At 36.6% G+C, this 144,179-nt stretch overlaps 2 protein-coding genes and 2 pseudogenes across 9 annotated transcripts; 2 read left to right on the forward strand and 2 right to left on the reverse strand.

Moving 5' to 3' along the window:
• Positions 1 to 4,458: 4,458 nt before the first annotated feature.
• Positions 4,459 to 112,535, forward strand: IFT80 (intraflagellar transport 80). 8 transcript variants are annotated; one of them, XM_032342771.1, is made up of 22 exons: positions 4,463 to 4,507; positions 10,843 to 10,927; positions 12,530 to 12,564; positions 13,737 to 13,819; positions 16,399 to 16,620; positions 25,466 to 25,576; positions 27,065 to 27,133; positions 36,278 to 36,387; positions 42,744 to 42,833; positions 43,568 to 43,705; positions 62,454 to 62,633; positions 72,355 to 72,473; positions 77,049 to 77,123; positions 79,774 to 79,937; positions 90,786 to 90,850; positions 93,379 to 93,514; positions 93,999 to 94,146; positions 97,051 to 97,222; positions 98,064 to 98,153; positions 98,253 to 98,425; positions 103,297 to 103,420; positions 112,099 to 112,535. In XM_032342771.1, exons 4-22 carry the CDS (start codon positions 13,783 to 13,785, stop codon positions 112,207 to 112,209), a joined length of 2,334 nt encoding a protein of 777 aa, XP_032198662.1. In that variant the 5' UTR covers positions 4,463 to 4,507; positions 10,843 to 10,927; positions 12,530 to 12,564; positions 13,737 to 13,782; the 3' UTR covers positions 112,210 to 112,535. The 8 variants fall into 8 exon arrangements, with proteins under 8 accessions (XP_032198671.1, XP_032198662.1, XP_032198651.1 ...); XM_032342790.1 differs by lacking the exon at positions 10,843 to 10,927 and adding an exon at positions 10,965 to 11,033 and having other exon boundaries at positions 4,466 to 4,507; XM_032342760.1 differs by lacking the exon at positions 12,530 to 12,564.
• On the forward strand, positions 70,265 to 71,500 carry LOC116590687 (annotated as a pseudogene).
• LOC116590685 lies at positions 98,513 to 99,403 on the reverse strand (annotated as a pseudogene).
• Positions 112,536 to 132,041: 19,506 nt separating the features above from the next.
• Positions 132,042 to 135,184, reverse strand: C1H3orf80 (chromosome 1 C3orf80 homolog). The gene is made up of 2 exons (XM_032342885.1): positions 133,581 to 135,184; positions 132,042 to 133,454 (listed from the first exon to the last, which is right to left on the reverse strand). Exon 1 carries the CDS (start codon positions 134,639 to 134,641, stop codon positions 133,895 to 133,897), a length of 747 nt encoding a protein of 248 aa, XP_032198776.1. The 5' UTR covers positions 134,642 to 135,184; the 3' UTR covers positions 132,042 to 133,454; positions 133,581 to 133,894.
• Between the last annotated feature and the right edge of the window lie 8,995 nt (positions 135,185 to 144,179).

Genomic DNA, 144,179 nt, shown 5'->3' on the forward strand with positions numbered 1-144,179 from the left:
GACTACCTCCAATGATGTATTTATTCAGCGACACTTAGTTTGACTATGAGAACTGGGAGCCTTCTTTTCCCCTTTAACCTTTGCATACCTAGGGCCCGTCACAGTAAAGCTCCCATAAATCTGCTTTATAAATGAATTTATGTTACCATTCTAAGTAAGTAGTATGAGTCTTGCCCCAGGAGCATAAAGTCAGGTTCAGAGATTCTCAAGTGGGGTGTGGAGGACACCCCTTACAAACTAAGAATTTGGTGAGGTTCAGTGTGGTTAGCAGGAACATTGACTCAGTACTAGAATACACATTTATTTATTTATTTTTATTTTTAATTTATTTTTTATCTTTTTAAAAAAGATTTTTATTTGTCAGAGAGAGCACAAGCAGGGGGAACAGCAGATAGAGGAAGAAGCAGGTTTCCCGCTGAACAAGAAGCCAGATGCCAGACTCAATCCCAGGACTCTGAGATCACGACCTGGGCCTGAGCCCAGGTAGACACTTAACTGACCAAGCCACCCAAGCGTCCCTATTTATTTTTATATTTACTTACTATATTTACTTAACATATAGGGTATTATTAGTTTCAGGGGCAGAATCTAGTGATTCATCTGTTTTGTATAACACCCAGTGCTTATTACAATCAGGTACCCTCCTTAATGCCCATCACCCAATAATATACCTTTATTTTTAAAGTTGAAAAAATTATTGTTTTCATAAGACAAATTACAGACAGTAAAACTCAATGAAAAAAATTTTTGGCTCGTAGGCATATCAAGAAAATGTAGTGATTCTGTTTGAAGGCTTCTGGAGTCTTGAATTTTCAGAGTTTATAAAACACTACAAAACCTGAGTCAGAGAGATATCAATCGTGAAAAAAGCAAAGACTAGACCAAACTGAGTGGTGTAAGTCATGGAGATGATGTAGTAGAAAGATGTACCGTAACAAAATCCCAAGTCCCATCATTTTTTTAGCTACGTTCCTGGACAGTTTACTCAATTTATCAATCTCTTTGAGAATATTTATTATAAAAATCAGTATATAATGTCTGCCTCATAGGATTGTTTATAATTATCTAGCACACATGTGAAGCATTTGATAATACTGTGTTTATGACATTGACCTTATTAGGGCATGTGCTAAGGATGAATAATGGGATGTCAAGTTAGAAAATCAGCTTATGAAGGGTCTTGAAAGCCAGATTGAGCATGTTAGATATGATATAGAGGAAACACTTATTAGAAAAATTTTGAGCTAAGGAATGACTTGGTTAAAAAAAAAAATAATGATAGTTAAGTAGGATGTGTTAAAGAGGAGAAAGACTTACATCAGGCATGGCTGTACTGAATTATTAGTATACAGTCTTCCATGTGGAAGGAGAAGTGCCTACACAGTAGAATGGAAAAATATCCAGGAACATTTGGGGGAAAAAATCTATAGCTTCTGAAGATTTTAAGGTTTAAGAGTCGAAACACCTAAAGTCAGTCAGATAATATTCTTTGTTGGTGAATCCCGAACTAGTGATGAGGAGAAAGAAAGAAAAACAAGTTATGGATAATTCCTAGTTTTACTGCCTTTGATGATTGCTATAAACAGCAGTAGGTCTTAATGACAGATGAGAAAGATATGCAATTTCAATAAATCAGTTAAGTAACCTATTGATTTAGATTTAGTTCAACCTAACCATGCTCCCCCCAGAACAAATATTTTCAAAATAGCTTAAACCAGGTTGTATAATGTAGAAAAGATATTTATAACAAACAGCTACAGAGTAGACCTAAATCTAAAGTGAAAGTAGGACGCTTAGAATAAGTGAAGTGATTTGAGAAGAGATTAGAATCACAAGAAAAAGTCTTGATTAATTCCTTCCAATATTTTGGATACTTCTCATGAAAATAACAGTGTTTAATTATAAAAAGAATCTGGTCAGATTGGGATGGACTAACTTAACAGTCATTTGGTAAAGTATAATCAAGCCTTATCTTTCTGATCCAAAATCATCTAACAACCGTTATGTGTAATTTCAGGCAGTCTGAGAAAAGAACCCTCACGTTTTACATTTTAAAAGGGAAATTGTACCACATAGGAAGAAATAAAAATAAATTTAAAGAGAATAATAGAGTTGGAATTTAAATCCACATTTGCAATTCTTTAAGTGCATACTTAAGTTTTGTCATCATCATAATATATTTTTTTTGTCTGTCTTCTAATGAGTTTCAGCATTTCATAAAGTCTGATATTAGATTTGTGGATAAATGTTTAAAAATCTCAAGTTTTTAGTTAATTGTGAGTATTTGGATTAATTGGATATTAACTAATAAATAAATAAATATGAATTTATATAAGTAATGAATACTTAGAGAACGTTGTTCAAAATTAATAAATTGTTTGGGGTGCCAACCCTAGGAGTCATGACCTGAGACAATGGCTTCTGCTTAACCACTGACCCACTCAGGTGCTCCCATCTCATTTCTAGATCATTGCACAGCACTCTGGCATATTGTTGAATATGATTATTTTTTTATGCTAGTTGATGAATTAAAAGGATGAATTAAAGATGACTACATATTTGAGATTTTCTGGCTAGAATTTATTAGGCCATACTGTAAAAGTATTATAAATACAGCAATATAAACAATTATAAAAGGCTGGCTCATTTGGTGGAACATGCAACACTTGATCTCACGTTGTGGGTTCGAGCCCCACACTAGGTGTAGAGATTACTTAAAAATAAAATCTTTCAAAAAAGATTAATAAATTGGCTATAGAACAGGACAGATAGTAATGACTATTCCTCTTGATAATATAATGTTATTATACATTTACATATTATACATTTTGTTATACATACACATAATATATATATGCATCCATGTACTATGTACATAAATACATTATATATTATATATTAGTACATGAATGTTATTGGAATTCTCACCTTTTTTTTTTTTTCTTCAAGATTTTATTTATCTGACACAGAGAAAAAGTACAAGCAGAGGGAGCAGCAGAGGGAGAGAGAGAAACAGGCTCCCTGCTAGGCAGGGAGTCTGAAGTGGGGCTCTATCTTAGGACCCTGGGATCTGACCTGAGCTTAAGGCAGATGCTTAATCAACTGAGCTAGCCAGGCTCCCTGAAATTCTCACCTATCTTAACAAAAGAAATAGGAAGTGACGAAGTAGAATAGTGTTTTGGGGAAAGACTTTTGAAAAATGAGTTTGCTTTTATTCATGTCAGTCGGGATTAGGAAAGATATATCCAGTGGGAGCAGAGGCAAAGAATATAGTATAGGAAAGAAAATAGGATGAGGCAGTGCTATATGAATGAATAAAACATACAAATAGATTAGTTTTTTAAGGTTGTGAAGTGAGGATAGCACCAGAAAATGTCCATTCTTAGACTCTAGGAAGGAGAAATAATTATAGTAATGCCTCAGGATGGATTCTAGATTATAGGTGAAAACCTAATCTAAATTGTCTTGAGAAAAAGGGAAGTTTTTCTTCCACATCACTTATTTGAATAAAAGTCGTGGGCCACCTGTGAAACAGTCTCTGCAAAGGGAATGGAATGTTCTAATTGGCTTAAGTCTCTCTCATGCTGGCTTCATTGAAGCCACATGGGCTAAAAGTGGGGAAGTGGGTGTTCCAAAGAGAAAAATTCTTTGTAGCTAGGAAGAGTGACAAAAAACACCAATTTTCAACTATGAATAGCTAACAGTTATGTAATTTTTTACTATGTTTCAGGCACTTCACTGGACATTTTACATACATTTAATTATCATAACCAACCTGTGAAATAGATATTATTAGACATATTTTATATAAGGAAGAAAACAATACAATATCTGGAAGATCAGTAGGTAAAAGTTTCAATAAAAGGGGGTGAAGTGCAGTAGAGACTGAAGGGAATGAGAATGGTGATCCTATGAGAAAAATAACATTAGTTTTTTTTCAAATGCAGAAATGCATGAAGAAGACAACAAAACTGGGCCATAGTCTTATCACTCAGATAATCTTGTACTAAACATACAGATGTATAGATAAGTAAAATACTATGAACATAGTAAAAACTTCAAATGGTACAGAAACCTAAAACGATAATTAAAACCTTCCCTTCTCATCCCAGTGCACCTACCCTTACAGAGGTCTCCATTGTCTTGCATATCTTCCCAGAAAAATCTTTTAGAATCTTCTAGCTTAAATATAGTCCTTTTTATTTACACAAAAAGGATTGTGTTATATTATACTGCCATGAACTTTGCTTTTGTCATTTAGCATTATACACCTCTTTCTATATGAGTACATACGGATTCAACACACACAGATTCACCTCATTTTAAATTTTTATTTATTTAAAAAAAACTTGTTTATTTGACAGAGCACAAGCAGGGTTAACGGCAAGCAGAGAGAAGAGAAGCAGGCACCCCTCTGAGCAGCGAGCCCAATGCGGGACTTCATCCCAGGACCCTGGCAATCATGACCTGAGGCAGAGGCAGCTGCTTAACCCACTGACCCACCCAGGTACTCCCATCTCATTTTCTAGGTAGTTGCACAGCACTCTGGCATATTGTTGAATGTGATTCTTTTATGCCAGCTGATGAATTAAAAGGATGAATTAAACATGACTACGTATTTGAGATTTGAGAATCTCATGGTTTACTGACTAGAATTTATTAGGCCATACTGTAAAAGGTTTACAGATACAGCAAACAAGAATAATATTAAAAGTGTGGTTGGCAATATCTAGACATAATCATGGCTAGAACTGCAGGGAAATGTAAATACCACAGTATATACATATACTTTAGTAAATGCATAGAGGCATTGGAATGGGATGGGGGTTAAAGATCTTCAGTAATTGAACTGTCTGGCCATTTGCAAGCCTATTTTCTTTGCTTATTATGTCTCTGAATCTGTCTCTGGAAATGGTGCCTGCCTCGCTCTTCTCTGACGTGCAAGAGATCCTACCTCTAGTCTGCAAGTGATTTTATGACAGGGCAACCTGGGTAAAAAGATCTGCCTTCCTCTCTCTCTCTCTGTACTCTCCTGGGAAAGAATCACAGGAATCTGATCAGAACTATCAATTTAGAAAACTGTACATAAAAGTTGCACTTTTAAAAATAGGGCCTTGGATAGTCATAAGCAAACCATTCATTTTAATATCAATACCCAAGGGCTAGCCAGTATGCAGATAACCCAGAACTTGGTATAAATGTACTTATGATTTAGCTCTTGTGAGTTATCTATTCTTCACATTCTTGTTCACTCCTGAGGCTTATCTGCTATTTCTTATCTATAAATTGATGTTATACCTTCCCTCTTTCCTGCCTAAAATTTTTCTCATCTTGTTAGTGCTTCTACCTCTTAATTTTAATTCTTTTTCTAAATAAGATTTTTTTGGTTGTGTATTTATTTGTTTGAGAGAGAGAAAGAGAGTGCAAACGGGGGCGGGGGAACAAAGGGCGATGGAGATGGAGATAGTATCAAGCAGACGCTGCTCTAAGCCCAGAAACTAGCTCCAGCTCCCATTTCATGACCCTAAGATCACGACTTGAGCCAAAATCAAGAGTTAGATGATCAACTTACTGAGCCAACCAGGTGTCCCTCTTAGTTTTAATTCTTAAATCTAATTCTTTTATTTCTTTTTTTGTAAACCATTTAACCATTTTTAAGTGTATAGTTCAGTGGCATTAAGTACATTAATATTGTTATACTATCATCTCCATCTATCCACAGAACTCTTTTCGTCTTGCAGAACTGAAACTCCATAGCCATTAGAGAATAACTCCCCTTTCTTCCTCCTTCCTGCCACCAGCCCCTGGCAACCACCACTCTACTTTCTGTCTTTATGAATTTGACTACTGTAGTACTTCATATAAGTCGAATATACAATATTTGTCCTTTTGGATGCTAACTGGATTATTTCAGTTAGCATAATAGTAAGTCAAATTCTCAAAATTAGTTCTGAATTCCAGTTTCTTGGTTCTAATTCATTTTCACATTATAAACACATATATCCACAAGCTGAGTGTGTAATCCATGATGAACATTTAAACTTAGTTTTTGATAGAAGTATACAGAGTTCTGTAATAAACAGGTGTATGCAGTTGCATATATGTCTTGATGTACGTTTATATGTATGTGATAAATTCTTATGACTAGCGATTCTTCCCAGGCTAGATTTCTTATACAATACTTCCATTGAATTGTAGCTTCTAACAAAGTTTAGCACAGATGGTGTCAGATTGGCAGAGCCTAGGGTACTTACCTCTGTCTAGCTATAAGGAAGGCTAGAAAGGAAATAATGTTTCTTATAATGAGAAAAGGACTCGTAAGATAGGGGATTACCCAAGTATAGGAAAACCAGTCAAATGTTTGGGGTAGAGAACAGAATAAATGACCATTAGCAGTAATTTACCTGCTCTTCAGTAATGTATGCGTTGCATTTCTGTTTCTCCATATGCCAACACTAGGCTCTGAGTATTTTGCGTTTAACCACTCTGATAACACAAAAATGGTATCTAGTTGTTTTAGTTTTCATTTCTTTAATTATAATTGAGGCTAAGCATTGTTTCATGTTTTTGATTGCCCACCTACCATCTGTACTTATGTTTCTGTGAACTGTTAATTTATATGTTTATCAGTGCCCTTGATCCAGTGACTTCATAGATGACTGTGTTGTCTTAGTTATTTTCTGCTTCTATACTATTGCCAATCTATCCCTCTCCACTGATTACTTCTTTTTTGTCCCCAAATATACTGGAGTTTACCCTAGATAAAAAGGCCTTTATAGTTACTATTCTATTTCATCCTTTAATCTCTACACTTAAATAGCTTAATATGTACAGTTATATAATTTTAACTTCTACCCTTATGACCTATGCTGCTGATTCCGTTTTAGAGCATGCAAGGATGGTTCTAGATGCAGAGAATATAGGAATGAACAAAATAGACAAAAGTTCTTGCACTTAGGAAGCTTACATTTTAGAAAGGGAACGGTAAGTAAAATTCATAGTATGGCAGTTGGCCTTAAATAGGTTGTACAGGGAAGGCTTCACTGAGAAGGTGATTTGGGGGGAGAGATATAAAGGAAGGAAAAGGAGTAAGCCAGGCAGCTACCTGGGGGCAGGGACTTCAGTCAAAGAATACAAGTTCAAAGGCCCTGAGGCAGGAGCATTCTTAGTATGTTAGAAAAGGTAGAGGTTTTTGTGTTTGGAGCAGTTTGAGTGAAGAGAGAGAGAAGAATCAGGTAGGGTCAGAGAATATTAGGATATATTAGGGCTCTCCAGAGAAAGAAGAGTTGATGTTGTAGTCTTGAGTCCAAAAAATAGAAACTTGGGCAAAATTTCTGTGTTGCAGTCTGGAGGCAGAATTCCTTCTTGAGGAACTAGTGGTCTTTCGTCATAAGGCCTTCAGCTGATTAGATGGAGGCCACTCACATTATGTAGGGAAATCTGCTTTACTCTAAGTCGACTGATTATAAATGTTAATCACTTCTAAAAAATACATTTAAGCAACATTTAGATTAGCCCAAATAATTGGGCACTGTTGTATAGCCAGGTTGACACATAAAATTAACCATTACAGTAGAGGAGTTCAGATTAAGAAAAGCTTTGAACACTGTTGCAAGAACTTTAACTTTGAGTGAGATAGGAAGTCATTGTAATATTTTGAGCAAAGAAGTGCTATGATCTATTTTAAAACAGTCACTTTGGCTGCTGTGGTAAGTATAGATGATGAAGGGTTAGAGGCCAATTAAGAGGCTATAATATCCAAGCCAACAAATGATAGCACCTTAAACTGGGGTCATAACAGTGGGGGTGGCAAAAATCAGATACTCTGAAGATAGAGTGTAAAAGTTTTGATTTTTAAAAGTTGGAGTTGGGATGTGAGAGAAGAGTCAGTAATAATTCTAATTCTAATTCTAGGCCTGTGCAACCACAAGAAAGGAATTACCATTTACTGAGATTGGTAAGGCTGTGAGAGGAGCGGTTAGAGGAATGATCAGCGGTTTCATCTGGATCTCAAGTTTGAGATGTTTGTTAGACATTCAGATAAGTTGTTAAATAATCAGTTAGATATAAAATCAGGTTCAGTGGAGAGGTCTGAACTGGAGATATGAAATTGGAAATTGTCACTATGCAGTCAATATGTTTGAATTTATATTAAACCATGAAACTGGGTGATACCACCATGTCAGTAGTGTAAATATAGAGGAGGTACAAAAACGGAGCCCACAGTTTAAGGCTGGGAAAATTAGGACAAGAAGTTGGTGAAATTTATTCCCTCTATAACTCTGCAGTTCCTTTCCCTTCCTAACCTGCCCAATGAAGTAAAGCCTAACACCCCAGTAGATTGAAAAGGAATCCCGCAGAGTTCCATGTTCTCTTAGGAAGATTGCCTCTTCCTCCCTTACAAAAGTGCATCAACACTGCTAACTACTGTAGAGACCAGTTCCAGGAAGATGGCTGCAATTTAAATTGATTATCCACCCTCCCTTGTGAGACCACTGGGACTATTCCAGCATACCTTATATCTATGTTTACCTCAATCTCCACATTCAAGACTCTTAATTCCCTATATTAGTTCGTTACTGGGCTTATCTGTTGATGATGGTAATTTACACATGATAAAACTTTATTATCTGTCACTGAAAAGGTGGTAAAAACTGATAGGACTCTCCACAAGGTCAGGAATCTTGGCTCTTTCTATCTTGTTACTGTTGTATACATGGCCTTGATGACATAGCAATGAGAGTGTTACTCTTATTTTTCAAGTTTTATTTGTCAATTATGTTGTGATTTATAAAACTTTTCTAAGAGTTAATAAAATGGCTTCCTTAGGAAACTCATTTACTTTTCGTATTGCTGTTGTGGTTAACCACAGAATGTAAATTCCAGATTGGGCCACTAGGTTGATGATGATGTACCATCTCCACATGGGTTTCAGAATTGTTAATGCCCTGTGTGGCCACATCTAGTTTTGAGGGCAGCTGGGAAACATAGTTTTATTCTAGGTGGCCAGTGTACAGCAAAAATTCAGATTTTTTTATCACAGAAGGAGGGATGAATGAATATTGGAGGACAGCCTGCCATTTCTACCATTTTCTACTATCTGTCCCAAACTCTTAACTCCTCCCCATAAATCCTACCATTCTACCTTTTGGAACTCACAGTATGTTATTGGCCAAATCTGCATTCTCAGCCTTTACTCTGAATGATCCCTTTACCTTGGTAGTCTAACTTAAGTCTTGTTGTTTCCTAAGGAAATTGCTTTCCCCATGACCCCTTCAAGTAGAGGCTGTTTGCCTCCCAGGATCCCATGTGTCAAAAGGCCTTATTTCTCACTGATGTATCTAGACGATGGCTTCTTTTTCTCTTTCTCTTTATATATCTCTAGTCCCTTTAAACAAGTCCTACCAGATTAAACCATTCTCTATCCTTTTTGTAGTCAGTTGCAGATCTCTGCAGTTTTTCCTCATTCAATGAATATTTGAGCACCTAGCTGTCTTTATCCTCTACTACTATTATTGTCATTATTCTCAGTGATTTAATATCCACAAATCATTCCACTCCATTCCCTGGCCTCTTAGCTCCTTGGCTTCATATACCCACTTTTACAGTCTTTTTTTTTTTTTTTTCTTTTTAAATATTTTATTTATTTATTTGACAGAGAGAGAGAGAGAGAGAGACCAAGACCACAAGTAGGCAGAGAGGCAGGCAGAGAGAGACTGGGGGAAGCAAGCTCCCTGCCAAGCAGAGAGCCCAATGTGGGGCTTGATCCCAGGGCCCTGAGATCATGACCTGAGCTGAAGGCAGAGGCTTAACCCACCGAGCCACTCAGGCGCCCCGCACTTTCACAATCTTAACTGACCTTATCATTACCAATGTCTACTTCTCTCTCAAAATCTGATATAATTGACACATAATAAAATAAAACTTAAAACTCCAATCTGAATTTTAGTTTAGTTTTTTTTTTTTTTTAAGATTTTATTTGTTTATTTGACAGAGAGAAAGAGCACAAGCAGGGAGAGTGGCAGGCAGAGAGAGAGGGAGAAGCAGGCTCCCAGCTGAGCAAGGAGCCCAATGCGGGACTTGATCCCAGGACTCTGGGATCATGACCCGAGGTGAGGGCAGATGTTTAACCAACTGAGCCACCCAGGAGTCCCTTACATTTTTTCTTCTTAAGCCCCACAAATGTTGACCTATACTGGACCAAAAACAGCTTATCAGTGATTTTTAGGGGTAAAGGCATAGTTGCTCTCATCATTTTCTCATATAAAATTGCAGAGTAGATCAAGTTAGCTATACTGTGGAGATTTTCTTACTATTATCTCCCCACCTCAGCCACTCCCTCTCCCCAAATACTACTGACTGATCAGCCTTGATGACCGTGGCTTTGGGTGGAAAAAATGCCTCAATGCAGTTCTCAGGAAGCTTTGTACTTCCTCAAATTGGCAATGCTCTAATTCTTCTTTTCCCTTACTCTACTATCCAGTCTCATATTAGAATGCACATATCCTTCATGCAGATGATCTCAGCTAAATAGGACAGAATATCTTTCTGAGCAAGGGAGAATCTTCCCAGTGTTGGAATGCCTTGCTCTGATTCCTTGGCACCAGGTTTCTGAATAGTTGCAGATACCTTTCTTATCAAAACCATACTGCCTTTACTATTTACATGGGATTATAATTTCTTTGGTGAGGAATTATTCCTAATTATCATGGTTTTCAACAATTTGAGGTATTTTGATGTAGGATACCTCATGCCTTTGCCAAAGATCTTTTAAGTTTCTGATTGCAATTGTATATTCAGATTTTACATGTATTTTCTTATCTATTGTGTTTTCATTTCCAGAAGCACCAATTTGTCTGCCTTTATTGTTTTAAAATCCTTATAAGCTTGGTAAATTTGAATCATTGTGGAAAAAAAGCAGGATTTTGTAAGTACTTTTGCTCTTTTTCCTCCCCTATAATTAGGAGAAGTTCTGATGGAAAGGAGGAAGGAGTTTTGAGAAAGGTGCTGAAGGTGCTCCCAAAGACGAAAAAGTAAGCCCTGGAAGGTGTGCCTCAGAGAGAGCATATTCTTGCTCTGGCTACTATACATAGATTCATACTTTTGAAGAAGGACAGAAATCTCCCTAAATGAACTAACTGGAAAAGAATTGTTTCTGACCCTAGTTGCATGTTGGTTGACCATAAATCTTAAGATTTTTTCCTGTGGTTTTAACAGTCCCCACCCCCACTCAATCTAACAAATTAATGAGCAGAATAAGTGAAAAAGGTGCTTTGAAATACAGCTGTGTTTAGCACTTTGCTAATCTAAAAGTCTTCTTGGGTTTGGGAGAATGAGAAATTATCTAAGGGAGGTCCACTGAATACTTATCTGTACTCAGCAGCTCCTTTGATGTAGTTAGCAGTAATTTTCTACTGGGCAAAGAGATATTTTTTCCTTTAATTACACTTTCATTTTTTTTTTCTTTTTAAGTTAGTGATATTACTCAGAATTCTGTAACTATAAATTAGGTTTAGACAATTTAGCAATTTTCTTGTTTATATAAATAAATATATGAGTTATATATATGAGTAATTTATTTTTAAAAAAAATTTTAAAAGATTTCTTTATTTACTTGCGAGAGAGTGAGCAGAGGGAGGGGAGATAAGCAGACTTCCACTGAGTGGGGAGCCTGACCCTAGGCTCAATCCCAGGACCCTGAGATCATGATCTGAACCAAAATCAAGAATTGGCTGCAGGGGCGCCTGGGTGGCTCAGTGGGTTAAGCCTCTGCCTTCAGCTTGGGTCATGATCTCAGGGTCATGGGATCAAGTCCCACATCTTGCTCTCTGCTCAACCGGGAGCCTGCTTCCTCCTCTCTCTCTGCCTGCCTCTCTGCCTACTTGTGATTTCTGTCTGTCAAATAAATAAATAAACTTTAAAAAAAAAAAATTGCTGCTAACCAGCTGAACCCCCTGGTGCCTAAGAGTAATTTAAATAAAATTTAAAAATTTAAAAATTTAAATAAATTAAAAAATTTAAATAAATTTTATTTATTTATTTATTTTAGAGAGAGAGAGAGAGCGAGCATGTGTACATGCATGAGTGGTAGGGGAGTTTCAGAGAGGGAAGGGGCAGAGGGTAAAGGAGAGAATCTCAAGCAGATTCCCCACTGAGCTTGGAGATCCACCTGGAGCTGGATCTCAGGACCCTGAGATCATTACCTGAGCTGAAATCCAGAGTCAGATTCTGGGGCGCCTGGGTGGTTCAGTTGGTTAAGCAAATGCCTTAGGCTCAGGTCCTGATCCTGGAGTCCTGGAATCAAGTCCCACATTGGACTCCCTGCTCAGCGGAGAGTCTGCTTCTCTCTGACTCTCCCTCTTCTTGTGCTTTCTCTCGCTCTCAAATACATTAAGTCTTAAAAAAAAAAAAAAAAAAAAAGGGTGCTTAACTGACTGAACCACCAGGTGTTCCAATTTATATATATATATTTTTAAGTTTCTTATTTTCATTCCAGTATAGTTAACATACAGGGTTATGTTAATTTCAGATATACAATACAGTGATTCAGCAATTCTGTACACGGTAAGTGTACTCTTTAATCCTCATCACCAGTTTCAAACACAACCCCGCCCCTCATAATCACCAGTTTGTTCTTTATAGTTAAGAATCTGTTTCTTGGTCTGTCTCTTTTTTCCCCTTTGTTTGCTTTGTTTCTTAAGTTCCACATATGAGTTGAGATCATATGGCACCTGTCTTTCTCTGACTTACTTCACTTAGCATAATACTGTGTAGTTCCATCCATGTTGTTGCAAATGGCAAGAATTCATTCTTTTTTATGGATGATTAATACTTCATTATATGCACACATACACACATACACCGCCTCTTCTTTATCCATCTGTCAATTTACACTTGGGCTGCTTCCATAATTTGGCTATTGTAAATAATGGTACAATGAACACAGTGGTACATATTTCCTTTTGAATTAGTGTTTTTGTATTCTTTGGGTAGATATCCAGTAGGGTGTTTCTGGATTGTAGGGTAGTTCTATTTTTAATTTTTTGAGGAAATTCCATTTGATTTTTTTCTTGTGATGACAAGGTTATTTGGGGGAGTATTATTCTTTTTCTATATTTTTATTTGGCAAATTATCATTGCAATTTTTATATAACTTTTATAAGAGATTTATTACCTCTTTCTTAAATAACTCATGTATTTTTCTCATTGCTACTGTGACAACCATAACTGTTGGTCAGTGTATCTATCTCCAACAGAATATAAACCTCAGACTGATGATGTCATCATAGTCACATGTGGGCTCCAGAATTGAAGCCATTAAAACTAAGGCCTTGATCCCTTGATTAGACCTTGAGAATTTATTGCAATATACCATTCAATAGGACCAATAATGATCTGCCATTAAGGGGTTCCCAGTTTATAGAGTCTTGATTTGGCCCTAGGACAGCTTTTGGAAATTATTTACCTGCTCAGAATTTGTGGTGGTCTGTACTTGTATAATGTTCAGGCAGGCTGTAGAGGACCTCTGGAGTCCCACCCAAAGCTTCCAGTCACTCCTTGGCAGGATTAGCATGCTGACTAGTTTTCTTCTTCTTTCCATGTATTTGATGCCAACAGTATTAAAGGTGTTTTGGTGTCCTTAGAGTGCTAAAATGTTTTGTTTGCTTTTATTTTTTGTGTACATGTGTTTGTTTTTAATACAGATTTTATATTTTCCCTCAACTTTTATTTTACAGTGAATACAATCAAATTGCATTTTAAAATTTTGCTGAAAGTGGAGACATGAGACTGAAGATATCTCTTTTAAAAGAACCAAAACATATCCTTTTGATACTTATAAACCTTATTGTGATCATCTATTGTTAAAAGTTTCCTATTTTGTATTCTAGTTATAGAGTGGATTTTTTTATTCTTTTAATGGTAATTTAGCTAAATTGTTTTTGAAATATTTGAGATCATGTGCTGCAGGTAATTTTCCAAAGCAAACTATTTGCTCTAAATCTTACTTTCAAATTCTTACTGACTTTTTTTTTTACTCTGTTTAAGTACTGAGCTTAAGTGCGTAAAACACAGTTTTTGTTTAGTCTAGTAGGATCCTAAAGAGTGGCTTTTTTTTTTTAACCAAGTAACTTCTTTGCTATTGTGATTTAGTATGTTTTCACTGAGTTTTGCTCTGTTTCTTCATACTCATGGTAAAGTGGAGCTTAAGCCAGGGAAATCTGAGCAGTGAGACCTTTATTATTTCATGTGGGAAGGTCGTGATTATAAATATTTTCTCAAATGCATGACTCTATATTGTGTTAGCAGGAATACCCAATTATGTATCAGGAGGATATGACAGATCTCTCTACCTTCATCCTTAGTTATTTAGATTAGTGCTTCTGTAAGAATCAACTGTAGACTATTACAGGTCTGTGAAAGGATAAGTACAGAAATTAGAAAGTAAGAGGTAGATTCTTACAGCAATTTGACATTGTCATAACACCCAAATATAAGATCATTTTTCTAATAATTAATTTTTATTTTATCTTATACAGGTTGGAAATAGAGAAAAATGTGGTCCTTCATCAGAGATAGCAAAGCACTGTTTAGATATTTGATCAAATTTTTAAAATTTATACTATCCTGCTTATTTAACCTATTGAGTAAAATAGAATTCCTTTGATTTCTCCTTAAATCTTTTTTACTGTCTTTTCAAAGTGTTCTCTCAAGAGTTCATGCCGGGGCGCCTGGGTGGCTCAGTGGTTAAGCCGCTGCCTTCGGCTCAAGGTCATGATCTTGGGGTCCTGGGATTGAGCCCCGCATCGGGCTCTCTGCTCAGCAGGGAGCCTGCTTCCTCCTCTCTCTCTGCCTGCCTCTCTGCCTACTTGTGATCTTTGTCTGTCAAATAAATAAATAAAATCTTTAAAAAAAAAAAAAAGAGTTCATGCCATATACAGTCTTATAGATTTTGACTATGTCTGTAGTTTGCTTTTACCTTTTCAAGTTGAAGTATAACAGTTTTTTAAACTTTCTTAATCTGTCAGTCCCCTCATTTCTCCCATATTCTTAGTTGACCTGTTAGGCTGAAGATCTATCACACACATCTGTTGTGCACTTACAGCAATTTATACAAGGATAAACTTAATGTTTTTGTTTCGGAATGGTGTGCTGTTTTTGTGTATTTTCTTCCTTTCTTGGTTTTATCTAACATTCTCCCTTCCTAATGTTACGTTTTACCTAACATTATTTAGACCATAGCAATTATATTGGAACAATTTTTTCAGTAATGGTCTCGTGATATCCAGGTCCTTTTGTTTAGATTATATATTGAATATTCCAATGCTACTTTGTTATCTGTTTTTGAAGACTCTAAAGTTCTTGCTATAATTTCTCTTTTACCTTTTGGTTATTTGCTTACTCTGTCATTTTGAAATATTAAATCTTAGAACATTCCAGAATAATTATAGCACATTGTTTCTTTTTCCTTGGAGTTTATTGATTGTTCAGAAAAGCCAATAAAAAGCACTAGTGAGAAGAGGAGGAAGTAAAAGGATTATACAAAAATAGCAAGAAAACAACCCAACTAGGAACGATCTGGTAATACAGATAGCCAGATATATGAAAGAGAAAGGTTTCTCTTAAATGACAAACTGAAATGCCTTCTCTATATACACAGTTCTGCTAGGGTAAGCAGCCTGTTCTGATGGAGGAACAGAGGGCTCCTTGAGCACCTCAATTTATAGAAATCCTCCTAATAAATCAGAGGCCGAAAAAATGGGTTAAATAAAGTAGGAATTTTAGGGTTCATATCTTATCCAGTGCTATGCATCATGTAGGTGCAGTAAATTATAATTGAATTGTTTCCTGGGTTTAATGTCAAAAAGTTTGGTAAGATTTTATTTTGGCAGGTAGGCTGTAGGTTTTTTTCTAGGTAAATTGTTATTATAATATGTAATTTAAGCAGGTATTTTCCTGTTAGATTTTGGTCTTCTTTTAACACTTGATTTTTTTAACTTATCAAAATAATACATATTTCTTCTAATATGATATAGATCTCTATAGATTTGAAAATTACAATTCATTATTCTCACCTGTCCCCCAGCAGTTTAGTGTATATCCTTTCTTACCTTTTGATCTTTAAATGTCTTTGTGTATCTTCTGGCCTTATTTATGGAATCTTTTGTAACAAAATTTAAAATTTTTCATGTCAGATCTTTCCTTTTTTCCTCTTTTGGCATGTGGATTCTTGCTTTCCATTCTTCTTGCAATTGTCTTGATAGATGCAAGTCATGAAATGAAAATGTATTTAGAAACTTGAAACATTTTACTCTATCTTATCTTTTTCCTATAATCTGCATCTGCAAATTATTTTATTATGATTTAAGGTTTTTGTGTGTCTCCTTAACATGGTGATACATCAAGAATTAGTAAGCTGTGTGGGCTGGACTACGGCTGAAGAACTGTATTCATGTAGTGATGATCACCAGATAGTGAAGTGGAACTTGTTAACCAGTGAAACAAGTCAAATAGTAAAGCTTCCTGATGATATTTACCCAATAGATCTTCACTGGTTTCCAAAAAGTTTAGGCATAAAGAAACAAACTCAAGCAGAAAGCTTTGTCCTCACAAGTTCTGATGGTAAGTTTTTAATAAATGTTGTATGCTTATCTTTGTATTTAAAAGAACATATTAGTAGTGTGACTTACACTTTTAGTTGTTTTACAGAGCTGATATTTGTAGATCTGCATACCTCTGTCTACACATTTAATCCATATTCTTTGTAGTCATTTGTTTGTGTATAGGCTATAAAACTGTCGTCATGGGAGAAAGTAAAGCTGGTATATCATGGGATTTGATCTGAGCTTTCAGCTTTACTTTTTCTGTGATCTCACTGAAAATAGTTGTTAAGCTGTTATCAGTTTTGGTTTTGAATTTAACTTTATAATATAACCACACTAAAAAAATATGGACACACACAAAAAATATGGGCACAATGCAACATTTAATAAGCTATTTAATATTATCTTTCTTTTCTTTTTAAAAAAATTTTTATTTATTTATTTGAAAGAGAGAGTGAGAGATCATGAGCAGAGGGGGAAGGGTAGTGGGAGAAGCAGACTCCACGGTGAGCAGGGAGCCCAATGTGGGACTCAATCCCAAGACCCCAGGATCACAACCTAAGCCCAAGGCAAACGCTTAAGCAACTTAGCCACCCAGTCGCCCCTAATATTGTGTTTATTTTCTGTTACATGTTAGTTTCCACTCAACAGAGTTGGAGTTTTGTTTAATTTGACTGTAGCTTTATTACTGGTGAGTAAAAAGCACGATTTTTCTACTTACTGAGGAAATGTTTTTATTTTCATTGAAATAACTTGAACTGCTTTTGTCTGTATTACACTTTACCTACTTTGTCAATTTAAAATACATTCATCAAAAGTAATGGAAACTTATTTGACTAACTTATGCACAGATGGAGTTTTTTGGTTCACCTAACTCTAGGGGTGGATCTTCAAGCACAGCTGCAATTAGGCCCCTGTTCTCATCATCTCTTAGATGGGTTCTCCCTACAAGGTGAGCATGATGGCAGCCAGTAGCTCAAGGCCCATCCATAGAGAAGAAGTGTCAGCAGAGAGTGCTTCCTCAGTATCTCTTGCAGACAAGTTGCAGGAGAATCCTGAGGAAACTTATGTCCTGTGCTAATGAAAGAATCACTGTAGTCATGGGAATAGGACACTGATTGACTGAACACAACTGGCCTCAGGCTACTATGGAAAAGTAAAGAGAAAGAGAAGAGGGCTTTTGTAACAAGAATAGGGAAGGGATGTTATGACAAAGTATCAAATCAGATTTCACTTCTTTTACAGACAGAATTTAGGATTTTTTTTTTTAACCTTATTTTCTGTATCTTGATTAAATGAGATGTTGTGTGAAAGTAATTGGACTTAGAAGATTGACTCTGAACCACTGCTAGAATTTGGCTTACCTCAGATATTAAAATGAAGGGTTGACTTAAAAAAAAAAAATTTAATTTTGATATAATTTCACATTTGCAGAAAGGTTGTAAGAATTGTAGAAAAAACTCCTGCGTATCCTTTATCCAAATTCATTTCCTGTTAACATTTTGTCCCATATATTTTATCATTGGCTTTCTCCCTCTCTCTCCCCCACTTCACTATACATATACACGCACATACACAGACACACATACTTTTTTTCCCCTAAGTATTTAAGGATCATTTTATAGACATGCAACATGCCCCTTTTACCATAAAATACTTCAGTGCACTTCTCGAGGGTGAGGATTTTCTGTTACATAATCACAGTACATTGGTCAAAATCAGGAAATTTAACATTGATGTTAAATTGAATATACAGTTAATATTCAAATTTTAACAAGGGCCCTAATAACATCTTTTATAGAAATTTGTTTTTTTCTGGTACAGAATAACACACTGCTTTTGTCATATCTCTCTAACCTCCTTTAATATAGTTTCCTCAGTCTTTCTTTTATGATCTTAATAGGTTTGAAGAATACAGATCTGTTTTTTCTTTATAGAATGTCCCTCAATTTGTGTTTGTATGATATTTTCTTATAATTAGATTCAGTGTACACAGTTTTTAGCAGCAGTAGTTAGGGCATCAGATTGCAATGTTCACGATGCTGGTTTGATCCATTATTGGTGATGTTAACTTTGATTACTTTTTTTTTTTTTTAACTTTGATTACTTTGAAAGCTTGTATTCACTAAAGTAATCCACTGTGAAGTTACTATTTTTACCTTTTAATAAATAATTTGTGAACAGATACTTTCAGGCTATGTAAAAATATTCTCTTCCTCATTAAAATTCCACCTACTATTTTAGCATCTATTGTTGATATTCGGCTGAATCATTTATTATTCACATGGTTGCCAAATGGTGATTTTTTTTAATTCCATAATTCCTTCCATATTGATTAGTTGGTATTCTGCTGCATGGAAAAGCCCGTCTTTTCCTACCCATTTATTTGTTTACTTACGTCAGATTAGACTCATAGGTTCTTTATTTTATTTCTGTAATTTTTTTATTTTGTTGTGAAAATTGTCCCAGCTTTGTCTAGTGGAGTCCCATTAAGCCAGCTTCTATGAATTTTTGGGGGTGGGTGGGTGGGATAATGTTTCCTCATCATTTTTTGAGCACTGCTTTGCTGGCACAAGATGTTTCAGTCTTATCTTGCGCTTTCCCAATCCAGCCCCCCAAATTATCCATTTCTCCAAGGACATCTCTTCTTTTCTTGGTGCTTTCTGGTATTTTAAAAACAATATGAGAATGCTAGCAAGCTCATTTCAATGAGGTGTGTTTGCTTCAAGGTCCTTTCAGAGAGCTAAGAAATGGAATATAAATGTATATTAAAGATTTTCTCTTTCTCCTGTCCTTCCCTTTGTTTTCTTTTCTTTCCTTTTCTTTCTTCCACTTCTCCTTCCTTCCTTTCCATACTAAAAATCATGAGTTCATTCTGATGCCACCAATTCAACATCACAGTTGGTTCATTCCAGTCTTTCTTTTTTCCATATTTGGAAACAGTGAGTGAGCCTGGCTCCTATTATTCTCAAATATATTTGCTCACTTGCTCAATTCTGCAGTACAAAGTAAGTTGTTTCAGAATGACTTATCTATACTACTGCAAAAAACTAGAGTTTAATATTTGTTTACTTTTGTTTTGATCTTTATACTGAATATATGGAGTTAAAGTCCTGTGTTCAATAGTTACTTGCATTTCCCCTTCCTTAACTGTTATGTTATTCACAGTTAAATGTGTTATTTGTGTTTTCTACTTAAGGTTTCCATTGTCTCCCATCCTTGTTGATTTATCTTCTGAATATGTAAAATAGTAACATGACAAAACTATATTAAAGACAAAATTATATTGAAAACCATAGACAAAATACAAAGACAAAACTATATTTAAAAAGCATACTCAGGGGCGCCTGGCTGGCTCAGATGGTTAAGTATCTGCCTTAGGCTCAGATCCTGATCCCAAGGTTCTGGGATCGAGCCCCACACTGGGCTCACAGCTCAGCAGGGAGTCTGCTTCTCCCTCAGCCTCTGCCTGTCTCCACTGCTCATGCTCTCTTTCTCTCTGGGTCTCTCTTTCTCAAATGAATAAATAAAATCTTTAAAAAAAAAAAAAAGCATACTCAGAGCAATGTCACTATTCCTACCCACCCAATCCTATACACCTTATTTCTGTTTACTCCCTGTAGATAAACAATCTCTTTGGTTCTGGTTTATCCTTCCTGTGTTTCTTTTGGCAAAGTAAACAGATACATGCATATTTTCTCATTTCACCTTTTGTATTACACAGAGGGTGATATACCATATATTTTATTTGCATTTTCCTTTTTAAACTCAGTAGTATATAAAAATTAACTTTCTATCTGACGAATATGGACAATAAACATAATTAATCTTGATAATTTTTGTTGTCTGAGTGTCTCTCTGAATTAAGATCATTTAATTACACTCAACTAAAAAATATTTGCTTGAGTCTCTATTTCAAATTGGTTTTAGATAAAATACTTTCCTTGAGGGAAAATATTTTAATGTAAAAATGTAACTTAAAAGATAAATTTGTGAGATTTATATAAATCTATAAGTATAAATATATTATGACTCTTCAGAGGAAACTATAATGTTCAATATTATTTTTAGGTTCACTCTATTAATAAAACAAATAACATTACATGTCACAGCTAGATGTGGGAAATGTGAGAACCAAAGCAGAATAGTTGAATATTTTCTTTTAAGGTAGGATGAGGAGTATCGGGGCTTGTAAAAGAGGGAAAAGTGTGATAGATTGAAGAAAAGAAATGGAAGGATAAGATAGAAAAAGCATCCATAAATGAAAAAGAAATGTTCAACAAAGAAGAAAGTAGCTGTCAATGGGAGGTAGTCAAGGGCTTTTCTGTCAGATAAACATTTGAAGTTATTTTATGTATCAGAGCTATATTATTTGTTAACCCAATACTTAATACTACTCTGGTTAAAAAAATATGTAACATGTGATCTGCCCCGTTAACAAGTTTTTAAATATACAGTGTGGTATTGTTAACTATAAGCACAATATTTGTACAGCAGATCTCTAGGACTTTTTCATTTTGTATGATGTTAACCCAATTAAAAAATTTTTTTTTCTTCAAAATTTAATTTACTGCCCAGGAGTTTCTTTTTTCTAGTTGCCACCAACTTTCTCCTCTTGATTTTTCTCCCCCAGTGTTGGCAGAGAAAGGTTGCAGTTTTGGAGTTCTTCTTTCTCTTCCAGTGTTTTTTCATCATACCCCCTCCCTCTCCTGTGTAGTGGTAACATTCCAAAAGAGATCCCTGAGATCTGGTGGTAGGTCCTTAAATATATAAGGCAGACTTTTGCCAAGTGTTTTGTCTTACCAATAATTCTCTCCAACATTACTGCTTTTTGAATATTTCATGCAGCTGTACACTACTTTTTAGAAAAGATATTTGACAATGTATTAAAAGATTTACATTTAAAAAATAATTGAATTATGTAAAATGCATTACGGGATTTCTGGTATATAATCTTCTGTAAAACTGTTAAATACTCCTTAAATTATATTTACTAAAAGATGATTTTTTAAATACATTGCATTAGATAGCTTAAAATAGTTCTTTTATTTTCTTAATATGTCTATTTTAAAATCCCACTTTAAAAAGAATTTGTGTGTTCATTTCTTTTATCATAAGTTGGTAGTTGGTTATAGATCTCTGGCTTTTTGCAACCATCTGCCAAATCATTTCTGCTATTAAGCAGTCTGCAAAAGTGCTCGTGTGTCCTTTTTCCTAACACCCTATTCTAGGTTCTTTCATGTTTCCACGGACATCTGCTAAGGCATTTCTAACTTTAAGAAATGTGTTTTATATAATTTTAATGTTTCCTCTGTTCTTTTCCTCTTTTATAACATATCCCTCTTTTTAAAAAGTCTTTTTTTTTTTTAAATGAGCAAAAGGTTAATTTTTCACCTTAGGAATTAAATATCCACATCTGCTTTTTTGTTCAATAAATTAATAATTAATATAACCATATTGACTATATTCTCTTCTCTACCCCAGCCATAGCAAATAATTAGAAATAAATTGATCTGCATTTGGGTCTTGCATTTTGAAAAGATTATAGAAAATTTGGAGAGAAGAAAGAAAATAGTTAAATGGATAATTATGGGCTTAAAAATATTTGTGATGTGGGGGCACCTGACTGGCTCAGTCAGTAGAGCTTGTGACTATTGATCTCAGGGTGCTGGGTTCAAGCTCCGCATTGGCTGTGGATCCTACTTAAAAATTGTTTTTTTTTTTAAATAAAAAAATAAAAATATTTTATATATATATATATATAGTTTTATATTTTTGGTTTATTATGGGTGTGCTATTCTTATAATCTCTAATCAGACAAAATACAAAGGCCAAAGATTTATTGAGTACCAAATCTATGCAAAGAGCTGACCCTAGTTTGTCCCAGTATATATCTTTCTATGTGAGGTCATAGGAAGCAAGAATAATTTTAGCACTTGTCAGAAAATCAGTATTAGGTATTTTAGGATAAGAAATATCAATAATCTAAATACATAAAATTTCTCAAATACAGAATAGATTGAAAGGAAATGTCTGGATCCTTCATTTCTGGTTTGAGAGATATTTGGTTAATCTCTTTGGTGATGGATTCATGCATTAGATGCAACAGTTTATATGCAATATATATTGTGATATATAATATGCAATATAATATATATCATAATATATTATATATGCAATTATATGTAATTATGTTTATTACATGGATATTCTGTGTTAGGCAATGTGCTAACATTTAGTGAGAACAGATCTCAATAAAGTAAACAATGACCACAGGATTAGCTTTCCACTTACTGTATATCATCTTTACAGTTTCCTCTTGAGATTTTTTCCCCCTTACCTTTTCTCTGTAAAGCAACTGATTAAAAAAAGCATATCCCAGTTAATTTCAAGTTAGTTTAATGAAGAGAATTATAACAGTTGAATTTAAAGTAATTTTATTACATTCAAAAATGACCTAGCAATAAATAAAAAGTTAAAAGGCAAGGTATGGGGAAAAATAGTTGCTGCTGGTGGGTAGTTAGATGAAGGAAAAGGGTAGCTTTTTTTAGGCCTAAAAAATGAATGGTGAGAAAAGAAAGCTATTAGATGGAATGAGAAAAAAAAAAAAAGAATGTCAGCGTAGTCTTTTATTTCTTTTCTTTTTTTTTTTTTTTTTCAAGTTAGGAGATGGTTACCTAGTTGGTCAAATTTAACAAGTGCTGATTATGTAAAAGCACTACTGCAAATAAAAATATGTAAGACGTGGCCCCCTGCCCTTAAAGAGATCATAGCCCAGTAAAAAAATGCTGTAACAGAGCTGCAAATAATGCTCACAGTGTAAAAAAGACGGAATTACTTTGTTGGTAAGAAGGGGTAGATGGTTAGTGAAGTAACCACAGGGTGCTAGGTGTTAAATGTTTCAAAGCCATCTGTATTAGAGTTTCCCAGAGAAATGTCTTAAAGCCATCTCAAGCATCTGACTTAGATATATAGATATATAGTTATTTATTTTAAGATTTTATTCATTTATTTGAGAGAGAGAGCATGAGCAGAGAGAGGCAAAGCCAGAAGCATATGCCCCCACACTGAGCAGAGAGCCCATCATGGGCCTTGATCGAAGGACCCCGGAATCATCACCTGAGACGGAGGCAAACACTTAACCTACTGAGCCACCGAGGTGCCCCTGACTTAGATATATTTTTAGTAAATTGTTAATATTATGACAGTCTGGAAAAGCCTTCAGTTAAAAGTGTATTCAAAATAAATTCTATGACGCGAAAATTTGATTAGCCACATGGATTTTTTTTACTGTAAGATAGATGACTGATGATAGATTGATTTGTGGGAAATTTCTAATTTTACTGTACTTAATTATTATGAGCTATGTATTACTAGATTTTATGATTATTCAAACCCACATTATTTCATGATCTTCTCTCAGCTTTTTTAAAAAAAAGATATTTATTTATTTATCAGCAAGAGAGAGCACAAGCAGGGGGAGTAGCAGGCAGAGGGAGAAGCAGGCTCCCCGCTGAGCAGGGAGCCCCATGCGGGGTTCATTCGGAAGATTCTGAGATCATGACCCAAGTTGAAGGCACTGATGGAGCCACGTGGGCACCCCTTTTTCTCAGCTTTCTGTAATACTTTATTCTTTGCACCGTTGATTTGTCCCCTTGATATTTCTTAGGTACTTTAAAGTTGTAAGTTTAAAAAGTTGTGCTTTTTACCTATATATGTGTGAACTTTTTGAGAATAGCAATCTGGTAGCCTGCTCCTTTCTGTCTAGCTAGTGCCTGGCACAGTGTAAAATCGTATGAGGCAAGTATTTTAAAATTTGGAATTATCGATTGTTAAATTAAGTAAACAACAAGGCCATTAAACAGAGGTGGCTCCATGCTTTTGGCCAGCATGAGCAAACCAAAATCTGTCTGTAAACACGTCAAGGTTTTGAAATTAAAACCTAAGGATAACCAGTCACAAACAGCCAACTAAGCCATAGGCTATAGCCAATCAATAATTTCCTCACTTTGTTTCTACCTTTGCTCTATAAAAGTCTCTGCCTCAGCTCCTGCTGGTGAAACATACTTTACCACTTTTGGTTTAGTGCAACCCATTTGGAAGATTTTTGCTCAAACTCTTAAAATTTTTTGTCAGACCTCAGTTTATTTATTTATTTATTTTAATTTTTTATCTTAGAGAGAGAAGAGGGGAGGAGCAGAGGGAAGGAGAAAAAAATATATGTATATTTTATTTTTTATATGTTTTTTAATGAGAGAGCTGGGAAGGAGAGGAAGAGAGAGAGAATCTTAACAGACTCCATGCCCAACATGGAGCCGGATCTTACTGCCCTGAGATCATGACCTGAGCTGAAAACAAGAGTCAGATACTTAACAGACTGAGCCACACCAGTGCCCCTGCTTCAGTTTATTTTTTAATAAACTGTCCTGGTTTTTTGACTGTCCTGGTTCCTGTCTTCTATACCTTTTCAAGCTTTTCTATAGCCTGCAAAAAGTAAAAAAAAAAAAAAAAAAAGTAAGGCCACAAAACTCTGCTTAATTAGAAGGTTTTCTTGACATTTCTTTTGGCCCCCTTTGACCATATCCCAGTGGAGTTCTATTGTCCCTCTCATCTATCATAGCATCGTATAATACTTCTTTTATATCACTTGTTTCAGTGTTTTATAATTTTGTTTTTGTGCCTATTTTCCAATAGATTTGTTTTTTCTTTGGGAGCAGGAACAATTATTTGAGTAGGAATATTATTTGTCCTTATGTCTCCAGTGCCTAGCACTGTGCTAACTAGTCTAGGAGAAGGTACCTGTTTAAGAGATATTTATTGATTGAGTAAATTCAAATAGATTTCTCAAGTTTAATTTCTTTTAGGTAAATTTCATCTGATTTCTAAGTTAGGAAGAGTGGAAAAAAGTGTAGAAGCTCACTGTGGAGCAGTTCTTGCAGGAAGATGGAATTATGAAGGAACAGCATTAGTTACAGGTACGTTGTCTGCAAAAATGATGTTATAAATGATGTTTAAAGAAAAATTTTCACAGAATCAGGATATTTTCTTTAGTAATAGTGTTTTTCATTGTCCAAGAGCAAATAATTGGCACAGCAGGCTTCTAGAAATGTTATGATTCAGAATGTCATTTTATTAGATTTCATATATGACTTACAGACAATATTTTTATCAAGGATTTTGAAATGGTCACTTATGGGGTAAATAAAAGTTGTAATTCTTTAACATGTTAAAATTCAAAATATTTAATTGAACTTTACCCCCATTCTTTCACTCTCCCATTTCCTGCCCTATTCTCATAAGCATTCTCATCTTCATCTATGCTATTAGCTAGCTAATGATGTCTAAAAATTACCCCAAAAGGTAATGGCTTAAGATAATAAACATGTATTATCTTATAGTTTCTGTAAATCAGGGAACAATTTAATTTAGCTGGGTGGTTCTGTCTCAGACTCAAGACTGAGTTGGATAGGGCTGCAGTTGTGTGAAGACTTGACTTGATTGGGGTTGGAGGTTCTGCTTCCAAGATGGCTCACTCATATGCTCTTGGCAAGAGATCTTAGTTCTCTTCTCCTTAGCAGGAGGCCTTGGTTCTTAAAAGGGCTTCTCCATAGGGCTGCTTGAATGGTCTAACAACATAATTGCAGGCTTCTTCATAAGGGAGTGATCTGAGAGAGAAAAATGATAGGTATAATATATTTTATGACTCACCCTTGAAAGTCATACTCCATCATTTCTACCATATCCTATTAGAAGCAAGTCACTAAATGTAGCCCAAAGAAGAGAAATTAAGTTCCACCTATCAAAAGGAGGAATAACAAAAAGTTTTCGGATATGTAATCAAACCACCAACCTATCCTCTGGACTTTCTGTAGGGCTTTGTTCAGTGCATTGTTTCCTCTCCTGCCTATTTTTTTAACTTGTCCTTTTCCAGTGGTTTCTTTTTCAGCATATAAATATGTCCAGATGTCATCCATCTTGAAAATTGAGAAGAAATGGAATAAAAATTCTGCCTTTAACAAATGATTCTCTCTAGAGAATTTTCTTTCTTTCTTCTTTTAAGCAAGTTGTTCAAAAGAAAAGTCTACTACATCACTCAATTCAGTCCCCAGCTCACTGAAATTTGCCTGTAACTCTTCTTATTGCAATGAAAGCACTTTTCTTTGAATTCTAGGATGAAGATTTCAGTGAAAGTGAAAGCATTAGTTGAATAATATACTGACAAATCTCCTAAGATTAAAGGAAAAAATAAAACTTTTTGACATGGAAGTTAGGAGAATCTGATAAAATTTTTTCAAAGTAATTTCAATTTAAATTTTATAGTTATGAAACACTGTTATTTAATGAATAAATTGTGTCTGAATTTTAAATATGTATTAATGTAGATATATTGATTTTTCTATGCAAACTTAATGTTTAAATTTATTTCCTATAGATAAAAATATCAATTATTTTTCTCTTTATAGTTGGAGAAGATGGACAAATAAAAATCTGGTCAAAGACTGGGATGCTGAGATCAACTTTAGCTCAGCAAGGTATGTATATTAATCAATTAAGATATATTAATAGTTCCTTTTAAAGACCATTATAGTTCCTAAGACTGATTTAGGTAAGTTTCAAAGCCTGAAATCTCTTATTATTATTATTTTTTTAAGATTTTATTTATTTATTTGAGAGTGAGTGAGAGAATGCACATGAGTGGGGAGGGGTGTGCCGGGGGAAGAGAGATTCTCAAGCAGATTCCACTGAGTGGGGAACTCAACGCATGACTTGATCTCATGTCCCGGAGATCATGACCTAAGCTGAAATCAAGAGTTGAATGCTTAACCAACTGAGGCACCCAGCACCCTGAAGTCTCTTATTTCTTTTTCTTTTTCTTTTTTTAAGATTTTATTTATTTATTTGACAGAAAGAGACATAGCGAAAGAGGGAATGCAAGCAGGATAAGTGGGAGTGGGAGAGGGAGAAGCAGAGTTCCACCAAGTAGGGAGCCCAGTGCGGGACTGGAGCCCAGGACACTGGGATCGTGACCTGAGCCAAATGCAGACTCTTAACAACTGAGCCACTCAGGCGCACCTCTCATTTCTATTTATACTTTTTCTTCTTACTTTCCATGTTGCCTGATAAACCATGGTAACTGTATTATTTGAGCCAAGAAATATAAGAAACACTCAAGGCCTTTTTCTTTTTTAGTGAGTCTGTATAAATGCAGTTAAAGGCTGATGATTTTTTTTTAAATAATTCTGAATCCTTATGAGCATATACTATTTGGAATAGGATTGACTGTCTAGTTAAGTAAATAATAGTATTAGAAATATTAGGAGTAACTCCCTACTTAAAAAGTCCTAATAACTTCATAATATTACCATCCTTTCTAAACTGTACTACACCAAGAACTAATGATGTACTGTATGGTGACTAACAAAATAAAAAAAATAAATTGTATTGTATGTTTGATATCTAAACTACTGGAGGGGAGCAGATACTCTGATGGTCCAAAACATGGTAAACTGCAACTGCTTAGAGAAGCATTTCAGTTTTCCATGTTAATTGGGAGGAAGTGCCCATAAAGTCAATTCAGTGGTCATTCCTGTTGAGATTTAGGTTACATACAATTTTTTGTGTGTGTATAGCAGATCTATTTTACTAATTAGATTTTTATGTAGGAATAGTAAAGCGGTTTTCATGTTTAACTGAAAATATATCAGCTGGCCTTCAAAGATGGCAGACTATTCTCGAGAATTATATAATCAAGTTATATTGTGAAGCATCTCTGGTAACTGACTTCCAAAAATTTCCAGATTTCATTTAAAAAAATTTTTTTAATGATTTTTTAAAATTTATTTGGCAGAGAGAGAGACAGGGAGCCCAGTGTGGGGCTCCATCCCAGGACCCCGGGATCATGACCTGAGCTGAAGGCAGACACTAACCGACTGAGCCACCTAGGCACCCCCAGATTTCATTTTTTAAGTCATGTTTACTCTTAAGATAGTGTTAAAATAGTTACATTTCTTTAGCTATCCATTAACCAAATTTTAGCGAAGGGTAACCATAAATACTGGGTAGTACTTATCTAGGTAACCATAAACACTTGGTAGTAGCAAAAATGTTGATGAGATTCAGTTTATCCATTTTTTTCTCTGATTGCTTCTGCTTTTGGTATCATATCTAAGAAACCATTGCCTAATCCAAATTCACGAAGATTTAGACTTTTATTTTCTTCCACGAGTTTTATAGTTTCAGTGTTTACATTTAGGTCTATAATCCATTTTGAGTTAGTTTTTGTGTATGATGTTTATTTTAGAGAGGGATGGGTGGTACTCTTTTTAATTTTTTTTTTTCCTTCCTTCCAAATAGATGGGTAAATAAATTCCCTTAGAAAGTTAAAATACTGATTAGGTCTATGATAAAGGTAATTTTATTATGTCTTCATCACATCATGTAATGATATTTTCCATTCACATTCCAAATAGCTGTAATTTTCTCAACATCAAATGACTGAAAGGGCTTATCATTTTTATCTCATTTGAATCTTACTTATTCTCCTCACTTGAGGTTTATATTAAGTATGAGATTAGTGAGCAAAATTAAATTATATAGATTTTCATATTTTAGTTAACCTGTTGATATTTCAAGATAATCAGATATCTTTGGATTAAGAATTACAGATTTACTAAAGAACTATGCATCTGATTTTTAGGTTTTTGATTGTTGGTGCCACCCATGCTTTCCTAATAAGGCATAGGCTTTTCCTGTTTCATCTCTGGGGAAAAACATTGGAAAAATTAAGTTATGATGATATTAACCCTGAAGGAAAAATCTCTGGTTATTTATAAGGTTTATTTGATTTGTTAAAGGCTATAATTTTTGATGGTGATTATGAACTACTGATAGCTGGATGCTAAAGGCTCAAATAAGGAGGCCAAAATAGGTGGGGAAGGGGACTTCTGCCTCTTTTAGGGGGAAAAACTGTAAATTTTGGCAAAAAAATGAAATAACATAAGCCTGAGTTATTGTAACACTTGGAATTCAGTAAACAATGTTGAAAACATCCTGGTGATTTTTACTACATGTTTATATTAGTTGCATTTATTTTTGATGAATAGAAAAAATTTCCTGAATTCATTTCTTTTTTTTAGAAATAGATATTTTATTTATTTATTTTTAAACATTTATTTATTTATTTTAGAGAGCGCACATTCACATGGTGGGGGAGAGGGAGAGAATCTTTAAGCAGACTCTGCTGAGGGTGGAGCCTGTCATAGGACTCTCTCTCACATCCCATGAGATCATGACCTGAGCTGAAACCAAGAGTTGGACACTTAGTTGACTGAGCCACCCAGGCATACCCTTAATTCATTTCTTAATGATTGGGGATGGATATATAGATAGAAGTCATGGTCATCACCTTCTCCTCTAATACAGAAAAAGCATTAATCCCAAGTTTTTAAATTTTTTTTTTAATTTGACTTAGTTTAAAAACAATTCCTACTGGTACTTATGAGGAGTTATTTTTCCTCATTAGAGAAAAATAGTGTATGGGCCAGGGATAATTATAATTAAGCTTTGTATATTTTAATTATAGGCTAAAATTGGAATAGAGTAATACTGCAAACCTTTGAGGACATTTCCCCCACATTATATTCAAATGGAAGGATGGAATGACAAAAATGGAACCTGGAACATAGAAAAATGGAACTAAATAATGAATTTAGTAAAGGAAGTGAACTGGAAATATAAATAACTGTAGCATAGGCAGGATGTTTTTGTTATTACAAAGGTGCTGTGAGAGGATAGGAAAGCAGAGATTATTGCTTTGGAGGGAAAGGAAGTATCAGAAAGGCTTCCTGGCAAATATCAGAATATATATATATATATATATATATATTTTTTTTTTTTTTAAGAGAGGGGTATGGGAAAAGAGAGAATGAATCTTAAGTGAACTCCATGTCTAGTGCAGATCCTGATATGGGGGGCTTGATCTCAGAACTCTCAGATCATGACCTGAGCTGAAACCAAGAGGTGGATACTCAACTGACTGAGCCACCCAGGTGCCCTTGGAATATCTTTTGATTGAGCTTTAAAAGATAAAGAAAGTAGGGAAGGAAATGGGCCTGTTAGCAATGGAGTGGAGCTGTGGAGGAAGTTAGGTGGTCAAAGGCTTAGAGGCAGAACAGCATAAGGTAGGGAAATTAGGAATATAGGAGCAGACCCTTTGGGCCAAAGGGCAGGCTATATGAGGCTGTATATCCAAAGGGACCGAGACATTGATGACAATGGATGCTAAATGAAGGGTTTTGATTTTGTTTTATGAGTATACCAAACCTTAAAAAAATAAACAGAAGAATAAGAGGTAAAAACTATCTCTTAGGAACATAAACTTAGCAGTAATATGTAGGATAAATCAGAAGAAATAGAGATTAAATGGGGTGGTCAGCAATAGACACATGAAAAGATCTGAACATCACTGACCATCAGGGAAATGCAATTCAAAACCACAATAGGATAGCACCTTACATCTGTCAGAATGGCTAAAATAAAAAAAGACAAAAAACAACAAGTGTTGGTGAAGATGTGGTGAACAAGGAATCCTCATGCATGGTGGTCTAAGTTAATACAGCCACTGTGGAAAATAGTATGGAGGTTCCTCTTAAAAATAGAAACATTGTATGATCCAGTAATTCTACTACTGGGTATTTTCCCAAAGAAAATGAAAACACTAATTCAGAAAGATATATGCACCCCTGTTTACTGCAGCATTGTTTACAATAGTCAAGATATAGAAGCAACCTAAGTGTCCATCAATAGGAGAACGGATAAAGAAAATGTGGTAAAAATGTACAATGGAATATTACACAGCCATTAAAAAGGATGAGGTCGTCTCACTTGAGACAACATGGATGGACCCGGAGGGTATTATGTTAAGTGACGTAAGTCAGGCAGAAAAAGACAAATACCATATGATTTCACTTATATGTGGAATCTAAAAACAAAACAAATCAGTAAACAAAAAGCAGAATCTGACCTATAAATATACAGAAGAAACTGATGATTGTTAGACAAAAGAGGGTGGGGGGGTGGGCAGAATGGTTGAAGGGAAGTGGGAAATACAGACTTTCAGTTATGAATGAATAAGCACCAGAGTATAAGGCATAGCATAGAGACTACAGTCAATGATACTGTAATAGTGTTGTATGATGATAGATGGCAGCTACACTTGGGGTGAACATAGCATAATATATAGAGAAATTGAATTACTGTGTTGTACACCTGGAACTAATGTAACGTTGTGTGTCAGTTACAGTAAAAAAATTAAAAATAATAATAACGAAAAAAATAAAATGAAAAAAATGGGGGTGACCAGTAAGGAGGTTATTGGAATGTTCTATGCTAGTGTGCATTGAGGCTTGAACAGAGACAGTAATGATAATTGAAAAAAGTGAGTAGTTCTTAGTAGTTGACAGGAATGGATATCCTATAAGAGGTAGAGAATTCAGAAAGAAGAATTAACGTGGGATTCTGTTAGAGGGATGATAGTTTTGAATGTGTAGAGTCTGAAGTCTTCGATGCAAGTAGAAATACTGTGTTAGGGCTCAGAAGTAAAGCTGAAATAATGTGAGAGTCAATTATAGAAAGGTGAAAGGTGAAGCTATAGGGGAAGTTGTGATCGCCAAGGGATAAGTGGCTGAGGATAGAAACTGGAGACACAAATGCATTCATTTAAGCCTTTTCTCTTTACTAATCCAAGAACATATATAACCAAAAAAGTTGCTTTTTTGTGGAATAAATCCTACTTGATTGCTTACTGATAATATATGTCCCTCAAATAGAATGAAAGGGAAATAATTCTTGGTTTTTTAATTCTTGATGATTTGGCAACCGAAAAAAAAGTTGAGTTCCTACTATCATGAGCAACACAATAAACAGCTAGTTGCTTATTGAATTACAAAGTGATTTCTAGTAGTGGTGGGTAATAGATAGTGCTTATATAGTATCAGACTCTGCTCTAAGTACTTTCCCTATATTCCCCCAATGTAGACTTATATTGCATTCAAGGCAAAGATAGCTTATACTTCACTGTGATAGTGAAGAGTTTGTTTCAAAAGCATTCTTAAAAACATGCAAAAACATTTAGAGGCTACTTTTTAGTATGAGTTTGAAAAACATGGTATATTTGACCATGTACTTCCTTAAAACAATTGAAATACATTTTTGTCTCCTCTTCTGTGGTTTAAAATGCCTTCAACAGGTTGAAAGAATTTAGATAATTTGTTTTACAGAGAGATAAGGGTCTGACATTTAACACAACCCCAGGTGCATGTGGTTTCTTAAAAAATGTCAAAAAGGTCACATGATCTTAGTGTACAGAGTCAGAAAAACAAGATATTTTTGAGTGTCTTAACTGAAATGGAACATAAATAAAAATTCCCAATATAAAAAGCAAGAAATTCTTTAATTATTATGAAACTACTTTTTTTTTGTCCATTTTTTTGGTAACTATTGGAATTAATAACATTACATAATTTGCTAAACTTTTGGTTGAAAACTTATTTAACCTGAAGTCTATAGTGGTTATTTTCATACTGCGTTTGCAAAGTGAAGTGTAATGATGAGAGTAATTCAATGCTTTAATAAGCATGTTTTCAAAAAAAATATTTTAAATATTGCAGGTTTTTGAAATGCAAGTGGGATGGATTTCATTATAATAAAAATCATTATTTTCTTTATAAAGCTAATTTTTCCACTTTCAGTAATGATGTTCATCAGAACTACCCAAATTAGAAATTGTATAGTATATCTGCTTTTGGAAAAGAAAGCATTCGTATATACAATGGTTTCACACTTAACATTTTATTATAAATATAAGAGATGAATATAATGAAAACTTGTCTTAGTTCTTGATATTATATCCATTTTAAATATTAGTGGTTAGGAAGGTTGAACTAATGGGACTTAACTATTAATTTGGGGTTTTTTTTTTGTTTATTTTCTTGTTTGGTTGTTTTTTAAAGAGTTTATTTATTTATTCGACAGAGAGAGAGAGCACAAGTAGGCAGAGTGGTAGATAGAGGCAGAGCGAGAAGCAGTCTCTCCACTGAGCTGGGAACCCAAAGCAGGACTGGATTCCAGGACCCTGGGACCATTACCTGAGTTGAAGGCAGCAGCTTAACCACCTGAGCCACCCAGGCACCCTCTGTATTTGTTTTTGATAAACAAATGTGGTTAAAAGCCACATGTTATCGCAAAGGAATTGCTTAACTTTTCCTCTATAATCTTATTTTGTTTTATACTATAAGTTTTTATATCTGTTTTTTTAACATTATTATTGTTTAAAAAATATTTTATAATCAGGAAATGAATAAACTCCCAAGTCCTAACAGGGAAGATAAGTATTGTGAAGATTTACAAGGTTAATAAGCAAGGAAATGGTGACACAGCTGACTTAATGAGGCCACAAATTCAATGCTAAAGAGGACAAAAGCGTCCCTAGCTCCTCATCCTATACCCCAACTGTGCCTTTTACCACAACTAAAGGGCTAGAGTCACATCCTGTATAACTCAATAGGAGTTGTATTTACTGAATTATTTCCTTGGGGGTAGATGTTTGTCATTGTTTAATGTATACCCCAGAAAAGTGTAATTTTACTGATTCTGTTCAGGATGACTTGATAGTCCTTAATTAAAATATATTAATTTGCTTTTTGCACAATAATTACAACTATAATAATGGAAATAAAGAAGGTACCTAAAACTCTACCACCCTATCAAATAAGCATTCAGCCTCTATTCCCTTCCAGTACTCATCAAGAACCATATTTGAAATATCTGAAATTTTGATTTACATGTTCTAGGGAGTTTATTAGAGTTGAATTCTATTTGGCAATTTACTTGTGAAATCCAGGTCAACTTCTGGCTACTTCCAGAGAATATTCCAAGAGAATGTACTTACCAAGTGTAGAAGAAGTGCCTTCTGGCCATTTGTGGGTTCTTCAGATACAGATCAATCCTAGATGTAATTGACTGAATAGCATATTTAGACCCAATATACTATCTAACCTAAATCATGAAAGGCATGCTTCAGAGTTTGTTTGGTTGGTTTTTTTTGTTTTGTTTTGTTTTTTGCTCTAGGTCTGTTGTAAACTAAACCTTCTAAATTCCTTAAACCGCTGAGATTTGCTCACAACTGAATTATATTCTGATTGGGAATAAAATGGCATGAAAAAAGTAGGGTGCCACTTGAGCACAAGCCATTACTGAAATTTACTCCCTGTTGATTACTGATTACTCCTGTTGATTAGCATCAGTTGGGTTTCCCATTTAAATGAACAGTTAAATTATTGATTACCCATAAATCCTCAGACTCAGATTTCATTTTCCTAAGAATGTCTTATTTATTCACAGAAAGTCAACTGCTACAGTAGTCTGATTTACAAGTTCTAGATGATTTTTGAAAGCACCTTTAGAAATACTAATGGATTAATATTTCATAGATTAATTGTATAACCTTGATTCACTTTCCTAATGGATGGTAACTGAGTCAGAGAGTGGAGTACAGTTTATTTAATGCTTTTGCCAGGTATAATACTCATTTTTAAAAAAAACTAGGTTCAAATAAAGTACAGCCTTCTAGAAGATATTAATGTGAAAGTCATTGAGTTAAAAAAATACCTTCTCCAAATTCCTATCCTAAGAAATTGAAAACAGTATGAAGTTTAAAGTAGTTTATAAAATGGTACATTGAGGGCGCTTGGGTGGCCCAGTGGGTTAAGCCTCTGCCTTCGGCTCAGGTCAGGATCTCAGGGTGCTGGGATTGAGCCCCGCATGGGGCTCTCTGGTCAGTGGGGAGCCTGCTTCCCCCCCCCCCCTCTGCCGACCTCTCTGCCTACTTGTGATCTCTGTCTGTCAAATAAATAAATAAAACCTTAAAAAAAAAAAAAAGAATGGTACATTGAGTCAAACATGTACTTTTCCCCAAAAGTATGTCAGCTTCATCCTGGTTATGGGGTATCTGAACCCTTCTTAGCCTAGCTTTCAGGCCAAAGTCCCGCTTGATCGATAGCAAAACTTTCCCCAATCTGATATTTAATTTGCCATTTATAAATTCTAGGTAGGAGGGGGTAGATCATTTGGGGGTAGAATGGTTTCTGTCCATTAGAGAACTGCTTAAGCAGCAGATGAGTGGTAGGTCTATTTCCTGTAGTATCCTCAGGAATGGGAATTAATCAATAAAGTAAATATACCATTTATATTTTTGTATGGAAAATTTAAGTCAACTTATGTATTGAGTCAGTTTAAGCACTGATGGCTGTTGGTGGGAAATGATAAATCATGACTTTTCTGATATTTCTTTATATCTTAAAATAATGAAGTGTATTTATTTTATGTTCTATATTTTAGTAGCACACTATATTGAGTTCCTAAAAACTCCCATCCTCTTTTCTCAGCAAGATCAAAATTAGTTAAAAACATAGTTTTTCAGTTGCTTACAGTAGATTTTCAATGGTCAGTATGAACTCAGTTTGTTTTAGTATCAGGCTATTCTTAAAGGGCCATTGAATATGAAATGAAATGGCACTCCATATTGCTTTTTTGATGCTCTTAACTAGTTCTCTTGTTATAAGGCATAATAATGAAAATCTGTTGAATTTTTTTTTTTAATTTTCTTTTCCTTTTTACAGGAACACCAGTATATTCAGTAGCATGGGGCCCTGATTCAGAAAAAGTTCTTTACACGGCAGGCAAGCAGCTGATCATTAAACCTCTTCAACCAAATGCTAAAGTTTTACAGGTATTTCTCAGGCATTTGTAAGCTGTTATCAGGATCTGTTGGACTGCTAAGTGAGAGGTCACTTTCTTAGGAGTCCCTTTCTTCTGGGTGGTCTTTTGTCTGAAGCTTTTAAGTGTGTGTTTTTACTAGCCTTTATTACAGAATAGGGGATATCTGGTTATGTTTCTAACAAGGTTCACTTCCTCCTTATTCCAACTTACATTATACCAGTAAATGATAAATGTGTTTTGAGTTACTAAATTGTCACATGATTTGGCAGGATAGGCATCTTTAAATTTAGCAGAGTCAGCCTCACACGTATAGATTTGAAACAAAACAGGACAAAATCATAAAACTTTAAAAGCTTGTTTAGACTGTGTTTCTTATCATTATAACTAGCATCCTCCTCCTCCTCTTGAACATCATTTATTCAATACACTTAAGCTTTCTCTAAAACCGTAGCATTCTTTTAGTATTTTTAGAAGGGTCATCAGTGTAATGTTTAGAACAAGTTAGGTGTATATACTTTTCCCAAATATATAGAAGCAAAACTATGGTGACAGTTAAGACAGGTCAGAGTAGGATAAATTAATGAAAAATTTTAAGTCTGTATTCAGGGTTTTGATGTTTGATTTCAGTGTTAAAAGGCAGAATCATTTTCTTCATATTTTGATGATGACACAGTATAGTATGGATAATAAAAATACAGGCTTCAGACTTAGTCACCTGGTTTCAGATGTCCACTTACTTACCTAAAGTAACTTTAGGCAAGTTAAAAAATATCTTTGATTCTCAGCTTTCTGATCTCTTAGTTGTGATGCTAGTACCTACTTATAGGACTGTTGTGAGGATTAAATGAGTTAAATTACAAAGTGCATATGATAGTCTATACAATAAGCATATTGAGTGCATATAGTAAGCACTCAATATAGAGTAGTTGTTACTATAGATGTTACTGGAGAGTTGTCATCTCTACCATTTAGTCAGCCTCTAATAAATTAGAGCCAGGGAGGCTGGAAAAAAAGATGTAGAATGGTTGGGTCCTGAGTAAGGGATTTTGGTGCTGGAGATTGAGCAGCTACAATGGGTATAAAAGTGTTTTAAGAAGAACTATCAGATTTAACAGTTCAGTATGTATAGATTTTGGGGAGTAAGAAAATAGAAATGACATTGAGTTTCTATAATTTTAATTTTTATGTAGATTATGCTATACATATTTCATAAAGTCAACATGCATTTACATTTCTACTATATGCAGAACACTTTGCTAAGAACTATGGTACAAACAAGAAATAGAAGATACAAGTCCTTGCTTGCTCTTAGGCAGCTAAGGTAAAGAATTTGGGCAAATGGAAGAAGCTGCGAAAGAACTAGTTCCGCCTGCCTTTAGTCAAAGTTCTTCCATACCACTTAAACTCCAAAAATCTGCTTTAAAATTATACAGCAAAAACAGGCAAGGTGAATCTTTTGGTTTATAGTTATGTGATTTATTGAGATACCTGTAATTAGGCTTATATGAACACAACTCAGACAGATACTATATATTACCATTGGTAAATTATAGTTTAGTGGTTTAGTAGAATCTTTGGGCCAGCATGTAGTAGAGGGCAAGAAAAGCACCCACTGCCAAAATTCTGCTACTGTGGAAGAGGAGTTGAAGTATAATTGGTAACTTCGTGCAAATTTTTTTTTTTTTCTTTTGGGTAAACTAAAGCTGTGGCAGTTTTCCTTAGGTATAAACACATATTCAAATTTGGGTTGTCCGCAAAAAGGAACACTTAGTCTTGCTTGTAGAATATAGTTTAAAAGTATATACCTGATTTCCATTAAAAGCTTTAGGGACTCTTCTTGAGACCCAGAGCTTGGTTTTACAGTGAGGAGACTTTTGTTTATTTATTCATTCAGTGAAAATGTAGTACATACATACTATATACCAGATACTGTGCCTTATGTGAGATAATTCATAGTGAAACAGATCATAGTTTCTGCCCTCAAGAAGCTCGTTGTCAAAGGAATTTCACAAAATGTCTGGTTAATTGAGAAATAATTGAAAACTGTCTATGCCTTATGTGTAGTATATAAATATGTATAATATAAACTGATAATTCTAAATCATAGTATATGGAAGGTTTAAATCATATTTTGTTCCTAACTTTTGAATATATAAAAATTTATTTTTATAGCTTAGAAAGGAGACTCTTGAGAATTTCTGTGTATGTGTATCTATATATACCCATATCTGTGTCTGTGCATTGTTTTTTTTTTTTAAATATTTTATTTATTTATTTATTTGACGGAGAGAGAGACACAGTGAGAGAGGGAACACAAGCAGGGGGAGTTGGAGAGAGAGAAGCAAGCTTCCCACAGAGCAGGGAGCCTGATGTGGGGCTCAATCCCAGGACCCTGGGATCATGACCTGAGCTGAAGGCAGACACTTAACGACTGAGCCACCCAGGTGCCCCTGTGCATTGTTATTTTTATCCTTGTAGTCTGTTTCAGGACATTGTATTAATTTGATGGTAAATTGTGTGAATTAATTCTTTTTAAAGTATATTATCAAAACATTTGTTTTTGAGTGTAGCTATTTTTATATATCCTGAGTAAAGCAAGCTATGAATTACTATTTATTCTTAAAGATTATTTGACTCTAATTTAATATTTTACTCTGTGTGCATTAAGAACAATAGGATGGTCTGTTGTGCAACATAGTACCGGAAGTCCTAGTCTCAGATACAGACAACAAAAAGAAATGAAAGACATCCATATCAGCAAAGAAGAAGTCAAACTTCCACTCTTTGTAGATGACGTGATAGTCTGTGTAGAAAACCCGAAAGAACTCCACCAAAAAATTGCTAGAACTGCTACAGGAATTCAGAAAAGTCACAGAATATAAAATCAAAACACAGAAATGTGTTGCATTTCTATACACCAATAATGAAACAGCAGAAAGAGAAATCAAGGAATCAGTCCCATTTACAATTACACCAAAAACCATAAGATACCTAGGAATAAATCTAACTAAAGAGGCAAAAGATCTGTACTCTGAAAACTATAGAATACTTATGAAAGAAATTGAGGAAGACACAAGAAATAGAAAAGCATTCCATGCTCATGGATTGGAATAATAAATATTGTTAAAATGTCTATACTACCCAAAGCAATCTACACATTCAGTGCAATCCCTATCAAAATAACACCAGCATTTTTCACAGAGCTAGAACAAACAATTCTAAAATTTGTAGGGAACCATAAAAAACCCTGAATAGCCAAAATAATGTTGAAAAAGAAAACCAAAGCTGGAGGCATTACAATCCCAGACTTCAAGCTGTATTACAAAGCTGTAGTCATCAAGAGAGTATAGTACTGGCACAAAAACAGGCACATAGATCAATGGAACAGAATAGAGAACCCGGAAATGGACCCTCAACTCTATGGTCAACTAATCTTCGACAAAGCAGGAAAGAATATCCAACGGAAAAAAGACAGGCTCTTCAACAAATAGTGTTGGGAAAATGGGCAGCAACATGCAGAAGAATGAAACTGGACCACTTTTTTACACAAAAAATATTTTTACACAAAGATAAATTCAAAATGGATGAAAGACCTAAATATGAGACAGAAATCCATTAAAATCCTAGAGGAGAAATGGGCAGCAACATCTTTGACTTTGGCCACAACAACTTCTTACTAGACTCGTCCCTGGATGCAAGGGAAACAAAAGCAAAAATGAACTATTGGGACTTCATCAAAATAAAAAGCTTTTGCATAGCAAAGGAAACTGTCAACAAAACCAAAAGACAACCAACAGAATGGGAGAAGATACTAGCAAATGACATGTCAGATAAAGAGCTAGTATCCAAAATCTATAAAGAACTTAACAAACTCAACACACAAAGAACAAATAATCCAATCAAGAAATGGGCAGAAGACTGGGGTGCTTGGGTGGCTCAGTGGGTTGAGGCCTCTGCCTTCAGCTCAGGTCATGATCCCAGCATCATGGGATCGAGCCCTGCATTGGGCTCTCTGCTCAGCGGGGAGCCTGCTTCCTCCTTTCTCTGCCTTCCTCTCTGTCTACTTGTGATCCCTCTCTGTCAAATAAATAAATAAAATGTTTAAAAAAAGAAAGAAAGAAAGAAAGAAAGAAATGGGCAGAAGACATAAACAGACATTTCTCCAAAGAAGCTATCCGAATGGCGAACAGACACATGAAAAGTTGCTCAACATCACTAGGCATTAAGGAAATATGAATCAAAACCACAATAAGATACCACCACCTCACACAGGTCAGAATGGCTAAAATAAATAACTCAGGAAACAACAGATATTGATGAGGATGTAGAGAAAGGAGAACCCTCTTACACTGTTGGTGGAAATGTAAACTGATGCAGCACTCTGGAAACCAGTATGGGGGTTCCTCAAAAAAAGTTAAAAGTTGGGGCACCTGGGTGGCTCAGTGGGTTAAAGCCTCTGCCTTTGGCTCTGGTCATGATCCCAGAGTCCTGGGATTGAGCACCACATCAGGCTCGTTACTCAGCGGGGAGTCTGCTTCTCCCCACCTTCTCTCTCTCTGCCTGCCTCTCTGCCTACTTGTGATCTCTCTCTGCGAAATAAAAAAATAATAAATACATAAATTTTTTAAAAACTTAAAAAAAAATAGTTAAAAATGCAACTACCTTACATCCCAGCAATTATACTACTAGGTATTTATTCCAAAGGATACAAACATAATGATTCAAAGGGGCACACGCACCCCAAATGTTTATAGCAGCAATGTCCACAATAGCCAAAATACGGGAAGAGCCCAAATGTTCACCAGCTGATGAAAAAAAGGTACACACACACACACAATGGAATATTACTCACCATTGCAACTTGCCATTTGCAATGACATGGATGGAACTAGAAGGTATTATGCCTAGTGAAATAAGTCAGTCAGAGAAAGACAAATACCCTATGATTTCATTCATATGTGGTATTTAAGAAACAACATAGATGAACATAAGAGAAGGGAAGAAAAAAATAAGATAAAAACAGAGAAGGAGGTAAACCATAAGAGACTCTTAACTGTAGAGAACAACTGAAGTTTGCTGGAGAGGTGGTGGGTGGGAAGATGGGGTAAATGGGTGATGGATATTAAGGAGGGCACTTGTAATGAGCCCTGGGTGTTATATGCAACTAATGAATCATTAAATTCTACCCCTGAAACTAACACTACACTAAAAGTTAACTAACTTGAATTTAAATAAAATCTTGAAAGAAAAAAAAGAAGAAACAGTAGGTTAGGAATGGTCTATAGAGAGAGAGCCCTTAACATCAGTTACTCTTTGATGTGAAGATAATTGGCTCAGACATTAAAATGTACCTGTGGTCTTCAAGGAAAATTAGTTCTTTTTCAGTTATATTATTCTGCCTTAAACATGGAAAAATGCGTGTGCTAAATGGGCACATGAATTTATTGTATTGAAGAGCAAGAGGGGATCCATGCTTACTTACTAGATTATCAATTTCTGGGTGACATATATGTAATGCATTCTATATATGTGTATAGAATATGTACATATCTGTGGAAAACTTTTTTTGTTATGTGGTAACAAAGTTTATATACAGAGGTTTCTTATGTAATTCAGTGACCAGAGACATGAAGGTAGAAAGAATGAGGCTTAGGAAAATATGCAGAAGAGAATGAACAGACTAGTAAAGAAGATGGTCATATAATAAAAGTTTTTTAAAAAGAAAAGAATTAGTAAGTAAGAATGAAGACAAGGGGCGCCTGGGTGGCTCAGTGGGTTAAAGCCTCTGCCTTCGGCTCAGGTCATGATCCCAGGGTCCTGGGATCGAATCCCGCATCGGGCTCTCTGCTCGGCAGGGGGCCTGCTTCCTCCTCTCTCTCAGCCTGCCTCTCTGTCTACTTGTGATCTCTATATGTCAAATAAATAAATAAAATCTTTAAAAAAAAAAAAAAGAATGAAGACATTATCTTTAACTGAATCAGCTGTGTAAAAAAAGTAAGATTTGGATTCAGTCCAGTGTTACCACACATGTCAAGCTTGGAATACTTCAATAGCAAGAGATTTTCCATCTGGAGTCCAGGCAATTGAGATTTATAAGGAAGTAAGCTATATAGTGGATGTCATAATCCTAAGTGTTTTCATTACTTTAAATTAGAAATGAAACAAGCAAATGAGGTTATGTGTAACAGCTATCAAAGGAAGATGGGAATCTCCAAAGACAGGATAAGAGAATCATTAGAGGGGCAAACTGTCTTTTCTTAAAAAAAAAAAAATAAAAAAAAGCAAAATAAAACAAAACTTTCTAGTGCTCTTGAAGGTATAATTAAATCTTTTTTTTTTGTTTTTTTTTTTTTTTTTCCCTCATAGTGGAAAGCTCATGATGGCATTATTCTAAAAGTAGATTGGAACTCTGTCAATGATCTGATTTTGTCTGCTGGTGAGGATTGTAAATATAAGGTATATGATTTTTGAATTTATCATCTGGTTGAAGGAATTAAATTAGGTAAAAAGTATTTAGCATATAAGAATATTCTTTTAGTCTTTCACTTTAGCTATATCTTTTAACTCGAATGATTTGGCAAATTGTTATTTTATAATTTTAAGTGGTATTTTAAAGTGTTGACTTTCTCATTGACCTATCTTACTGACCTATAGAATTTGATTTAATGAGCAGGAATATAAAACTCCTGGTTTTACTGGTTATTTAAATTAACTCAAGTGAAGTTTTAAAAATCAATCTTACTGGTATATTGAACGTTGTTCAGCTTCAGACCAAAATAATTTATACTATAAATAAGATTTAATGTAATTGAAGTTAGAGGAAATTTAACTGAAATAAATACTTTTAGGTAAAGTTGATAGAGCACTTACTGACCAAAAATTTTAAGCAAAAAATTGAATATTTCAAAACTTTGTTGTTTAATTTAAAGGACTCAAATGTATAGGTTGTATGATTAACCAAAGATTTAGTGAAATTGGAGAATTATTACAAGGTTATAAAATTTTTTTTGAGATATTTAGGTTTTAAAGAATACAGCTTTCCCCCCTTATGTGATAGTAAAGACATTTAGTTAGTACTATTATAAAGTGTTGATTTCTAAATCTCTAATTGATACCTTACTGTTAGGACAAACTTTTTAGTAATAATATGGTGACTATTATATAAGATTTTTAAAACTTTGTTTTTTTAGGTATGGGATAGTTATGGCCGCCCTTTGTACAATTCACAACCTCACGAGCATCCTATTACCTCAGTTGCCTGGGCTCCAGATGGAGAGTTATTTGCTGTTGGATCGTTTCATACTTTACGCTTGTGTGATAAAACTGGGGTAAGTTATAATGGTGAAGAATCACAGATGTACTGTCATAAATGTGATTATGCATAACACACCTGGTTCTCAATCTTTAAAAAAAAATTTCAGTGAATGCGCTTGACTGCATCTTTTTGATTTGCCTTCTGAATATACTAGTTCAATCAATTCCAGATTTATGGGACCATATAAACTCTAAGTTGAATTTGAGGAATGGGTATATTCTCTATTATTTGTCTTTCTGGAAATACTGATTTTAAGCATGATTATAGAAGATGGTGAAGTAGCTACAGTATTAAAATTTATATCCAATCAACATGGAGAGTTCAATTTTTGAACTTTTTTTTAAACTGTCAATATGTTTCATATAGAAATTTTAGTTGCATGTTTTTAGCATGGATTAATAGTAAGTTTTAAAAATGATCATTTTTAAACCAGAGGAGTTGGGTTTTTGTCAAGAATTCATGTTTGCATACATGGGGGTCCTTTTCCTCACAAGAGAGTATATATACCCTTCTTTGTACAAATTCTGTTTAGAACCTAAACAAACAGCCAAGCTCAACAACATTTACCCACTGAACTTAAATAATGAGTTACTTCATCGGAGTGTTACAGAAGCAGCCGAGTGATGAGTGGGGTTATTCTGTACTATTCCTAACTAAGAGGAAATCACATAATTGTTCTGTGGCTTAATTTCCTTGAATATAAACCAGGACCATTAAGTTAGAATTATTGAAGTTTTATAAATGATCTGCTTTATAAGTTTTCTATCACATGAAGTCTGGCTTCATATGGCTTCAAAATATGCCTGGCTTTAGAAGCTCTCTGAACTGTAATACCATAAAATCCATTCAGTCTTTCCCTCACGACTCCCTAATTTGTATCTGTGCTCAAATTAGGCTCATGAATCTTCTCCGACCCTAATATCTTCACTCATCTTTTCCTTTCTGTGGAATGCTCTCACCACTGTTTTATACTTACTGAATTCTACCCATTCTTTAAGGCCCATCTTGTGTTTAACTTCATTTCCTCATACCTTCCGCAGGTATTTATCTGTTTTTCTAACTTCCTCTCCTATAAAGTCTCTCTTTTTTTAGTTATAAATTAGGATGTTTTATCAGATAATCTCATTTTCATCCAATATTTCAGTGATGATTCTAAGTCTATAGAATATGTACACATTCTCACAATGTATTATGCTTTTATATTTTCCATTTTCATTTTTTGTATGTTATTGTTGGCTCCCTAGATAGTTTATAAGATTCCATAGGTCAATGGTTCTCTATTATCTATATAACACAATAGATACTCAATAATTCACTTATAAGTTGATTTAAGCATGATAATTTTAAATTGCCATTTTGGGGTACTTGGGTGTTTTAGTTGGTTGAATATCTGACTCTTGATTTCAGCTCAGATCATGATCTCAGGTCCTGAGATCCAGCCCTGTGTCAGGGTCTATGCTCAGTGGGGAGTCTGCTTGAGGATTCTCCCTCTCTGCCCTGCTTACGCTTGCTCTCTCACTTTTTAAAATAAATAGATAAGGGTGCCTAAGTGGCTCAGTCTGTTAAACGTTTGTCTTCTGTTCAGGTCATGATTCCAGGGTCTTTGGATCCACTTCTGCATCAGACTCCCTGTTCAGTGGGAGTCTGCTGCTCCCTCTCTCTCTACCCCTCCCTCCTGCTCATGCTCTCTCTCTGTGTAGCTCTCTCTCTCTCAAATAAATAAATAAAATCTTGAAAAAATAGACAAATCTTTAAATGCCATTTTGATGAAAATATTAAAAAATTTAAAAATGTGGGGTGTTGAGTTGATTGTGGTAATTCTGGAAATTAGATTCTCCTCCCTCCCCAGCGTTTGCTATTGTTGCTTTTTTTGGGCTACAGTCATTTGTCTTTCTTTTTTTTAAGATTTTATTTACTTATTTTAGAGAGAGAGAGAGAGTGTGTGTGCGAGCACATAAGTGTGGGAAGGAGCAGAGGGAGAGGGAGAAGCAAACTCCCTACTGAGCAGGGAGCCTGGGGCTCAATCCCAGGGCCCCGGGATCATAACATGAGCCAAAGGAAGACACTTAATGACTGAGCCACCCAAGTGCCCTCCCTGAAGAACTTTTTAAAAACCTTTACTGCATCTGTACAATTGATACATAGTCATTAAGTTAAAGTTCACCCTAAAAAAAAAATCATATGAAGAAGGAAAAGACGACCCAAATACAGTTCTGGGTACAACTTTATACACATAGTTAAAGATATGAGTATACAATTATACACAAGTGGGATTACAGAATGACATGTTCTCCTATCTTTTCACTAAATAAGTTAGCCAATAGATATCTTTCCAGATTATTAAACATAATCTCCTTTTCCCATTTTTAATGAATAAGGGTATTCCAGTTTAGGTGTGATCAAATAATAACCTAATCAGTCCTATGGACATTTATTTCTAATTTTTATTATTATAACAATTATGTGATGAAATTGAAATTGTTATGCATAAATCTTTGTGTACTTGTACAATGATCTCTTTAGAGAAAATTCCTAGAGGTGAGATTACTAGGTCAAGGATATATACATCTGACATTGGATATGTATTTTCAAACTACCCTTTAAAAAGGTTGTATCAGCCCACGTTCCCACCAACAGTGAGAAATGAGATAGCTCATTTCCTTCTACTTGCGTGAATCTGAGGTTTTTAAGTCATTATTAATATTTTCAATCTATTAGGTAAAGCACATTATTTATTTTATACTATCTATGAGTTAAATTGAACATCCTTTCATCCTTGGCATTTGTTTTGTGAACTGGCTAGTAATGTTACTTCGCTATTTTCCATGTCAGTTTCACAGTTTCTTGAACAGAGAATCTCCAGCAGATCGCTCTCCTCCTCCCCTCTACTTTGAGAATCACTGCAGTAGTCAGCAAAACCCTCAAGTATGCAGACCTAATGTTTTAAAATTCATGATCAATTATTTTAAATAAACTTGATATGTAAGGAATGATAGTGGTAGAACAGCTACTATCAGATTAGCCTTCTCACAAATAACACCTAGTCACCCAAGACAAGAAATAAAACAACTACTTGAAGACTGGAGAGCAATCAAAAGCAGACAGACAGCTACTCTGGAAAGCAGTTTGGCAGTTCCTCATAAAGTTATAAAGATAGAGTTACTATTTAACCTAGTAATTTCATTCCTAAGTAAGCCCAAAGAAATGAAAACATGTCTGTACAGACTTATATACATTCTTAGCAGCATTATTCATAATAATCAAAATTTGATAATTTGGAATGGATAAATATAATATGTTATATTCATATAATGGAATACTATTTGTTCATAAAAAAGAAATGAAGTACTGATGAATGAAACAATGTGGATGAACCTTGAAAACATTATACTAAGTGAAAGAAGCCAGTCACAGAAAACCACATACTGTATTAATCCATTTATGTGAAATGGCCTGAATAGGGAAATCAATAGAAAAGAAAGGTGAGTAGTAGTTGCCAGGCTGGGAGTTGGATAGGGAGAAATAGGGATGGATAGTAAATGAGTATGAGACTCCTTTTAGAGGAGACAAACATTTCTAAAATTAGAGTGTGGTGGCTGCCCTATGAATACACTTAAAAACACTGAACTGTATACTTTAAATGGGTAAAATTATAGTATATAAATTATGTCTCAAAAAAAAAAACCTGCTTTAAAAAAAAGCAGGCAGAAACTTGAGAAGAGTCAATGGTTGACAAAAGGAAACAGTATTGAGTACATTTCCATTTTTTTACAACCTTTTATCTAAGAACAGACCCTAATTGGTGCCAGGAATTGTGGCTAAATCTCAGATAGAAACTTGCTGTCACTGGCCAAGAAATCAGAGGATAAAGCTCACTGACCATGCAGATGGAAACAGACGGGAAAACTCCAGAAAGAAAAAGGCCACAGGGACGTCATCTTTCCACCAGAAGAAAGACAGAGACTAAAGTTTGAGTTTAGTCAAGGTAACGCCTGTTAACACACACATAGAAGTCAGTGCTCTTTAGGGAAACTTAACAGAATCTAGAATCTATGTATTGTTCACAATGCTCAGAATACAATTCAAAATTACTAGTTATGCAAACACACAAGAAAAATGACACAAGAAAAAAGGCAATTGATGACAAAATGCTAGAATTAGCAGATAATGATTTTAAAGAAGATATTATAACCAAGACCTTACTGGAAAATATCATTTTGAACACTGTAACAACAGAGAAAATCTCAGGAGAGAAATAAGAACTATGAAAGAATAACCAAATGGAAGTTTTAGAAGTACAAAAAAAATATTGGAAATTAAAATTCACTGGACAGGCTTATGAAAGGATTGAAGATAACCAATGAAAGGATTAGTAACTTGTCAGTTGTCTTTTGGTTTTGTTAACTGTTTCCTTTGCTGTGCAAAAGTTTTTGATCTTGATGAAATCCCAGTAGTTCATTTTTGCCCTTGCTTCCCTTACCTTTGGTGATGTTCCTAGGAAGATGTTGCTGCGGCTGAGGTCGAAGAGGTTGCTGCCTGTGTTCTCCTCAAGGATTTTGATGGATTCCTTTCTCACATTGAGGTCCTTCATCCATTTTGAGTCTATTTGTGTGTGTGGTGTAAGGAAATGGTCCAATTTCATTTTTCTGCATGTGGCTGTCCAATTTTCCCAACACCATTTATTGAAGAGGCTGTCTTTTTTCCATTGGACATTCTTTCCTGCTTTGTCGAAGATGAGTTGACCATAGAGTTGAGGGTCTATTTCTGGGCTCTCTATTCTGTTCCATTGATCTGTGTGTCTGTTCTTGTGCCAGTACCATGCTGTCTTGATGATGACACCTTTGTAATGGAGCTTGAAGTCCGGAATTGTGATGCCACCAACTTTGGCTTTATTTTTCAATCTTCCTTTGGCTATTCAAGATCTTTTCTGGTTCCATATAAATTTTAGGGTTATTTGTTCCATTTCTTTGGAAAAAAAAAAAAGGATGGTATTTTGATAGGAATTGCATTAAATTTGTAGATTGCTTTAGGTAGCATAGACATTTTCACAATATTTGTTCTTCCAATCCAGGAGCATGGAACATTTTTCCATTTCTTTGTGTCTTCCTCAATTTCTTTCATGATTACTTTATAGTTTTCTGAGTATAGATTCTTAGCCTCTTTGGTTAGGTTTATTCCTAGGTATCTTATAGTTTTGGGTGCAGTTGTAAATAGATTGTAAATGGGATTGACTCCTTAATTTCTCTTTCTTTTGTCTTGTTGTTGGTGTAGAGAAATGCAACTGATTTCTGTGCATTGATTTTATATCCTGACGCTTTACTGAATTCCTGTATAAGTTCTAGCAGCTTTGGAGTGGAGTCTTTTGGGTTTTCCTTCTGCCCATTTTTTGACATGATTATCTGTTTTGTGTGTGTTGAGTTTGGGAAGTTCCTTATAGATCCTGGATATCAACCTTTTGTCTGTACTGTCATTTGCAAATATCTTCTCCCATTCCGTGGGTTGCCTCTTTGTTTTGTTGACTGTTTCCTTTGCTGTGCAGAAGCTTTTGATCTTGATGAAGTCCCAAAAGTTCATTTTCACTTTTGTTTCCTTTTCCTTTGGAGATATATCTTGAAAGAAGTTGCTGTGGCTGATATCGAAGAGGTTACTGCCTTTGTTCTCTTCTAGGATTCTGATGGATTCCTGTCTCAAGTTGAGGTCTTTTATCCATTTTGAGTTTATTTTTGTGTACAGCGTAAGAGAATGGTCGAATTTCATTCTTCTACATATAGCTGTCCAGTTTTCCCAGCACCATTTATTGAAGAGACTGTCTTTTTTCCACTGTATATTTTTTACTGTTTTGTCGAAGATTATTTGACCATAGAGTTGAGAGTCCATATCTGGGCTCTCTACTCTGTTGCACTGGTCTATAGTCTGTTTTTATGCCAGTACCATGCTGTCTTGGTGATCACAGCTTTGTAGTAAAGCTTGAAATCAGGTAATGTGATGCCCCCAGTTTTGTTTTTCTTTTTCAGCATTTCCTTAGCAATTTGGGATCTCTTCTGATTCCATACAAATTTTAGGATTATTCGCTCCAGCTCTTTGAAAAATACCGGTGGAATTTTGATCGGAATGGCATTAAAGGTATAGATTGCTCTAGGCAGTATAGACATTTTAACAATGTTTATTCTTCCAATCCAAGAGCATGGAATGTCTTCCATCTTTTTGTGTCTAGAAATATATTTTTTAAAGAAAAAAACCAGAAGAACAAAGTCTAAACATAAAATATCAATAGAGAAATTATAAAAAGGAATCAAATAGATTATCTTGAACTGAAAAAAATGAGCAAAGAATAAAAAGTATATTGTAAATGTCTGCAGAACCCCAAAATATGATCTGTCTCTTCATGATACAAATAGAAATCACAGTGTAATGCCACTTTTCAATCTTCAGAAAATGGGAAAATGGGTCTCCTTACAAAGCGGTGAAGGGCGTATTAAGTGGTACAACTTTTCTCAAGTATAATTTGGCAAAATCTATCTAGAACCTTGAAACTTTGACACAGCTATTATCCTTTCAAGGAAGTTTAAAGATGCATTGCATATTCATTTGTTCATTTCTTTTCATATTCATTCATTCCTTCATGAATATTTATTGTGTCTATTACATGCCAGGCACTTGCCCTAGGTGTTAAAGAAACAGCAATAAACAAAATAAATTCCCTGCTCTCTAGAGTTTTCATTCCAGCAGATGAAAAGCTATACACAAATAAACAGAATCAATATATAATATGTTAAGTGATAATAAATGACATAAAAAAATAAGGCTGGGTAAGGAAGATGGCATTATTTTAGGTGAGGTAGTCAGGGAATTTCATAAACTAAATATACAGTATTGAGTTGTTAGTAAAATAAATTATAGTACAAGTAAATTACTTATGAAATAAAAATTAAAATCCATAGTACCATAATTTTTCCCTTCATTTGATAATAAAATTTTTAACTTTGATTTTTAATAAACACATTATTCAAATACATGACATAGAAACTTTCAAGTTAAATTAGAATATATTATTGAATTGCATTATGTTACATTAAATGGAACAGAATTAAAGGGAAAAGATACCTTTGGCCAGGTTTTTAAATTAACCTACGTTATTGCTTTTATTAATCAGCAGGTGGTGCTATTGCTTGTGTAAGACAACTTTTGCCATTTTTTTTTTCACTGTTCATGAATATTCCGTTAGTTATTATAATAAAAAGACTTCCCTCTGTTCATTCATTCTTCCATTCAATTAAAATAATTGCAGTGATTCATCACTTGCAGTAACTGGTCTTACTGCTATATGTAACTTTTCATTGTCAATTACAGATGTGAACACATACAATTTAAGATAGCCTGCAATTTCCTAATTCCTGGGATATGAGGGAGAATATTGATTTTAAAAATCATTAGTGTAACAAAGAAATGTAAGAAACTTTGCATCTATCATCTCTTCCCCCTAAACTTAATCTGTAAGCACACACTTTACCAACTGAATTCATCCGACTTGGCTAAGGATACATGCTTTTGAGAATCTTTTTAATCTAGTATATTTATAGAGCAGTAGTAAAGAGAAAGGTGAGATTGGCATTTGGGAGGTGCTTTTGTAAGTTTTTACAGTTAAATCTTGTGTTTTAGTGTAAATATTTCTTGTTGCATTGGTGGGGAACTCTGTGCCTAAGCAGTTTGACAGAATACAGGGTAAAAATGGTCTCTTCTCTTTCAAGGACGTAAAATCCTTTAATGAATAAGTCAACACTTTATAAATGCATTCTCATTTGTTCTCTATATTGGCTGTGCAGTATGATGGCATATTATATTTATTTTTTTAAAGATTTTATTTACTTATTAGAGAGAGAGTATGTGAGCAGTGGGAGGGGCAGAGGGAAAGAGAGCCTATCAAGGAGATTCTGTACTGAGTGCAGAGCCGGGCCTTGGGGCTCAATCCCACAACCCTCAGTTCATGACCTAAACCTAAATCAAGAGTCAGATGCTTAATCCACTAAGCCACCAAGCACCCCATGTTGTAATGTACTTTAATGTAGGAGTAGTATTGACATGGTTGTAGAGCCCTAGAGTCAAGATCAAGACTCCAGTGGTGAATTTACAGAGTTAAATGGGCTGAGCTAAGTGATTACCTCTTCCCTTTCAATTCCACCATTCTGCGATACGTCTTGCATGGCCTTTGGAAATACCTGCTTGCTTCTTCTCATAAGTAGTAGTAGGGTGTTTTTTCTTTGTTTTATAGGAAGATTGTTACAAGGAAGAGGTAGCACTGCACATGGTATACTAGAAGTAGGAAAAACTCAAGCAGTGCTAGAGAAATGTGGCTGATCCTGTAACTTCAGACTTATTCTATATTTTATTATACTTGGATATAAGTAGCAGAAACCATTAAGCAAAAAGAAGAACTGGCTACAAGGTGACTGGGATATCTTCCAGAGGCCAGGTCAAGGAACTGTGCTTCCTTTGCAGTATGAGACCCTACTATCCAAAATTGGGAAATTCACCAAGCATAACAATCAGAGTTCTATTACAGAATTAATTTTTAATCTTAAAATCAATACCTAACACATGGCAGGTGTTCCATAAATGTTGCATTTTAATGGATCATTGTACAGACAAAAGACATTGTTTTGGTTTCGAATGGCTTATATTTACTTAACAGTATAACTCAGTGACTTACATTGCAGCATTTTGACTAGATTATTCCTAGAATTGATCCATTTAATCAATTTGGTTGATGTTTTTGAGAAAGCTACTTTAAGATTTCTAAATCTTTGGCTTTTAATTTGTTCCTTGGATTTTTCTATTTTAAAAAGGTTGAAGTCAGTGGCGTCTGGGTGCTTCAGTGGGTTAAAGCCTCTGCCTTTGGCTCAGGTCATGATCCCGGGGTCCTGGGATCGGCCCGCTCAGCGGGGAGCCTGCTTCCTCCTCTCTCTCTGCCTGCCTCTCCGTCTACTTGTGATTTCTGTCTGTCAAATAAATAAATAAAATCTTTAAAAAAAAGAAAAACGTTGAAGTCATGGTTGAACTCTGGGAAAGAATTCTTTGCTAAGGACACAGGCATATTCATTCATTCATTCATTCATTTAACAAATATCGATGTGTGCTAAGCTCTCTGTGATACTCTAGCTAGTCAAAGAATAATATTCATATATGTCCTCTAGGAGTAAGTCACCCTCTATTGAGAGTACTGATATGTAAACAGATAATTAAATAACATGATTATTTAATGGCAAAGATTATAATTGTTGTGGGAGAATAGAGAAGGAATAGAGTATTGGCAAGTTTTTAGGTATGTCTGTACTTAGGATGAGACTAAAGTTGGTTTAAGTAAACTTTCTCTCTGGTCAAATACCTTAAAAACATTAAAATGTGGGTTTTTAAAAAAATAACTAGAGATCTTTTTTTAACCAATAAGCACAAATTTGATATTGCTTTTTTTCTGATTTTGGTACCTAAAAATCTAAATTTAATTATCTATGTCTAGAAACACAGAACTTCACTTCTGTTGACAAATGTTCTTTAAGTGTACATATGCTAAAATCATGCAGAAGCTCCTGTTACACATGGACCGGTCCACTAACTCCTTCCGCACAATATGTCCTTGTTCCTCCACCCTCCATTTGGAGAAGTGGTATAATTTCCTCTTCTACAATCTCTCTCATAGTATCTTCTGCATAAACAAAAATACCTCATTAACTAAACTCCAATATTCATACATTCTGATTAGTTAGTGCTAGAAATCAGTTATGTAAAAATTTTAAATCCTTTATTTTGATTTAAGGAAAGATGTTATTTCCTTTTACTTAATCATTTTTAGTTAAATTATCTTTCCCTTCTGAACCTCTTTCCTTTTTATTTATTTATTTTTTTAAGATTTTATTTATTTGAGAGAGAGAGCATAAGAGGGAAGAGGGTCAGAAGGAGAAGCAGACTCCCTGCTGAGCAGGGAGACCGATGAGGGGCTCCATCCCAGGACTCCAGGATCACGACCTGAGCCGAAGGCAGCTGCTTAACCAACTGAGCCACCCAGGTGCCCCCCTCTTCCCTTTTTAAAGAAATTCTATAGATTTTTTTCTCAGACCATTAGGGCATATTAGTATCATCTGTTTAGTATCATCTGTTTAAATTTTAATAATCTAAAATTGATCCTTAAGGATTTTCCCCTCAGGATTCTAAGATGTTCATATTTTCTCTGAGGAAGGTTCTGTTTAAGAGTCTTAATTTTTTCATACCATCAGGAAATATTCATGAAAAAAATAGCTTGCTTTTTCTTAATAAAGACATGCCTCAGAGATTTTGTAGGCGTGGTTCCAGACCACTGCAATAAAGCGAATATCAGAATACAGCCAGCAAAAATGAAACTTTTTATTTCCCAATGCATGTAAAAGTTATGTTTGCACTACGTTATAGTCTATTAAGTGTGCAATAGCATTATGCCTAAAAAAGACATTTATATACCTTAATTAAAAAATACTTTATGCTAAAAAAGGCTAACCATCATCTGAGCTTTCAGTGAGTCATAATCTTTGCTGGTGGAGGGTTTTGCTTTAGTGTGGATGGCTGCTGATTGATTAGGATTGTGGTTGCTGTCTTATATGGACTTGGTTCATGGTGCCCCAAAACAATTACAATAATAACATCACTGATCACAGTTCACTGTAACACATATAATAATATTGAGAAAGTTTGAAATATTGTAAAAATTGCCAGATTGTTACACAGAGACACAAAGTGAGCAGATACATTAGAAAAAACAACATCAATTGACTGGGTTGTTACAGGTTGCCACAAACCTTCAATTTGTAAAAAATGCAGCATCTACAAAAGTCAATAAAATGCAATAAAATAAGGTATGCCTGTATAATTTCAATGCTTTCTGTTTAACTTAATGGTAGACTATTAAATACATATTTTGCTTGATGTCATAAAGCCATTTTGATTCTTTTTTCTTTCTAAAAACAACTTGTTCAGTAATTTTAAATCATTTCTTTTGGATATCCTTGAGAATTTGATACCATGTGAACAACACCAAGATTCTACTACCACTTGGCGACAACATGATCAAATTATTTTTTAGTTTCTTTTTAACTGTGAATGAACCTTTTGAAAGCCAAAACCACAAAGCCCAAACTACTTGAAAAAGTGGTAAAAGTACTGGTTAATGTGTTTATGCTTATATCTGAGTCTGAATCTTTAGAGAAAAAAAACTTAAAATCTCCGAATTGGGGCACCTGGATGGCTCAGTCCATTAAGTGTCTGCCTTTTGCTTCCAAGACCCGGGCATGGAGCCCCAAGTTGGGCTCTCTGCTCAGTGGGGAGTCTGGTTCTCCCTCTCTCTCTGCCCTTACCCCATCCTTCGTGCTCTCTCATGTGTGCTCTCTTAAATAAATAAAATCTTGAAAAAAATGATAAATAATAAAATTTCTAAATTGACTTCTGTAATTTCACAGTAGGTCAAATAATGGGCCCCCAAAGATGTCCATGCCCTAATCCCCAGAACCTGTGATTATGTCACCTTAAAAGGTAGAAGGAACTTTGATGATATGATTAAAGGTATGGACCTTCAGATGGTAAGACTATCCTGGATTGTTCAGATTGGCCCAGTCTAATTGTAAATCCTTAAGAGCAGAGACTCTTTCCCAGCTGGGTTAAAATACCCAATGTTTTGGGTATTTGGGGAGGTACCAGAGTCAAAACCAAACTGGCCAGCCTTAAAATTTTTCAAGATTGCTTTAGAAAAAAATAGTGCTAAACCTCTCAAAAGCATGCCCATCAACAACTGCTGTGCTCTTGCTCAGTGACATAGTGCTTCTTATAGGCAGCTGAAAGTAACATTGATGTTTTACTTGAATAACATATTGTGAATACAGATCACATTTGTGTTCTATAAACTTATTTTATAATTACTGCCTTTTCTATTGCTTTTTTTTTCTGTTCTTTGCTTATCTTGTGTTTTTAGAAATTATTTGTTCTTAACCAAGCCAAAATTAGTATTTGTTTACCTTTTCATAGTCTGTATCTTAAGAAAACTGTGGTTGCTGCAATCAATTTATTGCTTTGAATTAGGGGGGAAAGATAGACTACTTCATCAGTATCGTGAAGGCACAAACTTTACCAGTATTGTGAAGGCACAAATAGTGATTAATATTAAACAGTTTAATTAGATAAACAAAAAAGCTTATATTTTGAGGAAATTAGCAACAAAAAATCAATATAACAAAAATAATGAAAACAAAAACCAAAATATAATGTGATAATCATAACATACCAAAAAAATTAATATTTTCATATTTGTATGAACCTGTGTACCTTTCAAGTCTTCGGACAGACCTTTTTTTTTTAATATTTTTTTTTGTTAGGTAATCTCTATACCCAACATTGGGCTTAGACTTAAAACCCTGAGATCTAGAGTCACATGCTGTATTGACTGAGCCAGCCAGGTGCCTCTGAACAGACATATTTTATGAACAGACATGGTTCACATATATTTGTATGTATCTTTTTACTTTTTAGTATTGATGTTGTATACTTATTTTAGTTCAATATTATGTTATGTCTCAAAACACTCAAACTATGAAAGCAAAGCATTATTTCAATAAAAATAGGTTAAGGGGGAAAGATAATGGCAGAGGTAGCATTTTTTAAAAATTAAGATATAACATATACAGTATCTTATGTGTAAGCACAGTAAATTTTTACATATGTAAATACCCAAGAAACCACCACTCACTGATATGAAAAATATTAACAACCCAGAAACTTTCACTGGGTTTCCTCCCAGTTAGTTACTCCTCTATTGTAACTGCTATTCTGACTATGTCATCATAGTTTAGTTTTGCCTGCTTGTGACTTTTATATAAATGGAATCATACAGTATTTTTACTTTCATCTAATTTTTTTTATTCAACCATATGTCTGTGAGATTTATCTATGTTGTTGGGTATAGTGTCATAATTTTTGAATCTTTTCAAATCTCCCCATAAAACAGAAAATAAGAGTATAACCAACATTCCACAGACAGCCACTACAACAAAACTTAGATGATACCATATTCCTACAAACTCCCAAATCCAAGTGGTTTTCCAAAATAGTGGTATTTCGACATGTAAACATAGTCTCAGCATCTGTGTGTGAGGAAGCAGAGGAAAGACAGCTAGGCGTCTCAGATCATGAGAAAAGAACTCCCAATTTGCCAATAAATGCCTGAAAGTGAGACAGGCCACTCAGTTCAAATAGAAGTTGAAACTGGACAGAAATCTGTAGGATCATAGTCGCAGAACAGGATCTTAGTCAAATTACATAATGTTGCCAAAGATAATGAAGGCATGCCATAAAGAGACAAGCCCTGCCAAATAATTCAAAACAAGTTGAAGGATATTAAAAACATGCAAAAGCTATGAAATAACCATATAAATCAAAACTAGGAAAATTAAGAAATGAGGTGACTAGAGAAAGGGAGACTAGAGATGGCAGAACTCAGAAGGGGATTATAAAAAAGGAGAAAATTATTACGGAAGTGAAGATGAAACTAGAAGGAATATAAGGCAAATAAACAATGGATATTGCCTTAAGGGATAATAGGAAGTAAAATGAAAACAAGGAAAGGGCAAAAGAGATACAAAGTTTTGATAGAAAATGATAGATACAGAAAATAAAGATGCAAAGTATATATAATAGTAGTCTTCAAAGGAGAAGCCCAAAGTTATGAACAGAACAAATACTAAAAGCTACCACTCAAGAAAGATTTCCTCAAACGTAAGGGATTTTAAATTGATATTGAAAAGGCATACTAGATACCTAGGAGAATTGACCCAGATAGCCAACACCCAGATATATGCTAAAAAAAAAAAAACAAAACTATAGGAGTTTAAAGAAAAAGAAAAAAATTTTGTGGACATCAAAGGAGAAGACTAAGTCACTCATACAGGGGAGAAAATGAAAATGTCACTAGACTTTGATAACACTTTATGCTAGACTATAGGTAAACATAGGATACTCAAAGAATAGGCGAGCCAAACATTTTATATCTGGCCATTCTGAACTTTAAAGGTCTGAAGCAAACTGGTATAAACATGTAAGGACTCAAGGAATGTGGTTCCCATAAGTATTTCAAGGAGTCTACTGGAGAATTAGCTTCAGATTAATAATATGACTAGGGTTTTAGCAAAATAAGTACTGATTGTGAGCACAAGATACATATTTACTGAGAACTAAGACAAAATGTCTGTGAAGGATACAGTATAATAGGTATCAGCTATAGGCACACATTGCAAAAATGGGAGTAGAATGGAAGTGTATGAAAAGTAGAATAAGGTTGCTTGCAGATGTTAATTGGGAATAAAAAGATACTACTTAAAATCAGACACAGGAAAAAGGGAAGGGGGAAGATATCTCTTAATTTTCATGTTGCTTATAGTGGACCACCACCTAAAACAATTAACAAATTCCTTAATATTAGCAAATATCCAGTCACTGTTCAAATTTTTCAACTCTTTTCTTTTTCAGTTTGTTGAAATTAAGATGCAAATAAGATACAGTCATTGTGATTGATCTTTAAGTTCCCCTTCCAAATTTTTTTCCCTTTGTAATTTTCTCTAGTTAAAGAAACTGGGTCATGTCCTGTAGTTTCCCACAGTCTGGATTTTGCCATCTGCAGTCTCGTGGTGTCATCTAACACGTTTTGGCCGTACCCACCCTACATCTACTGTATCAGAAACTGGAGTGGGTCCAGTAATCTATTTTAACAATCCCTCTAGGTAATTTTAATGCACACTAAAGTTTGAAAACCAGTGCTTTCTTTTACTCTTCCTACTTTAGTTTGTTTGGAATTCTAATAATAAAAAGTGAAAGAGGAAAAATTAGGTTGATGAATGTGTAACAAGGAGAAACTTAGCATGTCTGACTCCATATTGCCTTGATTTCCCTTGCTTAGAAAGTTCTACTTAGCCCTGCACTCAGGCATGTTACAGATAAGCTTTGCCAAAACTGCTTTTTACCCAAATCTAACTCACTCGAGATGAGGACGGATATACAGAAACTACATGACCAGATTCCTGTACTCAAAGATCAACTGATCAAAGACAAAGAGGTTACACGGTCTTTCTTTACAAACAAAATCACTCTCCTTGCCCCATCATCTAGCCTCTCAACTTAATTGCCCTGTCAGGTGGTGAGCAGAGCAAGCTTGGACTTGGTAACAACTGTAAAAAAAACAAGTTTACGCATAAATATGAGAAGCTGGATTAGAGGCCAAGACATGGGTCATGTAATTTTCTCAAGAGCTGGCAGATGAATTGGCAGGGTATTAACAGTGAGCCAGTTGTTAATGATAGTCTTAGACCAAATTACAGATTTTGCTTTTCTTGTAGAACAGTGGCTGTATGTTAAAATCACATAGAGAACTTGAAAAAAATGTACCCAGATCTCATCCCAAGAATTTCTGGACTTAATTGATTGGGCCCCTGGGTTTTGTTGTCTTTTATAAAAGCACCCCAGGTGATTCTAATGTGCAACCAGAGTTAAGAACCAGTGTCCTAACTTTCCCATGCTTAAGAATCCCCGAAAGAACTCATTAAAAGTTTCCTGGCCCTCAGAGGAGTTGGGTCCATTAATTTACATTTCTAACAAGATCACAGGGAATATAGATGCTCCTGGCCCAGTCATATCCTAAAGTAAGGGATAGTTGCCTTAAAGCAAAAGAAAAGTGTTAAATGTTAAGTGAGAGGGATATTTAAAAATTAATCTTCATGGTTCTTACTACTACTATCACTAAATTACATCTAAGGAGGCTGCCTTATTTCTTTCTAGAGTTTGAAACACAAACATGAATATTCCATGGCATATTTGGGGAAGAGAAGAGGCTTAGAGTATTAAAAGTCTCTTTATTTACTTTTAAAGATTTATTTATTTGAGAGAGTACAGCAGCAGGGTTGGGGCAGAGGGAGACGGAGAGAGATAATTTCAAGCAGACTCCCTGCTGAGCGTGGAGCCCGAATGGGGGCTCAATCCAATGATCCTGAGACCAGGACCCAAGCTGAAAGCAAGAGTAGGATAGGTACTTAATGACGCTTAACTGACTGAGCCACTCAGGCACCCCTAGAAGTCTGTTTAAAGCACAGATGATAAATAGATCCTTTGACTTACCAACAATTATTAAATTTACTGACTGGACAAAATTACCTTATCTCCCAACCCCACCCCCCAGATTTCATAACTATTAAAGACCCATTCTTTGATGATTTGCTTGTGCTTGTATTTTTTTTTTTTTAGAAACTAATAGAGTCATCTAAAAGAAAACACTTCTTAATTTTAAATAAAAATATGAATATTTAATATAACTTATATCATGGTACTGTTATATTCTTTGAAGTTTGTTTTTAGGGATAAGTTGCATGTTGCAGATGTCATTGTTGATGAACCTTACAGACTGAAAGAAGTCAGAGAAATATAGGGTGATGATAGTATTATCTACACATTTCTTTCCAGTTTCTCCTTTTAGTTAGGATCAGTCATCCAGGGGTTTTTAGATACATTTTTCTATGTTTAATTTTAGTAAAATGTATCTTTCTGGCTGATTTGGTTCTTTGGGTATTTTAAGATCATACTTTAGAGTAAAATAGGTTTAAGGGGCACCTGGGTGGCTCAGTCAGTTAAGCATCTGACTCTTGATTTTGGCTCAAGTCATCATCTCGGGATTGTGAGGTCAAGTTCTGTGTCAGGCACCACGCTGGGCATAGAGCCTGCTTAAGATTCTTTCTCTCCCTCTGCTCCTTTCTGCCACTCCCAGTCCCTGCTCTCACATGCTCTCTCTCTCTCTCAAAAAAAGTAATATTTTAAAATATGAATCTGTGGTTTTAAAATAAGATCTTTGTTGCATCTACACCATGAGAATAGACTAGTTTTAGAATGACAGATGTGCCATAAGCCTAGTCCAATCTGTTTTGTATATTAACAATAAGCCTCATTTGCCTATACCAACCACTTAATTTTTATGTAAAATAGTAGTCATGCAGGATTTCATAATACTGTTTGTCAAACACAAATGAGTTGATTTCATTTTATTGCCAGAAGCATATTGTTGGTATCCTTAATGTTCTTTGTCTTATTTTTAAAAAGATGATTTCAACTATTATATATATTCTTTTCTTGAACTTGCTCTTCTTAATTTTAGAAAAGGAAGTTTCTAACATTTTCATACTGCTGATGAAGTGAAAGTTCGTTTATTACCTTCTCCTTGATAACTTTTTTAATAGGCATTTTATTATTTTTTTTAAAAGATTTTATTTATTTGAGAGAGAGAGCATAAGAGAGCATAAGAGGGTGAGGGTCAGAGGGAGAAGCAGAGTCCCCGCTTAGCAGGGAGCCCAATGTGGGGACTCAACCCTGGGACTCCAGGATCATGACCTGAGCCAAAGGCAGTCACTTAACCAACTGAGCCACCCAGGCACCCTATAAACCTTTTACTTAAGCAACAGGTAGAGCTTTAAAGGATGGTGGAAGGGAGTTGAAAAAAAGTGTCAGTGAGTGGAAAGAGTCATTCAGCATATTTATTGTATATATGAACTTTATAGAGAATTTAAAGTCTTTTTTGATAGTAGTGTGAATTAATGAATCTTTTTCTATATCTTTCCCATTTTCTCCACATTTTTTGGTCAGTGAGCCCATAGCTAACAATGAACACATTTGAAGCAGCAATATTGTGCAACAAAATAAATACCCACCAAGAGCAACCAAAAAATCAACAACAAAAAAAATCAAGACTTAATTTGACTTTCTAAGGTTGGAAGAATGGGAAGAGAATGTATATCAATTTAGTCAAATAAATAAATCATCCTTTTAGCAAATATGTATGTCCCATCTGAAAAAAATGAAAGAAAATGCTTGTAATAGCATCTTTTTTTTTTTTAAGATTTTATTTATTTATTTGACAGACAGAGATCACAAGTAGGCAGAGAGGAGGTGGTGGGGGGGGAGCAGGCTCCCTGCTGAGCAGAGAGCCTGCTGTGGGACTCGATTCCAGGATGCTGGGATCATGCCCTGAGCCGAAGGCAGAGGCTTTAACCCACTGAGCCACCCAGGTGCCCCTTGTAATAGCATCTTTTAAAAGTCTTTTTCTTACTGTCTTATTCACACACACACACAGAGTCTCTTTCATCCCAGTTGATGCTTATTGATTAGGTAACTTTCTCAAAAAGGTAGTAGACTCTAGAAGAGATTATATTTACTACATTATGAAAAAAAAGAAGAAGAAAAGATCCATTAACCTATCTTTCATGATTTAAAATGTATATCAGAGATGTCTTAGTTATATTGTGTGTTTAGTTTCAATTTTTTAGTGACACTATTGGAATATTAAAACCAATCTTTTAGATGTAGGGACTATAGAGATCCTTAAGAATTAATAGCAAGGTATCTTTTTTTTCTTCTATAGAGTCTTTTTGTTAACCCGTTCAGTATTATTACTTAATAATAATAATGCTAATGGAAATGGTATGGGTGTTTTGCAGTGCTTGAGAGATTTTACATACTTCTGTTGTATTCTACTATGTACTTTAAAAATTACATCCATATCTTCTGTTCACTACACATTTTAGTATGAAAAATATTAATTCTAGGATAAAGGCACATTCTTATAAAAATCATCTTAAAATGTTAATGTATGCTCAATTTAAAACTTCTTTAAGATTTTTTTTTTCAGTGTATCGATTTTTCTCTCATTTTTTCTTCTCCAGTGGTCATATGCCTTAGAAAAGCCCAACACTGGCAGCATATTTAACATCGCATGGTCAATTGATGGCACTCAGATTGCTGGAGCCTGTGGAAATGGGCATGTTGTTTTTGCACATGTGGTGGAACAACGCTGGGAGTGGAAAAATTTTCAAGTAACATTAACTAAACGAAGAACCATGCAGGTATGATTATGTTCCATGCCTGATTAACCTTGCTTCTTCTCTCGTCAGCTCACTATACAGAATATGGAATTATCTTCACTAAGTATATTTAAATCAAGTTTATAAAAATTCAGTTATATCGGAAATATTTTAACTAGGCCATTAATGACTTTTTTCATGACCTAAAGTTAAGAACCTCTTACCATTATAGAACCCAAGTGCCCACAGCTACTCTGGTGGTAGGGTTGAGGCAGGGATGGTGAAACTCAACGCATTTAGGGAATGTATGGATTCAGTTGAAGAAGGGGGGGAAGAAGCTGTGACAAGCTTGATCTTACCACTCCAGTTAGGGGCTGACCCCATGGCAGGCCTAACCTGCTAGTCACTGTCAGGGTTATATTATTTTATTTATTTATTATTGTAGAAGCTTATTTAATCTGATTTTTAAAAAAAATTTTTTTCCTTTTAAGAATTACTTAGGCAAGCTGAAGTGGGAAAATGGTAAGAAGTTTTTACTGGGAATTAGGGAGAGAAAAATAAGTACTTTTGGAGTAAAATAAAACAGGAAGGTTAGAATGTGGCAATGGGAGGTAGGTGGAAAAGTCCAGTGGGAGGAGTTATCAATGCAATTATAAGCTTCTTAAAGGCACAGCACTGTGTTTCATTCAAGCCCAGTGTGTTACGTATGATAAATGCTCAACAAATATTTTAAAAGTTGGTTGGCAAAAGGTAGGAGGAAGGGGCCAAGGACTATGTGCCAGTGGCAAACCCTCTGCCAGAGAAAGGTGAACCTGTACCTTCTAAGTCTTCTTCCTCCTATCTGTAACTGTTGCCTCTGTCTTCATCTTGAGAATCCAGAGTATTGTAATTATTTGGAAACATATGTCTTGTAATTTCTAGGTCTACTCAAATATTCTTTAGCTTAAGTATCCAGATTTTTAAATTTGAATAATATCACTAGATTAATAATAGTTAGCTCTACATTGTAGTTTTTCTTTGTTCTGTTCACTTATCTTTAAATTTTTAAACTTTTTATTATGGAGAATTTAATACCTACACAGAAGTAGATAGAACAGTGTAATGAGTCTCCAGGTACTCATCACCCAGCCCTAACAACCATCAACCCATGATCAAGCCTGCCCCATCTACGTCCATATCTTCCTCCTTCCCCATTATTTTGAAACCAATTCAGATATATTTTATCTGTAAAATTTTCAGTATACAACTAAAAGGTAAGGACTCTTTTTTTTTTTTATATTTTATTTTTTTATTTGACAGACCGAGATCACAAGAAGGCAGAGAGGCAGGCAGAGAGAGAGAGGAAGGAAGCAGGCTCCCTGCTGAGCAGAGAGCCCAATGCTGGGCTCAATCCCAGGACTTTGGGATCATGACCCAATCCGAAGGCAGAGGCTTGAACCCACTGAGCCACCCAGGTGCCCCGGGACTCTTTAACATAACCAAAATACCATTATTGTACCTTAAAAATAATAATTCTTTAATATTATCAAACATCCAGGAAGTGTTCAAATTTTCAGTCATTTCCTACCTGTCACATTTTTTAAAGTTAGTTTGTTTGAGTGAAGATCCAAAGTGGTTTACAAGTTGTAATTGGTTGACATGTCTTTAAGTCTCTTAATTTATAGATTCCCCTTCAATCTCTGTTTTTACCTCCTGCATTTTATTTGTTGAAGAAACCAAATTGGTTTGTTCAACAGAGTTTCCCACAATCTGGACTTTAGTAATTGTATCACTATGGTGTCGTTTGACATACTCCTCTATCTTCTCTATTTCCTGTAAATTAGTTTTTGGATCTAGATGATGTTATGTATAAATAGATATTGCTGTTAATTAACCTGGAAATCAAAACATTATTTATAGTATTGTATCTGTGACAAAGAATGCATTGTGAGTTTTTTTTTTAATAAGATTTTATGTATTAATTTGAGAGAGAGAGAGTGCATGAGAGAGCACAAGCCAGGGAGAAGGGCAAAAGGAGAGGGAGAAGCAGACTACCTGCTGAACAGGGAGCCTGATGCAGGGCTCAAATCCAGAACCCCACGACCTGAGCTAAATGCAGACACTTAACCAACTGAATCTCCCAGGTGCCCCGCATTGGGTGTTCTAATCAGTTAATTTGGGGACTTGATTATTTTATTCATATAGTGCATGGGGAGCTAGCTAATATAGTAGTGCTAAAATAAATTTTAACCCTATTTTCAAAAATGTCCCAAGATGAGAATATATCTAGAAAGAGGAGTTTTTCTTACATAATAAAAAGGAGTCGTCCTAGAGATTAGAAGATTTTTACACGAGATAAAGTGAACAGTGGAGGTGCTAAAATGACTTTTCTAATCCAAATTCCCTTTATACTTAAAATAATGTTTCTAAATAATCTTTCAAAGTTTTAGAACTAGAGCACTATTTTAATTTTTTTTAAGGTGTTTTATTTTACTCTTTCAGTGATTATAAAACATTTGCGTTACACTTTTGCTAAGTTAGGCCTATTCAGTGTTTTTCTTAGAATACCTTCATTCACACATTCAACAGATATTTATGGAGTGATCCCTACTTGCCAGCCCTTGGGGTAGGCAATGGGAAATGAAGTTGTAATGAAAATAAATTTGGTCCCTGTTCTCACAGAACCTCCTAGATTAATATGTTGAAAAATCTCTCTCTTTTTTTCCCCCATAAATTCATGTCAAATTGAGTTAAGGTAAATAGTGAAGAAAGAAGATTATTTCTTCACATGAAGTCGAGAAGTAGACAAGGCATTGTTAGATTCAGAGGCTTAAATGTCAACAAGATTTCATCATTTTCCCTTTCTTTTTTTTTTTTTTTAAAGATTTTTATTTATTTATTTGACAGAGAGTCATTTTCCCTTTCTTGACTTTCCTTTTCTCTATATTGGCTTTATTTTTACAAAACCTCTCCCTCATTTATGGCCTTGATAGTTCCAGGCTAACCTCTTTCAATTTCAAGTCCAACAAGAAGAGTGCTTTACTCTCCACAGTGATTCCAACAGAAGTCTCAGCATCAGGTCTCATGTGTCAAGATTAAGTTGAGTGTATTTAGTTTGTCGGGGAGGATGAGTCAACCTCATCTAAACCTCTTGGTTACTGAGAATAATGGAGAGAATGGTCCCCAAAGGAGAACCAGGGTATGTTTACCAGAGACGAGCATTTGATTCAGGGGAGACAAAAACCAACACATTTCCACTATGGTTTATCCTTTGGCTGTTTACTACCATACTGTACTAGTTATCTTTTTTTTTTGTTGCATAATAAATCACCCTAAAACTTAATGGCTTAAAATAACAACATTTGTTATTTCTCAGTTTCTGTGGGTCAGGAATCCAGGCATGGTTTAGAGAGGTTTTCTGGCTTAGAATCTTTCATAAGGCTACAATCAAGGTGTTGGCTAGGGCTTTAGTCACATCTGAAGGCTCCACTAAGGGAGGATTTGCTTCTAGGCTCACTGACATGGTTGTTGGCAGAATTCTGTTTATGATGATCTGTTGAACTGAAGGATTCAGTTTCTTGTTGACTGAAGGCCACTTTCAGTTCCTTATATGTTGGCTTTCCAAAGGGCAGCTGAAAATTTGGCAGCTTGCTTTATCAGAGCAAGCAAGTGAAAAGGGCCAGAGTGAGTATAAGCAAGACTTAAGTCACAGAGTCACAGTTTTTTATGCCCTGAACTAAGAAGTGACACCTCATCATTTTTACCATATTCTGTTCACTGAAAGCAGACTGCTAGATCCAATCCACACACAAGTGGAGAGACATATCCATGAACGTGAATAACAGAAGGTGGAGAGCACTGAGAGCCACTTCACCAGCCCATTTATGTAACTAATGCAGCTATTCTGTATGCAGTTGAAACCAAGCCCATCCCGCCCTAAAAGAAAATAGCTTAGATTCATCCACTTATTCCATCCAGTTCTAAATCTCTGGTCTGGAAAACTATAACTAAATGTGAATTTTATTTATTCTTCTTCCTCTCCACTACCCACCCCCCGCCCCAATATTGCTAACCTGCAGTGATGGGAAAACAGGATGACTGTGTTGAAAACAATTTGGAAAAGAGGAGAGGGAAAACAACACATTGTTATTACCAGGTCCATAGCTAAAATCTAGCTGGCCAGGAATATACTGAGAACTCTTTTTCTTTGCAGTAGAGTTAGCTGCTTGGTTAATTTGGCAATCCTGGTGAGCTTTTCTGGGAAGATCTCCCACTTGGGAGCATTCCCTTTCTGGGGACTGTACATTAAGCAGCACTTAGTTTCGTTGTAAGGGGTGGGGGCATGGATTGTCATAGGGACTAAACAATCACATATTTTTGTGTGTGTTTGCCTGGTTTGGAGTTTCACAATTTCCTTAGAAACTTAGTAGACTGTTGGTTGGTTTGTTTTTTATTAATACAGAAACCAGGGATCATGTTGAGTCCAAATTGTTAAATATAGAGCTGGACCTGGCAGTTGCTACCTGGCAATAGGCTTCATTTTTACCTGTCTCCCTGGACCTCAGCTTTTCTGTGTATGGTAACCTGGAGTGAGAAGTTTTCTTCCTCTGTCCTTTGCCTTCAGGCTGAATCTTAGTGGATGATGCTTTCTGAAAGAAATAGCTGATGTTTTTGTTAGGAAGAAATGCCTAGAAGGGAGAGAGTACTGGTGAAGGAGATGAAGCATTTCCCAGGTCTCCTCTTTACCCTTTTTTTCTCTCCTGCTCCTCTCAGTTTAGCAAGGGGCACAATTTTGGCTTTTCATAGCTGGCATAATTCAAGATTGCGTTTTAGTCACTCTATCTTTTGTAAAGATAAGAATTAATAATAGAGTGATTTTGAGGATTAAATGAAATGATATATGTAAAACAAAAATAAATGGTAAGTATTGCTATGATTATATCTATGTATAGGATTAAATGAATATTCTGGAAATGTAGAAACAGAATTTTTGGGTTTATGTCAGTCTGAGTAGTCTAAATATTGTGGTCAGGTAGAAGTATTAGGTGATACAAATATCAAGAGGCTAATCTTGGAAATGCCCTAAATTGAACAGAGTAAATGGGTGCATTTAAAAAAATCTCTCCCTCTCTCTCTGCCCCTCCCCCCCAATAAGTAAATAAACTGAGTAAATAAATCTTTAAAAATAAAAATAAGTAAGTAAATAAATCTTTAAATCTTCAAAGAAAATAAATATTCAGCACAGTACATTTCTGATGTGAGATTTAACATAGTTTTGAAATTATAACCACAATTGTCAGGGTGTTTTGTTATTATGGCTGACATGTTTTATTCCTTTTTTAATTCTAGTGTTCTAGATTCACAAAAAAGCAAGTCCCCCCCATTGGATGCTTTAGGCAAATATGAATTTTAAGAAACCTATTTGTAGTTGAATAATGGCATAGGCTTATACAATTGTACTGTTAAATATTGAAATTCCCCAAACTGGTATTAACACCTAGTTTGTTTCACTGTGTATCATGTTGCTATAAAGAAACTACCATATAACTTCCTTTAAAAACTTTCATTCCATTCCATTAGCTTTAAAATGTTTTTAAGAGAGGATGGTATTATGGGCTTTTAAAAAAGTTTGTAGATTTCTGGTTAAGATGGTATCATTAAGTTCACACTAGGGAGAGGGACTTACCTGTGACTCCAAAGAGATTAATAATATATGAAATACATGTATTTTTAAATAGATTTATCTCAGGACACCTGGGTGGCTCAGTCAGTTAAGCCTCTACTTTTGACTCAGGTCATGATCCTAGGGCCCTGGGATCAAGTCCCTCATTGGGCTCCTTGCTTGGTGGGGAGCCTGCTTTTCCCTCTACCTCTGCCTGCCTTTCCCCCTGCTTGTGCTCGCTCTTTCTCTCTCTCTCTCTGGCAAATAAATAAATAAAATCTTAAAAAATAAAATAAAAATAAAAAGACTTTTCTGGACTCAAAAACAAGGTAAACATCTCTGTGCAACAGAAATGGAACAAAAATGGAGAGTGTGGAGTGAAGTCTCTGACCTGCTGGACTCCTGGTCCAGAAGCAGAGTGGAAAAGGCAGGGAGGAGAGTGGCTCTGCTAGCTAATGGAACTAAAAGTACTTGAACCTGATTTAGGCCTGATTTAGGTCTCTTTAAAATCAGAGCATGGGGATCTGCAAGGTAGTTGTCTTCTCCCCTTCATGAAAGACCTCAAAAAGCCTTGGATTTAAATAAAGAGAGACTTGCAGAGATGCCTCCTGCAGTCGTGGCCTGCTTGGTTCTAGGCGACCCATTCTCTTAGCCCTGGGGTTGTGTAGTATACAACCTGCAGTATGCATCCATGGCTTTGCAGACACAACTCAGCCTTTTTACTGAAAGCCCTCTTCATATTTTTGTTTCAAGTCAAAATTGGCTGATTCCTGAGAGCAGTGTTTCTTCTACAGACTTCTCAAGTAGAAGAGTTTTTCCCCTTTATGCCAGGTATTACTGGGTCTAGAGATTGAGTGGATGTCTTCCTTATCCTTCATTGCTGATTTCAGGCCACAATAATTTCTTCTTCCCTGAACAACACCAATCCTTTGAAGCACCTATGATCAGAGTACTCCCCCTTTTGCAGTCATTTCCCCTACTCACTGAAGAGTGAAGCAAACATATCAGTGTCTTTTTCTTTAATGTAGTCCAACATTGCTGTTTTGTAGTAAGACTTTTTAAAAGTGTCCAAAAGATTAAACTATTTATTTTATCATAACCATAGTAGCATTTCACATTTCTCTAGTTGTTTACTCAATATATCTTTCTATGATAACAGGTCCCACTTCTCCAGTTATTTTCTGAATACATACTTTATATGGTTGATTTGTTAATGTCAGGAAACAAAGTCTCACTTTGCATTTAGTTGATTTGTGTCTTCAGTCTTTTTAAATCTGAAACAATTTCTTCTCTTTCTTATTTGCTTAAGAAGCCAGGTGGTTTGTTCTGCTGAATTCTTCACTTTTTCCCGTTTGCTTTCCTATGGTGTGATTCCACTTAACGTGTTCATCTAACCCCTGTATTTCCTGTAAACTGGTTATTAGATTTAGAGCCTTGATAAGGATAAAGAACACTTCGTAATCAATGCTGTGGACTTCCTGTTGCATCACATCAAGAGACAACATATGTCACCTTAGCTCTCTTTTAGTGATGCTATGGTTAATATGTTCAGGTATTGTGAGTCTTGGTTCATCAATCATTAAAAAAAGTCTGAAGAGTTCTTTAGGCTTTTACTTTAATATTTTTAGCAGCCATTGATAATACTTGTCTAGAACCATATTTCACTGGGATTTGCAAAATGGTTATCTTGTAATTCTACCATTCCTAACACATTTATTAGCTAAAGTTCTTCCGTGAGACACTGCCTTTTCAACCATTTGGTTACTCTGAGGTGAAATAGATACGAAGTTATTTTCTGTATTTACCAATTTTCAAATAATGAGTTGATTTCCCCATGAATGTTGTTGTTGATGATGATGTTGTCATTATAAACTTGCAGATTTTAATATTTTAGAGAACCATTATTTAATGCTCAAATGGTCCCATCTTTGGCCTATCTTACCATATATATATATATATATATATATATATACACACACACACACACACACACATACACATATATATTAAACTATATCCCAAAATACAGTTTAAAATAACAGCATCAATTAATATGTTATGAGTAGTGTTTTGGGTTTCTTGCTTTGTTTCTGTAACATAAACAAATCCATATATCACAGGTAGGGCCCATCCCCAACTCCTCAGCTCCTATTATTTCTGTGCCTAGCAAGCACCCCAGAAGCTGCCCCATCGCAAGGTGATGATGGACAGCAAGATGGCATCTGCTGGCAGGGTCATTCCAGTAGTCAAGCTACATACTCCATTAATATGGTACTCTGACAGAAGAGACAATCGTAAACCCAGTGTATCAGAAGTTTCAGATCAGCAGGACTACCATTTCACTCTTCTTCAATTTCAAGCATTCTAAAGGGAGTAAATCACCAGATTTGCATGCATCAGGGTCCACCAGACACTGCAGAAATAATGAAAATATTACCTCAGAAATACAGAAAGAAGCTTGTATCTCAAGAAGAAATTGAATTTATCCAACATGGAGGTCCAGAATAATCACTAACAGTATGGCTGCTGTTTGTCATCAGACAAAAGAATGGTCTTTACAATAAAGGACTTCTAATGTGGCACATGAAAATTTATACAATAAACAACTTGAATAAATAGTATGTAAAAAAATAAAATATTGGAAATTTAGATACTTGTATCTCCCAGTGTAGGTATCTTGGTCAGCTTCTCCATAAGCTTACCTAATTGTTTATATACTGATTTAAAGTATTCATTTAAGAAAAAAAAAATCCATATATCTTAATATCCTTCCCTTCATTAGATGAAAGGTTTTATACTGTACACATTGTTTTGCATCTTGCATTTTTCACCTTACACTATATCCTGGAGATCGCTCTATAGATCTTCTTTCTTTTTGGAGCTGTGTAGTATTCCACTTTGCGAGTATGCCATAGTTTATTCAGTCTATCCCTTACTGATAGACATTTGGACTGTTTCCAGTCTTTTGCTATTACCAATAGAGCTATAGATAGTTACAGCATTTCATGTGTGTGTTATTTCATGATTTTGCTTATTTGTCTTTGCAATAGAATTCTAGAAGTAAGATTGCTGGTCAAGGAATATATGTATATGTAATTTTGTTATCTATCATGGTGGTAGTTTTCTGGGGATGGGAGTTAAAGAGCAGATAATAAAAATATAATATGCCTTATAGGTATAAGTGCTTTGAAGAAGTACTTAAAAGAAGTTTGGCTTTATCTTTTTAACTTTTTTCCATACCCTTTCTATAGTTGTCACATTTTATTTAGAAAGATGATAACATTTTGAGGGAAATTTTTAAAAATTCTAACTTCTAGGTACAATTAATCTGTTTTTCTCTACTTCCACCTTTTACTACAATGTCCGACCCATTCTGGTATTGACAAGAGATTAGATAAATTTAGCTTGCTCAATGTTTTTCTTAATTTGTTGCAGATACTTTATCAACTTCAGGGTTGTAAGTAGATACTGCCAAGGGTTAAAATCCTTGCGAACTTTATTCTGTTACTTTTATAATGGTTTGACTATCATAAGTAAAATTTTTATTTGTTTGTTGGTACTTAGCTTCCTTATATATTATGTCTATGTTTTAACATATGGAAATACTTGTGCCCCTCTGTGCAGCTTGACTTCTTCACTGTGCAGCTGTGCAGCTTTACTAATACCAACCACTCCATTTTGATTTTTTAAAATTATTATATCGCTTTTTATAAGAACTTAAATTTTAAAGTAAGACCTAGCCCTAAAAAGAGACATTCTTACTGTTTGGATAGGAATCATATAGTCTCTTCCCAACTCCTATATGCCATATATATTATTTACTATATCTCAGTGTTACAGCATTTTTCACCTTATTTCTCCATTGCTACATTGACATTCAGATTGGCTTTCAGGTTAGAAATCTACATTTCTAAGAAGTTTTTTTAATGTCTTTCTTTTGTTAGTTGACTTTTATATAAACCAAGTATGTTGTCTTATGGCTAGTTCCTACTGAACTCTTTTATATGATTAGGTAATCTAGAGTGCATTGAATTTTATGCTTCAAAATCTTGCTAACTTACGTAATTAAAATGCTGATGTATTTTAATGTTGTTTGTTGGTATTTCATTTTTCCTTGTTTAGGTTCGCAATGTTCTTAATGATGCAGTGGATTTACTGGAATTCCGTGATAGAGTCATTAAAGCATCTTTGAACTACGCACACTTAGTTGTTTCAACGTCTCTTCAGTGTTATGTGTTCTCGTAAGCATCTTGCATTTCTTAAAACTTCAGAGTTTTGTCTGTGATGAGGAAATTTATTTTCAGCCTTTCCTATCAACGTGGTTTGGTTCTAAATTTAATTTTCTTAAAACCTCGCTTATCCTAACTTACTCCCAATCAAGAAGTGATTTTAAAATGAGCTATAACCAATGAAAATAAATCTAATAAAGTTGTGCATCAGAGATTAATAATCATTTTTATAATAGAAAATACTTTCTCTGAGAGTGTTTACTCTTTCTTTACTCACAGTCCTAAGGAATTTAGTATAACTTGATTTCAAAGTTCGGAGGAACAGCTGATAAGCATTGGGAAAAGGACCCACCTAGCCACTGGAAGAGAGGGAACAGCTAGCAGCCTGACAACAGGCTAAAAGATGTTCAATAGAGACACAAGGAGGTATTCAGGCTTAGTGTTCTAGCCTAGGGTAATCATGGATGTTCATACTGAAGATACAGAGTTGCCAGAGATGATCAAGGAAAATATATTCAATCTGCTTTTTAGAAAGCAGGGAATAATTTCAGTACACCCAAGAAACTTGTGCTTAAAACAAATATACTTGGTATTTTCAAAATCTAACTTAGTATGTGCTGATGAATGTTGAACTAGCTTTCCGGAAACAAACAAACCTGATTTTTCAGTGTTTGCCTGTTTCTGTAATGTAAATACTTCTACCAAGGCTGATTTCAGGATACCAGTATGATGTCACTGAAAGCAGAATTGAAAAGAGATGCACAGTAGCGAGCTATTATATAGAATTGCCACCGTATAGAAACAACAGATGTAAATAATCTCAAGTGCATAGATAATAGTAAAATGTAGTAAGATCATCTGGAAGTAATAGGTTTGGAGCACTTATCTTTGTTTTGAATATAATTTGCTTAATGATAAGTTTATATAATTTAATTTTAAATAATAGCTCTGTTAAACAGTTGGCTTTCAGAATTCCTGAAAATATACCAGTTGGTAGAAGCTGGCTCTAAGCATGCCCCCAGCTGACTTCTCAACTATCCAGGAAACTCAAGTCACCACTATGTTAACTTCCTGAGTTGTGAATAGTTAAGGATTGTTTTTTACATTCTGTGCTTATAACATCATGTGATTATAGTTTAATCATTGAATATAAAATTGAAGATAAGGACTACATGTGTCTTATTCACAACTGTACACCCAGTGTCCAGCACTATACTGTGTTCACCATGTATAGGTACTTAATAAAAAAAAATTCTTGGATGAATAAATGAATCAAAAAACAAAGTATAGTGGTATCTTGGATTCCTAAGCCCAGTAGTACACAACACAAAGGTATCCAATATGATTAACAGCAATACTTACTACAACTATATATTAAAAACTCTCACTCGGGACACCTGGGTGGCTCAGTTGGTTAAGCTGCTGTCCTCGGCTTGGGTCATGATCCCAGGGTCCTGGGATCGAGTCCCACATCGGGCTCCTTGCTCAGTGGTGAGCCTGCTTCTCTCTTTGCCTCTGCCTGCTGCTCTGCCTGCTTGTGTTCCTCTCTCTCTCTCTGACAAATACATAAAATCTTTTAAAAAAAAATTAAAAAAAAAAAAAAACCTCTCACTCACTATATGTAAATCTGCTACTAATCAGAATCTGCAACTTAGGACAGCAGTCAAGAATGAAATGGAAGAAGCAGAGAAGAGAGGGGATAAAGAAATAGGTGGCTCAATTTAAGTTATAATATAACTTAAGCTAATATAATTTAATATAAGAAAATTTTTTCTCATATGAATGAGAAGGAGCAACAATAAGACTCGGGAAAGTCAAGAAAGATACCAAGTTAAGTAGTTGCTATATAGGGGAGAGATTATAGAATATGAAGAAATTTCACAATCACTTAGTGCACATAGTCATTTGAATAATTAATTTTCATGGAGTTGAGGAAAAATAGAGAAGATCTCTTCAATTGAGGGTTTGTTTGAAGAAAGGTAGGGCTCTTAACCATCCCAAATGATGGGTTTATTCTGCTAGTTTTAGTGGCAATGATGTAATGTTTGAATCCATAGGATTAGTATCATGTGTTACTTGTATTAGAAAAACTGCTTTTTAAAATACTGAAGAAAAGTTTGGCAGTTATGATTTAATTTTTTTTGTCACTCTACTTTTCATATATTAGTTAATATGTGGCAAAATATAAGACTGCTTTTCTTCTTTTCTGACTTAGACATGCCTTCCCTCTCTTGTCAAGACATTTACTAAGGTACAAAATTATTTATTAAAGTGAAATACCAGGTAGTGGGAATGAGGTAGTGCTGAGACCTGTCATCACCAAAATACATTTCATTAAATTAAAAAACCTACTAGCATTTTTATTTTATTTATTTATATATTAAAGATTTTGTTTTTAAGTAAACTCTAAACCCAATGTGGGGTTCAGCCTCAAACTCTGAGATCAAGAATCATATCCTCTACTGACTGAGCCAGCCAGGGGCTTCAGAACACCTACTAGTATTTTAAATAACAACTATTGTTTATTGAGCACTATTATACTGTCTTTATGGTCATGGTCTAATTTACCCCGGGTGTTGAGTATTATTATTATTTCCGTTTTACAGGATGAAGAAACTAAAGGATATACAGAGTATTTAAGTAACTTACCCTAGGTCAAATTACTAAACTTCCTTACTAAAGGAAGAGCTGGGGTTTGACCACCAGTTCTTGATAACTGTTACCCCTTTTTATTAATAAAAATATAATTTTTATTTTTTTAATTTTTTTAAAGATTTTATTTATTTATTTGACAGAGAGAGATCACAAGTAGGCAGAGAGGCAGGCAGAGAGAGAGGAAGGGAAGCAGGCTCCCTGCTGAGCGGAGAGCCCGATGTGGGACTCGATCCCAGGACCCTGAGATCATGACCTGAGCCGAAGGCAGTGGTTTAACACACTGAGCCACCCAGGCGCCGCTAAAAATATAATTTTTAAAACAAGCATGTAAGCAATATAGTGTTTTATATGAAAAGAAGTTCCAGAAAAAGTAAATAATACATAAGAGTTCTATGTTAAATTTTCATTTGATTTTTCAAATAATTTTTTAGAATTTAGAATTCAAATTTTTAGAAAATTGCTCTATTCATCAGTGTGGCTTAGGGCAGACATATATATCCCAGTTGTCATAAATACCAGATATTTTGCAGGGGGACATTTAAAAAACTTCACAATCAGGCACCTGGGTGGCTCAGTCAGTTAAGCAGCTGCCTTCAGCTCAGGTCATTATCCCAGGACCCTGGGATGGAGCCCTGTATCGGGCTTCCTGCTCAATGCAGAGTCTGCATCTCCCTCTGCCTGCCACTCTGCTTTCTTGTGCTCTCTACCTTTCTGTCAAATAAATAAATAAAATCTTAAAAAAAACAACAAACCTCACAGTCACTATTATCAAAGACAGAAGGTTAATTCTAATGACTACATAAATGAAACATGCTATGATATCTTTTCTAAAGTACAAAGCACATATCTTTATCATACCTGTGAACACCAGGCTTACTAATTATTTGTAGTTTATTCATTGTTTTGCTTTGTGCATGCATTTACTTATTGAAATGCATTTACTTACTGGCATTAGCCAGTATTAATTTCCCATCAGTGTGCCCACTTACTGCAGCCTTCCCCTTCCCACACTTTCTGGATCTGAATATGAGGTTTAATCTGATTTAAAGAATTGGTTTCATGAAAATAATTGAGAGGAATTCAGAATATATAAGAGTAATAAAACATTTTAAACTGTGAAATTTTGATGACTTGGGGTGGGTTTTCAGTTTGTAAATGTTCTCTCCCTCTTACCTATCCTTGAATCATATTACACTGTAGAAACCAGAGGAGTTATTTGTTCATTTATTTATCCATTCATTCAAGAAGCATGGTCATAACTTACATTTGTACAGTATTTTAGTTTACAGAATGCTTCACAGAAAAATTCATTTGGACCAACAGTAACATTGGGAGACCTGCAGGAAAAATGCTCATATTCATTATTGTTATTATAGTTTCTGTTTGTTCAAGATCTACTATATAAAAGGCAGTTAGCTAGGCACTTTAGGTGAGTTGCCATTATCTTAATTTTACAAATAAGGAAACTGATTCTTAGAAGATTAAGCTGATTAAGATCATATAGCCGACAGGTGGTGCAACCAGATCGCTAATCCTGATCTGGCTAGCCAAAAATGTGTCCTTTCTTCCCGGAGCCATACTATTACTTTATCAGATGAGAAACGTAAGATGACTTGCCCAAATCACAGAGCTAATAAATGACAGAATATGTACTTAGGATTCCTCAATTCACATATTGTGATATCTAGAATAAACATTTGTTGAACATTTACTATTGAATACTTATTGCTTACCCGGAGTTTGATTTCTAGTCAGGGATACAGACAGCCATGTAAGTGAATGATTTCAGAACAATGTGCCTAGTCCTATAATAGAAATATATACAGTTATGGTGAAACTGATAATACTTTTTAAAGTGAATACTTATCTATTTATTAAAGAGTATTTGGTTTTTTAAAAAGTTAATAAATATCCATTTTATTTATCTTTTAGTACGAAGAACTGGAATACGCCACTTATATTTGATCTTAAAGAAGGAACTGTTAGTTTAATTCTGCAGGCAGAAAGGTATTTGTTTATCATGTTTGGCTCTTGAATATGGGGTTAAAATATTTCAGATTGCAGTAAAGTACTCTTTAAAGCATGCACTTACAGAATGGTATATTAGTCATTTGGGATCAATCTGTTTTTATTTATTTTAAAGGAAAAGTGAGAATAAGCTATTAGGTCAGTGGTTCTGAAACTTGTTGGTCTGAGAATTTCTCTACCCTTTTTTTTTTTTTTTTTTTTTTTTTTTTAAGTGTAGAGCCCAGTATGGAGCTTGAACTCATGAGCCTTAGATCAAGACCTGAGCTGAGATCCAGATTCGGATGTTTAACTGGCCGAGCCACCCAAGCACCCCTCTTTACATTCTTAAAAAAGTTCTTGGAGGTTATATATAGGTTATATATCTCATCATTTACTATACTAAAAATTTAAATTGAGAAATATAAAAGGAATTAATTTATTAAGAATGATGAGACTAAATTTATTACAAGTAAATATCAAAGTAGTGATGTGAGAGAATGAGAGGGAAACGGGTGAGTTGGGGTGCCTGGGTGGCTCAGTTGGTTAAACTTCTTTTAGTATATGTGCTGCCGAAGCGAGCACTTGGTTAAACTTCTGACTTCAGCTTACGTCATGATCTCAGGGACCAAGCCCCAAGTTGAGCTCTGCACTCAGTGGGGAGTCTGCTTTTCCCTCTCCTTTTGTCCCTTCCCCCTCTTATGTCCCCTTCTCTCTCTTTCTCAAATAAATAAATAAAATCTTTAAAAAAAATAAAGAATGAAAGAAATGGGGGAATTACTATAAGGTCGTTTTGACCTCAGGATCCTTATTTTTTATAATGTTCAGTTCTTACTTTTGGTTTTAAATATTTGAAACACATTGATTTTATGAATCACTACATGAATGTGATCTGAAGTTTGAAAAATAATATTCTTTACCCACACCTTTGGTGTATGCAGGACCATGAAACTCCAGGCCAACAAACTGGAGTAAATTGGGAATAGCTATTCCTCAAGAACCCACACTTTTCCATGAAAACTATCATCAATCAGTCTATCGAGTACAGTGATATCCGATTGAATCAAAGGTCAGTCTTAGGAAGCTACAACCCAACAAAACCAGAAATAAAGTTTGAAAATAGAATCAGCAATTGCCTAAAATAGCTACCCATGAAATCTTTGCACTAAAACCATATATTTTATTCCTCATTCCTTTACTCACACCTAGGCAATCTCTTAATAGTGTTGTTACCAGGTTTTCTAACCCCCAGCTTTTATAAATAGCAAACCAGAAGAGGAATGCTGGTGGGCTGTGAGAGGCTGGCACAAGGATAAGAAGAAAAGTGACTGCCTGGTAAGGCAGCCTAGAGAAAACAAAAAGCACAGAACTGTATCGCTGAATAGCTTAATTATTCTGATGCACCGAGAGAGTCTCATGAGTACCAAAGCTGTCAGTTAAACAGTTACTGAAGAAGATAATCATCACATTGATGACCTTGAGAGTTGAAAAATTGTGTCAAATTTTGTCTCATTTATTTAGTGAAATTGAAATATATTATCTTGTAATACCATACATTTTTAAAACAAAGACATCTTTTCCACTTAAAAGATAAGATGTCAGCTATCTAAAAAACCATATTTCTGAAATTCTTTTTACTTGAACAGTGCCAAATAAATTTTATTTATACATTACTTATTAGTGTATTGAGTATGCTCTTAGTAAAGGCATATGTTAATGGCATAACTGATTAGGCAATTAAAGAATAATTTACTTACTGCCTAATGTTTGTCCTATTTCTACATTTAGAAATGTTTACCCTTGGAAACACAGTGTTACTCACAAGAATGTTAAAAGCTTACACAATGTCTTGTTCAGGAGAGAAAAAGTTTTTAGTATTGAAACAAAGAAAAAATATATACTAATATGATGTGTCACTTTGTCAACATTAGCAAATATTGTTTTCATACATTAATGTGTAAGGGCCAAACCCTTCAATTAAACTACATACCAGTACTCAAGTATTAATTTAATTAAAATGTATGTATTCATTTCCAAGGCAAGAAAGAACACTTAGCAATTTCTAAATCAAGAAATAGTTCTGAATCAAGGGTTTTACAGTTTTGAACATAAGATTTTAAAAAGTAATACTGCGTTCAGTGTCGAGGAATCAGGCATTTCAGTATGGCAGTAATATGAGTGTAAATTATTAAAACCTTTTAAAGGGCAATTTAAAAATACATAATAAAAATTTATAAGTATATGCCCTTTGAGCCAATTATTATATTTCTAGAAGTTATACTAAGGAAATAAGTAAGATAGACATACAGAGATATGTATATACATTCTTTAAAATGTGTATAGATATTCTTTAAAACAATGTTTATAGTCATTCTTTAAAACAATGAATAATTTGAAATAAATGTCCATCAGGAATGAGTTAATAAAATAAAATTATAATATATCTATACTTTGTCCTAAATTACCTCTGTAGAGAGAGGATTGCTAGAGATCTTTTGCTTTTGCTTTATTGTTTGAATTGTTTTTTACAATGCCATAAATTTTCAAAGGAAAAAAAATTAGATTTTTCCAAAGAATAAACTTTTTCTCCTGTATAAAAATGAAAATATAGTAAGCTTCTATTTGAGAATGTATTTTTATTCTTTTTTTTTAGACATTTTCTTCTTGTAGATGGTGGTGGTATCTATTTATATTCTTATGAAGGCCGCTTCATTTCTTCTCCAAAATTTCCTGGAATGAGAACAGATATTCTGAATGCACAGACTGTGTCTCTGAGTAATGATACCATTGCAATAAAAGACAAAGCTGATGAAAAAAGTAAGTGCATTTTTATAATTTTCCATGAAATTTGTTAACAGTGTAAAATTTCCTCAAATTAGCTTTTATTTTCTCATCTACTAATATGTTAACTTTATATGAAAGAATTATGAGCTTCCTAATTCGTCCTAAGTGTGAATTAATTAAAGAACTAGAGTCATATTATACCCAATTGATTGATAGACATTGTGACGACATCAAAGCTTATTGGTAAGGAATAAATCCTTATATATTTAGTAGCTGTTCGTAGAGAGATTGAGTTCAAATTTGTGAGTCCTAGAAATGTTTGTTAATTTTTAAATTTAGTGATTTTTTTAAAATGTTCCCTTTTTCTTCATTAGGTATCATAGTAAATACTGTGCTTCATTGTACTGTGTATTTTACTTATATATACTTATATTTTTAGAAATATTTTTAAATTTATTTTAAATTACTGAATTAGAAGACAGTTATGAATAATTTAAGATTTTCATATAAAAATAAAGACTACATATTTGTAAATTGATATAAGTATGTAAGGTGTTTTGGAATTCCATCATACAGAGACACCATTTTATTGGGGCATTGCTATATCACAGCAACACCATCCAATATCGAGTACTTGCCACATACCAGGTATTTTTCTAGAAGTTGAGGATACAACAGTGAATAAGACACACAAATGAACATACAAGTATGTAATGGGTTGTCAGCTAATGATATGTGTTGTGGAGAAAATGCAGGAAGAGGGTATAATAGAGTATGTTGGAGGTGGGACAGGACAGGGAATGACTATAGGACAAGTAAGTGCAAGGGTTCTGAGATGGGAATAACTGGCATGTAAAAGGAACTGCCAGAAGTCCTAGGTCAAGGTAGAGTGTGGGAGGAGAGGACAGAGAGAAAGATCATGTAAAAATTTGGCCGTGGTAAGGATATTGGCATGAAAGAGACAGAAAGAAGAAGAAAGCATAGTATTCTACATTTTTATCCTGGATGAATAAGATAGAAGACGGGGAAGGAGGAAGGTTAGAGGAAGTCCACATACGGAGTTCTATTTTGGTCACAGTAAGTTTAAATGCTTCTTGAACATTCAAGCAGGAATGGAGAGTAAACAATAAGATAGACAAGGCCAGATCTCAGGAGAGAGTTGGGGACTAGAAATATAAACTGAGAGTCACTGGTGTACAGATGCTGCCATGGCACTGAATGAAATCGCCTAGGAAATGAATATAGGCAGAGAAAAGGACCAAAGCCTGAGCGCATCAATATTTAGAGATGGGTGAGAGGAAGTAGAGCCAATGAGATAAGAGAGAGAGTGAGTTATCCCTAAATCTTAGTGGAAAAATATTAAATAATTATTTTTCCCTATTGATACATATTGCTAAACATTTGTTTGTCACTGTGATGTGTTATTAAAAGAAAAAAGAACTGACCTGAAGGGTAATTTTGTTAGTCCATGCTATGAAAGACCTAATTCAGGAGCTACTGTCCCGCTGTTTAATTTTCAGTATTTTCAGGTAACATCATGTCTCATGCTGGTAGAAATATAATCCTCCTAAATAGATCTTTTATCTCTTCATGCCTTAGACCTTCTCTGACAGAGGACATTTGGTGATTGCTTTGTTTTCTGAAGGACTTCCTTTCTGGCTAAAAAAGAGAATCAAATAAGATACTATCTGGTTAGCAGACGCATTTAAGATGGCTAAGTAATTGTTGATAATAATAATTTGGAAGACAGAGTTTTGTCTTCAGTAAACTTAAATTTAAAAATCCTAGTGATCTCCCTGATATGAGGAAGTGGTGATGCAACATGGGGGCTTAAGTGGGTAGGAGAAGAATAAATGAAACAAGATGGAATTGGGAGGGAGACAAACCATAAGTAACTCTTAATCTCACAAAACAAACTGAGGGTTGCTGGGGGGAGGGGGTTTGGGAGAAGGGGGTGGGATTATGGACATTGGGGAGGGTATGTGCTTTGGTGAGTGCTGTGAAGTGTGTAAACCTGGTGATTCACAGACCTGTACCCCTGGGGATAAAAATATATGTTTATAAAAAAAAAAAAATCCTAGTGATCATCATGAGTTAGTTGTCTTTACTTCTCTTGTTCAACACCACAGATTTCAGATAGAGGCTATATAATAAAGTGTATGTTTCCTACTAAATATACCTTATTCTGAATTTTTCTATATTTAATTCACATCTGAAACGTTATTTGTTAATTCTTTGATAATTCATAGAATTTTAGAGCTAGAAAGAATTATCTACATTTTCAGAAAGAAGGGTTTATCTGCCAATAAATTATGTTTTACTTTAATTTTGATTGTTGAAGATGATCGTGCAATTCTGTTTTACTGTAAACAGAAACTCAAAAATACCTGAATAAAATTATTGTTGTCAACTGATATAAAATGAGCAGGAACATATTTTTCATATGTTCCTTTTAAAAGAAACTAGTATTCATTGATGGCTAAATAGAGGTATATGCTAACAGTAGAAAATAAATTGAAGTGCATAGAATCATTAACCTATGAAATGTTCCTTCAAGTGGGGGGACCATTCCATATGAAACCAATGGTGCCTTCCTAATTTGGGAGCTCCTTTATAAGTAGGATTCTTGCACTGAGTACAGTATTCTACCACTTTGGGTGACCAATTAAGTATAGAGGTACTAGTGCTTTGGGCTTCCTTCTCCTTAAACACTTGCACAGATACGCTATGATATTAGTGTGGGTGGCTATTTGGAACAAATATCTGGGTATGGGGAGAGAAGTTAGAGAGCAGTTTCTTATGTTTAGAAGCAGCTCTTTCAGGCTGGCAGCTCCTTGGTTCTTTCTACCAGTGTTTGCTACATATTAACACTAAATACAGATCCAAGCCTCCCATAGTTCGTGGCCACTTACAGTTAGGTATAGAAAGAAGTAGACAAATCTATCCCTATACCTCCATCTCTTTATAATATGTGCAATCAGCAAAAGGATGGAATGCTTTTATCTTTAAAAAAGCTTCTCAAAAAAACAAAGAGGCAACCCACGGAATGGGAGAAGATATTTGCAAATGACAATACAGACAAAAGGTTTATATCCAGGATCTATAATGAACTCCTCAAACTCAACACACACAAAACAGACAAGCATATCAAAAAATGGGCAGAAGATATGAACAGAGACTTCTCCAGTGAAGACATACAAGTGGCTATCAGACACATGAAAAAATGTTCATCATCCCTAGCCATCAGGGAGATTCAAATTAAAACCACATTGAGATATCACCTTACACCAGTTAGAATGGCCAAAATTAACAAGACAGGAAACAGCATGTGTTGGACGGGATGTGGACAAAGGGGAACCCTCTTCCACTGTTGGTGGGAATGCAAGTTGGTGCAGCCACTTTGGAGAACAGTGTGGAGATTCCTCAAGAAATTAAAAATAGAGCTTCCCTATGACCCTGCCATTGTACTCCCGGGTATTTACCCCAAAGATACAGATGTAATGAAAAGAAGGGCCATCTGTACCCCAATGTTTATAGCAGAATGGCCATGGTTGCCAAACTGTGGAAAGAACCAAGATGCCCTTCAACGGACGAATGGATAAGGAAGATGTGGTCCATATACATTATGGAGTATTATGCCTCTATCAGAAAGGATGAATACCCAACTTTTGTAGCAACATGGACGGGACTGGAAGAGATTATGCTGAGTGAAATAAGTCAAGCAGAGAGAGTCAATTATCATATGGTTTCACTTATTTGTGGAGTACAACAAATAGCATGGAGGACATGGGGAGTTAGAGAGGAAAAGGGAGTTGGGGGAAGTTGGAAGGGGAGGTGAACCATGAGAGACTATGGACTCTCAAAAACAATCTGACTGGTTGGAATTGACGGGTGGGTGAGAGCTTGGGGTACCAGGTGGCGGGTATTATAGAGGGCACGGATTGCATGGAGCACTGGGTGTGGTAAAAAAATAATGAATACTGTTATGCCGAAAATTTAAAAAAAAAAAAAAAAGCTTCTGGTTTTGGGGCTCCTGTGGCTCCATTGCTTAAGCGTCTGACTCTTGATTTCAGCTCAGGTCATGATCTCAGGGTTGTCAGATTGAGCCCTGCCTCAGGCTCCGTGCTCAGCACGAAGTCTGCTTGAGATTCTCTCTCACTCCCTCTGCCCCGCTCCACACTCAGCGTACTCTCTCTCTCTAAAATAAGTAATGTTAGCCAGTATTTTTTTCCTATGTGGCCTTTATTATGTTGAGTTATTTTCCTTCTAAACTTACTTCATTGAGAGCTTATTATGAATGGATGTTGTAGTTTGTCAATGCTTTTTCTGCATCTATTGAAATGATCATAGAGTTTCTATTCTCTCTCTTGTTAATGTGGTTTCCATCGATTGATTTGCAAATATTGAGCCACCCTGACATCCCTGGAATACATCCCACTTGATTGTGGTGAATAATTTTTTTAATGTATTGTTGGATTCAGTTTGCCAATATTTTGTTGAGGAATTTTGCATCTATGTTCATCAGAGATATTGGCTTGTACTCTTTTTTGGTAATGTCTTTGTCTGTTTTTGGTATCAAGATAATGCTGAACTGATAGAGTCAATTTGGAATCTTTTCTTCGTCTTCTATTTTTTCTTAATTGTTCGAGAAGAATAGGTATTAACAACCTTTAAATGTTTGGTAGAATTTACCTGTGAAGCCATCTGGTCCTGGACTTTTGGTTTGGGGGAGTTTTTTGATTACTGATTCAAGTTTATTAATAAGTTTATTTAATAAGTTTATTCAAGTTTTCTCTTTCTTCCAGCTTTAGTTTTGGGAGGTTATATGTTTCTAGGAATTGATCCTCTCTTCTAGGTTGTTCTAGGTTGTCCAATCTTTGACATATAATTTTTCGTAATATTCTCTAATAATCTTTGTATTTCTGTAGTGTCACTTGTTATTTCTCTTTCATTTCTGATTTATTTCAATCTTCTCTTTCTTTCTTTCTTTTTTTTTTTTTTTATGAGTCTGGCTAAAGTTTTATCAATTTTGTTGATCTTTTCAAAGAACCAGTTCCTGGTTTCATCGGTCTGTTCCATTGTTTTGTTTTTTTTAGACTCTATTTCATATATTTATTCTCTAATCTTTATTATTTCTGTCCTTCTACAGGCTTTGGGCTTTGCTCATTTATTTTTTTCCTAGCTCCTTTCTATGTCAGGTTAGGTTGTTTGAGATTTTTCTTGCTTCTTGAGGTAGGCCTATACTGTTACAATCTTACCCCTTAGGACAGTTTTTTTGCATCCCAAAGATTTTGACCATTGTATTTTCAGTTGTCTCTATGTATTTTTTTATTTTCTCTTTGACTTCTTGGTTGACTCATTCATTAATTATTTAGTTACATGCTATTTAACCTCCATTTCTTGGTGTTCTTTCCAGATTTTTTTTCTTCTGATCAATTTCTAGTTTTATATCATTGTCATTGGAAAAGATGCATGATATGATTTCAGTCCTGTTTAATTTGTTGAGACTTGTTTTGTAGCTTAACATATGATCTATTCTGGAGAATGTTCCATGAGCACTTGAAAAGAATGTGTATTCTGCTGTTTTTTTGGATGGAATCTTCTGAATATATCTGTTATATTCATCAGGTTCAATATGTTGTTCAAAGCTACTGTTACTTTGTTGATTTTCTGTCTGGATGATCTATCCATTAATGTAAGTGGGGTATTAAAGTCCCCCACTATTATTGTATTACTATCAATTTTTTCTTTGTGTCTGTTAATAGCTGCTTTATGTAGTGAGTGCTCCCAGGTTAGGTGCATGAATATTTACAACTTTTAAAAATATTTACAATTGTTATATCTTCTTGTTGGATTGTTCCCTTTATCATTATGTAATAATGTAGCATATGTAGCATAATGTAGTAATGTATGTAGTAATGTCTCTTTGTCTCTTGTTACAGTCTTTTTAAAAAAGGTCTATTTTGTTTGATATAAGTGTTGCTACCCCAGCTTTCTTTTCACTTCCTTTTTCATCATAAATTTTTTTCCATCTCTTCACTTTCAATGTGCATGTGTCTTTAGGTCTGAAATGAGTGCCTTGTTGGCTTCACCTTTCTATTTATTTCATTTTTTTAATTTTTAAAGGTTTATTAATTTTTTTAAGGGAGAGAGAGAGCACAAGGTGGAGGGGCAGAGGGAGAAGGAGAGAGAATCCCAAGCAGACCCTACACTGAGTGCAGAGACCAAAGCAGGGCTCGATCTCATGAACCATGAGAGCAGGACCTGTGCCAAAACTAAGAGTCAGATGCTTAACCACTGCACCACCCAGGTGTTCCTTGGCTTCACCTTTTTAGGTATCTGGTATACTTGAGCTAAGAAGTAATATCAGTTTTAAAATTTATTTATTTCTTTGAAACTAAATATAATACTGTATGCTAACTATACTTGAAAAACAAATAATATCAGCTTTTGCTTGGAGACTCTTTTGAAGCATTAATGAAATATTGGTTTTCCTCCATTGCATACCCATTTAGTCATTCTTTTATTCTCAGATACTATTTCTCCTTCTCTCCATTTATAAAGAACTAGTGGGCTGTCTCTACTACTGGGCAGGATAGCTGCATTCACATTTAACCTGATATTTACCAGCTGGAGTGGAAGCACAACCCATTACCTCAGGTCCTTGGAAATTCTGACCTCAAAGTTGAAAGTACAGATAGTTTCATGCCTCGGAATCATTTCTGCTTCTGATAATTGTAGTTGTAACCTTGGTCCTGAGACCGTTGTATCTAGTAAAAAAAAGAAATTTGAGGTGATATGGGAAAGAAAGGAAAAAGTATAGCCATCATACCAGCATTCTCCTTTTGTGGGAATAACTGCATAGTCATGCTAGCATCTTCCTCACCCCCTATTCCTTATTTCCACTGAAACTGCAGAGGAATTTAGTGTGAACATACCCTTTGCTCCCTTCATGTTGAGTGTCAGTACCCACTCATGAAGTCTTGTAAGCTAGTTCTTCATGCCTATATTACCTTTTTCCCCATTTAAAAATACCATTGTTTTCATTGCCCATTCTAATTCTTTGCCAAACTATTACTCTCAAAAAGGGTCTCTCAAAAAGGGTGTCTGCCCATTGTTGGGCTGTAGAGTGTGTTCCTTGGTCTGAAGAAATGTGACTCAGTGGTCCAGATCAGTGCAATACCTTCTACTCCGGTTCTTCCATAGTACTCTGAACCTTTGCCTCTACCACCGGGTAAGCAAAGCTCAGCCCAGAGTCAGTGTCCATTTCTGTCAGGACCCACTTGTAGTCCCCATTGCTCCAGGCATCAGTCGGACTTGCCGCTGTGCCCAACGACTCCCTGCCGAGCAACCTCCCCATGGCCATCTGCAGTCCCTAAATCTCTCTTGTTGGCAGACAACAGTTCTTGTTGGCATTTTGTGCCTCCACAGATGCAAAAGGAATATGTCTAGAGTCAACCCCTCTTGCATTGTTTCAGTCCACTCACTTGATTAACCCAGTGGCTACCTCAAGTGGCACACCTGGGTGTCTGCTCACCATTTGTAAACATCTTCTGATGCTGGAAGAGGGTTCTTCTGATGGGCATTGACATGGCCTGTTTGAATGCACCACCCTTCAGATTTCCACAGTGATTTCCATATGGCCATGCCCTGGAAGAGCACCCGGTTCGTAGTCCTGTCTTCCACCGCCCATTCACCACACCGTATGGCCAAGCCATTCCAGTGCCTGTGAGTAGGTCAAAATCCAGACATATGGGTAAACAGCATGCAGTGCAGCTCACTGACCAATTTGTTTTTACCTTTTGTGATCCGAGTGGTGGCCTTCCAAACCCAGTGTCTTGTGTTCCTATTGGGAGAGCAGTTCAACAGTTGGTCTGTTGAGAGCTGTTAACAGGCTCTGTGCGAGTGATGCTAGAATCCTGCAGGTCCTCACATGGTTCCAGAGTCAATCCTGGGGCAGACAGGCTACCTGCTCATGAACATGCTGTGGAACTCTGTGTGTTGCCCTGATGGCGTGTTCCTGCTCAGACCATTTCTGGTCTATCACAGAATCTCCTGGGCGCTACCTTCCTCTTAGAGCATTTCTCTGACATCACCCAAGATAATCCTTATTTTATGTTTTTCAGTCAGAGGCAGTTTCACTTAGTGTCTGGTAGCAAACTAGTCATTGCTCCTCCAAATGGAAATTGTCTTGTATGGAGTTCCAGTAGCTATCACTGGGACGTGCTCCCACACCCCTCCAGTCTACACTCCACAGAGACTGCTGTACAGAGAACGTATCTTTATTAGCACTCCAGCTTCTGTTTGGTACCATTTGGTATAAGACCTCTATGTTTGGGCAGTCCCATGGGTTCCCATTTTGTATGTCTAGTTAATATTGTTGGAGAGGTGAGTTTTTCATGCCTTTTGTTTTATAATATTTGATAGGGGAAACATTCCCCAGCTAGGCACAATATCAGTCCTTATAGCCCATACAGGTAAAAGAGACACAACTGCTTCATATGAAGCTTCTTCAAGTGTACTTTCATTTAAATGTTCATCTTAATCCATTAGTTCTTCTATTCTCTTATCTCTCAATCTAATTGACTACCAGTAGGACTTTGCCAACAGGTTTTAGTTTTACAGCACTAGGTAGTGGAAGGATTCCTCAGTCAGACACAATACCCAATCCCATTAACATTCAAGTAAAGGAGACACAGCCTCTTCACATGAAGCCCATTTAAACACTCCAATTTTCATCCAAGCTTCACTTTACTCATATTAACCCTTGCTTTTCTCTGTTCTCCCAATTTAATTTTAGTCCTCACTATAACTTCACCAGTGGGTTTTGGTACCACAGTGCATGGGACTCTCATAACAAGAGGTCCTAGAAACTCCTCTCTTGGACTCCCAGGCCATTTTACATACTCCTGTGCATAAGGCCTTGTGTCCCCAGTAGAGTGTTGAGCCAAGAAACCCTTTCATCAATCCACCTCTTAATTAAATTGGGGAACCATAGCCCCAGGCAATTGGAGGTGAGGTTTCTTTTTGCTCTCTTGCCATATAGCTTTCCAAATTCCTCCAAACTAGGATGAATAGAGCAGATTTGTTTAAAGGCCTTCAATGTTAGGTGACCAGCAGGGATTTCCCATTGGTTCATCCAACCTCTTTTTTTTTTTTTTAACCCCATCAATGTTTGTTTTATTCATCTCGTTTCTTAGATTTTCATCTAGCTGGGATGAGGCCCTTGATGCTCCTCTCTGTCTATCTCTAATCGTTTTAGCGTTTTTCATGATTTTTTTTAGCATAACTTTTTCCTTGGGAAGTCTTAAGGATAGTCACTATACCTCAGGCTAACCAGAATCAGGATTTTCTCCAACATACTCTTTCAGTGGGATCCTTGGGACCAGAGGCTGTAATCGAGACTGTCCAGAATCTATATTTGGCCCATCTCTTACTTTCATTTTATCTATTACAGATTATAATAACCATGGGATTGTATATTTTCTCTTTTTCATATTATTTTGCATTTTCTTATGCATCTAGTGAGCCAGCTTCCCAGGAGATGGATCCATCATCTCAAAATTCCATAAGTAACTTTTACCTCTCACAGCTGATTGCAGCTTAGCTGCTGTTTCACACCATGGGTGATCCTGCTGCCTTTGAATCAGAGGTTCCTCATCCCCTGTTCTTTCATCCTTTCTCTTCCCAGACCGCATGTTTCAGTGAATTAGGGTTGTTGCAGTGATTCTCACCCTTCCTGACACCTACTATTTCATTTTTACCTTAACTGGTATATTGCAGTCATTTCTAATACTAACAACCTGGAGTTAGGCAGACCCCAGGGCTTAAAGGCAAAGTTCTCCTCAAGACTTTCCTCACTTCAGACACTGGCCACAAGCTTCAGGGAGCCCCAGACCAACCCATTTTGCTGACTGACTGGCTACAAATTCAGGGACTCCGGTGGTCCCCTCAAGTTGGATAATTTGCTAAAATGACTCACAGATCTCAGGAAGATGCTATACTTAGAATTATAGTTTTATTATTAAGGATACACATAGGGCGAGGCCTGGGAAGGAACACAGAACTTCTATGCCTTCTTATGAAATCAGGGCACATCACCCTCCCAGTATATCAGTTATGTTCACCAATGAGGAAGCAACCCTGAGTTTTTATGGGATTTTTATTACATGGGCATGATTAATTAAATTATTGGCCACATGATTGAACTCAATTTCCAACCCCCCTATCTCCCTATCCCCAGAGTTCAGGGAACTGAATATGCTTAGGCCTTCTGATGACCATCTCCTATTCTGAAGCTATATAGGGGCTCACCAAGAGTCTCCCCACCAGTATAACTAAGACATTCCTAATCACTCAGGAAATTCCAAGGGTTGTTGAAGGTCCCTGCAAGGAACCCAGGACAAAAACCAGACAAACTACTAATTATACCACAGGGAACTGTGCACTGACCCCAGAGAATTAAACAGTACAAGACACATTGCCTGGTATTATAGTAGACACTTGGCACATTTTTCTTTTGTGAAATATGATTGTCTGATGTCATATTTGTCCAAATCAGAGTTCTGAAAATTACAAATTACATCTAGATTTGGACTTGCCATTGTAGATCTTATGGAGGAGTGAAGCCATACCATTACATTAATAACTATTCTAAATAGGGAATATGTTTTAGGAAGAAGTATTCAGTTCCACTGTTTTTTAAGAAATATAACCCCATTGATAAGTAGGAATTTGATGCTGCTGCTCTTCTATGCTGATAGATACTCTGTGGTTTAAAGGGTTAAATAATTTCTCATTAGGATATAATAATACACTGAAGTTTACCGATAAAAATTCTAATTTAATACGTTAACTCATGCTTAATTTTTTTTTTTCAAGTAATCTTCCTTTTTGAGGCATCAACTGGAAAACCATTAGGCGATGGGAAACTTCTTTCTCATAAGGTAATGGACATTAGCTACTTCTAATGTAAATAGCCACTGTTTAAAAATAGCCACTTTTTAAAATTAATGTTTTCATTTTAAGTCAAAAAACATAGAAATTAATTTTTTAAGTTATCTATAGTAATTGCCTCATCCTCCACTTTATTTTTATTTTTTAAGTTTTAATTTATTTATTCATTTTTAAGTAATCTTTATAACCCCACATGGGGCTTGAATTCATGACCCCAAGATCAAGAGTTGCATGCTCTTCTGAATGAGCCAGCAAGGCACCCCTAGAAATCAGTTTTATATTTAAACCCTACTAGAGTATTTTGCCTAAAAATGTCACAAAGACTGAACACTAGTGAACTCTGTAATGGAAAGCTATTTATACAAATTAAATGGATAAAATAATCTGATTTATATGTCTTTATTAAGGCTATTTACTGCTTTTTAATAATATATTCTATGTTGATTAAACTTTTAGTACTTATCAGTAAATAAAAATGTTTTGCTTTTCTAAACAATTTGTAGTTTTCCCATTGACCAGTCTTTAGCCAGCATTTTCTTTTAGGTTTTAACACTGTAGTTAAACTGAAAAAAAAAAAAAGTTCTATAGAAGGACAAAAAGATCTTGAAGTTGCTTACTGGTTTTTGATTTTTAGCATTAAAATAAAGGAGCACATTTTATTTATTCTAATAAGAGATATATTCAGGTTTAGATATGTTTTTACTTTATTGTTCAATGCCACTAGTGAAGCATTAGTCTGTATTTTATTTTCCTCTTTTTGTAATTATTAGTTTGAGTTTGAATAACAAGTAAACTCATAAGGTTCAGAAACAAAAAAGCATAAAGTATACAGGGAAAAAGTCTCCCTACTATACCTGTTTCTTATCAGTACAATTCTCTTCCACCAAATAAGTAACAAGCATTATGTTTTTGGTAAGATTTTTATTTATTTGACAGAGATCACAAGTAGGCAGAGAGACAGGCAGAGAGAGAGGAGGAAGCAGGCTCCCTGCCAAGCAGAGAGCCCGATTCAGGACTCGATCCCAGGACCCTGAGACCATGACCTGAGCTGAAGGCAGGGGCTTAACCCACTGAGCCATCCAGGCACCCAGTAGCAACCATTATTAAACTCCATTTTCCTTCCAGAAACTTTTTTAGTGCATATATATAAACAAAACTGATATATGTTCTTTCCCCCCTCTTTTACAAAAATGTGACATACAACTCTGTATGTTGCTTTTCTCACATAAACTGTTCCTGGAGATCTTTCTGTATCAGTACATAAAGTACTTTCCCAATCCTTTTCCCCTCACCATACAGTATAACATTTTATGTGTGTATCAATTTATTTGACCTGTGTCCAAATGATGGGACATTTAAGGTACTATTATACCTTCAAAAAAACCCAAAATCAATCCTAGCAAGTCTAAAAAAATAAAAAAGTCTTAACAAGTCTTAAGACAGTAAGTAGTAAATAAATCCCTCTTGGATTCAGTTGAAGTGAATCCACACTGAACCATATAAGGAAAGTCCTTTAACTATCTAGTGTAATCGTGTAAGATAATGCATTATGCCAGAAATACTTTGTTATATGGACAGAACACTAATCTTAAAGTCAGAAATCTGAATTTTAAATTCTGGATATGCTTGTCACTAGTTTTTCTGAGCAAAATCACTTAATGGCTATACATGTCAGTCTTCTTGTCTATAGAGTAAGTATAGGACTACTTACTTTACAAGGTAAAGTACCTTGTACCTTGTATAGTATAGTTCCTTGTATCTACAATACAAGGTAGTTTCCTGTTTCACAGGAAATATGAAAGAATGTGTAAAATCTAAAACCCTAAAAACACAAGATATTTTCATAAATCTACTGTTAAAAATCTTTTAAAATTATAGGCTTTCTATTTAGAGTAAATTTTGTTATGGAATGTATTAATTAAAGTAGACCTCTCTTGTGATATTCAGACTTGCCTCGCCCTTTCACTCCGTCTACTAAATGTAAAACAGGAGGACAGATAGAAATGTTTCTCAACGAGCATCTGGGTGGCTCGTTGGTTGAACTGAGCATCTGACTGGGGTTTGACTCAGGTCATTATTTCTTGGGTCATAGGGCTGAGGCCCACCTCCTCACTGAATGAAGTTGGGCTCCAAGCTCAACTGGGAGTCTGCCTGATGATTCTCTCCTTTTCCCTCTTCCCCCACTGGTACACACACTCTCTCTCAAATAAATAAACACATCTTAAAGAAAAAGAAATGTTTCCCAGCTTATGAAGTTTCAAAAAAATACACATTATTTGTAGTGTTTTAAGGGGCATCTTTCCCTTGTAAATTAAAAAAAAAAGTAACTGTGCTTTAGCTTTTGAGTTATACCAGTAGTTTAAAATTACTTAACATTTTTATTACTTTTATCATTCCAAGTAGGGAGTGATATTTAATTGATCTTTAAGTAAATAGATGTTCTTGTAATTAAATAATTTAAATGATCTGATGTCAGGCACTAAAGCTAATCCAGTATTTTCACTTTTCTAAATTTTAGAATGAAATTTTGGAAATTGCTCTGGATCAAAAGGGACTTACCAATGATAGAAAAATTGCCTTCATTGATAAAAATAGAGATCTCTATATCACTTCAGTGAAACGATTTGGGAAGGAAGAACAAATTATCAAACTTGGTAAAATAATTATAATACATTTAAAATTTGATTACTTTGAATTTTCTTGAATCTACTGTCATATTTATACTAAGTAGCATACTTGCTTGAATTAATCTGTGAATAATGCTTTAGTATAACCTTTCTTAACTACTTAACACCACTTAAATAGCAAGTCTTTATCTGCTACAGCTACATTAACATTGAAAGAAATACTTATAAATTGAGTCATAATGGTTCTAGATAAAATACTCAAATATTTCCATACATTTTTAAATGAGTTTTTGCACATTTTCACCATTAAATGATCGGAAAATATAGTCATACCTACCGAAATTAGAAGGGGTCCTGTATGTCAGTTTATTTTATTTTATTTTTTTTTTAAAGATTTTATTGATTTATTTGACAGAACCCCCCAGGCGCCCCTGTCAGTTTATTTTTTAAAGTATTTTTAATACTTACTGTAGTGGAACTAATAGTACCTTAACATTCTTTTTAAAATAAGGAACAATGGTGCATACTTTGGCCTGGAGTGATACATGTAATATCCTTTGTGGACTTCAAGATACTCGATTTACAGTGTGGTATTACCCCAATACGGTTTATGTGGACAGAGACATTTTGCCTAAAACATTATTTGAAAGGGATGCAAGGTAAAATTTTACTGCTGGAATTATTTGTTGTGATAAATAACTCTAAAGTGTCATGTTTTTGCCCCTATAATTTCAATCCCGCAAGGTACCTTTCAGTCTACTCAGTCAATGAAATTGCTTAGCTAATGCTAGCTTAATGAGTTTTAAGTGTTGGAGTCAATTTGAAAGTATTGTATAATACTATTATATTTATTTGTTACTTCTATGGATATAGTTTTCCTTATATAATTTTCAAGCCTGAGGTTGTTTAATGTAACTTAGGTAGTTTCTTTCAGTGTGTTTTAGTGGTTTTAATATGGACATTGTTAAGATTTTTCAGTGATATAAAAAATGTGTCAACCTTTATTCTTTCTCAGATTATCATAAATTACAAATTATTATGATACTTACAGGACTGTATGTGTTTCTAGAATTGAATTTTTAAATTAATATTAAAGATAGAAAAACTATATAAGGCTACTGAAGAGGTTTTTTTTTTTTAATTTTACAGGCTTCAGAAAATACATGTATATTCCTAAATTCTCTAAGAAATAACAAGATCTCTCACTCTTGACAAAATAAGAATACAAAGCTTCTTAGCTCCAAACCTTGGCTTAACTTTCAAATCTATTCTGAGTTCATTTTAATATTCAGTTCATAACTTTAGCAAAACCAGAGAGGATCATTTTAAAAGTATTTAAACTAATGAAGAGAAGTTAGTCTCTTGAAGTTCATCTCTTTTTATTAAGAGCCTTGGAATCACCTTAATTTTTTATTGGTTTATACTTTCAAAAGTGAATGCTGAGATTTTTAAACATTTGTGTAATTTACCTTAAGACTTAGGGGGGGAAAGTTTATTTCAAATACTTTTAAGCATAGCTCTCAAATACGTAATAATTTTTTTTAACAAATTCTGTGTGTTTCACCAGTATTACATCATATTACATCACATTACAATTTGTGAAAATGAGGATAGAAATAAAACAAAATGAAAATTAGGAAGGATTTTAGAACTCATCATTTTCCGTGACCAACAAATGAGGGGAAAATGATTTACTAATGAGCTTGAGAGGGATTCCTGAGATTTTTTTCCCCCAGTCTACCTCCACTTTCAATGATATTTCACAGTAATCTTTTACTGTTTATCAGGTTGACGTTAAAACACTTCTGGGGATAGAGGTTCCAGAACTCCCTAGATAAACCATTGGCTATTTTGTCCCTGTTAGTAGTCATGATGCACTGCTTAAAAATCCCTCATAACTCATTTGCAAATTGCCATTTCTTTTTTTTTTTAAATTTTTTTAATTTAATTTTGTTTTTTCAGTATTCCAAGATTCATTGTTTATGCACCACACCCAGTGCTCCATGCAATACGTGCCCTCCTTAATACTCACCACCAGGCTCACCCAACTCCCTACCCTCTTCCCTCCAAAACCCTCAGTTTGTTTCTCAGAGTCCACAGTCTCTCGTGGTTCGTCTCCCCTTCCAATTTCCCCCAACTCACTTCTCTCCATCTCCCAACGTCCTCCATGTTATTCCTTATGCTCCACAAGTAAGTGAAACCACAAGTAAGTGACTCTCTCTCCTTGACTTATTTCACTCAGCGTAATCTCCTCCAGTCCTGTCCATGGTGATACAAAAGTTGGGTATTCATCCTTTCTGATGGAGGCACAATACTCCATTATACATATGGACCATATCTTCTTTATCCATTCGTCTGTTGAAGGGCATCTTGGCTCTTTCCACAGTTTGGCAACCTATGACCATTGCTGCTATGAACATTGGGGTACAGATGGCCCTTCTTTTCACTACATCTATATCTTTGGGGTAAATACCCAGTAGTGCAATTGCAGGATCATAGGGTAGCTCTATTTTTGATTTTTTAAGAAACCTCCACACTGTTTTCCAAAGTGGCTGCACCAACTTGCATTCCCACCAACAGTGTAAGAGGGTTCCCTCTCCACATTTTTTCCAACACTTGCTGTTTACGGTCTTGTTAATTTTGGCCATTCTAACTGGTGTAAGGTCGTATCTCAATGTGCTTTTGATTTGAATCTCCCTGATGGCTAATAATGATGAACATTTTTTCATGTGTCTATTTGTCATTTGTATGTCTTCTTTGGAGAAGTGTTTGTTCATGTCTTCTGCCCATTTTTTGACATGATTATCTGTTGAGTGTTGAGTTTGAGGAGTTCTGTATAGATCTTGGATATCAGCCCTTTGTAGTGTCATTTGCAAATATCTTCTCCCATTCCGTGGGTTACCTCTTTGTTTTGTTGACTGTTTGCTTTGCTGTGCAGAAGCTTTTGATCTTGATGAAGTACCAAAGGTTCATTTTCGCTTTTGTTTCCTTTTGCCTTTGGAGAAATGTCTTGAAGTTGCTGTGGCTGATGTCGAAGAGGTTACTGCCTATGTTCTCTCTAGCGTTCTGATAGATTTTTCCTCACGTTGAGGTCTTTTATCCACTTTGAGTTTATCTTTGTATATGGTATAAGAGAATGGTTGAGTTTCCTTCTTCTGTACATAGCTGTCCAATTTTCCAAGCACCATTTATTGAAGAGACTGTCTTTTTTCCACTGGATATTTTGTTCTCCTTTGTTAAAGATTATTTGACCATAGAGTTTCGGGTCTATATCTGGGCTTTCTACTCTGTTCCACTGATCTGAGTGTCTTATTTTTGTGCCAGTATCTCAAATATGTAATAATTTTTGCCAAATTAAACTACTGTATTTTGCTCCAAGAGTATGGCAAATTAGATTCGAATGTTTGTTTAAATATATACATTCTACCTAGAGTTAACATTTTTGTGGGTGAATTTTGGAGATTTGGAGACTTTATATCTGTATCAAGGGTAAACTTCCCAAATTTAGTGTATATGAAAGATTTTGCTCAGAACATAAATTATACTTTGCTTTTTTCCAACAGTGAATTTAGTAAAAATCCCCATATTGTGAGTTTTGTTGGAAATCAAGTAACTATAAGAAGAGCTGATGGCTCACTGGTTCACATCAGCATATCACCATATCCTGCTATTCTCCATGAATATGTAAGCAGTTCAAAATGGGAAGATGCTGTAAGACTTTGTCGCTTTGTTAAGGTACTTTACATTTTAGATCCCTAATTATGTATATATTGCATATTTACATAGGTCTTTGTGCAAAATAAGAAATGATAACAGCTAAGGGCTGGAAAAATCATAGGTCTTTTTAATGAGTGAAAACATAAGCAATACAAGGGGATAGATACTGCTGTGTGATTTATTTTGGAAGAAGCTATAGATTAAATGATTCCCAAGTTTTACCACCACAGAGATTTTAATTTATTCGATCTGGGATGAATCCTAGGCATATTTTTTAATTCCTCAGATGGTTTGTACACTTAAGGTTAAGAACCTCTACTTTAGATCAGCAGTTCCCAGCTTGGTTGAATCCAGTTTTTTCAAGTATATTTGACCACAGTACTTTTTAATTTTACATGGCTTAGCAGCCCTTAGAATATACTTTTAAAATGACTTTTAGATGCTTTCCCTTACAATGAGTTGTTGATGGCAATCTGCGATAATAGCATCATATGAGAACCTATTTCTCTGGTTCCTTGTAAGTTAAATTCTTTGACCTCATCAAAAAGACTGGAGGGTTTATAACCCTTAATTATCTTAAAAGTATGTCAGAAGTTCAAAAATAAATCTTTGATAATTAGAAATGAAAATTTGCAGAAATTTTATTCAAAAGAAATTCTTTATCTATTATTAAGGTATTTCAACAAAGTAGTCACATGTAATTTCCACATCATTAATTAAATCAGTAGTTTTTTCAGTGCCATGCTCAGCAAAGTTTAATTTTTTCATTAAAAAGCAACTTTAATGTATTTTAAATCATTGCTTATTTTAAGGCAGTTCTGCTCATCATTGAAATAATTGTTCTCCTATTTCACTTTAGGAGCAAACCATGTGGGCTTGCCTAGCTGCTATGGCAGTTGCTAACAGAGATATGACCACTGCAGAAATAGCCTACGCAGCAATTGGTGAAGTAAATAATGTTTACTTATCTGTATGTTTGTGGTTTTTCTTACCATAATTTGTTACATTGCTGTCACTACCCACTTTGTATATTGTTTTCTTTTTTTAGATTGATAAGGTTCAGTACATTAATTCTATAAAAGAGCTTCCATCTAAAGAATCAAAAATGGCTCACATATTAATGCTTAGTGGGAATATACAGGAGGCTGAAATGATACTTCTTCAGGCTGGCCTTGTTTATCAAGCAATCCAGATCAATATCAATCTCTATAACTGGGAAAGGTAATAAAAATGTTTTTCATCAATTCTAAAACCCAACTGATCTTAATACATTCTTCTGTCTACCACTTGGAAAACTACATTTTCCACTGTACTCAATAGTTTTCTTAACATCACAGAAGAATTTATTCACATTTCTATTGGTGAGGAGTTTGCCATTGAAGATTTATGCCTTCTCTAAACTTAAGATTGATTAGAAGTTGAAGTGTGAAGAAGAAAAGAGAGGCTAGGATGTCTCCCGAATTTCTGACTTCAGTAACTGGATAGATGGTGGTATTATTAGTGGATTTGGAAGGGAATATAGTGAATTCAGTGTTAGGCATGTTGGATTTGAAGTATTTGTGAGGAGTAGAGATGTGATAATCGCCCAGGGAGCACTGTGATGGGTCCACGCAGGCCATGTGTGCCCCTCTTTTTTTTTTTTTTTTCTTTTGGCTCCACACATGGGACTTTACTGGGGCCATTACAGGCCGAACCAGTCGGGCACGCCGCTGCGCCGGGGATCCTGGCTCTGCCTCTGCCACTGCTCCTCCAGGAGTTTGTCCTGGATGTTGTTGCCGCTGGGGCTGCTGTCGGGGCTCTGCTTTTTCTCCGGAAACAGGTCGGGGAACGTGAAGGTTTGTCCATGGGCCAGCTGCACATAGGCCACCTTGTAGTCTGGTCTCTTCACCCTGACGTTCCTGTGGTCCCTCTTCCTATTGGAACCATGCTGCACCCTTGTCCGCACGGTGGCCACAGGCATGTTGTAGATACACTCAAGGTAATTCCGGAGGTCCACCCTGGTGATCTCCATGGGGATCCGAAACTGAAACTGCATGGTGTCCTAGGGCTGGGCGGTGCTGGGCCGCACCAGCCGAATGAAGAAGTTTGTTCGGGAGACGCGGAGCTGGGGGTTACCCAGCTGGTACAGGGGGTACAGCATGTTACGCGCCATCGTCGGTTTCCGGGCCACGGATGCTCAGAAGATAGATTTGAACTGGGGATGTAGATTTAGGAGTCATCAGCAAATGGATAGTACTTAAAGGCAGAAGAATGGATGCAATTACTTGGGAAATGTGTAGAGTAAGAAGATCAGCTACGTTTATGGGATGGGCGAAAGAGGAGAAATCTGCTGAAAAACTGGGATGAAGCAGTCATACTGGCAGGGAGAGGTACAGCCATGAGAAGAGATTTGTGATGCTAAGGAAGAAAGGCAGTAGGATTTGAAATGAGGAGTATACAGTAGTAGCCTTCTCTGCATTAGGCTTCAACACAGATTGCTTTCAAAACAAAGTGGCATGCTTCTTCTCTCTGACGTATTAGGTCATTCTCTCAGATATGTCTCTTGGTTAAAAAAAAAAAAGCTATAGGGCTTATATACACCTGAAATTACATTATAAAATTGGCATGCTGATTTTTCCAGGTTTGAAATGCCTTTCATCATCTTGTCTCTCTCAACCTCTACCCTACTATTTTTTTAAAAGCAGATCCCAGTAATCAGATCAGTTTATCTATAATATTTCAGTATGTATCTCAAGGTTTTTAAAAAAAATCTAGCCACAGTACCACGGTCACATTTTAAAGAATTAAAAATAATTCTATTCAGTGTTGTTATTTCTGTGATTGTCTCATGAATGTTTTTATTTGTTTTGTGGTTTGTTTTGTTCAGGATCCAGAAAAGGTCCATACCTTATGATTGATTGATGTGTTCTCAAGTTTCTTTTCATCTTAATAGGTTTTCCTCTTTCTTGTGTTTTCTTGTAATTTTCCCACTGCAGAAACTGGACCAATAGAGTTTCCCCATAGTCTGGATTCTGTTAATTACATCTTTGTGGTGACATTTGACATGTTCCTTTGCCCCTTGAATTAGCCATATTGGTGTTGAATCTAGAAACTTGATTAGATTCGAGTTTAACTTTTTTTTTCCTTTTGGTAAGGCTCAGTCAGAGGTGGTATTCAGTATATTTTCAGTGACTGGTTGCCTGTCTTTTTCTGTTAATCATTACCCAGATCCATTAATTAATTAGAATTCTAGAAGGATAGAATTTAAGTATTGGATGAAAAATATATTACATTGCTTTTCCGATCCCTGAATTTCTATATTTATTTAAGTCCTTTAGAAGGGAACAGATTTCATTTTGTTAATATATGTTATTCCATTTGAGAAGTACAGTCCTGCTGGTTTGTATTTCTGTCATTCCTATTTGAATTTGAAAATTACCTGCAACCAGGGTAGCTCAGATGGTTAAGCATCTGCCTTTGTCCTGGGATCAAGCCCCACATCAGGCTCCCAGCTCAGCGGGGACTCTGCATCTCCCTTTCTCTCTGCCTCTCCCCCTGCTCATGCTCTCTCAGTTTCTGTATCTCTCTGTCTCAAAAGGATAAATAAAATCTTAAAAAAAAAAAAAAAAGGGAAAAAGAAAATTACCTGCAACCTAATAGGTTACAACCCTTAAAGAGTTGTAGGTAAGCAAGTCATCTATTTGATGTTCACTTTGGACATTTGGTGGCAGTCTGTTCTCAAAAATTGAAGTTAAGAGAGGTAGAAATTTTATATAAGTATTAGTAAAAAAATAATTTTTCTACTTCTACCAGTTATATAAAGTGATTTTGCTTCATTCAAGTTATATAAAAGATCATATTTTGAAGTTATAAAATCTTTTTATATAACTTCCTTCTATTTAGAATCAGAGAGGATACATGGATTTATTCCAGCACCATAATCTAATGTCACATTTGTTTGGTTGCCAAATAACCATTTTAAAACTAGAGACAGGCTGTTCCCATAACCCTTATATAATTTGGAGTGAATTCCCTCCTCTGTGTGATAAAGAAACATTTTTTTACCCAGTGTATGCTTTTAGAGAACATTTAAAATAGCGCATATAATTTGAATGTTTACCATTAGCTATTGCTCTTCAATCAGATAATACATATTTTATAATAATGACTATCATATAGATAATACTTAACATCTAGTATCTAAATGCAGTATTAGACCTCATACTCTTTTCTGCATAATTAAATGTACTGATGTTCCATAACAAATTACCTCTTTGGAGATAATTTTCTTTCTGAAAAGCCCCAACCGAGAATAGATGCTTACATATTCCCCACTTGGAATACTTCTGGTTTGGCACAACAAAAATTCCTTCCCCAGTTTTGCTCAGTCATAAAAAAAGGAGCAGGAAATGGCATATTTCAGGTGCCAAAGGGCTGGTTCGCCAGAGTCTCCACTCACATATCCACACTGGAGACAGAGCCTTAGGGATATATAGAGGGTGATAGGGGACAGGATTAGGATTGAACATCTTTATTTCTGCTGCTCATTTTTTGAGACTTTGTGAATTGGTTTTTGCCTTCTTGCATTTCACTTCCGTTCTTCTATGTTGCAGTATTTCTACATTCTTTTCTGTGTATTCTCTTTTTCTCTGAAAGACTTAAAGTCACAGAGGAAGGAGGGAACTTTGTGAGGAGTTTGTGATGGGTAGCAAATACTGATCCTTGGAGTTAGCCATATGGTTTATGCAAATATATTTTTTAAGAAATCATTGTGCTGAATATTGGCATTATCATTTGTATTACACATGACTTATATTTGTAATTTTTATATTGTCTTTAATATTTCTTTCAATTGTCTACCAACTGTCAATTAATGCACAGGGCATATCTAAAATACTTTTTAAAGTGAATATTTAGGCCAAATCAAAGCATGCTAAAAATGAAACACATTTTCCTACTGAAGGGTCACATGTTGCAAAAAATCTAGTCAGTAGTTACTGTTGTCTAAAAGAACAGATTTATAATATTTGTGTCTGATAAATAAATCATGACTGGCGTATTCAGAAGTAATATGTCATATTAGGAGACAAGGGAACTTGAAAAAGAATGTGCTTTAACATCATACTTAGAAACAAGATTACAGGTTACCTGGGTGGCTCAGTCTGTTGAGATTGGCCTTTAGCTCAGGTCATGATCCTGGAACCCCAGGATTGAGCCCTACATCAGGCTCCCTGCTCCACGGGAGTCTGCTTTTCCCTCTGACCTCCTCCCTTTCATGCTCTCACTCACTTGCTCTCTCTCTAATAAATAAAATCTTTAAAAAACACACACACAACAAGATTACAGTGAACAATATAGTATTGATACATATTAATTGGATTATAAATTTTAAATGGCTATTAACTTTTTCTAAGAACCAAATGGCAAAAGGCATTTGTCAGATTTTTATTATCCACAAATTTTAGTTTTATATTTTAAATTTGCTGTGTTATAACATAAAGGATATCAGTATTTAATTGAATATTAAGCAGAATAAATTCTAGACTTTAGATAAATTCTAGAACAATAAATTATAGACTTAAAAATGGTTAAGATAGTTAAACCACTTACATTGGCGGGGGAGTCCATTCACGTGAATTTTATTATGATTTCAATGAATTTTTCAATGAACATTGATCATACATATACTCTGGAGTACTCACCAAAGAGAAATAAAACTTAGATTTCCCTTCAATAAATGTATAGGTTATGGAAGAGACAGACTCATAAATAATAATAATATACTGTAAGTAGTGCTGTAGAAATAATAGTATGCGTAAAATGTTATGGAACACAGATAAGAAAATGGTCATTTATTTCTGCAAAGGAAGTTGATCAGGGAGAAGAGATCATGTTTGATCTGAACCTGGAAGTATAAGTAGTGTAAGTAGGAATTTGAAGTATAAGTAGGAATTTACAAGATGGGTGAGGTAGGGAATGGTGTGTTCCATATTGAGGAATGAGTGGGGAGGGACCAACATAGACCATTTGTCCCACTGTCTTATCCCAAAACTCTACTGTGTATTGATGCTAATACAGGCAATGCTGGTAATCTGTTTTGTTTCTCATTATAGGGCACTTGAATTGGCTGTAAAATACAAAACACATGTTGATACAGTTCTTGCTTACCGTCAAAAGTTTTTGGAGACATTTGGTAAACAGGAAACTAATAAACGATATTTGCAGTATGCAGAAGGTGTAAGTATTATACAGTATTTTATGATAATGTAAATGCTTTATAAGTATATATACTATTTATCTTAATAAGACAAAATTGGAATAATTCATACCAAATCTCTAAAAAATAACTTTTGCCTTATGATATTATAGTCTTATTTTAACTCTGTAATTATAGTACTGATTTTTTTCCGGAATCTTAAAGCCATATGTTTTGTTTTGTTTTTCAAGATTTTATTTATTTATTTGAGAGGGAGTGAGAGAGACAGAGCACAAGTAGGGGGAGGGGCAGAGGGAGAGGGAGCCAGCCACTGGGCTTGATTCTGGGACTCCAGGAAGGCAGGTGCTTAACCAACTGAGCCACCTAGGCGTGCTGTAAAGCCATGTTTTGATTAACTCAAGTCTGTTTTCCTTTTATTTAATTTGTGTTAAAGTTGGGTGCTAATTGATATTTTTATATAAACAATATAAATGGCTGGGATAAAGGTTTCTGACTCCTGAATTTTGTCTTCTACTAGCTGCCCCTCTGCTCCAGGGGAGATACATAAACACACAGGGCATTGGCCAGAAAATGGATACTTTGTCACTTGGCAAAATTTTAGGGAGCTGGTTCGCACCTGGAGAAGAGCCTAGCCCAGGGAGACCTCACTGCCTAGAACTAAAGAAGGCTAAACTTTTGCCTTTCGAATCCCTGCCAGAATCTGAGGTTTCATCACTATAATTAGAAGAAAGTCATTCCAGGATATATCAGCTGACAAGGAGAGGTGGAGCAATTTGCCTAGGTACCTAGAGCAGGACTGTTGTTCGCCACTGGCTTAGATCCATCTAGGCTCAGACTACAGAATAAACGGTTCACCTCTAGCCATGCAGACCCAGGAGCCTTGTAATCCCAAGACAGGGGCAGCCTTGCTCCCAGCTCTGTGAACAGGTTGATTTTCGTAGCCTTTTATTCATTCATTTATTCAAAAAGTCTATATGAGTGTTCACTCTGGCCAGGTACTATGCTGGATGCTGAGTCAGATAGGACTTCTGTTTTTGTGGAGCTTGTAGATGATGTGGGAGTGCTGCTTCTTGGAGACAGAATAAAATGGAATGTTCTGACCTGTCCTAAAGAGCAGGGTAAATTAGATGGATCCTGGGAAGAGCAAAGAAGGTAGGGAGAAGGTACCTTTGATGTCCACTAACATCATCCATTTGCTATATGACTTGAGAAACTCCATCTTTCTCCTCTTGTATAGATTAAAGCACAGTTCTTTCCTACTATGGGTCTTTCACATGTGAGTCTCCTTTACTATTCATTCACACAGAACACTTCATTTCTGGTCACCTCATGTGTGGCTTTGTCCCCCATGCCAACAAACAGTTCTCCAACACCAGCTGGGTGTCCTATAATTTAACTCAACTCTGACACTGTCTACCTGGAGATAGTATCAGATTCCACAGGTAAAGGGCTCAGTCCCACAGGATTGCACCCCACCCCCATCAGATGCTGGTTGCAAGCCCAGGTTATCACCTGTGCTTCTAAGACTAACTAGTTATAGGTCAGAGGTTCCAGTAACCCCTCTTTAGGTTTCACATGCCAGTCACAAGTCCAGGTTTTTAGCTGCACTTCCAGCTCACAGCCTATAATTCAGAGGTCCCATGTCTCTTTTGTTTGATTAATGTGCTCACAGAACTAAGGGAAACATTTACTTACGTTTATTTAAAACACAAGTTTAAGGGCACCTGCGTGGTTCATTCGTTAAACATCTGCGTTTGGCTCAGGTCCTGATCCCAGGGTCCTGAGATCAAGCCCCACGTGGGGCTCCCTGCTTGGCATGGCTTCTCTCTCTCCCAGTCCCCCTGCCTGTTTTCCCTCTCCTGCTGTGTCTCTCTCTGTCAAATCAATAAATAAAAAATCTTAAAAAACAATAAAATAAAATATAAGTTTATTAAAGGATATGATAAAGGCTATGGATGACAACCAGATGGAAAGATAGTCAGGGCAAGGTTTGGGAAGGCCCTAACTTCAGAAGCTCCTGTCTCTTCAAAGTGGGGTGTGTCGTCCTCCCAGTGTGGATGTGTTCACCAAACCAGAAGCCCTTTGAACCCTGTACTTTGGAATTTTATGGCGGCTTCATCCCATAGATGTGATATATCATTAACTCCATTTTCAGCACTTCTCCTTGCTCAAGAGGATGGGGATCAGGATTGAAAATTCCTAGCTTCTAATCATGGCTTGGTCTTTCTGGTGACCAGCCCCCATGCAGGAGCCATCCAAGAACTCAATCTGGAGTTGTCTCTCTCTCCTTTTTTTTTTTTTTTTAATTTTATTCATTTATTTGAGGGAGAGAGAGAGCACAAGCGGTGGGGGGGAGGCAGTGGGAGAAACAGAGTCCCAAGGATCAGGGAGCCCAATGTGGGGCTCCATCCCAGGATCCCAGGATCATGACCCAAGCTGAAGACAGCACTTAACTGACTGAGCCACCAGTCACCCTGGAGTTGTCTCTTTAAAAGAAAAAAATGCTCCTTGGGGCGCCTGGGTGGCTCAGTGGGTTAAAGCCTCTGTCTTCAGTTCAGGTCATGATCTCAGGGTCCTGGGATTGAGCCCCCCATTGGGTTCTCTGCTCAGCGGGGAGCCTGCTTCTCCCTCTCTGCCTGCCTCTCTGCCTACTTGTGATCCCTCTCTCTGTCAAATAAATAAGTAAAATCTTTTAAAAAAAGAAAAAAAAATGCTCCTTTAACTCAGGAAATTGCAAAGGTTGCAGGAGCCCTGTGTCAGTAACCAAGGTCAAAGACCAAATATTAGAACAAAAGATGCTCCTAGTGTTCTTATCACTTAGGAAATTAAGAGTTTCAGGAGTTCTCTGCCTGGAACTGGGAGCCGAAACCAATATATATATTTTCTGTTATCTCACACCATATTTAGCACACTGAGTGTTGTGATCTACATTTTTGCACTTCAGAACCATTCTTAGAGTTTCTTCAATGCAGTTTCAACATCTGGATCTGGGATAGACACGAGTTGTCTATTTCTTGGTAGGAAGGAGTGTATTTTTTTGTTTGTTTGTTTATTTGAGAGACACTTGTGGGCTGAGCAGGGAGCCAAACGATTGGATGCTCAATTCCAGGACTCCCAGATCCTGACCTGAGCCAAAAGCAGACGTTTAACAGACTGAGCCTCCCAGGTACCCAGAAAGGGGTGTATTTTACAGATGTTCCACAGACTTTTTGTTTCATTCAGAACTTCAGTACTGAAAATGAATCCTCTAAGAGTTTGGGCTCTGAGAACTTACTATACTATTGGGACAAATTCAGGGCCCCTGGGATCCCTGAGGACGACACTCTTAATTCACAGAATATAACAGCCGCCATTACCACTACAGGGCTAAGCAGACCAGAGAATCACCGATCACTTGACCTTTTTGTCACAGTTTTGAAAAAATGATGAGATGTTAAAACTGAGCACCTGGGGCACCTGGGTGGCTCAGTGGGTTAAGCCTCTGCCTTCGGCTTAGGTCATGGTCTCAGGGTCCTGGGATCGAGCCCTGCATCGGGATCTCTGCTCAGCAGGGAGCCTGCTTCCCCCCTCTCTCTGCCGGCTTCTCTTATGACCTCTTTTTCTATCAAATAAATAAATAAAATCCTTTAAAATAAAAAAAAACAGCATTCACATTAAATTCACTTGATTGCATAATTTTTAAACAGATTCATATTACTCTGTTTCTTCATCATCCTTGCCATCAATATTTTTTTTTTGGTATTTTCACATTAGGTGCTTTAGAGGATGTAGAAAATATAATACTTACCTTCAAATTTTTAATTATCATAATTTATAAATATTGCATTATTATAATCAAAATATTTTAGGTATCAAAAATTTAACATTGTTACCTTTTTTCTTATTATCTATGTATGCAGCTGTTACCAAAATGTAATAACTTCAATCACAAGAGTGGCAGAAATCTTCAAATGGGGTAACTAGAACAACATGACTTTGGTATTTTGAGGGTTTTTTTTTTAAACCCTGAAACTATATAGGTTACCTTGACTCCCCATGGTCCTGTGTTCTAATATCCTCCTTTTTTTTCTTCATTAATGTAATTTGGAAGCTAACTAGAAATTACAAAGCAGTATTTTAAGATGAAAATTACTTTTTACTTAAAAATTCCCACTGTTTATCTAAGCCAAAATTTTGATTATATAAACTTGAGAACTATGAGTTAAATACAAAGAGATCATTAAAAACTGAGAAATTAGGGGAGCCTGGGTGGCTCAGTCAGTTGAGCATCTGACTTTCTCTCAGCTCAGGTCCTGATCTCAGGGTCATAAGATCCAGCCCTATAATGGGCTCTGTGCTGAACGTGGAGCTTGCTGGAGGTTCTTTCTCTCCCTCTCGCCCTACCCATTCTCACTTTCTCTCTCTCTCTCACACACACACACACACACACGCACACCCAAAAGAAATAAATCTTTTTTAAAAACTGAGAAATTTATTCTGGATATGTGGTGAATTCTGGTGGGCTCGCAGTGCATAGTGTGAAACCTTATATGTGAAAAGTTTCATATACAATTGTACTTACGAGTTCTGAAATGTTATTTGGACATTTCTTGTTTAAAATATGGAAACCTGGGATTCATACAAAATGGACTGTCTTCTAAGAACCCTAACTAGAGTCATTATCCCTGGTCTACAATAGTGTTCAATAAATATTTGTAAAATAATCTGCAATTCTGGCAAATAAAATTTACTCTACTGAATATATTCTGTACAAGAAGAAAAGCAGAAAAACCAGGAAATGTTTAAAACATTATTCCAGGAGAAAGAAAACAGTGGAAATATAAACAAACCAATAGCTTGGGGGCAGAATTTCAGAAGGTATAGAATTTTGAAAAAGATTGAGAAGTTCAGACACACCACTTCAGGCATAGCTACTTTCTAAGCTCTTTTGCAGGCTTTAAAGCCTTATAACTTTATGAGGTCCTGAGACACAAAACCCAAGAGAAATTGTTAGGTGATAGCTCATCTGTTAGGTAGTTACCTTTTCTTTATTCAGTATTTATTGAGCACTTTGGGCAGACAATGTACTCCCCTTGCTACTTTGAATATAAAAGTCAACATGGCAGACGCTGACCAGGTAGGAGATTACTATAATAGATCCACCAGAAGATGGAAAGGGTAAGATTAATGTAAAAAAAAAATTTTAAAAATCGGTTGTAAAATCAAGAGAACGCTGTGGCTCGGGGTGGGAGGAGAGGTGGTTAAGTTGGCCAGCAAGACACTTGAGAGCAACGTCAACATTTCTAATATGGGTGACTGGTAGATGGGGAGAGATACCATTAATCTAGATAAGGAACATGAAAATATACATGTTTTAGACCTTTTGAGTTTGAATACATGAAAATACACATTTTTTGTTTGAAGTCCCAGTAGGGTATCCAGGCGGGATACCATAATGGGCAATTGGAAATATAATTGTGAATACTGAAGATATTGACAAAGGAGCAATCAGGACGTGATAAATAGATTTATGGTCATGACCATGTAGGCATAGTAGAAGCTATGTGAGTTGATGTGATCTCCTAGGGAAAGTATGAAAGTATAAAAAGGTTGTGGTTGGAACCCTGATGAATACTAACAGTTCGGAGTTTGTCTAGGGAAAAGATACAGGAGGGGAAAAGAACATTTAGAAAACGAAAAAACATTTAGAAAGGACAGCGCAAACCAGGAGCGAGTGATATAAAGTCCGAGAGATTTTTCAAAGCACTGTGGTCAACAAGGTCCAGGGAATGTTTCTACACTAGGGCCGTTTTCTTCCTTTTGTCATCATGCTCTTCCCCAGATATATGCATGGACTCATTCGTCTCTTGTAGGTCTTCAAATCAGCTTCTCAGGGAGGCCTGTTCTTACCACTCTGTTTGAAACATAACACCCATTCCCTCCAATGCCACACCTGGCGCCACACACTGTTTCCCTTCCCTGTTTTCAAAACTCTTACCACTTCTCACATTTTGTATATTTTTATAGACTCCATTGTTACCTTTGCTATTCTTTCTATGAAGACTGATTTTTATCTTTTGGTTCACTGCTGAATCATTGCACCTAGAACAATCTTTGGCATATAGTAAGCACCAAATATTTTTTGACTGCGTAGTTGAATCATATATAGGATGAGAATAAAAATACTTAATCGTGGCATTAGTGAAAAGTTTATGAAGTATAGTAGGAACATGGCCACATTACAGTGCTCTGGGGAGAAAATGAGAGTCCGGAATGAGAAGAATGAGAGTGGTGGTTTGCAGGGAGACAGTATTGAGGGGAAGGATGTAAGGAGCAGCCAGTGAAGAGAAGGAAATAGAATATGTAAGTGATAACTGAAGGCAGATGTCCCTTCTGGGGAAGTGGAAGAAGATGGGATTGGGGACATATGTGAAGAGGTTAGCCTAACACAGAAGTGAAAGAGCTAGAGATGGATACAGATGTAGATAAGTTTGTGTGAAGAAGGAAATTAAGTGAATTCATGTCTGATGGCCACTTTTTTCTCTGTAAAGAGGAAGCTGATTTTCAGCAGAGAGTAAGAGAGCGGATGGAAAGCCATTTGGTATGATTTTGAAATACTTCCATGTGAATAAGAATAATTTACCAGGGACTAGAATAAGAAGTGCCAAATAGTACTGACCCTCCCTATAGTATAAAAAGATGTATCTTCGTTTAGAAGTCAGTCACTTGAAAGTTGTCATGAATACATCCTTATCTAATACCCACTAGTAAAAATACTCTAAGAACTAAATTATCTGTAGAACACTATTCTAAAACTGGATTAATGCCAGAGTGAAAATGAAACATTTATTTTCAGTAGGATAGCTATCAACTGACACCCTCATCTGTACTATGACAAGTGACTAATACAGATATCATCAATTTGCTTGATGGACTTCTGGTGCAACAGAGTGACAGTTGTATAGTGCACGGTTAATGTATGGTTTTATTGTGATGGATTTGAGAAACGAGTGTAAGTCAATTCAAGGCTGGAAGAAGGCCAAGACATTAATCAAGTCTTGTCTTTCTCTTTGCGAATGTTTTGTTAGACATAGAAATGAGTGTTTTGCCGTTTAAAAATATAAGCTCTGACCTGATTGAAAAATCAGTCTTTCAAATAATTTAACATTTGTTCTACCTTTCATTGAGCTTTCACTTGCGTCTTACCACAGACATTCATCTTCTATGAGTAAGCAGGATTCTTTTAACTCATCTACTTTATATATTGTAGAAAAGTATATGGAATTATCTTCTTAAAAAAATTGACCCAAATATCCACAAATTACAGAAATTTAGTTGAAGGATATTAGAATAAAAAAGAACCACATACTTAGTTCCATCAACTTCCAGCACAAAATAAAAGAGGTGTGGGGGTACCTCGGAGGCTCAGTTAAGCTCTGACTCTTGATTTCTGCTCATGTCATGATCTCAGAGTTGTAGGACGGGACTGCTCCTGGCTCCACGCTCAGCAGAGTCTGCTTGAGATTGTCTCGCTCTTTCTCTCTTCCTTTGCCCCTCCCCCCGTGTACGTGCTCTCTCTCTCCCATCCTCCCTCTCTCATATAAAGCTTTACAAAAAAAAAAAAAAAAGGCATGGGGTCCTGATAAGGTTAAATTAATCTCCCAGGTACTTGAAAGAAATCCACTCAGGCAGCATGTAGTACTTCAGTCTGGTTTAATGCTACTTATTTCACACAACTCTGCTATGTGGAGGTGAAAAACCTATTCACTTTCGGCTCAGTCTCAAAGTTTGGGTTTATTTCATTGTAAATCATTTAGTTTAATCTAGGCCCCAATTTTTCTGTGTCTTTCCTGAGAGAATACTCATTCCTAAAGCAGTGATCTCCAAACTTTTATAAACAATAGAATGCTTTTTCCTAAATAAATTTTTCATAGAACTCAGAGTGGAGTCCATTACTAACATCCAGTGTAATGAGCTTAGGGGAAAGGTAGGGCAGAGGGTACTGCATCATGGGTCAAAGGGAAGAACAGGGGTGCCTGGCTGACTCTTGATCTCCCATTTGTGAGTTTGAGCCCCAGGTTGGGCCTCGAGTTCTTAAGAAAAAAAAAAAAAAAAGGAAACAAGAATGGTAACACTTGTGATTGTTTTTGTGTCCCCAGCCTTGCTTACCCACTGTGCTTCCTTTAATATCTTTTTTGCCATTGTCTAAACCTTCAACATGTCTATATTACTTAAAAAGTTGTTGTCAAGCAGCCACATTTTCAGAGTATGCTCAGGAGAAGCAAGTGCTCCTCTATCCTTCCTTATAACTAGGCTTCTAATGGAAACCTCGGTATTTAAGAGGTAAAGTGCTAACCCATGGCTTCATGGCGAGGACCCTGTCCATTTTTCTCCTTTTTCACCTCCTCTTGTCCCTGAGGCACCAGTGCTGAATCCTAAGACTCCAGGGGACTCTGTAGATATACCTTCTATAAATAGCTGCAACTAGATTTTGGTCTTTTCAGTCATAATAAGTATCTTTGCCTTTTGTTGTGGTAATTGTTCTCTTTGATCTTATTCTTAAAGGTATTTTTTTAGCATTTTATGACTTGTCTTTCATGCTCTCTTTTTTTGCTAGTGATTTAGAAGCTATTTTATTTTTGTTTGCTCTTGGTTACCTTGAATTAAGCAAAAATATGTTATACTATATCAGTATGTTTCTTCTTTTCTTCTTTTGCAGCTCCAAATAGATTGGGAGAAAGTCAGAGCCAAAATTGAGATGGAAATTACTAAAGAACGAGAGCGATCATCCAGCAGCCAGTCCGGCAAGAATATAGGTCTAAGGCACTAAATTTCTTGCTTACCTCGAAGAAGTTTTACCTTTTGAAACTAATTCTGATTAATCAAGGATTATCATATTTTCAGTGCTAAAAAAAAGGCAGTATCTTTAAGTATAAGCACTTGCTATGCAATACTAAAAGTACATTCAAAAAGACTAATCACAAAGTAATTGACATAATTTCATCTTTTATATATTTTAGTCCAATAATTAGCAAAATATTCTTATATATTTATGTAGTGTTGCTTACATTCCAGTTTTTTGTCTATTATTTTATCCGTGAGTCTTCAGCATGAACAAATATTAATTCTGATAATAAAACATTGGACTCTTAAAAATGTACATTATCATTAATTTTTATTCAACCTCTAAATTTTAAGATGTTCCAAAAGTTAATTTATACAAGAAAAATACATGAGGATGGATTTATGAAAATGTATGTATATTTGTACATCAGTGTTCATAGCAGGATAATTCACAGTAGCAAAAACGTGGAGAAAAAAGATGTCTATCACCAGATGAATAGATAAACAAAATGTGGTAGAGACATACAGTGGAATACTATTCAGCCTTTAAAAGGAAGGGAATTCTGACACATGCTACAACATGGATGAACCTTGAAAATACTGTGCGAAGTGAAATAAACCAAATATGACCCCACTTATATGAGGTGCCTACAGTAGGGAAGTTCATTGAGACAGAAGAAATAGTGGTTGCCAGTCTCTGGGGGAGGTGGAAATGTGGCGTTATTGTTTAATGAGTACAGAATTCCAGTTTGGGATGAATGAGGTCTAGAAATGGTAATGATGGTTGCACAGCACCATGGATATACTTAATGCCACTGAATCATACACTTAAAAATGATTAAAATGGTAAATTTTGTTCTTACCATTATTTTAGAAATATATCTAGAATAGGCAAAAATTTTTTCCTCATTCCTTTCCTGACTTGAGAATGTTCAGGCACTAGGTCCTGGAGTCCGAATTTGTGAAAATCTTAAATGATAAACCTTTTTGTCTACCTTAATTCAGTATGTCCTAAAATTATTGCCACAAAAGCTTTTGATCACTAACATGAAAACTCTTTAGAAAAAGTCCTCCATGAAGTAAATTTTGGAAAGGTAGATTATAGACTGGGTATATGCATATGCATTAGAAAGTGATTACCTTGGGACACCTGGGTGGCTCAGTTGGTTAAGCGGCTGCCTTCAGCTCAGGTCATGATCCTGGGGTCCTAGGATCGAGTCCCGCATCAGGCTCTTCGCTTGGTGGGGAGCCTGCTTCTCTCCCTTTCCCTGCTTGTGCCCTCTCTCTGTCTCTGTCAAATAAATAAATAAAAATCTTAAAAAGAAAAAAAAAGAAAGTGATTACCTCTCTCACCCCCATTTTAATGAATATATTTAGATTTCTTTTATGAAAATATTTCTTTTCCGCGTATTTTTCTTTTTTTTAAAGATTTTATTTACTTATTTGACAGGCAGAGATTACAAGTAGGCTGAGAGGCAGGCAGAGAGCAAGAAGGAGGAAGCAGGCTCCCTGCTGAGCAGAGAGCCCGATGCAGGGCTAGATCCCAGGACCCTGGGATCATGACCTGAGCTGAAGGCAGAGGCTTTAACCCACTGAGCCACCCAGGTGCCCCAGCATATTTCTTTACTGGAATGTTGAAATGTTCTGTTCTTCATCCAGCTGCTGGGTGTAAGAGTGAGTTCAGTTTGTGAGATATGATTGAGCAGTTTTCTTATAAGTTGTATTTATTTATACGTTTTATATTGTTATATTCCAATAAAGAGTTTAAAAAGAAAAATGGTTAAAAGGGTAAATTTTATATTTATTTTACTATAATTTAAAAAGTTAAAAAATATGAAATATGTCTGCATTCTAACAATTCTGATACCAACAAGGTGTTCTACAATTCAATTCTGACATTACCCAGAGTTAGTGTCAGGTCCCACAAACTAGAGGACAGGATCTCCAACCAGACTGCTCGTATTTTAGTTGCCAGCCATATGCGGGGTCCCCAGGATAGCCACACTTCTGACTTGGCTGCAAATTTGAGGATTCCTACCATACCCACTTTAGGTTTGATAGTTCACTACAATGACTCACTGAACTCACTAAAATGCTTTACATTCAACTACAGTTTTATTATAAAAGACACAACCCAGGAGCAGCCAAGTAAAAGAGATGCATAGAGCAAGGTCCAAGAGAAAGGAGAGATCTGGGGGGACAGCAGGGCAGCATAGGGCTTCCATGCCCTCTCTTCATGTGATCCAGGACCGTCATCCTCCCCGTACATTGATGTGCTCACCAACCAGGAAGCTCTCAAAGGCCTTGCTGTCCTGAATTTTATATCAGGGTTTTATTACATAGGCATATAATTGATTAAATCACTGGCCATGTGATCGAACTCTTTGTCTCCTTGGAGGCCAGGTGACTGAAGGTTTTAGCCCTCTAACCATGTGGTTTTTCTGCAGGCCAGTCATGCTGAAGCTGTCTAGCCCCCTTCACTCACTCACACACACCACACCACACCACACCACACCACACCACACCACACCACACCACACATATTCCTCATTAGCATAACAAAGATACTCCTATCATTAAGGAAATTCAAAGGGTTTTGAAAGTTCTGTACCAGCCACCCCCTACACACTTCACCTCAGACCAAATACATTCTTTATTATATCACAAGTCATCCCCTGGTCTTTGAACATGGGATCTTTTACAGCAAGGTACATACCTGACTGAGCATAAAAGATACAGCAACATTTAGAAGAGTCAATGTGGGGTAAAGATAAGAAGCTATTAATCAATTTCCCAAAGCATTTGTTTATCAATAGCAGAATTATCTTTTCAACAATGCCAGCCAGTGTGTAATAACGTATCACATTATCATATACATAACCTGAAAAATAGAGAGTCAAAAGATATTGGCACATTACTAGAGTCCCATCCAGTCTCTAATAATTAGTCCAATTGTCATCACATCCTAGGACCAGAATGTCTCACAGTGAGTGCACTTAGGGTTGCAAGTTTCCTTCCATTTGTCAAGTTTCAAAAGCAGGAGTGGTCTCAGCTTCATACTTTCAGGCATCTGGTATAATTGAGCTAAAAGACAATCTCATCTCTAGCTCTAAGCTTCTTTCCAAGCATTAATATTGGAATTTTCTCATTGCAAAACAAATTTATTTATTCTTAGCCAGTCTTCCTCCTCTCCATCTATACCCAAACCTTTTCACTTTTGAAAGGTACCTTAGGTTCAGCCACTATGCTCGTCTAGATTGCAAGCAACAACACAAGCCTGGCAAGTGCCTCCCCTTTAGCCTGCTACCATTCATGCAGGATAGGGTTATACAGGCACAGACCTAGTCGGGCATTTCTATCCATAGGCTATATGGTTTATTCATTGTTAGGTCCTAAAATTGCCAGGTAGAGTGAAAGCACAGCCCACCCACCAGGCCCTTAGGAATTCTGACAAATATTTTATGACAGTTTGTTGCAGTTTGCTGCTCGGCCCACCCCGAGTTACGGCTGCATGGTTCGGTAAGTGGTGCATGTGACCTGGCTCTGTGTCCCCGTGGTCATCAACCTGGAGTCTCACGCACATCATGAACACCCTCCCAGGATCGTCAACACATACGGCACCTTCGGAAGCATTACCAGGGAGAGCACGGAGGTCATCCTGCAGGGCACAGTCCTCCCCAATGCCAGCATGCCTGCCACCCTGTGGGAGGACTATGAGTTGAAGTGCAAGACGGGTGACCCAGGGTGGCGGCCAAGCTTCCTCTCCCCCTACCACCACCACCTGGACTGGCTCATGTGGTTCCTGGCCTTCCAAACCACCTGGTCTACAAAGCACAGTAAATGGATCATCCACCTGGCAGCCAAGCTCCTGGCCAGAGACGGCACAGCTCTGTCCCTACGGTGCCGTCTCCTGGAGGCCCTCAGCCCTCCAGAACATAGGGCGCACCCCAGGTGGGTCCAGGGAGAGCACTCCAGGTACAGGTTCAGCATCCCTGGAGGCCCGCACGCTGCCACCGGGAAGTGGTGTGTCTGCAGGAGGATCTACCCCCACCTCCCCCGCCCAGCCTCCGCAACCGAGAGAACTACTTCCGGTTAGGGGCGTGGCCACACCCGGAACTGCGGTGGAAGCCGCCCCAGGCCCGTGCGGCACGGATAAAGCACGAAGGCCTGGGGAAAAAAAGTTCCTTCTTCTAGCGCTGTAGTTGCAGCCTTGGCCCAGGGACCAGGCACCAGGTAGGAAAAAGAAAATTGAGGTGATGTGGGAAAGGAAAAAAAAGTATAGTTGTTGTACCAGGATCCTCCCCCACCCGTTGAGTCCTGATCCGGAATAGTGGGAACACTCCCCTAACCCCTCATGTTGAACGTGAGCACACACTCGTGAAGGCATGTAAACCAGCCTTTTTTGACTCTCTCCACCCACCCCCCACCCCCATTTAGATAACCAGTGTTCGATTGCCTGTTCTAATTCTTTACCAAAGTACTACCCTGAGGAAGATACAGGAAGGAGTCCCTCTTTATCTGTGGTGTTCGTTTCCACCGTTTTAGATACTGGTGGTCAGCCATGGCCCAGAAACAGGTGTTCCTCCTTCTGACCTTTTGTCAGATGGTCAGTAGTCGCCAAACACCATATCCCAATGCCTACATCATTCTCCTCACTTGATCTCATCACAAGAAGGGTGAGCACAGCACAATGAGATATTTTGAGAGAGGGAGAGAGATGACATTCCCATAACTTTTATTGTTGTATATTGTTACAATTGTTTTTGTTTTATTAGTAGTTCTTCTCATATTGTGCTTAATTTATAAATTATACATTATCGTCGGTATATATGTATAGGAAAGAATATAGTGTACTTAGGGTTTGGTACTACCTGCAGTTTCAGGTAAGCATTGGGGATCTCAATGCATATCTCCCTGTGGACAAAGAGGGCTACTGTTTTTCTCTGCCCACTGTTGGGCATGATGGGCTGTACAGTGTGTTCCTTGGTCTGAAGAAATGTGACTCAGTGGTCCAGATCAGTGCAATACCTTCTACTCCGGTTCTTCCATAGTACTCTGAACCTTTGCCTCTACCACCGGGTAAGCAAAGCTCAGCCCAGAGTCAGTGTCCATTTCTGTCAGGACCCACTTGTAGTCCCCAGTGCTCCAGGCATCAGTCGGACTTGCCACTGTGCACGACGACTACCTGCAGAGCTACCTCCCCATGGCCATCTGCAGTCTCTAAATCTCTCTTGTTGGCAGACAGAAGAGTTCCTGTTGGCATTTTGTGCCTCCACAGATGCAAAAGGAATATGTCTAGAGTTAACCCCTCTTGCATTGTTTCAGTCCACTCACTTGATTAACCCAGTGGCTACCTCAAGTGGCACACCTGGGTGTCTGCTCACCATTTGTAAACATCTTCTGATGCTGGAAGAGGGTTCTTCTGATGGGCATTGACATGGCCTGTTTGAATGCACCACCCTTCAGATTTCCACAGTGATTTCCATATGGCCATGCCCTGAAAGAGCACCCGGTTCGTAGTCCAGTCTTCCACTGCCCATCCACCACACCGTATGGCCAAGCCATTCCAGTGCCTGTGAGTAGGTCAAAATCCAGACATATGGGTAAACAGCACGCAGTGCAGCTCACTGAGCAATTGGTTTTTACCTTTTGTGATCCGAGTGGTGGCCTTCCAAACCCTGTGTCTTGTGTTCCTGTTGGAACTGCCGTCCATAAGCCAAGCAGCTGTTTGTTGGTCTGTTGAGAGCTGTTAACAGGCTCTGTGCTAGTGATGCTAGAATCCTGCAGGTCCTCACATGGTTCCAGAGTCAATCCTGGGGCAGACAGGCTACCTGCTCATGAACATGCTGTGGAACTCTGTGTGTTGCCCTGATGGCGTGTTCCTGCTCAGACCATTTCTGTTCTATCACAGAATCTCCTGGGCGCTGCCTTCCTCTTAGAGCATTTCTCTGACATCACCCAAGATATCCTTATTTTATGTTTTTCAGTCAGAGGCAATTTCAATTAGTGTCTGGTAGCAAGCTAGTCATTGCTCCTCCAAATGGAAATTGTCTTGTCCAGAGTTCCAGTAGCTGTCACTGGAAGGTGCTCCCACACTTTTGTCACAAGCCCCAGTCTCCTCTCCACATGAGGCTCTTGCGCAGAGGATCTGTCCCTACCAGCACTCTAGCCTCTGTTCTATATTGCAAGGGCCTGAGCAATCTTACTCATTCCCATTTAGCGTGTCTAATGACTATGACTCGAAGGAAGGATTTACATGACTTCTGTTTTACAAGGCTAGGTTTATGTTCCCCGGTCAGACACAATATCCATTACCATAATTCATTCCGATAAGAGTCATAACCACCTCACATAAAGCTTGTTGAGATTGATCAGTTTTTGTCCAGACTGTTACCTTAATCCCATCACCTCTTGGATTCCTCTGCCCTCTCCTCTCCATTATTCTTCCAGCATATCAATGTGTTTACCAGCTAGGAAGGTTCTCTCAGTCTCAGTGTCCCAAGTTTTGTTGTAATTGTTGTGTACTCTTGATAAAATCACTGGCCTTGTCATTCATCTCTAGCCTTTGTCTTCTCCCTGGAGGCCAAGTGGCTTAGGAGTGTAGCCCTCTAATCACCTTGCTGCTTTTTCTAGTAACTAGCACCCACCCTAGAGCTACTAAGGGCTCCTAGAGTCACTTTATTAGTATAAGGTACTCCCCTCTCTCAAGAAATTCCAAGGGCTTTGGAAGTTCTGTGCCAAAAACCAGGGACAAAGACCAGAGATATTCTTTATTATATCACAATATCACTTTGACAGTCATAATGTGTATTTATGTCCTTTTGTCTTACACTTGAAAAAATATCTTATAGAAACATCTTGGTTGGTTTCAACTAATAATTTCATACATTTTAGGGGATTTGATCTAATTTGGTGCTTTTTAAATGTACATATAAATATTTTTATGTATTTCATAACCATCAAATAAGGAAGATTGTTCATACAGAATGCCTGGGGTCTGGCCCCATTACAGATAAGTGAGATTTTGGGGGGCATGATGATTCCTCCAAAAATGCTTTGGCACAAAGACTGTGGTACATGGAACATTAAGTTATAATAACTGGAATATTGTGGTACATGGAACATTAAGTTATAATAACTGGAATATGAAACATGAGTTATAATAAAATTAAGAAAACATAAGCAAGTTTTAAAGCAAATGTATTTTAGAAAGTGGTTTACTATAGCAAACGGTTACCATGAGTATCAATGGAAGAATATCTTCAAATATCTGTCATTTTGTGCTTAGAGAAAATATATTCATTTCTGAAAACATATGGTACATAAATCCTGTTTAGATAAATACCTCAAACATATTTTTCTTGTCAATTCTTATACTGAAAAAAATCAGAATTTACAAGGTACAGAATATTAAAAGGTAATATCCATAATAAAAATATATGGGTATATGGATTTGTTGATCTGCAGGTAGAACTGTGGCAAAATCACTTGTCAGATTTCTTTAAACACAGAAGCGAAAGAGAAGGTGATGAAGCAACTCTTTTTTTTTTTTTTTTTTTTAAAGAAACCCATCTTTACCTTCCCCTTGCCCACAGCCTGTATATTATCAGTATGTCCTGCTCAGTGGGCCAAAAAAAAGGTATAAGATTTTCGCAAGCTTATATTGCCTGTAACAAAGTCATTTTCTCATTTTGCCTTCTTTCCTCTAAAGCTACTCTGTTGCCACAACTTGGCCTGAGCTGCTGGACATCACTCTCTGACCATCTTACGCTAACCAAACACTGTATAATTTTTTAAATGTGGTGATTTCTAACATGGATGATTTCAAAATAATTTAGAGCAATTCAATTTTTCAGAGGCTTCTAGATGTTCTAGATGATCAAAAACTGCTCTTTTATTCTAATAACTTCTACTGTAAAGTAACATTCATATTAAATTGTTTAATTGGAGAAACACTTTAATAGTTCTATGGAAATAAGGCAAATATAAAGTAGCTGTAAGCTTAGCTCCCATGTTTTAGCTAGCCAGAGTCCGCAGGGCCAGCTGCAGCTACAAAAACTAACCCCAGATCCTGCCTTGTTATTAAAAGGATTTTGAATTCTGAAAAAAGTAAAGTAAAATAAAAAATAAAAAAATAGGGTGTAATGGGGTGGTGTCACTGAGAAGGTACAATTTGAGGAAACACTTCAAGGAAGTAATGCTCAATTTAAAGTTCTGCCAAATAAAATATAGGAAAACTATCAAATAAAATTCCTATTCTGTGAGCTTATGTAACCCTTCTTTAACATAATTTAAAACATGCTAATCTATAAAAGTCTAATCTATAAAATCTATAAAAATTCTGCATGGTTTTGACTTTAATAGTATCCAATCATACATAACATGGCTTATCTGTGAATAGAATTTATTTACATGGTCATAATAACGTAAACACTGAATATTTGTCTAACCAAATTATAATTATTTAGGTTCATAATGCCATATCTGAAACCCTTGGGCCAAATATGTTTCAGAATTCAAATTTGTGGGATGCGTGGGTGGCTTAGTTGGTTAAGCATCTGCCTTTGGCTCAGGTCATGATCCCATGGTCCTAGGATCAAGTCCTGCACCGGGTTCCTTGCTCAGTGAGGAGCCTGCTTCTCCCTCTGCCTGCTGCTCCCCCTGCTTGTGCTCTCTCTCTCTCTCTCTCTCTGACAAGTAAATAAAATCTTAAAAAAAATTCACATTTGTTTAAGAAACACAATGGATGTTCAAAATTTCTTGTAATACAACAAATAGATAATTACAGAACATCCCTAGAAGGGTCTTACCTGTCACTCCCTAATCAAACGTATCAGTGTTTCTGCACCTCACACATATTAATATTTCTGCAGCTCAATATGAATATTTATATTAAGCAATAAAAATTAGAAGTAGTTTCTCATCCGTTTTGCTGCCAAATGAGTTCAGGTTGGGTGAATTATGAAACAGTGTTTTGGAACTGGGGCTATGGGATTGTGGGTTTATTTTGGAGGAATTGAGTACATATATTGGAGAGGGATAGATGGAAGAGTAAAAAAAAAATTTTTATCTTCATTTTTTTCATAGTGGAAAGCAATAAATAATGCCAAAAAAATCAGGAAATAATAGACATGCTATTTAGTGATGTGGCAATAAACAGCAAGAGGGCCAGCTAAAAGAGCTGGAAGTAGCTGCTTCTAGTAAGAGAGAGGGGCACTGAGAAGGAGCTTAGTCCTGCTGTTTTTTATAGCAGGTCTCATAGAACTATTTGTTTACTTAAATCTGTGCATATATAACTTTGACAAAAACAGAAATGGACTCTTAAGAGGAAGTATGCTAACCCCGTATCTGACAAGGGACTTGCACCAGAATACCTAAAAAACTATCAAATCTGAATGTAAAAAACAAATGATTCAATTAGAAAATGGGCAAAAGATATGAACAGACATTTTACCAAAGAGGATATACCGATGGCAAATAATGCGCATGAAAAGGTGTTCAACATCTTAGTCATTAGGGAAATGCAAACTGCAACTTCAGCAATCAGAATGGCTAAAATAAAGACTGGTGATATCACGAAATGATGGTAAGGATATTGAGAAACTAGATCACTCATATATTGCCAGTAGGAACATAAAATGTTCCAGCCACTAACAGAAGGAGTATGGCAGTGTCTTGCAGACTAACCATGCACATACCACATAACCCAGCAATTACAGTCTTAGGCATTTATCCCAGAGAATTGAAAACTTATGTTCATGCAAAAAGCTGGTACACAAATGTTCATAGTAGCTCAATTCATAATAGCTAAGAGCTGAAAACAATGCAGAGAAGATGTTTTGGTGGGTGAATGGTTTAGCAAATTGTGGTACATCCATATCATGAAATACTATTCAACAGTAAAAACTATTGCTATACACAACAACTTGGGTAGATCTCTAGGGGATTATGCCAACCAATCTCAAAAGGTTATTTACTGTACAATTCCATTTGTATGATGTTCTTAAAATAACAAAATATGGAGATGGAAAACAAATTAGTGGATGTCAGCAGTTAAGGATTAACTGGAGGGCGTGCCTGTGGTTATAAGGCTATAAAGGGTGGCATGAGGAGCCCTATAAAAATGGAATGATGCTTTGTCTTGATTGTGGTGGTGGTTACATGAAGTTACACATGTGACAAGATTGCACAGAAACAGAAACCTTCGGTGCAAAATAGTATTGTATATATTTACCATGAATACATCTCTATGAAGTAAAAATATACAGAGAGTATTTTGGAAGGATATTCACCACACAGTGGTTAAAGCTCAAGTTGAAGAAGGAGGCAGGGATTGAGGGTAGTTGTGTTAACAGGGATTTTGTTGTAACATTTTCTTTTTTAAAGGAAGAAGTACTTGCTATTACCTGGGTAACTAAAAATTTAATCAAAAAAGGACTGGAAGATCTATACATTTGTTGGAATATCTCAGTGTAATGGCATAAACTATGGGTTTTAAAACAGGATTTTCTTGTATGCGTCTGTGCGCATTTATTTGTAATAGGATTTTATTACTTTTTTTTTCATTTAAGGACATTATATCATGGACGTTTTCCCATATTAATAGATTTCTTAGCACATCATTTTAAAAGCTGCAGAACTGGGGTGCCTGGGTGATGCACGCATTCGAGGGTGAGACTCTTGGTTGTGGCTCAGGTCTGATCTCAGGGTCCTGAGATGGAGCCCACATCGGGCTCCAAACTCATGAGTCTGCTTGAGTTTTTCTCTCACTCTTCCTCTGCCTCTCCCCACTGTGCTGTCTCCGTTTCTCGCTGGCTACAGAATGTCTCTTTGTATGATGGAGCAGAATTTATTTAATCAGTGTCCTACCATTGGATAATTAGGGAGTGTTCAATACTTCACCATTAGCAGTGCTTCAAAGGTTATCTCTTGCAATCAGATCTTTGCACAGGACCTTGATTGATTATTTCCATGGAATAGATTCTCTGTGGGGGAACTGCTGAAACAAGGCTAGATATATTTTAAGGCCTTTGATAAGTACTAAAGGGCTGCTTTGGATGGATTCTGGAATTCAGGGCCTCCTCAAAGCTCAATGTAGAAAACTCCTTCAGGGCCTCAAAGTCAGACTTGACCCTTCCTTTTTCACCTCATATATAGATTGTACGCTGTGCGAGGCTGTGAGAGTTTTACCCTCTGATGTACTACGTCTAGACTCCTTTTCAGAAGAAGAAATTGAGGCGCGAAGAAGTTAACAATTCAGCTGAAATCACAGCCCTAATAAGCAGTGGATCTGAGGTCATGAGCCTCAACAACCTGGTCCACTGCTGCTTCGGATTTTTAAAATTGATGGCATATAATTGACATATAATGCTGTATTTGTCTCAGGTATACAACGTAATGATTTGGTATTTGTATATATTGTGAAATGATCACCACAATAGGTCTGGTTAACATCCCTTTTTCTTTATGGCTGAATAATATTCCATCTTATATTTATACACACCCCAATTTCCTTATCGATTCATCTGTTGTTTCTGTGTCTTGGCTATTATAAATAATGCTATAATGAACATAGAAGGGCAGATATTTTTTCAAGATAATAATATCATTTCTTTTGGATAAATACCCTCTAGTGGAATTCCTTGATCTTATGAGAGTTCTGCTTTTAATTTTTTGAGTAGACGCCATACTGTTTTCCACAGTGACTGCACTGATTTATATTCCCATCAGTGCACAAAGGTTCCCTTTTCTCCATATCCTTACCAACTCTTGTTATTTCTTGTCATTCTGATAAATGCTATTATAACAGGTATAAGATCAGATCTCATTGTGGTTTTGATTTGCATTTCCCTCATGATGAGCAATCTTGAGCACCTTTTCATGTACCTGTTGGCTATTTGTAAGCCTTCTTTGGAAAAATGTCTGTTCAGGTCCTCTGCCCATTCTTAAAATAGGTTTTGTCTTGTTTTTGGTTTTTCTTTCTATTGACTAGTAGGAGTTCTTTTTACATTTTGGATAGTAACTCCTTAGCAGATATATTATTTGCCAATATTTTTTCCCATTCCATAGGCTGCCTTTTCATTTTGTTGATGACTTTCTTTCCTATACAGAAAGAAGCTTTTTAGTTTAGTTTAGTTTAGTTTGATGTAGTCTTACTTACAGATTTTTGCTTTTGTTGACTTAGCTTTTGATGTCAAATCTAAAAAATCATTGCCTAAACTTGTGTCTAGGTGCATAACTCCTATGTTTTCTCCCAAGAGTTTTATGGTTTCAGGTCTTATATTCAAATCTTTAATCCATTTGAGTTATATTTGTGTATGGTCTAAAACAGTGGTCCGGTTTCATTCTTTTGCATGTAGCATGTGTTCAGTTTTCCCAGGACCCTTTACTGAAGAGGCTGCCCTTTCTCCATTGCACTTTTTGGCTCCTTTGTCATAAATTAATTGACCATATATGTGTGGCTTTATTTCTGAGCTCTCTATTCTGTTGCACTGACCTGTGTGTCTGTTTTTATGTCAATACCATGCTGTTTTGATTATTATAGCTTTATAATACAGTTTGAAACCAGGAAGTGTGATACCTCCAGCTTTGTTCTTCTTTCTCAAGATTCCTTCTGCTATTTAAGTCTTTTTGTGATTCCATATAAATTTTAGGATTTTTTTGTCTATTTCTGTAAAAAAATGACATTGAAATTTTATAGGGATTGCATTGAATCACTGTTTTGGATAAAATTAACACTTTAACAGTACCAGTTCTTCTAATCCATGAGCACAGAATACCATTTCACTTATTTGTGTCTTTGTCAGTTTCTTTCATCCAAGTCTTATAGTTTTCATTGTAAAGATCTTTCACTTCTTTGGTTAGATTTATTCCTATTTTTTATGCAATTATGAGATTGTCTTAATTTCTCTTTCTGATAGTTGATTATTAGTGTATATAATTTTTGTATATTGATTTTGTTTCCTTCAACATTATTGTTTATTAGATCTAACAGCTTTTTTTTTTTTTTTTTGGTAGAGTCTTTAGGGTCGCTGTGTGTGTTTAAATATAATTTTTGTAATTTAAAAAAGCAACAAAACTGCCTTTAAAACACTTGAGGGAAATAACATTCATGGTAAAATACTAGAGAGTTATAATAGTCATCCATTCCTCTAGAATATAACCTATTTGGGGATTGGACCAAAGCATTAGGAGTTGAGAATTACTGTACTAAATTATTTAGACTTATTGAAAACTTGTACTGAGCTATAATATTATACCTATAGTGAGTAATGATGATCTAATGTTTATAAGCCTTATGGAACATAATTAATGTAAAAATGGTTGAAAGTTATTCTTCACATTACAGTGTCTTTTTTGTTCTTTCTGTAATCTCTATGCACAATGTGAACTCACAACACACAAAATCAAGAGTCACATGTTCTGACTGAGCAGCTAGGTGCCCCTATAGTGTCTTCCTTACGAGAAGTCAGAGGAGAAACTTCTGCCAAATGTCAGTTCCAGAAAGATCTGTACTTCTCTCAAGCACCTGGTCTGGTCTTTACTTACAAACGCTGAATCCTTTAATTGAACTTTTTCTTTGTATTTCCTGCCAAAAAGCTCAGAACCAAGGTATAACCTTATTTTTGCAGCTTTGCCTTTCCCCAATGCCTTTGTTCCTTCATTTACTTTTAGAGGATCTTGTTTTGTGTGTCCTTTTTGCAAATGACCTCAAGTTTGTTTTTTGGTGGGTGGCTGAATGAATAGCGCATGGATGAGTGGATGGATAGATGGAAATATTGATGTATTTACAGTTTGATTTTTTTTTTTTACCTTTAAGTTCTACCTTTTGGAGCTCTGTAAAGAAAGATTAATTCCGGGGCGCCTGGGTGGCTCAGTGGGTTAAGCCGCTGCCTTCGGCTCAGGTCATGATCTCAGGGTCCTGGGATCGAGTCCCGCATCGGGCTCTCTGCTCAGCAGGGAGCCTGCTTCCTCCTCTCTCTCTCTCTGCCTACCTCTCTGACTACTTGTGATTTCTCTCTGTCAAATAAATAAATAAAATCTTTAAAAAAAAAAAAAAGAAAGATTAATTCCACTTCTGTAAGTTTGCCTTTTAAATACTTCATGACAGTTATATTCCCTTGGCTTTCTCTTCTTCAAATTAAAAACTGGAATTGTCTATATGAATTCTTTTCTTTTTTAAAAATTTTTCTTTAAAGATTTTATTTATTTGTCAGAGAGAGAGAGAGAGAGAGAGCGAGCGTTGCACAAGCAAGCGGAGGCAGAGAGAGAAGCAGGCTCCCTGCTGAACAAGGAGCCGGATGCGAGACTTGATCCCAAGACCCTGGGATCGTGACCTGAGATGAAGGCAGCGGCTTAACCCACTGAGCCACCCAGGCATCCTTATATAAATACTTTCCTATCAGACTCAGTTCTGTCATACCTGAGGTGGGTTTCAATGTCCCATCGGGCCATCCATTTGCTCTCATTGACCTGCTCTTCTCCACCTGTCCTTTTATCCCCCTCAGAAACATGGACCCTCCTCTACACTTACAGCCCTCATGTCCACTCTCCAGGACCTACTTCCAAGACCACTGTTTCCACTTTGTCCTTGCCCACAGCTTCTCTGTGGGTGAAGTCTCAAGATCCAGTATCCCAATCTCCTACTCCACTGGCCTGGCTTTCTAGTGTTTCTTACCTGTCTCCCACTGCACTGCTCCTTGAAATCAAGCTCTCCACACTCTCAACCCTTCCTATATGAGTTAGTCTGCCACTCCTGGTCCTTCCTTGCCTGCCCAAGCCCCATTTCTTTTTTCCTAAACAGGCTTTCACCCACCATGTAGTTGAGGCTTTCACCTCAACCAAAACCAGTTGACAATTTTTTAAGTAAAGTTAATATGAGACCTATAACATACCTTATTGTGACACCCAGCTGAGGTAGGTACTCTCCCCATTTTGCAGAAGAGAAAGCCTTAGAGAAATTAAGCAACTGGGTATGGCAGTCATATAACTAGTAAATCCAGTGTCTACACATTCACTGGGTAGTCTAAATCATGTTATTCCATATAAAGTCTTAACAAACACTCATATCCTACCACAAGAATATAAATAGAATCTTAATTTGGGAAGCTCTTTTGTTCTTGTTTACATATTAGCTGGCACTAAGGATTTAGTGATAATGTTAGACTCTACAGTTCTTGTTTTTTATGCTGCGCATACAAAAAACAATCTGGCTTTTTTTTTTTAAGATGTTAGACAAGATTTATGAGCTATTTTAAAGAAATGTTTTTCAATTTTTAAATTTAACAAAATCAGACTAGGAAAGAGGCACACTTGGTATTGAAGGACTTGGCTGAATGAAATGCAAACAATAATATCTCTGTTTTCTTCGTTGACCATTTCAGGTTTTATCCATAAAACTTTTCTGCCATTTCCACAGTAAAGATTTCTGGCCTAGATTCTATTATTTTTTAAATAATAGTTCCTTTAAACAGCAAATGACAAATAATAGCTACCTTATTTCACTTGTGAAAAAACAAAATGTAATTCTAATGAGATGCTGTGCAGCTCCAGCCACAGCTCCAATGGTAAGATATTCTGTGAGGTTAAATTAATTGCATGGCGAAAGTTTAGTGGTTCAGAGTAACAGCTCCAGAGTCTAACAGGCTGAATCTACTTCCTGGATCTTCTGCTTATCACCCATGTGACTTTGGGCACACTACTCTGCCTCTCTGTCTGCACTTTTCTCATCTGTAAAATGGGGTTAATAATCCTTGTTATTAACCTCTGGGGGCACCTGACTTAGTCAGTTGAGCATCTGACTCTTGATTTTGGCTCTGGTCATGATTTCAGGGTCATTATATCAAACTCCAGGTCAGGCTCTGCACTGAGTGGAACCTGCTTAAGATTCTCTCTCTTCTTCTGCCCCTCCCTTCACTTGTGCTCACACTCAATAAAGAAAATCTTAAAAAAAAAAAAAACCCTTAGTTCCTCCTGTTATGAATTTTAAATGACATAATATATGTAAGATGCCTAGCCCAGTGCCTGGCATATGTAAGCATTCAACAAATTACAGTTATCATTGTTATAATTATCTTGGTAGCAAGTGAAGAGTGCTACCACCCACAGCAAATGACAAGCTTATGTCTAAAAATGTGCACATTTATATTTTACTCTTTGGAAAAATGGCTACAATGTAAGCTGCTACCAAATTTTAAATCAGAGCTAGAAATGCTAGAAATGATATTTAAGTTATCAAAGTAAATTTTGAGAACTCACACACAGTACTATAAGTTTCAGGAATTAACTTATAGATTAAAATTAGGTGTCTACAGAAAGCTTTGGAGCACCCCAAAACAGAATCTGGAACCTGTAGAAACTCTCGGGCTCCTCAAGAGAGTGCTGCAAACACCTGAAGAAAAGGCAGAACTTGTGGAAGACCTGACAGGTATCAGGGAGCTCCCACAAACAAACACCAAAAGAAACAGGAACAAATAAATGGCAATCAGTTCCTCAGAAAGCTTAGGAGTGTGCCAAAGCACAAGCCAGACTCAGTAAAAACTAAGAATTCTGACAGGAATGCTGAGGGCACCTAAAATAAAACCAGAACCCATGGAAGACCTGGCAGCCATCAGAGAGCTCCTACAAACCTAAAGGAACAAATCAGTGATGGTAAGGTCCACAGAAAGTTTAGGAACGCTTGAAAGCAGACCCAGAACCAGTAGAAATTCTAACAGGCATCATCAGGAGGCTGCTGAAGACACTCAAGATAAAACCAGAGCCCTCCGAAGACCTGGCGGGTATCAAAGAATTCAGTGAAACACCAGCAGAACCAGAGAAATACATAAATGGTTGTGATGTCCACAAAAAGCTTAGAACAGTCCAAAGCACAAACCCGAATGATGAGGAAATCTAAGAATATTCAGGGTACAGCTGGAGAAGAACGAGGAAAGCGCAGACTCGGTGGAAGATCTGAAGGCATCAGAGAGCATCTAAAAACACCAAAGCCAAGCAGCTACAACCAGAGAGCAAAAGCAACAAGAACCCCTCATCTCCCAAGCGGAAATATGGAAAAGGTGAAACCTCACTCCGGGTGTCAAGAGACCGCCAAGGGCCTTAAGAAAACTACACAGTAAATGGTGGACCCCAGAATATAAGACAATCAAGAAGAAGCTTGGATTTCTCCCGGAGAGAAATGTGAATCCACTGAACTGACAACACTCAGGAAAATGCTGAAAACTTCTGTGGGAAACTTTGTGGGAAACTTCTGTGTGAACCCAGAAAAGACCCAACAGGCATCAACGGTCAAAACTCCTAAAGAAAAGAACCAAGTAGAAGACTTGACAGGTGTCAAAAACCTGCAAAACAGAGTTAGTCAAAGAACAAGATACACCCTAAAAAAAACAAAAAAGTTTCAAGAATCTGAACATTTGCCTAGTCCAAGAGATAGTATGCAGAGATGAATGGAAGAAATAGGAACTTAATTTTCAAGCAGAGCTGAGTCAGCATTGTCCCTCTATCACGGATACAGGTGTAGAACCAATATAGAACTCAGGAGTCTCATTGCTTCTAGCAACAGAAAAATTTTCAAATAAAGTAAAATGGAAAGAATACTGTGCAGAGCTTCTAAGAGAAAAACTCAGAGAAGAGGAAGAACTCAGAGAAGAGGAAGAAGTAAGTTGGTATAAATCAGAGAAAAGAGCAACTTGGAGTTCTAGATGTATTTTAGTGAAAACAAGTACTGAAAATTCAAAGCAAAGTAACAACATACAAAGAAAGAAAAATAAGAACTGGGAGAGATCAAGATAATGAAGGTGCTTGGTTAAGAAGTTGAAGAGGAAAAAAGTGATAAACTTTAGTCAGATGGCATAAATGTCCAGCATTGTAAAATTTTTGTTGTAAAATTAAAAGTGAATTCTGTAAGTAAAAAACAATAAATAAAATTAGGTTCTATATGTATTTAAATATAATCAAAGTATTGGTTTTATTTGACATTTGATTATTTTATAGGGAAATTTTTTTTTAAAAGAAGACATTCTTTCCATCTCTATGGAAGAAAGGATGTTTTAATTCCTTACAATTAGCTGGTTGCTGATTCATTCTTTGTTGATAAAATACCTTCCCTTAGCCTACTATCTTTTCCCAATGGATGAAAGGTGAATGAAAAAGTAAATTGTAAACTAGTGATACAACCTTGCCAAATATTCTATTACTGATTGGTTGTCTGCAAGGTAGAGTTTTGGAGAGATGATTAATGCTGGGATACTCAAAATAAAACAACTTGTCATTGTTTCTTTCACTCTGGAAATCCAAATTAATTATGTTCATGACATTTTTACAGAAATCAGTGCAGAACATTGTTTAAATCTGAACACCATATTCATGTTTATAACATAATAAGTTCCAGCTGCGAACTCTTTCCTTTATTAATTCCACTAGAGAAACTGTATACATAAAGTACAACATTGAGGTACTTAGCATATTGCCTTTTAAACTGTTGGAGGCCATTTCCTTAATATTCCTTTCAGCCTCTACAGTTCAGTCTTGTTTTCCTTATATAGTACACCTGATGCCCTTGGCATAATTGCTAAAGCTGTCTTCATGGTTGAATTAATGGCCTCTTGAAACTATTATTCTATTTCAAGAAGACATTTCCCCCTTGATTATGATATTGAACACCAACAACAAATTGCTTTTAAGCAACAGATTTCATATGTGTGTGTGTATACATATATAATTAAATAATACACATAACTGAAAATTTTAAAGTCATGCTTTTAAGCAACTGATTTTATATATACATAAATATGTGCATATATATATACATATATATCTGTGCCCTCACCTATATAAAAAAATGTTGAAAACAAGTAAAATCACATCACAAATTATTTCGAGTTGAGAGAATAACTTTTCTACATTAATGCTTTTTACATTACTATTTTTTACTAGTTCTAGGTAATAAATAACTGCCAGGTGAAATCTATAAAATTGTTACACCTAGATACTGCCCTTAGTGCTTTAAAAAATGTTTCTATCCAGGCATTCAAGCACTGTGAATACACAGGTTCTGTGTGTTTTAACAGGGTATGGTGTGTGTGTGTGTGTGTTTGTAACCATGAAACATGTTCATTTGTCACTAAAAAATTAGTTTTTAAGAACTCCTCCTCCCCAAAATTGTGCTTGGTAAACAATGAAGTGCAAGAAAAAAAACCAGAGTCAAACTCATTTTTATTAACTGAGAGATGTGCATAAAAGCTTGTGTGCTGTGTAAGAAGAAAACAAGTGTTAAATTTGTGGTGACTTTAAAATTCAGTGGAACCTCACTGCATGACTAGTATTACATTATAGACATTCTGAATTTTAGGGGGAGAAATGTTCCATAGTTGATACAAGGGAAATACACTTGATTCGTATTATAAATGTTTTTACAAGATTTTGTTGCAAAGCTCCAAATGCTAATAACAGCAACATGTAGGATATACTACATATACTGGTACTTGAATGTTCACGTTGCTGTTTTGGATATGGGTGAATTGTAAGATGTATCTAAAACATACCCTTAAAGGACAAATAATTTAAAAGATTATGGTAACTTTCCTGTTTGAATGGAGGGTGATATTGATAGCCACATGTAACTAAAATTTACAGTGTTTGAATAATATTAATGTGCAGTTACTCAATATGATGTGATTTCATTAAATCTTGTCCCATTCTCAATTTAAACAAATTGTCTCAACTCCTTATTGTTTTGCCAAACACAGCTTAAAATTGCTTTTAAGTAAGAAAGAGACCCATATCATATTTTATTACATTGCCATATAGTCACACATCTGATATAGTTTGCACAGAGAAAGACTTTAATGTTTTTCTGTATTTTAATAATACTTCAAATGATTTTAATGACAGGATCATTAGCTTTTAGCAGCTTAGAGTAAACCATTCTCTTCTGTTACAATTCAGACTTCTTAGAACTGTCAGACTTTTTCTATTAGCATTTAAAAGTTTAAGTCATTTTCTCAAATTAATTTCACAAATCACTTCTCAAATTAATCAAATCAGTTTCCTCTAATACAATCTCAGGATTGTCAACCTTTTTTCAATCATAAGAACAATGTTTCTAGATACATATATATGTAAGGTTCACACATATAAAATCTTAATATAACTCTCATCCTTCTCCAAGCAGAGAAACATTTGTTTTCCTTTTCCTTTCCTGGTGGTCATAAACTATAGTAATTATATGGTATACAATATGTATATGTGTACATAGACTGTGTATATGTACATTATACATAATGCGTTTTAATATTTTATATTACCATTTGCTTAAAGGACATTTCATAGAATGGTAGAGCTGATACAATGACATTCATTTTTTTCTTAGGATATGTTGACTAAATCCTTCTGTAGTACATTACTTGCACAATTATGGCTTTAAAGAGAAGTCACAAGTTCTTATGTTTTGTGTCATGTTGTGGAAGGTACTTCAAAATAAAGGGAAAAGCATATGACATCATGCTTCATGCCATGGTATGACATATTATGCATCAATCATTTCTACATACAACTATGTGGTGAGTGATACAATTAAGACCTAGACTACACAATCTATGCTTATTACAAAATGTTGTATATTATGCCACAGTACTAAAAATAAAATATATTCTTCTCAAATAGTGAAAATAAGATATCCTTCATGTGTTTTAGGTCACATCTGTTTTCTTCTTTGACCATGCCTCTTTTTTCCCCCATTGTAAATGAAATCATGTCCAATATTTTGTTAAACAATGACAGACAATTCCCAGACCATTAAGGGGAAGAGGGCCATAAAGAAGAAAAGACGATTATCTTGTCATTAATTGCACAAATACACTCCTGATACGTTCAATACATGGCAAAAATAGAAAAATAAAAGACAAATAAATAAAAATATCTTCTCAGTTATTGAGAAATCAGAAGTCCAACTGTACCTTATTAGGAATACGATCTTCGATACACCTAATTCCTGTGTGTCTTCAATAGGTACAGCACCTAACTGGATATCACGAGTATCCCTCCCCGTATTGTGAGCCATCAGCGGTGACTATGCTTGGCCAGGAAGATACCAAGGGGGGGATTTTGGGTTCTCCGCAAGGGAGGGAGGGATTCAATCATACCTAGACGCTGCTCTCCCCGACCGCGCGCAGCAGTCTCCAGTCGCCGCTCGCCCCTACGGCTCCTCGCCCTCCGCCCATCTTGGGAGACCGTGACCTGTCCAGGCGAGAGGCAGAGGTATGGAACTGCGTCCCTTTCCCCGCATCCCCAAAGGTGACAGCCTTTCTCCCGACGCACTAAAGGGCTCACGTGTTCTCTTGGATTCGGAAAGCAGGCACTTACGAGTGAACACAGGTCTGAGGAGAGGCTGAGGGCGGGGACGTCCTTCGAAGTTGCGCTCCAGCCTCGTCCGCTTCTGTCGCCCCCGCCGTGCGAGCCTAACGTTTCCTTGAACCGAATGAAACGTAGGGAAACTTAAGATACCGGGGCAAGCGGGAGTGGGGGTGACTCCAACCCAGGCGACAGGCGATTCGGCCCGGGTGCCAGGCGGGGTCTGAGGCAGTCGGCGGTGGCAGCGGCCACCTCGGTCGTCGCGTCCCACCCGCAGCCCCCCTAGCCCCGTTCGGTCCGCGCGGTCCTCGAGCGGCCACAGACGCTCAGATGAGCGGGAAGCGGCCCTCGCCGCCGTCGGACTCCCCGGCGCCGCCGCCTCGCGGGCGGCCAAGCACCGACACGGGCAGCACGACCTCCCCGGGGCTGAGCTGCTGCAGCCGCATGGACTCCTCGTAGGTGGGCAGGTACTTGACCTCCTCGTAGCTGGGCAGCTGCAGGAAGACCGGCGAGACTACGCGAAGCTCGTGCTCCGAGGCGCAGGAGGGGGCCGAGCGCCCGCCGCCTCCCCGGCCTCGGCCCCCGCCGCCACTGTCCAGCAGCGAGTCCTGAGAGCCGGCGGCCGCCTCGTCGCGCAGTAGCGCGGGCGAGTCGTCGTCGTCGTCGGGCGGCCCCGCGGCCCCCGGCGGCCCTGCGCCCCCCGGCGGTCCGGGCCGTGCCTGCCCTGGCCGCGCCTGGCCTCGCGGGTACCTGCGTGGGCTGGGGCAGATGATGCGCTGCAGGAAGTAGCCGATGGCGAAGAGCACTAGCAGGATAAGCAGCCCAGAGAGCTTGCGGACGAACCAGCCCACGTTGTCTAGGAAGGCGTGCAGCGGCAGCTTGCAGCAGCGCACCGCTGTGGCGTTGGCCGCGTCGCAGCAGCGCTCCCGCTCGCCACACGCCAGCTCCGCGCAGCCCCCGCCGCCCCGCGAGGGCGCCACCAGCGCCAGCGCCAGCAGTAGCAGCAGCGGCAGCAGCGGCGGCGGTGCCGGCGCCACCGGCAGGCCCTCCGCTGTGACCCCGGGTCCCCACATGGCCGGCGCAGACCGTCGCTAATGTCCGGGGAGGGGGGTGGGGGGATCCGTCTGTCCGCGTGTCCGTCGGCCCCTCCCCGGGCGCTGCGCTGGGTCCCGCGCGCCGCCTCCCGCGCCTCCGCTACCTGCGGCCGGAGCAGTCCTCACTTGGCCACGCTTGGGCGGAAGGAGGAGCCCGAGGCGCGCCCAGGCTGCGGGAGGCGGCCACTTCTCGCAGCGGGAGCGGCCTCCTGAGTTTCTGACCTTAACCCCGCGCGTCCAGCCGCCCCGGCCCGCCTCAGGGCTCTCGGAGCCGCCCAAGATGGCAGAGGCAGCCTGTCCGTGACTGCCGTGGGCATTTTCGCCCCGCCGGCCGCACTCTTCCAAGCCCCCCTTGCCACCCTCCGGGGCTGGAAGGGTTAACGCTCCGCTCTGAGCCCGGGAGCCCCCTGATCTCGATTAATTCAGCCGTCGCGCTCTTCCCCGCCGCTCGGGCGGGGGGCTCTTGCTGGCGTAGGTGTCTCAGTTTTAAGTGATTGGATTTCCCCAGGAATGTTATTTAAATTGACTTGCGACTGGGATTCGCTTACCATCTTTCTTGTGATCTTTCTGATTAAAAATGGATGATGGCCACTAATGGCTAGCGCAGCCCCGCAGCCATCCCAGAGCTTGGGGGATGGGGACCGCCGGATGGTTCCGGGCAGATGTTTGGGGCTGAGAAGTTGGAACTCCAGGAGACCTCCAGAACAGATAGAGAACTCCCCAGAGAGACTCAAGTCGAGGCACCAACACAAGTATCCCCGGGGAGGCAGGGGAGCCCTCTGGCAAGGTGACTCTAGTTGACCAAGGAGAGGACAGGAGGCCCCTATTTCCCCAGCGGCTCATCCTATAAGACCCCACTGCACCCGAGGCACAAAACAGGGATTTGGGTTTTGGGGTAGAAAGAGGCCTCTTCTCCAGCCTGAAAACACATCTGTGAAATGTCGAAGGGGAGTTGTAAGTGGTTGGCACTGTTCCTGAGCATTGATCTGCATAGAAAGGGTCTTTCTCAAGGTTATTCTTCTTTGCAAAGTTTGTCTTTAAAGGGAGTCTGTGGGCGCCTGGGTGGCTCAGTGGGTTGGAACCTCTGCCTTGGGCTCAGGCCATGATCCCAGGTTTCTGGGATCTAGCCCATCATCATCATCATCATCATCATCATCATCATCATCATCATCATCGGGCTTTCTGCTCAGCAGGGAGCCTGCTTCTTCCTCTCTCTCTGCCTGCTTCTCTGCCTACTTGTGATCTCTGTTTGTGAAATAAATAAATAAAATCTTTAAAAAATAAAAAAAATAATAATAAAAAAAATAAAGGGAGTCTGTGCTCTCTCAGCACAGGGGACAGAGTACGGGTCCCGGTCCTGGAAGTCACTACTTCTTGGGGATGGCCCTGAGGGCACTTGGGAGGGAAGGCAGTTAACCTGGTTTCGGACTCACAGTCTGCTGTGGGGTGGCCTTCAGCCGCCCCTTGGAGCCACACCGTAGAGAAGCCAGGAGCTTGTGCTTTTATGAAAGAAGACTGAAACAGTTATCTTTTTAGGATTAGGATTTATTCATTCCTTCACCCCTTAACCAATAGGACCCCTATAGAGAAATCAAGCAGGAAACTCCATAGTCATTGAGAGAAAAAAGTAAAAGCAAAGGAAAAGTGTAAAGAAAAGCAGGCTTCAAATGTAGGCCAGATAAAAGCAGACTTCTCTCAGAGTAAGTGACGCTGTATCTCCCTAATAGCCTTATGGACCAAGGTTAAGGGTGGTGGTTTGATTTAAACAGGCCATTGCCCTGTCTAAATGAAAGCATTTAAAATATTTCCGCTCCTGGGAACACTTTACTTTGCCTCATACTCCAAAACAATCCTTTCTCCCTCTGGAGAATCTTGGAAGTGTTGCTCCGACAAGTTACTTCATGTGAAACTTGGTTGGTCCTTCTTTCTAAGCTCTCCTGAAGCCACAACATTTCTCCGTGCCATGGTCTATTTCTCTGTAGAGAGACCTTAAACCAATTTTGTAAAGATTGATTATCAAGGGGTTTCAAATTGAAGTCAGATAAAGGAGTGGAAATGATTCATTTTTAAACAATGAACATTGCATTATTCTTTTACTCATTCATTCTTTTGTCAAATTTACATCAAACATCTTCTATAATCGAAGAACTGTTAGATATTCACCATTATGGGGAGAAAAAAAAAAGAGATTCTTCCCCTAGCATGGAATAAACTGAGGTCTGCACTCCCAGCTGCTGCCACTAAATGGAGTAAAGAAGAGTCTCATCCAAGGGCAACAAGTGGCAGTTTTCTCTTTGGTCCTGATTCACTCTTACTTTCCCAAAGAAAAAATAAATTAACAAGTTTCAAACAATCTTGAGGATGAAGGCAATTCATAGCTTGAGATGGGCTTTGATTATGAAGCTGAAGAAAATATCGAGACCTCTTTGGGTTTTTTTATTATCCGATCTCTTAGGATTTCTGCTAGTAGTAGTAGGAGCAATGCAAAAATAAAGGAGGAATGGCATGGCTGGTGATACACAGGTGAAAGTGCTGGGCACCAGGGTGGTTCAGTCAGTTAAGCAGCTGCCTTCTGCTCAGGTCATGATCCCAGTGTCCTGGGACTGAGCCCAGCATCAGGCTCCTTGCTCAGCAGGAAACCTGCTTCTCCCTGCTTCTCCCTCTCCCTCTGTCTGCCACTCTCACTGCTTGTGCTCTCTTTCTTTCTCTGTCAAATAAATAAACTCTTAAATAAAAAAAGTAGGTGAAAGCACCTTGCTTATTGTTATTTTGAAATTAAACAAACAGCATTGAATGGTTTAATTTCTGTCTGCCTTTAAGGTGTTAGGATTCGTTTGCATAATATTAGAACAGTAGAAGAACAACATAGATCTTACATAAAATAAGACAGTGTCAGAGTTACTTATATGAAAACAAAGAAAATGATGAGGTCTGCAAAATGAGTATGAAATGGATTTTTATTTGATTTTTTTCTTTCCAAATTGATAGCCTCAAAGTATCATCCATTAAAGACCCTCTATAGAAACTGGCACCTCTGTTTTTTTCTTCTCTAACCTCTCAGTCTCACTTAATTCATTTTTATTTGTAATATAATTTATAGTGTTTAACCTTTCGAAGGAAAGAAAAGAAACACTATAGCTTTAAAAGCTCCAGAAAAGACCTGATCTTTATTACTCAGCATCCTTATTCTTTATACTTTTTTAACACACAAATGAATGGAGTAGACTTCAGCTCACAGAAAGTCATAAATTCAACTTAGTGAGGGAGTTAGAACATAATTACATGTTCCATAGAATAATTGAAAGATAAAGGAAGATGACAATGTAAAAATGGAAAAGGAACCTCATTTTGTTGAAAATTGGCACTAAATTGTGTGTAAGTAAGTGTGTGCAAGAGATAAAAACAGATGGAAGGGGAATGGAAACTGTCTTTTATCCAAAAAACGTGGTGTCTTGGAGTATAGCTTGATAGACATTAAGAATATTAATTGCAGGGTGCCTGGGTGGCTCAGTCAGTTAAGCATCTGCCTTCCACAAGGGTCATGATCTTAGGAACCTAGGATTGAACCCCATGTGGGGCTCCCTGCTCAGCAGGAAGCCTGCTTCTGTTTCTCTCTCTCCCTTTGCCTCTCCCTGCGCGCCCCCCAACCTTGAGCTCTCTCTCAAATAAATAAATAAGATCTTTTTAAAAAAGAATATTAATTGCTTTATCTTGCCATAATGCTTGAATAATTTTTTGAAAAATTTACCTTCCTCATTTATTTACACTCATATGAATAAATGCCAAATTAGCCACACTTTTTCACTTTTCAAAACAGAAGAAAGTAAACAGAATGCAAGAAAGCTGGCTGCTGTTTTATTTATGCTTCTCGGAGCCATCCTGATAACTTGAGTGAAACTGGGTGGCCTTATTATTCAACTTTTTGTTCTATCACATGACACCTGGTCCAGAAGGGAATTTTTCTCTGAGCTCCACTGATTGTGAGCTGTACCTTCAAGCCTGTGAAACAATAGTTCTGCACTTTCCACATCCCTTCCCCAAAATGTGTAAACATGGGCATTTGGGACCTTGTAAACCATCCAGTCTGTAGGAGCTCTTTATTAAGGGTGTGTAGGATATTCCCTTACTACTAACTTGTTATTAAAATTGATTTATTAACCTTCTCATTTTATGGTTTCCCTCCCTGAGCTACAAGAAATTAAGGGTTTTTTTTTTTGTAAATAGCATATATTTACATAAATGTGTCGATATAGAAATAATTTGTGATCTGAAATAATTGGCTTTGAAGTTCTTTTCAGATCGTATTTCTTTCATCACTTATTTAATAAATACTTAATGAGGACTCACTTTTGAGCTAGGGGATACTATATTCTGTTTGGGGGATTCTATAAAAATCAAACTCTTCCCTTTCCCCAGGGAGCTTACTGAGGAGAGGAGAGAGAATAACAGACACTAATCAGTTAAACTAATGAATTCCTCATTCCAACAATGACCAGGATTATAAAGGAGAAGTTTAGCTTACTAACATTTTTTTTACACTAGATATGATCTGGAAGGGGGGGGGTGTGGTGGGGGTATCAGCTAGAGAGTCTTCCCTAAGAAATAGTGACTCGGTGAAGAGGAAAGATGTATTCCAAGCAGAGGAAACTGCATGGGGACAAGTTCCCAAGGTGGGAAGACCCTTCCCTCATCATCTCCTATGCTTGGGGCAAAGCCTATGTCGTTTCTACTTCAACAGTTGAGATTCTCTCCTATATAAGCTTTAAGTAGAGTCAAGCCATCTTCCCCTGTTGTGCAATTTTTTTCCCCAAGATTTTATTTATTTATTTGACAGAGAGGGAGAGATCACAAGTAGGCAGGCAGAGAGAGAGGAAGCAGGCTCCCCACTGAGCAGAGAGCCAGATGCAGGGCTTTATCCCAGGACCCTGAGATCATGACCTGAGCTGAAGGCAGAGGCTTAACTCACTGAGCCACCCAGGTGCCCCTGTTGTGCAATTTTTAGACAAATCTGGTTCTCTGCAGTGTCTGTAACAGGTTGTGTGAGGATAGTTACCTCTCAGTCCTGTTCAGTTTCTTCTTGGAGACCAGGAAAGTTCCAGCAATGTGTCCTATTCTCTCCACCTCCACACCCCGAACTTGGAGTGGAGTTTGGATTTCCTTTCAACTCTATTAGTTGGCAGCTCGCTGACAAAAGGCTTCTTCAAGCCAAATGCTTGAAGTAGGAGAAAAGTCAATGTGGGATGTTTGTATCTTTTGTTCAGATTAGGTGCAAAAGGAAATGGCAACCTTTCTCACCCACTTGAAATAAAAAACAAAAGGATGAGTACACTCAGAACCTTATGAACATAATACCTACATTTGTATTTGATCTTTCAGATTTTCAAAACACTTCTGCATGCATTGTTTGGTTTTCTCCTCACTACATTCCCATGAGATGGGCTGAACTTATTCTTACCCCTTTTTCCAGGTGAAGAGAGGTTAAAAAGCACCTGAATTCCAGAGCAAATCGGTGGCAGTCCTGAAACCTGAATCCAAGCCTACCTCAAAATTGTGAGTATGCATCTTACTTCCTCACGGACTTGGCCATGTCTCAAGGGGCCCCTGCTTGTCTTCTCTCAAGACATTTCCAGTGTCTTGAGAGACCAGCCAAATTATAAGGAAAATGAGAGTCGAGCTGGACTGTGTTCTAGACAAGGAATACGAGATTCTTCTGAGGAAATAATTTCTGTCACTTCTGTGGCCATTTTCAGTAACACATTAATAATGGTTTAGATAATAATACGACAGGCCAGCTATTTTTGTACGCATTTCTGTAAACAAAAAATAAATTCCCCTCCTTCATTGTTTCATTCTTTATCCATGAACTAAGCTATCAGTATGCTAAGTTTTATGCTGGAGAAAACAAGGATATATTGGGCTCTGAAACACAGTATGTATGAGTGACTTAACCTTCTCTGTTTAAATTTTGCTTTATACCAATTTATCAGTTAATTCCTCATGACAAACTTTCTCTTTTTTGCGAGAGATATAAAAACTAAACCATAAATATTATGAGATATATTTAGTGAAGCCAAGAAGATCTGAAATTAGAATTCCAGTTATGTCAGCTGAATGAATTCATTCTCACTCATTCTTTTTTTAAATGGTCAGATTGTTGAAGCTAGAATATATTTGTCAGTAAGCTGATGTACCAGTCAAATGCTCACACTGGCAGAAAAATCATATAGTGTGAAATGAATAAGATGAAACATTTTTACGCTCCATTATTTTAACTTGAAACTAGTAATATACCCTTTGCCTCCCTTTCATTACAAGGAAAAATTGGATGTTAATACTGTCTTCTCAATATTCTCTGTACACCTGGATGGAGTGTGAAGTGATTGTTCTCGCTTTGTACTCTACCCTCAACTTTAGAGTTACGGGGCATCTGGACGAGTAACACTGACTCTGAGCTGGCCATTCGTCACAGGACAGGGCTTCCTGCTTCTATCGTTAATTGACATGGATAACTATCTTCCAAGACACTTGTGAAAATAGACCAAATATCCAAATTTTGGGTTAACAATTTCAACTGTAGATTTATCCAACTATGAATTTTTTAAAGGGCCTTTTTTCAAAATTTATTTATTTATTTTTTTTATTTTTTATAAACATACAATGTATTTTTATCCCCAGGGGTACAGGTCTGTGAATCGCCAGGTTTACACACTTCACAGCACTCACCATATGTGCACCTCCCCAGTGTCCATAACCCCACACCCCTCTTCCAACCCCCCTCCCCCCAGCAACCCTCATTTTGTTTTGTGAGATTAAGAGTCACTTATGCTTTGTCTCCCTCCCAATCCTATCTTGTTTCATTTATTCTTCTCCTATGCCCTTAAACCCCCATGTTGCATCTCCACTTCCTCATATCAGGGAGATCATATGATAGTTGTCTTTCTCTGATTGACTTATTTCGCTAAGCATGATACCCTCTAGTTCCATCCACGTTGTCGCAAATGGCAAGATTTCATTTCTTTTGATGGCTGCATAGTATTCCGTTGTGTATATATACCACATCTTCTTTATCCATTCATCTGTTGATGGACATCAACAGATGAATAGTTCTTTTCTCCTACTTCAAGAACTATGGTTCTTTCCATAGTTTGGCTATTGTAGACATTGCTGCTATAAACATTCGGGTGCACATGCCCCTTCGGATCACTACGTTTGTATCTTTAGGGTAAATACCCAGTAGTGCAATTGCTGGGTCATAGGGTAGTTCTCTTTTCAACATTTTGAGGAACCTCCATGCTGTTTTCCAGAGCGGTTTCACCAGCTTGCATTCCCACCAACAGTGTAGGAGTGTTCCCCTCTCTCCGCATCCTTGTCAGCATCTGTCATTTCCTGACTTGTTAATTTTAGCCATTCTGACTGGTGTGAGGTGATATCTCATTGTGGTTTTGATTTGTATTTCCCTGATGCTGAGAGATGTTGAGCACTTTTTCATGTGTCTGTTGGCCATCTGGATATCTTCTTTGCAGAAATGTCTGTTCATGTCTTCTGCCCATTTCTTGATTGGATTATTTGTTCTTTGGGTGTTGAGTTTGCTAAGTTCTTTATAGATTATGGACACTAGCCCTTTATCTGATATGTCATTTGCAAATATCTTCTCCCATTCTGTCTGTTGTCTTTTGGTTTTGTTAACTGTTTACTTTGCTGTGCAAAAGCTTTTTATCTTAATGAAATCCCAATAGTTCATTTTTGCCCTTGCTTCCCTTGCCTTTGGCGATGTTCCTAGGAAGATGTTGCTGCGGCTGAGGTCGAAGAGGTTGCTGCCTGTGTTCTCCTCAAGGATTTTGATGGATTCCTTTCTCACATTGAGGTCCTTCATCCATTTTGAGTCTATTTGTGTGTGTGGTGTAAGGAAATGGTCCAATTTCATTTTTCTGCGTGTGGCTGTCCAATTTTCCCAACACCATTTATTGAAGAGGCTGTCTTTTTTCCATTGGACATTCTTTCCTGCTTTGTCGAAGATGAGTTGACCATAGAGTTGAGGGTCTATTTCTGGGCTCTCTATTCTGTTCCATTGATCTATGTGTCTGTTTTTGTGCCAGTACCATGCTGTCTTGATGATGACAGCTTTGTAATAGAGCTTGAAGTCCGGAATTGTGATGCCACCAACTTTGGCTTTCTTTATCAATCTTCCTTTGGCTATTCGAGGTGTTTTCTGGTTCCATATAAATTTCAGGATTATTTGTTCCATTTCTTTGAAAAAGATGGTTGGTGTTTTGATAGGAATTGCATTAAATTTGTAGATTGCTTTAGGTAGCATAGACATTTTCACAACATTTGTTCTTCCAATCCAGGAGCATGGAACATTTTTCCATTTCTTTGTGTCTTCTTCAATTTCTTTCATGAGCACTTTATAGTTTTCTGAGTATAGATTCTTAGCCTCTTTGGTTAGGTTAATTCCTAGGTATCGTATGGTTTTGGGTGCAATTGTAAATGGGATTGACTCCTCAATTTCTCTTTCTTCTGTCTTGTTGTTGGTGTAGAGAAATGCAACTGATTTCTGTGCATTGATTTTATATCCTGATGCTTTACTGAATTCCTGTACAAGTTCTAGCAGTTTTGGAGTGGAGTCTTTTGGGTTTTCCACATATAGTATCATATCATCTGCGAAGAGTGATAGTTTGACTTCTTCTTTGCCAATTTGGATGCCTTTAATTTCCTTTTGTTGTCTGATTGCTGAGGCTAGGACTTCTAGTACTATGTTGAATAGCAGTGGTGATAATGGACATCCCTGCCGTGTTCCTGACCTTAGCGGAAAAGCATTCAGTTTTTCTCCATTGAGAATGATATTTGCGGTGGGTTTTTCATAGATGGCTTTGATAATATTGAGGTATGTGCCCTCTATCCCTACACTTTGAAGACTTTTGATCAGGAAAGGATGCTGTACTTTGTCAAATGCTTTTTTAGCATCTATTGAGAGTATCATATGGTTCTTGTTCTTTCTTTTATTAATGTGTTGTATCACATTGATTGATTTGCGGATGTTGAACCAACCTTGCAGCCCTGGAATAAATCCCACTTGGTCATGGTGAATACTCCTTTTAATGTACTGTTGAATCCTATTGGCTAGTATTTTGGTGAGAATTTTCGCATCTATGTTCATCAAGGATATTAGTCTGTAGTTCCCTTTTTTGATGGGATCCTTGTCTGGTTTTGGGATCAAGGTGATGCTGGCCTCATAAAATGAGTTTGGAAGTTTTCCTTCCATTTCGATTTTTTGGAACAGTTTCAGGAGAATAGGAATTAGTTCTTCTTTAAATGTTTGGTAGAATTCCCCTGAGAAGCCGTCTGGCCCTGGGCTTTTGTTTGTTTGGAGATTTTTGATGACTGTTTATGGGTCTGTCTTACTGGTTATGGGTCTGTTCAGGCTTTCTATTTCTTCCTGGTTCAGTTGTGGTAGTTTATATGTTTCTAGGAATGCATCCATTTCTTCCAGATTGTCAAATTTGTTGGCGTAGAGTTG

Source organism: Mustela erminea, chromosome 1, assembly GCF_009829155.1.
Source record: "Mustela erminea isolate mMusErm1 chromosome 1, mMusErm1.Pri, whole genome shotgun sequence".
Taxonomy (NCBI): Eukaryota; Metazoa; Chordata; class Mammalia; order Carnivora; family Mustelidae; genus Mustela; species Mustela erminea.

What these genes read in the sequence shown, in the direction of transcription:
- IFT80 (XM_032342780.1), top strand. Translation starts at nt 13,783, where the DNA reads ATGAGACTGAAGATATCTCTTTTAAAAGAACCAAAAC. An exon ending in CTAAACGAAGAACCATGCAG is followed by an intron (nt 62,634 to 72,354) that starts GTATGATTATGT and finishes TTCCTTGTTTAG; the next exon opens with GTTCGCAATGTTCTTAATGA. An exon ending in AGAACAAATTATCAAACTTG is followed by an intron (nt 93,515 to 93,998) that starts GTAAAATAATTA and finishes TTTTAAAATAAG; the next exon opens with GAACAATGGTGCATACTTTG.
- C1H3orf80 (XM_032342885.1), bottom strand. Translation starts at nt 134,641, where the DNA reads ATGTGGGGACCCGGGGTCACAGCGGAGGGCCTGCCGGTGGCGCCGGCA.